Source organism: Phyllostomus hastatus, unplaced genomic scaffold (assembly GCF_019186645.2).
Source record: "Phyllostomus hastatus isolate PE091 unplaced genomic scaffold, TTU_PhHast_1.1 phas_scaffold_78, whole genome shotgun sequence".
NCBI lineage: Eukaryota > Metazoa > Chordata > Mammalia > Chiroptera > Phyllostomidae > Phyllostomus > Phyllostomus hastatus.
Window position 1 is genome coordinate 11,665,170 of NW_025334041.1, and position 144,179 is coordinate 11,809,348.

Here is a 144,179-nt window from a genome sequence, read left to right on the forward strand (position 1 = left end):
TTGTTTTAACCGTGTTCTCATTGCTCATTCAAACATTTTCCTGATACTTGCTTTAAAATCCTGGTCAGATAATTGAAACTTCTCTGTTATCTCGATATTGATGTTTTCCCCATTCACTTAGAGATATCCCTGGTTCTTGACATGATGAATGACTTTCTATTATAACATGTACATGCTGGTTATTATGCCACTCTGAATCTTATTCAAACTGCCTATTTTAGCTGGCATTTCCTGACACCGCCCTGGAAAGGGAGGGCCTGGAGGGAGCACCATCTTTGCCAATGCCAGATAGGAGTTGAGGTTGCCTATCTGCCTCTGTTGACACCCATGGGTGGAGGGAGGCCCCTCATTACTGGTGGGCTGGGGTGAGAGTCTCAATTCCCCGCCAGACCTCCACTGATACCTCCCTAGCTGGCAGGGGTAGGAGTGTTGCATCACTGCCCCCCAGGTGGCATCCACTGGCGCCACGGTGGGGAGGGGCGGCCTCCTTACACTGGGCAGTGGTGACAGTCCTGATTCTCCACTCAGCCCCTCCTCTGATCTCATCCACACAGAGACAGGGAGGGGTGTCTCATTAGTGTCAGGTAGAGGTGGAAGTCCAGGCTCCCCACAAGTCCCCAGTGACACCCATGAGGATGGGGGAGGGGCACGTGAGGAGGGGCTCTGGTTAGCGGTGGGAATGTAAGTCTTGTGTCTCTACTTGGCCTTCTCTGACATCACATCAGTGGAGTTGGGGAGCAGGGCAATAAGGGTGTTAGGGTGTTGGGGTGTCTCATCATAGCCTGGATATTGTGCAAATGTAGGCTCTTCACTCAGCCTTTGCAGGCATGGTGGGGATGAGGCCACAGGTTATTATTGTGTGGTATTTGTCTAGAGTAGAGTGGTTATTTTCTCAAAGTTATCTGTGTTGGTAGGCTGCATCTTTTTCATTCTTTGGCTAGAGAGAGACTAGCCTTTTACTGAGACATTTTTGTCTGTGTCTGTTGGCAGTTTCAGGTTTCTGGTTTTCGGCTTCTCTAGAATTCAGTGTGGGAACATGAAGCTAAATGAAAACTCAAGAACTTAACACTGTTCCTTTTGGGGTCCTGAGGTCTCTAGCTGCTATGCCTTCTTTTCTCCACCTGTTCTACATGTAATGTCCAGAGGTTTTAGTTGTATTTATTGGGAGGGATAGAGAAAACGATACCTATTCCATCTTCCCAGAAGGTGAGATAAAGGGCCTGTAATGCACTGGAACACAACTTTAAACAAAACTAGTATCATGAACTTAGGGAGAAGTTCAGTGCCTTTCAAACAAACATATCAGGAATGTGATCATATAAAGAAAGACAATCACAGGTAGTAACTGCCTTTGCAAATACAATAATATCTGCAATCACCTTCAAGCAGCAGTAATTAAAAATCATAATGCTTATGAAAAAGTCCTGTGAAAAATCTCAGAGCCTTAATTTATAAACCAGTATAGGGCTTTGGAGAAGAGATATTAAACTACATACTGGTAGGGATATGGAAAAGTTGTGATTTATGCCCTGGTTCTAGTTGAGCAAAAAGAATCCAATTTTCAGTGCCACTCACTCCCTTTTCAAAGCCATTACATCAGCTAAAAAAAATGCAGAAGATCTCATGCCCAGCTCCAGTTCTGCCTGTTCCTCTTTCTGAGCCCTGCTTGAATTCCTAAGAGGACACTGTTCATAGAAGGCAACCTTTTGAAAAGTAATACTAATTTTCAAGAAAAGAGCCCTATAAACAACCTAGAGAAACAAAAACAGTAGCTCACAATAAAAATGACAAAAACAATCTGATTGAATATAAAATCTCAGGAGGACTGGGATATAAACTTTAGGAGCTGGGAGATCAATGGATATGTTGTCCTGTGTTGTAAATAGCTCTGCTATGTAGGTTGACATAGTTGAAAGGCAGGCACCTTTCAGCAGTTAATTATAGAAACCTACCCCAGAGCTACATTTATTGGTTGCAGGAGGTCTATTCCAACTAAGATCTAAATAAACCAGGAAGAGAGGGCCAGGTAGGAAATGCTAGGAGACTTCCAATGGCAGAAATTATTATTATTATTTTTTTTTAGAAATGATTTTTTTCTTCCCTTTCTTCCTCCCTTCCTTCTTTTTGGTTGGTGTGGAGTAGAGGGTTTGGGTGGAGAGACAGCCAAAGAAGGGAACTGTTTTCATACCACTTACAAATGAGAATCTTGCATTCTGTACCAGTCCCTGGGAATATTGCTAGCATGCCCAGAATCAGGAGAGAGCCTGCTTGGAAATTATCTTTCTTTCCTTTTTCTTTAGGCACTCCCAACTGCTCAAGTTACTAGACAAAGGATTAAAGTCAAATCTGCTGATCCTGCTACTTAGATGAAAAGTTTGGGTGAGTCCTGGCTGCTGTGGCTCAGAGGACTGAGTGCTGGCCTACAAACCAAAAGCTCACAGGTTCGAATCCCAGTCAGGGCACATGTCTGGGTTGTGGGCCAGGTCCCTAGTGGGGGGTGTACAAGAAGCAACCACACATTGACGTTTTTCTCCCTCTTTCTCCCTCCCTTCCCTTTCTCTAAAAATAAGTGAATAAAATATTTTTTAAAAAAAGTTGGGTGAGCACAACCTAGGCAAATGAATAAACAAACTGTATTTGGGGAGGGCAGTGGGTACCCTGGCAAGGGGTCCCATTTGCCCTAGCCACTACTCACTCCCTTTCCTCCCGACTGCCCTTCTGCAAAGGCTGCAAGTCTTGCTTTGCTGTGCGCATGGCTCCCAACCCCTTGATCGAGGTCAGTGGGAAGGTCAGGCGCTGCAATCATCGCCAACTAGCTGAGGTTCAAATACGTACATCAAGCACAGACAGAATGAATAAATCTGTCTGGCACACTATTTTCTGGACTTTTGTGTACTTTCTATTTTTGTTAACAAAATGGATGCAGAATGTTCAAACATTAGAGAAATATATATTGGAATACAGTGTTACTTCCTTGTAATTCCACACTTCAAAGAGAACAGTTATGAACTTGTTTTCCTACTGTTTTTCAAATTTATTAAAGAAGCTGTTGGGTAACTTAAATCAAATCAATTTAACGCACTTATTGCATTCATGGTAGATTTCTGTGACTGTTTCCCAATGAAGAGACAGACACTAAGACTACAAATACAAGAGACCCACGAATTATTGCAGTTAAAAATAAGTCCCATACTTAGAAAACAGTAATTTCTTCTCGTGTCTAAAACTTGCAGCAGCAGCAAGTGGAACTTTACTACTTGCTTTCAGGGAGGCAACACAGGCAGTTACAACCCTCTGAGGGGGTGGTTCTGGGGAGTCAGGTGCTCGGAGGAGGCGGTAGTGACAGCCAACGCCTCCCACACACCCTCCGCGTTTTGGTAAACAAGGAGATTTTTGCCCGCAGTTTGTAAACCAGCTGAAGCTCGGGGGCGGGGCCAGGGAGCATGACGTAAGCATTAGAAAGGCCTCCTATTGGTGGTTTTCGGAGTGCGGAGGACTCGCGAATCGTGATTGGTGCGCTCCCTGGATTGACGGCACTTGTTTTGAGGGGCGGTGCTTCTCGGTGCTGCGCTCCGCCCCTCGCTGGTGGCTGTCCACCCCCGTGGCAGAGAGCGTGCGTGCGCTGCCCCAAGCCGGTGCTTTGCCTGCCTGTCTCGCAGCGCACACTCCCAGACTGTGTGGGAGCCGCAGCGGCGGAGGTCACCGCGGGGAGGCGGGGCGGGGGCAGCATGGCAGCCTCCGTGTGGCTCCGTGGAGCCGCCTCCGGCCTCCGGTACTGGAGCCGCCGGCAATGGCCGGCAGCGGCTAACCTTGCATCGGGTAAGGACTTCGTGCCTCCTTCCCACATCCCTCCTCCTGCCGCTCTCTTCTCGCGTCCTGACGGCCGAGGATGTCTTTTCACGGGAGGCGCTGAGGTTGGATCGGGGCTTAAAACCCAACATTTTGGCCGATCCCAAGGACTGGCGTTTTTTGCGACTGCCTTTCGCACCGCTCGTGCTTCCCACCAATAACCTTGCCCCGAATCCCCATGAATGGCGTTCATCGAGCGCCCTTTTTGGGACTTAAGTGGCGCGGGGGGAAGAACTTGGGGGTAAAAGGAAGAATATTTGGGTCTGGGGCGTGCTCCTTTAGAGTTAAGGTTCGGAGAACAAGTGAAGGGCCCAGCCTCGGGGGCGACCCTCCATCCACCCCTGTGACTCCTGGCGTTGCAGCGCTGGCTGGCCTTCTCAGCGCCCCGCCCCCTCCCTCTCCCCGCTCCCGGGGCGCACTCTGGGCAGGCGCCCCCTTGGGCAGAGGGGCGTGATTTTTGTTTAACCAACTTAATCTTAAGTGCAAGAGTGGTGTCAGTGCAGACCAGGTAGTAAGTCATTCCAGCAAAGTTATAATTCACCCTTGACCCGCAAGGCAGACTTCCCACCTCCTCCCCTTTGGAACTGTGCTACCTGAAGATGGCCCTTCTGTCAAATTATTAACCAAAACACTTTCAGCGTCCTCAAAATCGTGGCCTGAACCTATCCTCTTCCTCTCCCCATAAGTTAGGGAAGCTAACCATTGACTTAGGAAGAGGCAGCTTTTAGAGTCACAGAGATAGAATTTTTTTCACTTTTCAGGTGAAGAACCTGAGGCCCCTTGGGCGAGTGAATTAGGGTGTCTGTCTAGCCGGATCTACAAAGTCCTTGATTCATCCTCATCCCTGCATTTTCTATTACACCGGGATTCCTCTTTAATTGAAAAGTTGGTTGAAAAGTTGTGTGGACACTGCCATTGTTTTCCTGTAAAAGTGCGAGTTTTAACACTGTAGGAAGAGCATACTCAGGATTTTTTAAAAGCCTTGGTATTAGTGTATGCATATATATTTGATTAAAAACCCCAGCATGCTCAGAATTGAGTTTTTAATAGCTCCCCTTCCTCCCTCTCAGTAAAAGCTAAGCAGAAGAATTTGAGTTTCCTCCCTGGCTTGAGTAGGACAGGCTCCTTGTGAGGCAAGAGAACAGATGTCTGATACAGAATCACAGCAACGAGATGCAAACTCACAGAATCTGCCAAACTTGAGTGTAACAGCTATTTGAGCTACTGTACTGAGCTACTGTACTGACCTACCAAAAAACGCCTCCTACTTTAGAGATACTTAAAAAAAAACCTGATTAGTTCACTTTTCCACAGTAGTAAATGTTGCACCAGTTTTCAGGTGAATGTGCAATTCTTTCAGCTTTGATTAGCCAAGGACGACGTGTTGTTGGAGTGGTTTTACAGGGTGTTCAGATAATCTTTTACTGAACTCTTGCTACACCTTTTGGAGTTAAGACATTTGTTATAAGTCATGATAACAGAGCCGGAGGCCCCAGGCTCTAACACTTGTCTCTGTAAACTGGAGTGCTGTTCCATAGTGCTGGTTAGACTGCTTCCGTGTGTGCTCTTGTTCCGTAGGTTCTTTGACTCAAAGATGCTCTATGAATGTAGATTTATGATAAATGATAAGTAGTTCTTTTTGTGGTGATTGTTTAAAAACACTTTAGCAGTTGTTTTTACTCTGGGATTGTATTTAAATGTTTCAATTAATATTTGTTTACTACAAAACTGTTAACTTTTTTGACACTGGAGTCTTAAAATATCTGCATGCAAGTTTGGAGTCTAGGGACGTTAAGAAAAAGAACCATGTTCAAATAGTCATGTTAGTTAGTGTTCTGAATTCTGTGTGTTACTTGTCACCGTAGTATGTTTTAAGATGTTTATATCATATGGATGGTAATATTATAAAGATCTGTACAATTATTTGCTATTTTTAAAAAATGAGACCTAAAATTTGTCCGCTAATAGCACATCTTAATTTAAAAATATTTATAGTATGAAAAAGGAAGTAGAAAAATTAGCAATATTAAACTATATATGTATATTACTATTTGATCACCATTTAGTAAAAGTAAGTTTTGTATTTTATCTTAGAAGGTAATTAAATTTAGTTTTAGACTTCTTTATACAGATTTGAAAAAATCTAAACACATAGGCCCTTGACAGTCATTGTGACCCATCAGCAGGTACATAGAAAAATAATTTGTATTAGATCATTTCCAAGGGGACCCCCTGACCAGAGGTAGAATGGGAAAACTAACCAGCATCAGGTGCAGAAATGGGCATAATCTTTTTTTGTTATTGGCCCTTTTTGTGGGTAAGAAATATACTTTCAAAACAACACATAGCATAAATAAAATATGCAATGTCATTTTTTCCTTTCTATATTAGCTTCTAGGGATCCACATAGAGCTCTGAAAAGTAGCTCATGGCTCTGGGACCAAAAGTTGACCTTGAACTTGTGAAATTATGTAGGGAGAATATTTATTTCTGCAATAACTTGATTCAAACAGTAAAGGTCTTTATAGAGTACGTCACTATCCTTATTTTAGTAAGTCTTAAGCAAATAGAATGCCTATAACAATATTGTGTGATAGAGTGAGACACAAAGCGTGTATGTGACACAATCTCATGACATAATGAGAATATACATTCAAAAGGCAGTGATGATTTTTGTGTAGTGAGGTTAACTTTTTCCCTTATGACTTTACACTTTTTTTGTATTTTCCCATTATCTATCGATACAGTGAAATGTATCACTTTGATTAGGGGAAAAATATTTGGAAATGGGAAATAATTATCCTATTACAATTTTTGCATTTTGAAACTTAGGGAAGCCACATTTTTGGTAGCACTTAATTCAAGTTATCCAGGATATAGATAACTTTGCCCACATCCCATTGGAGAAATGGGACATAATTCGTAAATCTATAAATTTAGAAACTAACGCTCAAATTTTCCAACTAGTCCCTTTGTATTGCATTGGCTGCTTTTCTGCTAACTTGAGTTACTAACTGCACTGTTTCCAGGTATTGTCTGTGTAACTTAAAGGAAGGTGTATTATTTAAGTTTGCATATTTTTAGGATAATGATTCTGTTATGCTCCTTTGAATTTCTTCTCCTTTAAGAGCATATTTTTCTATGTTGTCCAAGCATGCCTTCTGCTATATCAGCTGAGCTAAAAGCCGTGTTTCCTTAGACACGGGGCATTCTTCTAAAGTAGTCTCCATCCCTCCTTCTAACATTCTGGCTCTTCTAGCCTGCTCGGCAGGAAGGGGGCATCTGCCATAGGACTAGTACCCTCGTGCTACTTCTTGACCACTGATAACAAAAGTAGCATTCTTACTGACTGTCACATGCCAGGTACTATTAATGCTTTACATGCATTATCTCAAGTGTTTACAACCACCTTCTGAATGAGTTACTCTTGTTGGTAAAAATGTCTAGAGAAGTTAAGTAACTTGCTAGTTCAAGGGCATACATGTGAGCATTAACCTTGCATGGATAGGAATCTAGGTCTTTTAAACTGAGAGAAGTTCTTAAATATCATCATCAGTAAATAACCCCTTTCCTTTTGACATCAAATCATGTGATTACACTACCATATCACACATATGAAGAGAATAGAGCCTGCCATTAAAAACTTCATCTTCAGCCCTGGCTGGCGTAGCTCAGTGGATTGAGCATGGGCTGCGAACCAAAGTATCGCAGGTTCGATTCCCAGTCAGGGCACATGTCTGGGTTGCAGGCCACGGCCCCCTGCAATCGCACATTGATGTTTCTCCCTCTCTCTCTCTTTCTCCCTCCCTTCCCTCTCTAAAAATAAATAAATAAAATCTTTAAAAAAACTTGACATTTAAAAAACAAACAAACAAACAAAAATTTCATCTTCATTGATTTTCATAGTGGCCCATCCAGAATCGGGGCCTCATTGTTTTTGACCTCAACTTCAACAACTAGCTTCAGCTCTTCTAAGATCTCATCACTAGGAATTGCTGTACTCTCAATATTTTAAAAGTCGAACTAGCCTTCTGGTTGACATAACCCGCCCTTTTGATTCTTGTTCTACTGGCAAATGCACTATTTATCATCATTACCGAACCTCTCGTGACCAGAAAGTCAGACACAGGCTTCCTCTTAGGCCCGCGTGCTCAGCTGAGCACTGGAGGGTGATGTTGCACAAGAACGGCACCCATGCTAATGGGTGTGTGAGATACGATCGTCAAGTTAGAAGGAATGAAATGTGCTTTTGACCTAAGAAGACCTCTAATTCCTAACCATTAGGACTTCAAATAATTTGCTTTTAAGATATTGCATTTACATTAAGTTCAAGGAAGAGGAGGGATTCAAGTTGAGAGGACTTGAAACTTAAAATGGTGACTACAGTTGGTTGGTGAGCTACAGTTTTACAGTGTGTCCTTGGAAAAAAAAAATAAGGTGGGAAGAGACAGGTGGAGTTATTTCTCTTCCTTTCCTCACTGGACGGAACTTTCTGAGGCCAAGGCCATAACTTGCTTGTGTCTGTCCCCGAGCTCTGTCACAGAACTTGCGCAGTAAATACTCGTTGGGTGGAGTCTAAATCTAGAAACAGAAATAAGGTCTAATGTTATTTTCATGGTAATGCAAAGCCTCTCTGCTCTGTCTTGCCACAGTGTGATTTCAGAAAGCCTTTTGTGAGTGTGAAGAAAATCAAATAAAACCAGCATACAGGTTTTGTCAAGAACAACTTTATTTTTCCTATAAATGGAAGTGCCTCTTTTCTGAAAGTGCGCGGAGTCGCAGAGTCGTTAGTCCAAGGTCCTGAGACTGCTCCTCTTGCCATTTAAAGCCCTTGGAAGTGTTCCCCTCCTCCTAGAATCCTATTTATAAACTGGTGGCTTTCGGTTGAAATACATTCTCCTGTGTTAACATTGTGTTCAGATTGTTTTTTTTTTTATATACCATTGGAAGGGATGGTTTCTAAAAATGTGGGGGTGGGAAGGTGAAAATTTTTCTGTTCTTAGGTCTTGTCCAAGCTATAGGTTTTATTGAACACTCTAATTTTTTTACACACATTATAATAGGAGATAATATAGTTATGAGGAATCTAGAATCCTTCATGTAAAGTACATAATATGTATTTATAAATGATAACATTTTAAAGTTTATTGTTAAAAATGGTAAAGGAATGTTTTAGAGGTAGAAAACAGAAGAGAGATGGCTTAACAATATATTGTTTCCCGGAGAACTAAATAATTAGGCGGTAGTCTGCATGCACATTGTCGACATCTTTAAACGTGATGAGATCATTAGTTTGAAACTGGCCTTTAAAAAAATTTTTTAATAGAAAACATCTGAATAACAGTTGGCCAAACTGACCCATAGAAACAGAGAACAAGATGATGGTTGCCAAAGGGAAGGGGAGGGGGAGACAGGTGAAAAAAAAATAAGTTGACTTACTAATGTTGATGTTTGTAATGAAAAAGTTTGCTAATGTTGAGTGCATGCTTGCAGTGAAACGTGTCATCTGCTCCAACTGAAAGTAACGTGTCGGCATTAGTGTGTTCCAGGTCGGTGGCCTCTAAGACTCCTGTTGGGTTCATTGGACTAGGCAACATGGGGAACCCGATGGCGAAAAATCTCATGAAGCATGGCTATCCGCTTGTTATTTATGATGTGTTCCCTGATGCATGCAAAGAGTTTCACGATGCAGGTGAACAGGTAAGGTCTTTCCTTAAGATTTGGATATTTAAAAATGAGCGCACATTCAAGTTAAGTGACAAGCTTTTCATACACTCAATGGAGTTGTATGCCTGATTGCTAACTTTATTTCTTTCTGTCTGTAATACATGTACCCAGGAGACCATGTATTAATAAGTGAATTTAGGGTTTTGTTTTTTTCAAGATATGAAGAAAATTTTTCTTGTACAGATTTGTAGAGTAGTAACTGAGGGATTCGTGTAATCCTAGAACTGGGGGACTACTAAAAAAAATTCTGAGAAATATAGGAAAAGGTGAGAGAAAATATAAAATTAAGTGTCAGCTTCTGGGAAACAGACTTGAAATAAATACTGAGAAATGCAATGCCTGTGTCAAGAGCAGGTTTAGGCCGCTTAGCCAGAGGCCATCCACAGAACTGGTGTTCACCAACTCCTTCCTTCCGTGGCTTGTGTGCCCCGCGGGGAAGCAGCAGCGCTGTAGGAGAGTCAGCCTGGAGCTTGTCGGGGTAGGGCTATGGCCGCTTCTGCCCATAGGGTCTCTGAATACTGACGCTGTAGCACCAGTTCGGCAAAGCTGACCAACTCTGATCAGTCCAAAGGCAAGAGTTTCATTCGTTTGTAGGAAAACGTGTTGTACATTGGGTGAGAGGATAGTGAGGGAAGTTCTCGCTGAAGATGGCGGAGTAAGTAGGATTTATGTAGATGAAGAATGGGGTAAAGAAACAACTTTCTTGAGAAGTGGGAGCCTCAGTGCCCAGGTTCCTAGAGATCCTCCTGTAGGTGAACCGGACCAGGCTGAGCACCTGTCGTGTGTCCAGCAGTCTGCCCGGTGCTGCTGCGGAGGGTACACTGGGTTGAGCTGGATGGGGCCGGGTGTTAGATGTGTCTCAGGTCGCAGGACTAAGTCACATGACAGGGAAGGTTCTACTAAACTTGTATTTTGACGATAATAAAGTGTCGAAACATTTTTTTAAGGAGGAAAAAGTAAGTAATTAACTGTTAAGAGTCCTTTCATTTCTGGCAGGAAAGCACACTGGTATTGTGTATGGTCTTTATCACCTACAGACAGAAATGAGGTAATCTGGAATGAAAGTCACGGAGGCAAGATCTCTCCGATTCCTGAAAATAAATTAGAAGGTTCTGGGACACAGACTCAGTTATTAGATCCCCCCCCCCAGCCCCCCCTCCGCCCCCCCGGTCTGTGAGACATGGAGACATGTCTGTGGGTGTGAGGAAGGAAAGAAGATAGGTTCTGGGTAGCAGCCCCTCCCAGGGCAGTGAAGAGCAAAGGCCTGATTTAGCTTCTGGCCTGCCGTTCCCCCCCCCCCCCCCCACCTACCGCGCGCCCACCCCCACCCTCCCAGCACACGGTGGGAAACGTTCCGTGTGCGTGGCTCACACTGAAGCAGCGGGCCTGGAAGACGGAACCCTCTTTCCCACGTCCCATCTCCCTCACATCTCTGTCTGGTTCCCCTAAGGACCTTGACTGCAGAGGTCCTCTGAGTACTGATTGTACCAACAGCGGTGGGGCAGCGTGGGTGGGAGAAGGCGAGATGTAGCTGAGTGAAGGCAGAGAGATAAAGGGTACAAAAGCTTTGGGCCTGAATGAAAACATCTGCTGATAAAGGATTTGTGCTGGCAGCTTAAAAAGCCTTCTGAATAGCGACAGTGTCATTTGAACAAGTGTGATTTCCTAGGGGTGCCACTCTAAAGGTAACATTATCTCTGGCCAAGTGTGGCTCAGTACGTTGGGTGTCATCCTGCAAAGTGAAAGGTCACAGCCGATTGGTGTTTCTCCCCCTTCCCTTCTCTCTAAAAATAAATAATTTTTAAAAAAAAATAAATAAAAAGTAACATTAATTTGGATGAGTAAGTTCCGATATAGTAAAATGTCAGTATTATGTCATGGTTGTGTTAAGTTTTGAAAGTTTTTAAATAAGAGAAAAAATGAGTTTCATTCTCCTGCAAGTCAATGGGAAGACCTGGTCAGGATGGGATAGAAAAAAATGTACGTGGAAATCTTGACACTTCTTGCCATTGTGCACAGTAGTGCAGTGAAAGGATTAAGGATTTAAACATTCAGACTATCTTTGACTTGATTCTTATATTTTAAGGATAGTTGTCCCCTCTCACCTGCGATATTACCACGCCAAATGAGCTGATGAAATGTAAGCCTACTCATACAGGTTTTGTCCCAGCAAAGATTGCAGCCTGGCCCTGGGAGGAGGTTAGTGTAATTTCCGTCTAATCCGCCACCGTCCTGGATCTCCAACAAAGGCTGCAGAATTGTTGGCTAGTTGATTTCTAATGTCAGCTGTATTTTTAGTGAGAAATTTGCTGGGAGAAAAAGTAATAAAATAGTATCTGGGTCAAAAGCAGTCAACTTCTTTTAAAGATCTTTGAACATCTTGAAGAAGCGCTTTTTCTTTTTTTTTTTTAAAGCAAAACCCGGGGACTTGATTGTTTCAGGTAACTGAAGAGTCGGGGAGTGGTCCGACCCCAGACACAGCTGAGTTTTGGACCTGGATAGAGTCAGGTTCTTCGCCGTCTACCTGCAGGCTGTGCTTCCCGCAGGCAGGACCCTCCCTCTCCCGAAGGGGCAAGGTGCGCACCTGCCGGGCCAGGGAAGAAGTGCTTTGGAGTGCGCCAACCCTGGAGATTTTTCTTCAAGCTCTCCTTAGCAGTAAAAAATACTACACGGGTTCTGAAGGGAATAAAAACTTTGACATGTTAAATATTTTTTATTTAACAAAAGAATTTATTTTTAGAGAGACAGGAAGGGAGAGAGAATGAGAGCGAGAGAAACATCTGAGTGTGAGAGTGAGAGATACACATTGACTGGTTGCCTCTCACACGCCCCCAAGTGGGGAACCCAGCCAGCAACCCAGGCGTGTGCCCAGACCAGGAATCAAACCGGCGACCTTTCGGTTTGCAGGCTGGTGCTCAATCTACTGAGCCATAGCAGCCAAGGCTGACGTGTTGAATATGTTTGATATCACTGTATCTAACCAACGTATTTATACCTTTAAATGTTAACCTGTTCTAACAGGGTATTTATAATTGATTAGGTGGTTATTTGTGCTCATTTCCTTAAAAAATTTGTACACTCTTCTTTCTGTATTCCTTTATTATGTCGTTATTTCTATTGGAAACACAGGTTTAACCCACAATGCATCATTTCAACTTTAGCCTCTTTTCTGAGAATAGAACCCATGGTAACTCTTAGGCCTTTGTATATGAGAAATCGTGAATCAATGAGTTGTGAGTGTAGCATTTTAAAAACTTAAGCCCTGGAACTGGGTTGCCTGGTTCCACCTCCCGGGCTCAAATCCCGGGTCTGCCATGAGCTTGCTGTGTGACTTCAGATGATTTAGCCTCTCTCTACTTAAAGGTTCTCACCTCGTAAAATGGGGCTTGTAGTAATGCCTTCCTCTTACCCCTGTAGAATCTGGCACATCAAAAGTGCAGGGTATTTATTTGTATCTATAACATAATTCTCCCAGCTTTCACTCCCCAAGACCACACAGAAATACACCACTGTCTTGGCTGAGTCATTGAGCCCAGGGTGCTTTGGAAGAGAACTGTAAACATATTTTTAAGTGAAAGAATGATGACAAAAATTAAAACCAAACTAGGAGGTAGTGATCTGACGGCACCCCTGCTTGGGAATATATTCTGCACCACCCTTTCTTTCCTGTGTTTATTTTGCAGATTTCTCTGTAAGCATTAGCATCGGTGGCATGTAACTTATGCTTCTTTTTTATTTTCATTGTCTAGGAATTTCCTTGGAGATGCCACTGCTCTGTGCCAAAAGTCTTCCACCACTTCTGCATGAGTTTTCTGGTTGAACTAGGCTTAATTAGATTCTCTTTTGTTTTCTCTTCAAAAACTTGGAACCCATCCTGTTGTTCGTGCGTTGTAAGGCTGAACATGTCTGGTTAAGTGATTCTCTTGGGATCCAATCTGGCATTCACTCAGGTCTTGTTAAATCAGAACTTTAAAAGCCTCTTGCTGAGTGGGCTCCATCATTATTGACCAAATGTTTCAAGATGTAGGCACAAACCATTTTTGTCAGTTTTTTTTAAGTGTAGTGTAATTTTGAACTGACAGTATGCTTTTCTACTTGGGGAGATTAAAAAATACCATGTGGCAAGTTTAACCAAGGTCATGTTCATCTTAATTTCTTTGCAAGTTTCTCTTACCCACTTACTTGGAAGCACTGCTGAGCTTGACTTTCGTGACTCTTTTGTCCGGAAGAGACAGCGAGGCTTTTCTCTTTACATAGAGCAACTAGTTAACAGTATTCTCCTTGCAAGGACTGTACATAAAGGATATGCAATTCCTTCTGGTTACTCTGGGCCTGACGCCCTTATCCTTCCTCCTTCCCCTCACCTAGTAAAGCAGGTTTTGTCTTTAATTTATCTTGTCTTCTCTCTGTATTGCACATCTGCCATTGTCATGTATACATTGTCACGTATATGTCATGTACATACAGATGAATCTAAATCCAGAGAAATTGACTACAAAAACCTGTAAAGATTGTAGATACCATGATACACAAGGGGACCAATGTCCTGTAATCAAAATCAAGGGAATGGAAAAGTAGAGTCATACTAATTCATAATGGCATAAGGATGAGGCCATTGAAATTAGCAAGAGATTGTTTGGGCTGGCCGTGACTGTCAGAGCATGGCCGTGGCCCAGAGTCAGCCAGGTCAGTAGAGGAAGAGTCGAGTCTTGCTAATGCTGTGCATTGTTCTGAGTCATTGCAGATGCTTCCTATCCCATCAGCCCTGTTTTTACAAGGGCTGTATCTTCCTGGAACTTAAGATTACTAAATACGAAGAGTTTCTGCTTTAGCTGGTGTGGCTCAGTTGGCTGGGCATCATCCTGCAAACCGAAAGGTCGTGGGTTTGATTCCTGGTCAGGGCACTTGCCTGGGTTGCAGGCTCCGTCCCTGGTCCAGGCGCCTGTGAAAGGCAACGGATCGATGTTTCTCTCTCTGTCTTTCTCCCTCCCTTCCCCTTGCTCTGAAATCAGTAAATACGAAATGTTTCTTTGCCTGAGATTCCTTTCTACTTTGGAGACAGAAACCCTTAAAGATAATTCAAATCACACTTATTTCGTAGATTCAGAAACTAAAGCCTGAGAATCACCCATGACTTAGTGGCTGAGCTGTAACTGAAGCTGGGTCTCTGGTTTCTCAAATGAGTGTTCCTTTCACTGACACATGCTGTCTTTGCTTATCCATTCAATTAGCAAACGTAATTGAAGGGGCTCTAATTAGTTTGGCTCCTAAAGGCTTTTGCGGTTAGTGTCAGACCGGCAGCAAGGTTTGTTTTCCTTCCCCCGGCTTTTGAGTCACAGCCAAATATTGTCAGTCAATTATTTCAGACTGTAGAAGTCATCACGTGGAAGGCAAGATGATTTGAATAGCTGGACACACATGTCTGTCTATCTTGTCTAATAAACGTGCCTTCCATAGTACAAATTAGAGACTTATTATAATGTACCGAATGGATCTAGTCATTAGCTATGGAGCAGTTGTGGCCAGTACAGTGGTGACACTCCAGCTATCACTATCATTGTGTGTTTTTTCCGGACCTCTGAGCTTTGACACTACTTTCCCGTATAATTGAGGGGTTAGCAGGCCTCTGGCAACCCAAGCATCCCAAGAAGCAGATGCTAGGGACGCAGGGGGCTGATTGGCCGCCCCGTGCACTTGGCAGTTGCATGAACTGGCACTGCCAATTCCTTGGCGTGAGAACCTTGGAAGTGTGAAGAAATATCCTTAGGTCTGTGAACTAATTGTTGTGCCCCCAAGGGCACCTCACAAGGAGTTATCTAGATGGAATTGCATTTCCTTCCGTGGAAGAGCCTCTCTCAATTCCTAAGAGAAAGTGTGAAACTGACTCTTAGACCTGAAGGCTTCCGGGCCCTGGAAGATCTGCCGCCGAAAGGTATGCCGTTTTGTGTTGTGCTTATTACGGCTGTTAAGTAGGGACGAACAGATGGGGCTCTCTGTGTGACCCGTGTTCTCGATACGGTCCGGGCATAGAGAACTATGGCTCCTACAGTTTGTCCTTTTCTTATTTTTGCATCTTACTGACCTGTGCTTTCCTTGGGAGAACTTGAACTGTTTGCCAGGAAATAGTTGTGTCTTTTTGAATTTCAGTATATATATGTGTGTAGGAAAGGTTTTCATTTAAGTATTTCGTTGTAATTGATGGGAAAATTTGTTTTCAGAATTATTTGTGGCAGATCGCTATGATGTATCAAAGTATACATGTTGAATATGCCACATTGTAGACTCCAAAATGAAACATTCAAAAGAGAGAGAATATTTTTTGTTTTTGTGTCTCTGATGTTTGGTATTGTCATTTAATGTTAATACACAAAGTGCTGGAATAGTTGAGTATCTGAGATTTTAAAGTATGACTTATGAAATTACTTTATGTTAAAATCTCATTTAGCCCTGGTTGGTGTGGCTCAGTGGATTGAGTGTCAGCTTGAGATTCAGTGAACTGAAAGGTCACTGGTTCAATTCCCAGTCGGGGCACTTGCCTGGGTTGTGGGCCAGACCCCCAGTTGGGGGCATGTGAGAGGCAACTGATATTTCTCCCCCTCTCTTTCCCCCTCCCTCCCACTCTCTCTAAAAAAAAGATCTTAAAAAAGAGAAAATAAATGTTTTAAAAATCGCATTTATCTAGAATTTGATTTATAAGGTGCTAGTCTATTATGGCAAATTGAAATACAATTACTTACAGCTCATAATATTTAGGTTACACACTGTGCTTGGCTTCCCATTCCTCCACTTTCATCAACTGTGCATCAAAGACAACAAGAAAATGCTACATATGTTTTCCACACGTGAGAAGCAGAAGCTTTCCCATTCCTAAGATGCTCACATATCACTTCAAATTTCCTGGTAGAAAAACATGTCAATTTCTAGCACAGATGTCAGTAATTCTATGGAGAAATTTTTGATTATCCTCCTGCTGATCTTTTGCCTTTTTCTAAAGAGAGAGAAGGCTTTCGAGGCGCTTTTGTGACAGTTGGAGTAATGACTTCTTTCTGTTAAAGGAGACCGGGTCAAGGAGTGCGCTCCCGGTCTCTTCTGGCCTGGCTGGCCCGGTGAACCAGGGCGTAGATACAGGAGAGAGCAGGCGTTGGGGAATGCGAGTGAGGGCATGCCTGTGCACACAGGCCCGCACACACATGCAGAGGACAGATGGGGCAGCGTCACAGCATGTTCATGGTCATCGTGGAGGCCGGCATGAGGGTTGAGAGGAGAGCGTACCTCGATGCCGATTTGTATGTCTCCCCGGGGTATGTGTCCCCCCTGGGTCCTGGTAGCCCCCACTCCCGGCCTCCGTGGTGGGACTGACCGTCCGTGCAGGGGGCGCTCCTGTCCTTGTCCTGACCTTTCCGTTTCTGAAGCAGGCTGAATTTTTTTTTTTTTTTCAAACAGAGATTGGAGGATCGGGCCTTCATCATTTTACTGGGGACTTTGCTGTCTATTGAAATTACTGCTGAATCTTGTAGTGTGGTTACTAGCCCCTGTTGTCCTAGAATGTTTTTCTTAGTCAAAGCATCTACCAAAAAGTATGCTGTTTCAGAATCCAAGTTGGAGGAATCCGTGAGAAGTGTATCTATTCCCAGGACTGTTGGGTTTTGCCCTTTTCCCCTCAACTCCCTTCACACTTTTAAAAATAAACAGTAGATTTGATTCCATACAAACTACATCTGTATGTGTGTAAGGAATGGACTCCCTTTTAGGCAGTAAGTTCTTTTTTTTTTGGTCATTTGGAAACAAGGATGAGTTTTTATTCACTGTCAGTGTTGTTGGCATGTGTAAAAAGTGGATCCTACTTGTGCTGTAGAAACTGCTTACATTTTAATTTAAATGTGCCTTTTAAATTTTTTTTAAAGGTAGTGTCTTCCCCAGCAGATGTAGCTGAAAAAGCTGACAGAATTATTACAATGTTGCCCACCAGTACTAATGCAATAGAAGCTTATTCTGGAGCAAATGGAATTCTAAAGTATGTATTTCTCAACTGTGGATATTTTCTCATTACCATAGTTCATGAATTTCACATTTGTTGGAACTATTAAGAAATTACAGTTATGTTTTTTAAAGCTTTCTGTACTATTTCCTTTTCTTAAAAGTGAATGGTGTGGTTTCTCCCTCATTGTAAAGGGTTTGTTTTTTCACTGAAGTCAAGTATGTGACTTTTGGGAATATGTTGTGTTTTTTTGGGGTGGTTTTTTTTTTTGTTTGCTTCTGTTTCTTTCCTTTAACTCTTGCATTAAACTTGGGCTTTCATTGGTAACATGTTTAAGAGTCTTTTAAAGCCTGCATGTTAAAGTGTACAAATGTTACAAGCATAACGTGGTTTATAGAAATTCAGGAAAAGGTTTCTATGAAAAATAAAACCAAACATTGGAAAGAACACCATTATTTAACATTTTATTATATAATAAAAAGTTATTGTATGTCCTCTGGGTTAGTACATCTGCAGTAAGAATTTTGAGGAGTTGGAATTAAAGGTTAGCAGTTGCTCTTTAAATAAAATATAATTTAGGTCAGAGTTTCCTACCCAGTGCCCAGCTTCTCTGGCTTCAAGAACCTTTTGGTTAATTGCTGTCTGTTGCCAAACTCTTGTGGTTATGTTAGGATGACCGTGGTTGAATTCCCAATTTAGTTTTCTGGTCTTAGTGGTTCCTGTTCCCAACTTGCTTTGTTGTTGAATTTCAACACCGAGGTAGACACACCGAGGGAGAATGAACTGGTAGGCCCTGCAGACATATGGAGGGCTAAAAAGAAAGGGTTTAATTTCATGAAGCTGTAATAATAGGAAACTTGAGGTTTTTGGAAATTGAATTGCTTTGGAAAACTAACAAACCTGGAAGCAAAAGACACTTTGGATATTAGGCAGAAGAGTGATAAGATAAATGTTTAGATTTCAGGGAAGGTTGGAAGACACTCCCACTGGATGGAGCCCTTGGGCCCACGGTGTGTGTGGTCCCGAGAAGACCTTGCCGTCTGGTGACCTAGTCTGTTCCAGTTATGGCCCTGCTTTACCTCTCAAGGAAAAGCCACTAAAAACTTGCATGGAGACAAATCCTACATTTATTAATATCCTTTGCTCAGGAATAGGGTGGCCAACTACCAGAGCAGTCTTGTTTAGGTAGTGCTTTGAAAGAGTTTGGCTTCACATTGAATTATAATGTGCTTCTCAGGGGTGGTTTTTTATTTCCTCTGGGTCAGGATCATTCTTCTATACCCAGTGCATGTGCAAGTTTTGGGGTGATTTCCCATTTCTTAAAGATTTAAGATGTTAAATATACCAATATTACAAAAGACTGGTAAACTTAAGTCTTACTTTTAGGTTGCAGAAAGTGAAACTTTACATATTGAGGTGATATATATTAGAGCATGCTGTTTTGTTTTCCTGTGGAATACACACAATTACGGCATTGGGACCAGATCAGTTCATATGTCTGAAATTGTTATAAGCATTTTATGTGGTATTTTTGTCTATAGGAAGATTTTTCTTTTCTTTTTTGGTAGTACTTAGCAATGGTTATCTGTTTGCCCATTCAAAATTTATATTCATTCAATTCTAATTTTCCAGTCATAATTCTTATTAAATGTCTTCTGGGTTAGTTTATCTGTAACAAGAACTTGGGGAATTTTGGATTAAAGGTTAACCATAGTGCTTTAAATAAATTATAATTTAGGTCAGAGTTTCCTAGCCAGTTAGGTTATAGATTATAAGGGAACTGTCTAGGTATATAGCCTGCATTTACTGAGCAAACAAAAATGTTTTACTATGAGATTCCATTTAATATTGATATAAAATATAATATATGAAAAGGCTGCTTCCCATTTTTAGCAAAGTACGTATGTAAATTTACCGTAAAGAACAAAAACGTTAAGATTTCCAGGTCCTTTCCTATATTTCCCTTTCTGCCTGTTTGATTTTTTATTTTGTCTTTAAGAAGTTAGTTATTAAAGAATACACCATCCTAAAGCAAATGGCTAAACTTCAGTTGCTTATATTTATTCTACCTAGTAGCAATAAGATGGATATGTGAAATTTGCAATATGGCATTTTGAAGACAGATCAATTACTTTTAAAAGAGACCCAGTTATTTTACAAACAAAAATTAAAATTCTACCAAATACCTCTTTTAAAGTTAATAGGTATTTTAAATTGCTTAAATCTTAGCTTACCTAACCTATGTTATGGTTATTGTGTATTTCATCTAAAACCAGAATTTATACCATTTTACTAGACTATTTTGGTTTGTTTGAAAAAGTGGGTTTCCTTGGTGCTGTAATTAATCTGAAAATGAATTTGACATTTTGGATCACTTCTGATAATGCTTTTAATACTGAACCATCAAAGACGACCTTGATATCTGGCAGCTTTTAGCAGGTTCTGATTCTGTAGGTAGCTGTATGAAATGTTTGTTCAGCATTGTAAACTATGTTTTTAGAACTGTAGTTTTTGAAAAGACTCTTTTTATTTATTTACTTAGAAAAGTGAAGAAAGGCTCACTGTTGATAGATTCCAGTACTATTGATCCCGCGGTCTCAAAGGAATTGGCCAAAGAGGTCGAGAAGATGGGAGCAGTTTTCATGGACGCCCCTGTTTCTGGTGGTAAGTGGCAGCTAACAGGCGTGCACCCCCACTTCTGTCTGTCAGAAGTAGCGATGAAGGTGCTGTAGTACCCAAGGTATATCCTGTTATTTTCAGACCTGTTACAGGGATTCTTATTTCCCTCCTTAAAAATAAAAGCAAACAAATGACTTATGTTATTCAGTGCTCTCCAAATACATTGTTTATTCTAAATTCAGATAGAAAGGGGTCACAATTTTGAAAGGTTGTATATTTTTGGTCCAGATTGCTGTGGGTGGGGATAGATCAATTCCTGGGAAATTTAACTTTCAGAACAGATTTAAGAAATAATTTGCTTGTGTAATCATATAACTCTTAAAGAAATTGAAGAAAAAGAAAAAAACATCATTTCATAAGGGAAACATTACGCCCAGATGATTTTATAGATGAATGTTACCAGAATTTCGAGGAGCAGATCATCTCAATTTTATGCAAACTTTTCCAGACTATAGAAAAAGAGGAAATGCTTTCCAACTCATTCTGCAGGACCTGTATAACTCTGATACTTAAACCAGACAGAAACATGAGAAAGAAAAGTTATAGGTCTATGTCAGTTATGAATATAGAAATGAAAACTTAAAGTAAACCAGCAAACCGAGCCCAGCCCTGTGCAAAAGGGATCAAACATTACGGCCACATTTGGCTCATGTCTTACATGCACAGATGGGCTAATATTAGAAAATTATAAATATATTTGACCCCATTAACATATTTAAAAATTATATCATTTCCACTAGGGAATAAGCCCCACTAATAATAAGGCCCACTAATAAAATTCACAAAGCTATTATTATGGCAAATACTAATAGTGGATGACTGGGTATTTTTGGGATGGCAGGATTATAGATATTATGATTTTCCATAATTTCTAAATTTTTCAAAATTATTGTGTAACCAGATACCATTCATATACACACACATAAAGACACATGCATATACATGTACATACATATATATTTATGATAGTATAGCAGTAGACAGTGGAATAACATTTTTGTTCTAATTTTATTAAATTTGATTGTAGGCTTTGGAATTAAGAAATAACAAAATATATTTATTTAAATCAGTTTCTGTTTTTTCATAAAGAACTTAATTGTCTTACAAAGGCATCTTATATACCTTATAAAAATATATATTTTTTTGAGTATAGATGGCGATATAAGTAATTGTTAGCCTCTCTGATTGTTATAATGGAATTGGTTGAGTAGGATTTAGGTGTAAAGATTTACAATGGGATATAGCACACTTGATTTTATTGTGATTTTTATTTTTAAAATTTTTAATTTTATTTTTACCATTAAATTTATTGGGGTGACATTGGTTAATGGTGATATAGACACCTTGATCACAAAATACTAATAAGCAGTTGTAAGCTTGGTGTTGGGGGGTGTGTGTGTTTAATACAATGAAACTAAACTGAACAACTGTTTTTTGAGTGGCTCTGTATTTGGATTTGAAAATTGGTGTGGTACATGTGATCTTGCTGTTGATCCTCTTTTGCTTCAAGAGTATAGTCTAAAATTATTATTTGATAATGAGGAATACCAGTTTGGCTTTTAAATGTTATTTTAACTTTCAAAATAGTCTTCTTTGTAATAAAACTTTGAAATTACTCTATGGTTCCTGTTAAGCTATTGTTAAACCCTAGTTTGTAGTTTTAATTAGTAGCAAAAAATACTAATTAACAATAGTGAATACACTTGAATCTGAACTGTATTATAGGTTGAAAGCTTTGTGTAGAGATGGCTGTGATAATTTATTGTTTGACACATGTTTATCATGTAATTTGTAATAGAAGTGTGTAATAGAAGCCTGTACTTGTCTTCTCATAGTTATTTTTATATTTTTAATATAGTGGATTATAAATGGCTCCCCTTTCTCAGTTAAAATAAAATAAAGGAAATTTTCTGTAAGTTAAGAAGGCTGGTTTGAAAATGATTACATTTTAACTAAATAAAATTCAGGAAAAGGGGCCTGCGTAAAGCTTGGCTTCAGCACCAAAGGCAGGCCCACGATTTTATAAAGTCCCCTATTCATCAGTCTTGAAACGTGGGGTATTTGAGGTGATTTGAATAAAACTCAAGTCCCCCCAGTTTTATCCCTCTCTCTCTACACCACATCTGGTCTTTATCTTAGCCTTTAAAATAATGCGTTTACATGGATTTATATAGAGATGTTACAAATACAGTAGTATTCTAAAACTATAAATGGGAATGTCTTAACTCTGTGGTTAGCATTTTAAAGAGAAGTTGTTTTTTTTTTTAAACCAGTATAGATTGTGAAGATAAATTGTATAGATTTTTGAGCAAGTGATTGGTTTCTTTAGTCCAGCATTTTCCTCTGCTTCCTGTTGACTGTTATTCTGGGGAGTAAAATAAAAAGAATCATGACTGTGTCACTTTTCCCAGGTTTCATTTTGATATTTATTAGACCCACCCTACAGCAGCTCCTGTATACGTTGCCCTTATTACAAATAATAGAATTTTATTTGAGTTCTAAATTCAGGGTTTTTTTTAAAAGTCAAAAACAAATGTTACTTATACAGTTGTAATTATCACCCTGAGACCTGAAATGATCCTGTGAGTAACTGTTTCATGCTTGTATAGTTAGCACGTGTAGGGCAGACACTACCTTGTAAAGCACTTGGGCACTCCTCAGCCGGCGGGGCGCTCCCGTTGGAAATTGTCGGGCTGTGCGTGCCTTCAGCAAAGCTCACATTCTGTTACATCTCTTATTTTTATATAAATACACACACACACCTGTGTATATATACACACACATATTGATTCTCTTCCTCTTACAGAGTCTAAACTTTCTGAGTACAGGTAGCAAGTCTTTTTTTTCCAATTGTTTTTATTCAATGTTGAATGTATATACCACATACTTATAAAATATCTGAAGGTACAAGGTGTTAGTATAAAAACTAGAGCTTTGAAATTCTTGTGTGCTTCCTCAATCCTGTTTTTTTTCCTCTTTAATTAGTAGAAACTGATAAACTGAATTTACACTCATTCCCATGCTTTTCTTTATAGTTTAACCACATATGTTTTCATCTTTTTTAAAAAATGTATATTTTTGCCCTGGCTGGTGTAGCTCAGTGGATTGAGCGCGGGCTGCGAACTAAAGTGTCACAGGTTCGATTCCTAGTCAGGGTACATGCCTGTGTTGCAGGCCATGACCCCCAGCAACCGCACATTGATGTTTCTCTCTCTCTCTCTACCTCTGTCTTCCTCCCTTCCCTCTCTAAAAATAAATAAAAAGAAAATCTTTAAAACAATGTATATTGTATTTCTTTATTTTTAGAGATAGGGGAAGGGAAGGAGAAAGAGAGTGAGAGAAACATTGATGTGTGGTTGCCTCTCGAGCACCCTCCATTGGGGACCTGGCCCACAACCCAGGCATGTGCTCTGACTGGGAATTGAACCAGCGACCCTTTGGTTTGTGGGATGACGTCCAACCCACTGAGCCACACCAGTCAGGGTTACTCTGTGCTTTTGTGAGAACTAGCACGAGGCACTTCCTGTGTACTGAAACAGCCCCTCAGATAAGCAGAAGGCAGCTCTGTAAAAAGAAAAAAAGCACTCCTTTCTCCAGACACATGAAGCCTGCATCAAGGTTTGTGGCTTGGCAAACCCGGTGTGGGTGGGACCTCAGCATCTGCTTACCCCCTTGGCTGATGCCCTTGTGTGGTGCGTAAAGTGTACTCCCAGTGCATGGTTGTTCCGCATAGTTCATTAATTTTAACTTCTCTATGGTATTCTATATAAATATATCATGCTTTTATACATTTGGAATCTTTCCAGTTTTTAAAGTATTACTCACATTCTTATACAGTGTGCGGAAGTGTCTTTATAGTTTCTGTTTTCCCAGCACAAGCCTGGAACGTAGTTGGTCTTCAGTAAATGTTGAAAAACGGATTCAGTTCAGCTGGAAAAACAACCATGTGCAACATACAGGACAAGTGGTGAAATCCCCATTTTACCCGGGATGGAAGTAATACTCAGAGAAAATAAGTAAGTCTCTTAAGATCATACTGTGTATCAGTGGCAGTCGAAGACTACTTTCTAGTTGAAGATCAGAAAGGGCTGGACTGAAGAAACGTGTCATTTGCTCAAGACTAAAACTGGGTTTGTTTCCTGTTCTACTGCATTAGGAGATACGATTTTCTTTTTTTTTTAAGATTTTATTTATTTATTTTTAGAGAGGGAAGGGAAGGAGAGAGAGAGAGAGAGAGAGAGAGAGAAACATCAATGTGCGGTTGCTGGGGGCCGTGGCCTGCAACCCAGGCATGTGCCCTGACTGGGAATCGAACCTGCGACACTTTGGTTCGCAGCCCGCTCTCAATCTTCTGAGCTATGCCAGCCAGGGCAGGAGATACTATTTTCTATAAAGTTCTCATTTATTCTTAGAGGAAAATAAGGATAGCAATCCTTGTTGAAGGCTATCCTTTAACTTACAAAAGCACTCTTATTACTTGGCTAAAAAGAGCTAACAGTTACCGTGGGACATTGCTACGGTTATGGCCCTTAATCACTCACATCCCTGAATCTACACTGTGTATGTATTCCTCACGCCAGCACTGGGCTTAGCCGTCTGAGTCGCTCTGGCCTGTGGTGTGTGAGCAAACGTGACACAGGGATAGACTTCAGAAGCACTTTGTCCATTGCATCCTGCCCTCTCTCGTTGCTGGGACCTCCTCCACGGCTGCGCAGAAAGCCTGGACTAGCCTTCTGGAGACAAGGCTGCACACCAAGCCCACGGCAAGCTCCCGGGTGACTGCATCTGCACTGGTGACCTCAGGGCTGCCCGGCAGTGACCTGCCCAGCTGCGATCGTCTAAATTGCTCACCCACAGAATTGTGAGCAAATAAAGCCACTGAGTTTTGGGGCAGGTGTCACGTAACAATAGATAACTGAGAGAGCCAATGGAGTTGATTGTTTTCGTAATTGTGTGGAAGTGTTTGTGACTTATCGTATCCACTGGTGTGCCACCTGTGCTTATTTAGTGTGTTATAAACCCTTCTGCAAGGAGAATTATAATAAAAGCTGTTAGTCTAAAGGCTGACTTGAACGCCAAAGCTAAGTTGCTCAAGAATTTTACTATTAAACCAGTTCAGAAAAGTGTTATGTCTGCTATAAACAGGAGCCTGACTTATGTCTCTGTATTTTTTAATTGTAAAGGAGAATGCTTGACTATGTCGTACCCAAGTAGTTACCCTGGTGAGCTGATATGAGATCCTTTTCCAGATCTCACCAAATCTGGATGAGATGGTAAAAATTTAATAAATGTCATTTTGGCATTCTTGGGGACTGCTGGGGTTAAGAAGTAGGTCTAGCTTCTAAGTGTTTCTTGTGCTCTTAGAATTGGTTTTTTATTACTAGCAGAGACCTTACCGATAATTTAATTTGACTCTGTTATGTTGTAGGTGACAGATTCAGGTCCAGAGAGGGTAAGTGGCTTGCCCAGGGCGCTCCAGTGTGGCAGCAGACCTGGAAGTAGAAGGAATCCTGCTCTCCCTAGTCAGTCTAAGGTCCTCCCCCTTTGCCAGGCCTTCCCTCCAGCCCCACCCTGGGGTGGCCTTCTCTCTCTCTTGTTCATAGTGGCTGCCAATGGCTAACCCCATTTCGAACAATTTTATTTACTGCAGTGACTGCTTCTCTGGCTACTGTCTTGCTAGCTGACGGGCACCGCCATGGAGGGAATCCTGTTGGGTGTTGAGGGGGCAGCTGCCTTCTTTTCTAACCCTCAGGGACTGGCTTCTGACCTGGACGAGGCCGGCGTTTCTGTTCCAGAGCCAGTGAGGAGGGATGGCCGAGGAGCCACCATGCTGGGGTCTGGAGAGCCCTGGAGGGGTCAGATCAGTCCTGTTGGGCTAACCCCAGCCCGGACGTTTACTAACTGGCTGTCGGGAGCCTTTCCTTCTGCTGATGAGTCGGGATAGTACCAGAGTGTTTGGTTTTTGTTTCTGTTTTTGTTTTTGGATCCACCTGGCTGGTTAATCAAATAAACCTTCAGAAAAAGAGAAAGTAAAGTGATATCTTGACGAATCTCTGGTATGTTCAGGTTTGACCAGGATGGGGTCTGTTCTGAGGCGTGAGGCCTTGGAGCTGAACAGGATTTCACCCGAGAGCAGACGGCTGAGGGGCTTGTTTCGTGTAGCAGGAGTGGGGCTGTTTTCCACGTGCTTCTGGGTTGTGTTATGCTTGTGTGTGCCCGTTTCTTCCACCGGACTGCAGAGGGCAGACACCCTGTCTTGTTCATTTCTGCCTCCAGTGTGTGTCCCCTGGGGGGCATATACTAAAGTGGGGTTGGCTGAATCAAGGATCTTTTCATGTTTTAAATTCGCGATTAATGTTAACTATTTGGAGCCTTCCCCGCAGTTACTTCTCCTTTCCAGGCTGTTCTCCAGGTTATTTATCTTCAGACTATTGACTCTCTCAGGTTAAACTAAGTAACTGCCTCTATGTTGTAACATCTGTCAGTCAGATAGTAAGTATTTACCATGTTCAAAATGTTACATTTTATTATTAGATGCTATTGGGGAGTGTGATTATGATCAAGGTCCTGAGATTAGGATAAAAGAAGTAGAATAATAAATATTCAGAACAACTTGAAGAGGAAGTCCTTCCAGTAGAAGTTTAGAGTTTAGGAAAACATAAAATGATTTGAGAATATTTACAAAATGTAAAATAATGCAGTGCAGCAGTGGGATGCTTCGTTAAGAGTTGGATCCCAGTGACATGTCAGGCAGCAGAGAGACACACCGTTCTGTCCTCGCTGGGGAGGCCGTTCCTGCTTGCTTTGACTCTCATCTCCTAGTCACCTTTACGGATATTTAAAGACAGGAAGTAACACCAGATTTGATTTATACAGCTGATTCCGGGGCAACAGAAGGATTTTTAGTTCTAGAAATAAACAATTTATGTTCAAGATCAACTTGAAATCTCATAGATGATATATGAGGCCTGTCCAGACTATATCCAGCCATGTGATATGACAAATACAGACCTTTTTTGAAGAACATACAAGAAACATGGTACATGGGACAATGATGCCTCAGTCCCCTTCAAAGTAGGCACCGTGGGACCTCACACAGTTCTCCTGATCGCCATCAACTACCCCGTCCTATTTTCCTGAATCTCTTCGGCAGTCTGAAATCTCTCCCCTTTTGAAGGTGATTTTAGTTTTGGGAAAAGACAGAGGTTGCAGGGCACCAAATCTGGGCTGTAGGGGTGCTGAGTCACCTGGGTGATTTGATGTTTTGCCAAAAATCTGCACTAGACGTGATGCATGAGCAGGCACATTGTCATGATGAAGCTGCCAATCACCAGTTGCCCGTAACTGCAACCTTCTGAATCATCTGAATAGTTTCTGTGAAGTAATATTCAAGCTTAATGCAAATTATGAGGTGGATTCTTTTTTTTGCTCGGTTAGTCACTGTGAGTGTGACGGCCACACAGTACACATGCTCACTCCACAGCATCTACCACCCCCACAGACTAACACAGTGGAGTTGTCATTGTTCACGCATTTGCATGCTGGTCCACTCTCTCTCCTTGGCCGCCAGGCTACATTGATGTCACGTCAACTATTCTTGTTATATTAACAATCGCTGGACTTTTTCTGGACAGATCTTGTATATCCAAGGGGAACCAATGGAATTTGGAGTTAGATATGAAAGTCTTCTTATAAATATTCTTTAAGCAAGGAAGAAAGGTGGTTAGTTCATATAATTCTCTTATCCCATGTGGTTTCATTTTTTGTTGTTCTTCTGTTAATAAATTAAAAGAAGTTCACTTGAATATTAAGGAGAGCCTGGAACTTTTAGAGAGAGAAAGGAACTCTGAAAATTAAGGTTTTCATTGTTTTTTCACTGCAATGTCTTATACTTAAAGCTGTTGTATTTATATATTCTTACGAGATTATTTATTGTTTTCTAATGATGCACTCTCATCTGTTTTGCTTGGCAGCCAGCACCTCGATTGCAAGAGGCTTGCTTTCTCCTCCGTTTCATGCAACGAACAGATATTGAGCACTCTGTACGAGCTAGATGTTCTGGGCACTAGACTTGTGACTTCAAGGATAGTCAGTCTCACCTCCTAGAGCTTACAATTTGGTAGACATAGGATACACAAATAAAAAAAACAATTTCAGCCTTGGCTGGTGTAGCTCAGTAGATTGAGCATGGGCTGTGAACCAAAGCATCGCAGGTTCGATTCCCAGTCAGGGCACATGCCTGGGTTGCAGGCCACGGCCCCCAGCAACTGCACATTAATGTTTCTCTCTCTCTCTCTTTCTCCCTCCCTTCCCTCTCTATAAATAAATAAATAAAATCTTAAAAAAAAACCCAAACCAATTTCAGTGATAAGTGCTACGAAGGAACAAGAAGACCGAGTAAGTGACTAAGGAGAGGCCCTTTGACCTAGAGTAGACTGGATGCTCCTGGGGAAGTGACCTTGAAGCGGAGCTGGGAGTGCTCAGGGCGAGGGGAAGTGTTCCAGTGGAGGGCATGGCTCTGAGATGTGGAACAGGCTTGGTGTGTTTGCGGAACTTTTATGTTTGTGTATCACCAGGATGCTGCAGTTTCCGCTCGCAGTTTGTTCAATGGAGTCAGCCACACAGTAACTCCCCGTAAGTGTAAAATCATGCCTTTGTCGAACCATCTCTGGTTGTCAAAGTAAAGCTAGCCGAGCTTTTTGTAAGTTAGCCCACGACACGGCCTCCTAAGTGTGCTGTCCTAACTTATCTGTCTTGTGTAAGTCACCTCTCTATAAAAATTACAATCATTCTCTAGTGTCAGATGTTTTTTAGTTGCATCACTTTGGATACGTGCATTTTTTTTCTTTTAAAGTGTGGAATGAGTGTGTTACCACAGAGCTAGTTTCAATTTGCTCAGCCCTGTGGTATAATGAATGCGAGACATCAAGCAAATTAAAAACTATTGTTTGTGACTAATGACCAGTACTGTTCAGCCTGCTCTCAGGGCATAATTACAGCACTTAACTGTGCTTGAATAATGGAAGAATAAACTCACTGATTGCCTAATGCCTGAAGATTTGCATAGAGACCTTGAGCTGAAGTGACTCTGAAGTGGCCCTTGCCACGTTAGCCCAAGGCTTTCTGTGCTGGCAAGCCTCATTGATTTGCTAAACTGTATCGTTCCAGTTAGGGCTTAATGTCGAAATTAAATAATTGAATTTGTGTGTATGTGTTTGTTTAACACTTCCCTACCAGGAAACCAGATTTTATACTCTGCTTGGCTGGGTTGCATTTTAGTAATTTGTTTGAGGTATTCTTAGAACATGGAGTAGTAATCACAAAACCTATTAAGGAGTTTCTCTTAGAGCACTCGACTTGCTTGCTAAATTCTTCAATGAAAGCCTCATATAGACTCCCGTTACTGTTTTTAAAATCCAGTGTGCAGCCTTGGCCTTGACTGCTCACCAAACTGGATGCCTACTGTTTTTCCATTAGATCTGTATCTAATTTATGGTAAAGGGACCACAAAAACAAAAATTATTTCTATTTTGGCACCTAACACCATTATAGTTAAGGGTCTGTTGGCATTTCCATTAAAACATTTTCTTAGAGAGGTTTATAACTTGGCACTTTTGCTTGGCTTTGGGCCGAAACATTGCTATTTCTGTCCAAAAGCAAATTCTTTGACCAAATTTCATAACTGAATGTGCTGGGGTTTATAATGTGTGGAGGGGGAAGGGCTGTCACAATAGGTCTTTGATGCTCACGCAAGCTGTTTGATTACAAAGTAGTATTGTGTGTGGTGTTTCTTCTGGCATTTCAGGTTTTCCTCAGTTTGACTTTTTTGAGTGTCTTGACATAACTTGGTTTAACGTGATTAATATAATTTCATGGGTTTGTCCCTTTAAAGGATTGTACTACTACGATGATTTTTTATTTCTTTTTGAGTTATCGACTTCTATTATTTATTGTCAAATTTGAAAGTGCTTCGTGGTATTCGCTTCTGGATGAGAGCCTTGAATTAATCTCAGAAAAGAGTAAATAAAATAAGTCTTTGCTGGGTCCGATTTGGAGGTATTTACAGCTTTAATGAAAGACACATATCATATGATTTCACTTATACGTGGAATCTAAAGAACAATATAAACGAACAAACGAAACAGAAACAGACTCAGATACAGAGAGAAAAGACTGTTGATTGCCGGAGGGGAGGGCAATTGGGGAATTAGGTGAGAAAGGTGAAGGGATTAAGAAGCACAAGTTTAGCCCTGGCTGCTGTGGCTCAGTGGCTTGAGCACAAGCCTGCCAACTGAAAGGTCGCTAGTTCGATTCCCAGTCAGGGCACATGCCTGGGTTGCCAGCCCGGCCCCCATTTGGGAGTGTGCAACAGGCAACTGATCAATGTACTTTGCGTTCATTGATATTTCTCTTCCTTCCCCCTCTCTAAAAATAAATAAACTCATTAAAAAAAGTAAACATTAAAAAAAAGGAAGCACAAGTTGGGCCCTGGCCTGGTGGTTCAATTGGTTGAAATGTTGTCATTTTACATCAAAAGGTTGCAGGTTCGATCCCCGGTCAGGGCATATATTTGGATTGCAGGATGTCTCTCTCTCTCTGTCTCTCTCTCCCCGCCCCTGCCTTTCCTCGTTCTAAAATCAATAAACACATCCTTGAGTGAGGATTTAAAAAAAAGAAAAGAAGTACAAATTGGTAGTTACAAAATAGTCATGGGGATGTAAAGTACAGCATAGGGGAATGTAGTCAACAATAAGGTAATAATGTAACAATGTAATAATGTATAGTGCCAGGTGGGAACTGAAAATATGGGGGAGGAGGGGAACACTTTGTAAAGTAATTGATTGTATAACCACTATGCTGTACATGTGGAACTAATACAAAATAATATTGAATGTAAATTGTAATTGAAAAATAAAAATAAAGCTTTAGTAATGAAATAATTTAAAAAAATTTTAACTGTGTTTGATGGGCAAATCCATTTCCTTAGAAATGACGTAAGACCCGTCAATACCGATCCACTAGAAATGGATTAAATATGTGAGCCATTTCCCCCCATTTCCCCACAATTTCACAGGCATTCCTTGAAGATACTGTAGGCTCCGCCCCAGACCACCACGGTAAAGCGAGTCATACTCTTTTCGCTGGTGGAGGGTCTCACCTTCAATCTGTAAAAAATGCAACATCTGTGGAGCACAGTGATGCAAAGCACAATGAAGAAAGACGTGCCTGTTACTCTGTATCTGTTAGGTATCCTTTTGTGTCCCTGGTGAATACCTTTTCCCTGGGGTTTTCCTCAGCTTGCACGAGTAGTTCAGAAATGTTTGGTAAATAAATTACCGAGATTTCTTTGAAATTAGTCCCAGAGAAGAGGTGCCCATAAAAACCTCTTTTTACATTCTTTGGCACGCCTAAAACTCCAGTGCAGCAGCGTCACGGACAAGAGTCCCCATATAACGTGTTAATGAGTTCTTAACACGCCGAGGGAAGACTGCTGACTCCCTGCCCAAGACAACATCGTTGGGGCGGCTTTAATAATTTGTGTGCTAAGAAAATAAAAGAACGGGTTAGAGAAGGCAGAGTGCTCCCCTCGCTTACGTTGTGTGTTATTGTTATCGTTTATTGTTAGGTAGTATCGCCAGCACCCTAGTTTATTTCTGAGCATTTGCTTTCTTCTTGCAGTTTGCAAATTCCTTCATTTCCAAATCTGCAGGTGAGATTTTAATTGCAGGGCCGTTCCCAGTCGAGGAACCGTTACCGGGGTTGCTCTTGCCAGGCCCTGTCCTGCGGTGGAGGGAGGGACACCGGGCTCTCTTCGCATGTTGTGCTGGAAAGTGCGTGGGTAAGGCAGGGGTCCTGCCTGGAGTAATCCCGGGGTATTTTTAATGTTTTCTAATTGCCATTCAGGATGTAAGTCAGACCAGACACAGTTGGGTCTGGTGACTAGTTCATGACTGCCTAGTGGTGGTTCTATGAAGGTGAAGTAGGCTCAGTAAACAGATCCGAAGCTGTGACTGATACATAATTTATTTTTCGCTAAGGTCAGTCGATTCCTAAGCGGTGCGAAATGAGTCCCAGTGTACCTTGGGAGTCCTATTACTTTATTTTGTTTTGCCTGCGATCCCGGACAGCACGGGGTGGGGTGGGCAGAGCACATGGAATGAAGACTTGGACAGGGGCCTTGGTCAAACCATTGTCAGACATAGGTCCGTTTTCTAGAGGTCTGCTGTTCTTAAAGACGGTTTGATGACGTTAGCAGATGAAAACTACGCTGCGTTTAAATTCCTCTCTGCATATAGTCGCCATACGATTGTATTTTGTTTTGCATTGCTCTGGGTGTTTCGGCGGTGAGCACTGTAGATGCACACGCACATTTCGCCGTAGCCGTCTTCCATCCTCCATCCTCCATCCTCCCCTTCGTGGCGAGGCCAGCGAAGGTGTGCTGGAGCCCTGCCTTCTCCCTTCTGCCTCGAAGTGAGCATAACTTGACCTGGAAGGAGAGGGCTTTCGTTGCTGTTTGGTATGTAGCTGAAACTCCTTTCAGCGATAGGACAGACGTGGACTCTTTTAGAAGAGAAGTAAGAACTTTATGATTTCTAGCCCTGGCTGGCATAGCTCAGTGGATTGAGCACGGGCTGTGAACCAAAGCATTGCAGGTTCGATTCCCAGTCAGGGCACATTCCTGGGTTGGAGGCCATGACCCCCAGCAACTGCACATGGATGTTTCTCTCTCTCTCTCTCTTTTTTTCCCTCCCTTCCCTCTCTAAAGACAAATAAATAAAATCTTTTTAAAAAATGAACTTTATGATTTCTTCCTGACATCATCTTCTGTTGAGTCGTTGACCATTAGATGTAGTTATATTTTTCCATTGCAGTCTCTAAGACAGCATTGTTTAGGGAGCTTTCTTTTTTTTTTTTTAATTAAACAATACAAGGTATACAAATAACTTTATCATTAATTACACTTCGTTTCCCCTAATTCTTACGTGTGGGTAATACATATTCTCAAGTGGCCAATATTTGTAATGTACTGTGCACATATATTAAAAGAGTAGAAAAATAGTCTTGGCAGACACTGAAATAATTGGGTTTTCCAGCCAAGATAGGTTTGTAAAACATTCTGAAATTTAAGAAGTGGGAGGGAAAGAATTTTTCTTTGCATTAATGTCATATTTTATTAATCCTTTACCTTAGGCTATAAAAATTTTCTGCAGTATTTTTTATTGGATAAGCAGCAAGAGGAAGAAGGGTAGTTGATTTATTGTAATTGTCAAATAGCCGCAAACCTTCAGATAGTTAAAAGAATTACTTTAACTTAAAATCCTGAGTAGAGACAAGATTTTTTTTCCAAAATGTCAATGATAATTTTGAGAAAGGAATGAGAACCACAGCATAATTCTGGCTTTGAGATCTGTAATCTTTAACAGCAAACTTTTAAAAACAGCATTTAGAAATACTTGATGGTATCTCGTGGTCTGCGATTGGGCTGTTCTTTTATATTCTTATTAGTACTTGTATAAAATCAACAGCTTTTCATGATCGGGCATTTATATCTTAAATCTTGCACACTGCTCTGTTAGGAAATGTACGGAGCAGTACTGGTTAGTTTGAAGTTAATAGGAATAGTCTATATTTGGTACAGAAGTTACTTTCTATAACATTTAAGGGCCAGTGGACAAGGGGGAAGAAGGGGGGTGGGGGGGAGGCAGGAGCATTTGAGGGGAATGAGAGATTACATTATCCTTTTCCATTTTAGCTGGGAGTTTGGAGAAAAACTGTAAAGTTAAACTTTTTGGAATTGTTACTACCCCAAGTGGGAATATAAACTATATTGAACAAAATTTATTTAGCCCGTTAAAAAGTCAGCCTAAAATTATAGTTAATTAGCTTACATTATTACATCACTTCTAGTAGAGAGACTCACACTAGGACCGGGGTAAGAGGAGCTTTATCATATCAGGTGAGCTGACTGCTATCCATATGGAGCTTTAAGATAATGATGAGTTTAAATTTCCTCTTAGAGCTAAGTGAGAATAAAACTGGAGGCAATAAATACTCTTGGCCAAAGCCATTAAATGAAAAAGCTGGGAATTCTCCAGCTCTTGACTTAAATTGTTTGTTTATCAGCTGGCGCCTAGTCTGGAGTCAAGAACTGGAGATTTCTATCTGTGACAGAACTTTGAAACTCTTGCAGGACACTTTCATTTCAACTTAAGGTAACTTGAGTTTATAGCTTTGGCTTTAAAGATTACTAATGATTTACTCATTTCCTTACCATTTAACCAGAGTGGACTTTTTCCCAGGAAGGGATCTGTGTTTATTTAGGGCCTTTGTCTGCGGAGGGATTAAAAGGCAGCCCACCAGCATTGTGAACTTGATGGTAATAAAAGGTCACCAAAACACACCATAAAAACATTCTTACCATGGAATTAATTATACAGTGTAATTTTACAAAGCAGCTCGGTTACTCCATCCCTACCTTCTCCCCCATTCTTAAACATTTCATCTTTTAAAAATTAAAGCTTTGGGACAATGTAGGTTTTTGGGAAAAAGAAATCTTGCTTCTTTCTTGGTATTTAAACACTGTGGAATTGTCACCTGCAGTAAATTGCGTAAACTTTTTAAAGTTTTAAAATAAAAGTGATCATTTATTGTTCAACTCGGGGACGGATAACTTGTTTGGGGGGAGGGTAGAGTAATCAAAAGGGTTGGTCAGGTTTCATAGAACAGCTACAGTTCTAAAAACCTAAGCCTCTTTCCGAGTTTTCTTTGTGCCACCAGATGGCATTGCATCCAAACCTGCTTGTGAGGAAGGGGAGGAGGAGAGGTCCTAAGACTTGCTCTAGGTTTTGCTTTTGAAGTTTGCTTAAAAATCAGCATCCAGGTCGATTAAATGTCTCTGAAGAGCTGAGATTTCTGAACTCCGCAGAAGTTGCTTTTAGGTGGTTAATATTGCACTGAAATGAAAGTAAATTAAAATGTTGAAACATTTGCAGAGGATGGCTTTTCTGTTTGTTTGTTTGTAAATGAACATTTAACAGTTGGTTGTTTTGTTTTGTTTTACTTGTTTAAACACTCCAGAGAGGATCCTGCCTATGAAAACCCTTACACATGTTGCAAAAATCCCCTCGGTGTTTGCACCCCCCAACACACACACACACACACACACACCCAACCCTGATTAAAAAAAGTGTCAGCAGGTTTTGCTGTATGGGGATTTTTAAAAAGAGGGAAAGACCTTGGAAAGGTGCAGGTCGGTCCCTTTCACAAGCGTAGCTATGCTTCATTAGGCAGTTCATGTTCGTGTCTCCTGAGTTGTTTTTGGGAAAGTGAATTCCTGCAGTTTCCTGTCCTGGTTTGGAGGGAGCGAGTCTCTTCAGTGTTTTTGAATGAACTCATTTTAAGAAAGGGATACATAATAGCAAATAAATAAATAGACCACAAGTTTTATAAAAGTTAAAATTATGTTCATTAAAATATGTATTGTTCTAGTTTATAAATCCATGTGTGTTAATTAAATCCAGAAACAATTAAATTGTTTAATCCAGTTCTCTAGATGCTCTGAAATGTTGTCAGAATAAATAAGGTTCATGGTACATTCTATTGATTTTATCCTTTTAAAAAATGTATTCACCATGCAGAGAGACGTTTCGTGCTTAGCTTTGATCATTTATCAAAAAGCTTTATGAAATGTCACTCACTTTATGCTCAAGCCTCTTCTCTGAGATTTCGTAGTGTGCACAACCTGCTTAAGAAATGTATATGTTTTCAAAGAAAGCGTTTGACCTCCCGCCTTGATGTTCCTGCTTTTAAATGCGCCCCCAAACACTCCCCTTCCCTCTATTTTGAATAACTCGATTGGAATGTGTGTTGTACTAAAACTAAACAGACACCACCGTCAGTATTACAAAGAAAGAACTTTGTGTTAAGAATTTATAAAACATTCACATTTGTAAGTAGTCTGGACAAAGGTGCTCATGACATTTGACTCTTGAATATTTTAGTTTTGAACTTGATACAACAGCCTGCCTCTTGGCTTTGTTGTGTGCTGATATTTCTGCTTATTTAACATCAAAAAGCTGTATTGGTTTCTCTTTATAGATGGTGCCTGTGTTCTGGAATTGCCCCCTGCTGTCCATGAATTGCTTCTTGGCTTGTTTTGTTAGAACATCTCACCAGGGTTTTTGTAGCCAGCATTGAAAAAAAAAATAGAATTTGATACAATAGGATTAATAAAAAGTACACTGACTGTTCATAATTATAACTAAGTCTCCTAGCTCAGTGTGTCAGTTTTATATAGTAATAGTAGGCGCATACAAATCTTATGTAATAATATGCATATATATATATATAATTGCCTACAATGATTGTCTTTCTAGTTATTTCTATAATAATAAGTGACTTTTTGCTGAAACTCCAGAAATCTACTTTTTTTTTATTAAAAAAATAGTCAAGAAAAAAACCCTTTCTCGTTTGGGTGTAGGTAATTTGTTAATGAAGGATTTAGATTTTGGCGTCTCTCACTTCAGTTGGAAATAGTATTGGTGTGAGTGTTGCCATGGGAACCTCCACGTACATATAAAAGGCAGGACTGTCTAAGTGGAGGAGGAGGGGCTATGTACCAAAATACCACGGGCCTAAACGATCTATTTTATGTATGTGTCGGGCTGTAGGGGAAGCTCTGATGGAAGGGAAGGGAAAGTAATGCGAAAAGTAAACGTTAAAAGTTAAAACCGTGTACTAATACTACTGGAGTCTTGTAGGGAGAAATTTTTTTTTTTAATCTGAAATGTGATTCTTACTGGTTTTTATCATGCACATATGTTGGGGAGTTTTTACATACCTTGAAACTAGGTCCATAGAACATGTTTATCTGATTTTAGATAAAATACTTAATGAAATTTATTGGTCAGAAAGTTGAGATTTTGGTTTCTGAGATGGCTTTAATTATAAATTTCATTAAAGATAGTTATCAGAGTTCATTCTCTTTCACATACAAAATTAAGAAAACAAAACAACTAACTTTGCTGCCTAGGAGACAGTTAACGTGGCCCTCAAAGAAAAGCCGGCGTATAGGCTTTGCGGTATTTTTAGCATTAGATTTTAAAGTTTAATTGTAGTACTTTTCTATAAAAGATAAGAAAGCAGTGACTGCCTGCATGTGTCATGTGGTATGGTTTTCTTAAAAAAATAGTGAAAAGATGGAAAGTGAGCATCAAATCCTTTTATGTCCCTCAGGAGCACCTGTGTAGCTGCTGATAAAAATGATTCGAGAATGGCCAATTTAACTGTATGTAAAGTAGCATTTTTGGGTGTTTTTTTTGCATATTTAGGTTACAAAAAACAATGACATTGTACCAAACATGAGTTAGCCGGGGGAAAAAATGCAACATCATCATCACCACAGTTTTGACACTGTGGATACTGGTTATCAGAGAGATGTGTAAAAAATGAGAAAATCATCAACCTGACAAAAACTGCTTAAATGTACCCTTTTAGTCAAGCTAGAGGAAAAGTAAAGCTGCCAAGGTAATAAAACATCTGGAAGTTTTTTAAATAAAGATGAGTAATTTAAATTGAAAAAGAAGGGAGGGGAGGGGTGGGAGGAGAGAGTGGGGGGGAAGATCGCACACTGCCCCCCCCCCCCCACCATCCCCGGCCAGGCTGTGGGGTGTGAGTTCAACGGCAGGTGGAAGTGAGTTGTTCCCAGCCCCACACAAGCGAGGTGGGCGCCTCTCCCCCAGTGGGCGAGGATTACGCTGTGGAGCTGGGATCCAAAGAGCTTAGTCACCAGTGGGTCCTGAGGCTCAAAAAGCAGCAGGGTTGAGAGTAAAGCATGAGAAAGTGTTTGCTGATCAAACTAACCGAGTGAAACCTTCAGGTGGTGTGAAATAATTCGTAACCGAGAGGATCCTTCGTCGTCAGTAACCTTCAGTCTTTGTAAAGAGTGAGGCCCTGATGCTGTGTGTCCTGCAGCACTGAAGATACTGCATCACTTTCCAGGGACCCTTTTAGTATACGACATCTGCTTAGTTTTAAACTCGACTTCTTAAGAACAAAAAGACTAAGAAAAATTTGTGGGTTTTGGGGGAAAAATAATAAGAGGAATAAAAAGTCAGGTTTGTCAGAATACAAGAGAATGAAAGTAAGGACAACGACGTCTAAGTTGTTGTGTTTCGGTTTTTGCCTGCTGCTTGCTTCCCACGGCTGCCCTCTTCCTCGGGGGAAATCTGTCCTAATGGGGCAGAAAGCATAAAAAACCACACAGCCTTATCAAGAAGTGGATTCAGTGTATTTTTACCTTAATCGCCTTTTAAAAGTTTCATAATACAGAATTTTCCAGAAGACGACCACTAACATATGTAAGTACCTTTGGTGTGTCAGGCTGTCATGCTGGGTGGTTTGTGTGTTTTTAACCGTTTAATCTTTATGGTAATCTCATGAAATGCAGGTTAGCTTTCTTATTTTAGGGAGGAGGCTCTGGCTCATTTAGGAAGGGACATGCAATTATTACGAGAATGTAGCAAAGATGTTTTAGAGGATTTTTAAAAAATTATGATAGTATTAGTACTTTCAAGTTTGGGATTTCTTTTGTTTGATAGAATAACAGAAGGCTTTGATTTGTTTTAAAAAACAAATCAAAATGTTTTTTTGATGCTCCATTAATACCACCATTCACGGATACCCCCCCATCCCAAAATCCAAATGTAGGAAAAATTATTAGCTTACTAATAGAGTCCATTTAGGTAATTTAAAACAATTGTTTTTTTTGTTTGTTTGTTTTATATGCTTGAATTTCGTCAACTATAAGAATAAAAGGGCCAAGAAAATGTGGAAACTGAAGTGAAAACCACAAGTTTCAAACCTTCTCAAATAACTTTCTTGGAAGATGTTTTAGAAGTTGAGGTATTAAACAGAGATCCAAAGGGCATCTTATTGAGCTACATAGTCACAGTGCGTGCGCCCAGGACAGTTCCACATATGTTTTCTCTTTTAACTTGTGTTTTAAATTTTTTATTTCCCAAAGTAACTTATTTAGTTAAATGTAGTTCAACAACTTTTTAAATACCAGAAATTGGCCTTTACAAAATATCAGTGAGAGTCTCAGTATGCACGTATACTTTTAAAAGTACGTTTATAGTATTCAGCATTAGGACTTACCACTCACTGTGTATCAAAACTTGCTGCTCAATAAGAGTAATAAAACACAATATTTACTCTAATTTAACATTACAACGATCATTTTGTGTTTTACTGGAAGAATTACAACGTATTGGGAATTGATTTTCATCTTGTCACTATTTTTAACCCTTCTCAATACACACAATTCTTCAGTCATATTACTAAAAGAAATCTGTCCCAATAGTTTTGTTTCCTTTTTTTATTGAATTTATTGGGGTGACATTGGTTAATAAAATTATACAGGTTTCAGGTATACAGTTCTACAATATGTCCCAGTAGTTTTTAACAGAAGGCCTTTAAGAGTAGTGTGTTGGGAGGGGGAGGTTGTTCTAGTAGTTTAATCTAAAGATAACTCTGAAAAATTCTCTCTACACCTAATGCAGAATATATTTAAAAAAGTGAATAAACCTATACTCACGATAGCTTCACTATAAAACATGGGCTCATTGACGACTATAAGGAAATATATGTACGGCATTTTGCTTTGTCACTTTTTCTCTGAATTTTCTAAAGACCGAGCATGCTGCAGTGGGAGGTGCTCGTGTATCTGTGGACAACAAACCCGGCCTCACGTACCTACCGTTGCGCGTACTCTACGTGTGAGGATTTCAAGTGTTTGTGTAGTTCTGGTGTGCCCCGTCTCACCCCCGTAGATTCCTAGCCTCACACACAACTGGCTAGAACAAGTGCGGAGGAGGCCTTTCCCGCCCCCTGCCCCTTGTACTGATGTATTCAACAGGGAAAACCAACCAACCAACCAGTCCTCTTGTTACAGCTCAGAGCCCTAAAGAAGTGCTTTGTACCAGTTCCCAGGTCCCTTTGGAAGTCATATGTGAAACTTCTTTTCATTTGTTTTTCTCAGTCTATAGATTCCCAATGTGCTATGTACCAAATTGTTTCCAGAACTGCTTATTAGATGGATTGCTGTGAAAGGAAAGGGTGGAAAAGGCAGAGCATATTGGTGAGAAATTTCTGGAAAAAGGAAATTAAAAAAAGAAAAGCTACTCTGACCCTAACCCCTTACTGGGGTAAAGTTCCAAGGGACCGATGGTTATTGCCAGTCAGAAGACGGTCCAGCTGGATAGTGGAGTGGGTGGGAACTGGAGTGTGGCCAAATCTGTTTTTGTACGGTTTCATTCTTTCTTTTCCTGTGTTGGTTGTGTTAGATGGGACTGTTAGTGGGTCATCTGATTACGGCAGGGTGGAGGTTAAGTGTGTGTTGCCTGACTCTGGTGGCGGTATCTTTCCAACCAAAGCAGCCTATAGTAATGAGATTCTTCATCAGAAAAAAAAAAGGACAATTCTTGATTTTTGTCTATATATCAGTTTTAAGAGGCAACGTGTTTTTTGCAGATTGAAGTTATGACTTTGAAAGGATGAACTGCGGTATTTCAGGAAGTATGCTAATACGAACATGACTATTTTCAGGAAGGGGAGGGGATACGGGAAGACTGTAGTAAGGAGGGTGAAGAAAAGTAAGGAACCTGTAAAAGAATATCCATTCTGTTTTGTTGTTTAAGGGGGAGAACTTGGGAATCTGTGTGTGTTACCAGTTCTGTGAGGCTGTAAAGTTAAAAAAAGGGAAAAAAACGTGGCTTCAGAATGGTAATTCTGATGTCCACGCTGAGCACCCCTTATTAAGTACGTTGGCGGTACAGTTGAGCACCAAAATAAACTTCATGTAAATTCCCAAATAAGGAGTTACTGACTTTTATTTTAATTTGTGGTATGCGTCATGTGAACATGAGCGTCACACCTGGGGAATGAGTTTTGGGGAAGGGGACTGTGGAAACGAGCTGTTTGTGGTTTCATGCCCTGGCCCTCTTGGATTCCCCAGTTACTTCCCATCGACATCATGGAGGTGCGTCTGTGGGTGCGCACCTTCACCTGGCTCTTCTCCTGGCCCTGCCAGGATGGGACTTTAGCTCCTGAGGAATGGAGGTGGTTTTTCTCCGGGATTTTCTCCCCGTCCCATAGTACCTTAAACTCTTTGAATGTTTTCCCCCATTGGAATAAAAGTGCAGTGATATCTTTCCTTTTTCCTATGTCTGAATTTTAAGTTTTTTGAATTTGTTATATGTTGATACCACAGTGTAAACAAACAATTACAAAGAAGGGACCAGCAGAGGGGACTTAGAATTTGTCATGTAAACCATTTTGGGGGGATAAAAGAAAACCTTTCCTAAAAAAAGAAGACCCTAATCTTTTGAAAAATTTAACTTTATTTGCATTAGTTTACTTTCTCATAATTAATTTTAGTTCCAATTTTAAAAACTATAAAAATGTAAAGGATTTGAAATAAAGTTGAGGGTCAAAATTTATCAGTTTCATTTGTTTCTGCATTTCCTACTGAAATTCCTTAAATAAAGTTCCTTAAGTCTTAAACCCAAGGAAGGCATTTAATAAACTTTCTTTCCTCGGGACCGCAAACCACAACTTGATGGACTGCTATTGGTGTACTTTTACGTGAACACATGTCTTTAATACGGCATTTGCTTTCTGAAGGGTTCCTTCATCCTTCCCTCCCAGGAGTGATCTAAAATGGGTGGACAGGAACTCTCTCACATTCCGAAGGTGTTCGGCACCGAACCGTTGTTCGAAGGGGTGATCGTGTCATTGTAGGTCCAGTGTGAGTCTTGGTCATGCTTCCGTGTAGGCATACTTTCTGCTTTCTTTTTCAGCGTGCACTCAGTACGTAATCATTATTGATATGGGCTGGTGATAAAGCTTGTGTGGGAAAGAAGTCCTTGTTTCCTGTCTTTGTTGGTGCTTGTGGGTTCCTAATCTCCTAGGAGCCTTGGGATGTAGATCAGTGCATCACAGCTAGGGGCGGGTGGTTTTTATGGTGAGGAAGAGGGAAAAAGATAGTATTGAAGCAATTCCTGTTTCGGTCTGCAAAGCGCAGATTGCATTTCTCTTTCAGTGGTGTTAGGTTTATGGCCCTGTTTTTTGGAAAGCGCCATTAAGGGTTTGGAGACCTTTATCTTTCTCTGTTTTGTTGGAGCAGATGGAGTTGTCCTGTGGTGGTTTTGCCAGATATAATGAATGTTGCACTAAAACTGCTCGGTGGAAGTTTGATCTGGGAAGATCACTGTTTCTTTCAGTTTCCTGGAGAAAATGGAATCGGAGCATTCAAACTGGCAGGCAGACAAGCCCATCAGCTGATTGGAAGTAAGAATGTGTACTTTTCATGGATGTTTGTGGTTTTTTTTTTAAAGAAGGTTTAGGGAAAAAAAAGACGGAAATGCTGATTAGTTTTGTCTGAATATTTCAATAATATAAATGGTAGAAATAGTCAAACCTTCTTGCTCAGAGCACACGGGGACAGATGTCTACACAACGAAGACTTGTTTCTATTGTGTAAAAAAATGAAAGCAAAGCAGTTATGAAGTTTTCTTTGGTTTGCAGAAAGCTTATTCAAAGGACACAGTATTGAAGTCTTATAGAGCATACTGCTCTTTAGTTTTTTTGCAAAACAGATTTCTTTGGGCATATTTATAGTATTTTAAGAGGCATTCCCATCTTTGACCACACCTTTCTTCAATTTTGATTAATTTGACTCGTAGTATTACATATTTCTAATAGCTTTTATGCCAGTCTGTGGTTTATCTGGACTGGAATTAAAAGACATTAGCCACCACTTAGCTACTGTTTGATTGATTAAATCCTTCTGACAAATAAACTTGTTACTAAAAAGAGGTAAGAGGTTCTCACCAAATTACCTAACATTTGAACACAGTTTCCTTTTTTTTCCTTGAGTGATTCCCACTCTAGATCAGCTGAACACACCTGGGAGCGAAGCTGTAGCCTGAACCAGATTTGAGACGTGACTTGCAGATTTCTCTTATCCTCACATTTCAGTTGTTTGCACCCTTACTTCTTACATTAATATGGGTCATTGAAGAGTGATCATTTTTGCATCTGAAACTCCCTCTTCCAGCTCCTTTATCTTTTATGTATTTCTAGCTTTAATATTTAGGAGCAACATAGTGAAGAAAAATAGGCGTCATAAGCCTGTTTTTCGTGATGGTGTTGGGGCAGGTGGTGAACCCTCACAGGAATACGAGGTGGCGCCAGTGGCGTCCGACGTTAACGCAGGTCATTGACTGTGGTTGCAGCGTGTGATGGAGCGGAGGCAGGGGTCAGGAAGGCTGGTGGGGGGGGGGGGCGGTTCTGGCAGTACCTCCCCCGTGATGCGGCCTCTGTACCTGTTGGAAGATGACTGACTCACGGCATCGTGGATTTTCTTTTTTCTTAACTGAGGCTGCAGGAAACTCAGAGCTGGAATTTGACACCCAGTAATACTAATTTTTCCCAGCTTTCCCTTTTTCTATCTGGTTTCCATTCTCACTTCTAGCTTTAGCTTGATACACATATATTTAGTCCTGACTGTCTGCCAGGCACTGGGAAAGCTATGGTGACCTGGGGGACCGCCTTTCCTCACTCTTCGTGCTGGTAGTCCACGTGTTTGTCTTACGGACTCCCAGGGTCCTCTCGGAAGTAAGGGTATGAATCACAGGGCCGTCAGGGTCTCTTGTTCTCTCTCTTTTTAAAACCCTCCTCTGTGTACTTCTCTTTCTGCCTTTATTTTTATGTTCTTTGCTTACTTTTCCTTTCAATTTTTTAATGAAATGAAGACTCCCCGTCTACCTTTTTTTCTTAAAGCTTTTTATATATTGTAATCAAAGACTGCGCCTTAATATTTAAAAACTATTTCATTGTATGTTTATGCATATGGACACTTAAAAAAACAAAAATGGGATTCCTTTTTTGCAACTTATTTTTTAATTTAATGTAATTTAATTTGTCTTTTAATGTATAATAGATTTACTTTATACTTCTTAATTACTACAAAGTATCCTGTTATGTGGACAGACTTCTATTGCAAATAGGCTATTCTGAATATTTTTTAATATAGATCTTAACATGTATACACAAATTTATCAGTTACGAGGAATTCTAAGAAATGGAATTGCTGGGTAAAAAAATTGTTTATTTTAAAAAATTATGTATTTTAAACTTTGGTATACGTTGCCAGTTTTTCACCGAAGTTTATACTTCCATCAGCAGGAAACTATTTCTTCACACTCTTGCCAACATTAAGTTTACATTTCTTTTCCAGTCTGATAGTTTAAAAATGGCAGTGTGCCTGACTGGTGTAGCTCAGTGGATTGAGTGTGGGCCTGTGAACCAAAGAGTCACCAGTTTGATTCCCAGTCAGGGCACATGCCTGGGCTGCAGGCCAGGTCCCCAGTAGGGGGTGCTGGAGAGGCAACCTCACATTGATGTTTCACTCCTCCTCTTCCTCCTTCCCTTATCTTCTCGCTAAAGATAAATAAAATCTTTTAAAAAATGACAGTGTGGTTTTGATTTTTCCTTCTTTTTCATATTGTGAGTTCATTTGAGCATTTTAAGAATGTTTATTGGCCATTTATTTTTTCCTTTTATTTTTAATTTTTTTTTAATTTTATTTTTTCCATTACCCCCTAACACCTCTCGCCCCGCTGGAATCACCACACCATTGTCCATGTCCATGAGTCCTTTTGGCCACTTATTTGTGTTTCTTTTTTGCGGTGACTGCTTCTTCCTGTCCTGTGGCCATGTTTTTATTGGGTTCATTCATTCAGCAGCTGTGTGTCGAGTACTTAGAGTGTGCTGGGCACTGTGCTCGGCATTGATCTTTTCTAATTGATGTATATGAGTGTTAAATGCCCATTCATTGATTCGACAAATATTTATTGACTGTCTACCGTGTGCTAAGTTAGCACTGGTCTAGGCCTGGGAATGCGTCGAAGAGAAAGCACACACACACTGCTGTGCCGAGGGAGGTTATATCCCAGTGAGTGACTGCGGATGGGTAATGACTGTGTCTAGTGCAAACATTTTCTCCCAGTGTGTCCTTTCTTTATTCATTTTGTACATAGTGCTTTTTGAAATGCAGAAGTTTCGAATTTTTATATAGTTAAATTTGTCGGTTTTACTTTTTATGGCTTCTGAGTTTTATGTCCTGTTTTTAGAGGGGCCATCCGTACACTCTCCAAGATAGTCAAATTTTTAAAAAAGATTACTTTTTGTTGATAAATATGAGAAGTATTGATTTCTACGTGTTTATTTGAACTCTGCTTAGTTTTTGAATTCTCTAATGGTTTCCAGCAGTTTTTCCAGTAGTTCTCTTGGGTTTTCTGGTTCGAAAAATGGTAATTTTGCTTTTTCTTTTCTAAGTTTAAACCTCTCATTTCTTTCTAACTAACACTGGCTAATACTTCCAGAACAACTCTGAAATACAGTAGTAATAACAGGTGCCCTTGTCATGCTCTTGACATTAATTTAAACGTTTTGATGGATTTGATCTTAAATACAATGTTAGCTTTTGTTTGAGGGTGAATTAAAAAATTGTTTTTATTGTATTTTCTCCAAAGGGAGAGTTTTTTAAAGTTATGTTGAGGAAGTAGCCCACCACTCTTATTTTCATGTGTTCTCACTGTTCATGTCTTCGGCAGATACTCCCTATGCTTCCGGTGCGGGTCAGACGGGTCAGACACGACACTGGCGCTGGAAGGCGAGTGTTTGCACTGGGCACAGGCTCTGCCCTAATTGAATTTATAATCTAGTCGAGGGGAGACAGATATTAATCTTATGGTTATGAAAAGCTGTACAAGATTTTTATTACTATGTTGCATTTGTTACAGTAATGTGTCAGTAGGGAGATTTTCTTGTCGGTTAGGAAAGTGTTACTGGAAAACGTAACCATTGATCTGGGACCCTCAAGAAGAGGCTCACTCAGGTATGCGCAGGGGAGGAACGTTGGGAGCAGAGGGGGCACCGTTGCAGGAAAATGCGGTGCTGCACGAGGCTGCAGAGAGGGTGAGGCGGGGTTGTCCAGACTTTTTCAGTTCCACTGCTCGTTTCTTTCTTTCCTCTGAGCACAGGGGCAGCCATCGAGAGTCTGGGGAAGGCAGCATGGTCGGATTTGGGTTTCGGAAAGATGACAGTAGCGATAGTGTGGAAACCATTTCAGAGGCAGGGTGAGGGTAACAGCTGGAGATGCACTGGGAGCCTCGTGCAGGAGGCCAGGCAGGTGAGGGGGGCGGCCCAAGGGAGCGTCGTGGTGGTAGGGTGGTAGAGTTCGAGAAAAGTGGTAACATGATTGTGTGTTTGGTTGTTTTTCTAAAAATACCTGAGATTTATGCATTACAAGGAGTCAGACTATTAAATTCACCAAAAATAACTGATGGGATGGATGGAGGCAGATGGAGGTGCAGCTTTTTAGATAAAAAATATCCAAGTGGGTCCCAGTAGTTCGTTTTGAATTATCTTTGTCTTCCATTTCATGTCATCTTCCCTCTTCTTTCCTGACCTGAAAATCCAGTCTGTTTCCGTCAGGTTTCTATTCTTCATTCTTCAGCATCCTGTCACCCAGCCAGCGTCATGGAGCAAGGCCGTGTGTCCGTCTCTGTGGGGTGCTGGGTGGGGGGAGAGATGGCTGGGCCCTCAGGGTCATCCTTCTGTGCCGGGTGAGGCGGCTGCACATTCACAGCACAACACGCTGCGCTCAGTGTAAGACACAAAACATGCCGAGGGAAGCCATCGAGCCATTTGGGGGTATCTCACGGTTGGCTTTTTGGAACAGGTGAGGTCGAATTTACAGTTTAAAAGATAAACAGAAATTTGTCAGGGAGCGATGGGGAGACCTGTTTCAGGCAACGGGACTTTATAGCATGTGCAGGGACACGGGAACGTGAAATAGCCCAGTTTTTGCTGAAATATGGCAGTTTGATATTTCTGGGTGTTGATGTTTCTGGTTGTAAATGGAGGGGGGACTGGCAGGAGAGGAGCTGGGCCAGACTGGCAAGATACCACGAGGTTCTTCCCAGAATCGCTGTGTTCAGAAGAGCATCCCTGTTGCATGGGGGTGAAAAGGGAGCGCACGAGAAGTTCAGATGGAAATGGGCCCAGTGGTTAGAAGCTCATGACCCCATTAGAAACATCTTTTCACCCAGACTAACAAGTGAGCTGTGAGACAGTCTCAAGAAGGCAGACTTAGCTGTACTTCTAAGAAAAGACCACCTTTGTAAATGCCTTCGGCCGTGCCACGGGTGGTAAACGCCTGCAGACAATACAACCAAGTGATGGAAATGGCTCTGTCCGCCCGGCCAGACTTGCGATAGGCTCAGGTCCTCACCAAACTCGCAGTTTACTTCCAGAGGGAGGTGGGGTTTGTGGAGAATTTGAAAATTTGGTTGTGTTCAATTAATTGAATTTGTATAGTGCCTCCGTGTAGGAAAACGAAAAGCTAAGCTTCAAATTAAAAGCTTAAGACTTAGATGAGACCGTTCGATACCAAAATAGGACGGCGTTACCATTTAAGTCCCTCAGAAAGAAGAATGAAGGTGGTCCCGTTGCAGTACCAGCATTTTCCCCGAGCTGTTTTCTCGTCCCCTTAACCACCCCCCTGCCCTCGGAGGGAGACAGTGGGGCCTGAAAGGAACAGAGCGCCTCACTGACAGGCTGCAGATACGGTTTCACTCAGCCATCATGGCAGTATCTTTTAAACGTCAGAAGAAAGTGCTTTTTTGTTGCCTTCCTTTTTTCTCTTTTGAGTCTACCCAAGCCCCGTTTTTCTCTTTCTTTGTAGTTTTTAAAAATTATGTTTATTGGGTGACATTGGTTAATAAGATTACATAGGTGTCAAATTGTACATTTCTGATACACCATCTGTATATTGCATTGTATGCCCACCATCCAAAGTCAAAGCATCTTCTGTTATCATGTGTTTGTCCCCCATCACTACCCCCTACCCCTTTCCCTCTGGTAATCACCATACTTTTGTCTGTGTCTGTGAATTTCATTTTTACACCCCACATATGAATGAAATCATATAGTTCTTAGATTTTTCTGACTGACTTATTTCACTTAGCATAATATTCTCAGGGTCCATCCATGTTGTTGCAAATGGCAATATTTCATCTTTTTTTATGGCTAAGTAGTAGTCCATCATATACAAGGTCTTTCCAGAAGGTATCCAGCCATGTAATAAGAAAAATAGAAACATTTATTGAAGAAGATACAGGAAACATTGTACATGGGACAGTGATGCCCCAGTCCCCTTCAAAGTGGGCACCTTGGGACCTCACACAGTTCTCCCAGTCACCATTAGGTGCCCCATTGTATTTTCCTGAATCTCATCCACGATCTGAAATCTCTTCCTTTTCAAAGGTGATTTTAGTTTTGGGAAAAGGCAGAAGTCACAGGGCACCAAATCTGGGCTATAGTGGGGCTGGGTCACCTGGGTGATTTGATGTTTCACCAAAACACTCTGCATGAGACGTGATGCATGAGCAGGTGCATTGTTCTGATGAAGCTGCCAGTCAAGTTGTCCATAGCTGCAGCCTTCTGAATCATCTGAATAGTTTCTGCGGAGGAATGTTCAAGCTTAACACAAAATTTGATGCATATTTGTTTCTCTTCTTGCTTAGTCATTGTGAGTGTGTTGGCCACACAGTATACATGCTCACTCAACCCCCGCCGACTGGTACAGTGAAGTCATCATTGTTCATGCATGCGCATTCCAGTCCACTCCTTGGCTGCCAGGTTACATCCATGTTGCACACACCGTTCATGTTATATTAACAGTGGCTGGACTTTTTCCGGACAGACCTGTGTGCACCACATCTTGTTTATCCAGTCACCTGCTGAAGGAGAGTTTGGTGGTTTCTGTGTCTTGGCCACCATGAATAACGCTGCACTGAACACAGGGGTGCATATATCTTTGCAAGTAAATGTTTCCAAATTTTTCAGGTAGATGCTCAGAAGACAGATGGCTGGGTCATAAGGCAACTCTTTTCTTCATTTTTTTGAGGCCTATCTCAAGAAACAAACAAAAAAAATCTCAAGGAAAGTGTATTTCTATTTCCAGGTGCTAATATTATGACCAGACTTGGAAGAAAGGGATAGTTCAGGTTTCCAGAGGTGAGGTCTTTATCTGGGACTGTGAAGGGATGAACAGATACCTCAGACTGCCACACAGCTGAGGTGCAGATCGAGGTAACGCTCCGAAGGGACCAGATGGGTGGTGGTTAAGTCACAGCAGCTGTTCCTTTTAAAGTCTGTGGACCAGAGGTCTGTGAAGTCCAGTGCTTGTTTTTTGCCCAACTTCCTTCAGTGGGAAACTTTTACATTTGTGCTTCATGCTTCTGAAAGAGTCAGGAGGAAACTGTTCAGATGATTTAGAAATTTGGGGACCTGTCCTTTTGTTTTGTAAAGTGGACAGGTTTGCATAGGAAGGAAATTCTGATTCACTCATGGGCCAGCCAAGTAGTGACAGCATGAAAGCATGTTGGCCAGACTGAAAAGAGGGCTTATATCAGGGACCTGAAAACAGGTTTGCATTCCAGTGTTCCCACTGCTCATGTGGCTCTGGGGACATTAATTGGTTTCTGTGAGCTTCGGCTTTTCTAGGTGTAAATAGACGTGGTAAGAGTATTAATAGAGTCTTTCTATGTTACTTATTTTGAGGCTTAAATGAAATAATGTATTAGATGAAAACTTACTGGTCTATAAAAATAGAATCTTTGAATTTCCCCAAGTAAGTGTATTCCTTTTTATAATGATATTTACATGCTTTTGCTTTTAAAATCAAATAATGAAATTTCTATCTCTTCCTTTTTTTTTCCCCTCACCAACTTCAGGGTTTACTTTTCCATAATGTTCTAACGCAATCCGAGTGGAAAGATATACATGACTATATTTACATGGGAATGTTCTAGCCCCAATCAGACTCTGCTTCACAAAACAAGACTTCTAAAGGTTGGAGAAGAGGGAGCATAGTGTGATGGAAAGATCATGGGAAAGAATACAATAAAAAATAAAACGTTAAAGAAAAGATCAGGGGATTTGGATTCAGGACTCAAGATCAGGGCCCTTAGTAGCTGTACAGACTTGGGCAAGTTCATTCATTTCCAGAGCGAAGCATAGAATTCCTGCTGTAGGGAAAGCCACTCGGAGAACGTAACTGTCTTCAGTTTAAGTTCCATTTAGCTGAGTATTTCCCCAGACTACATGTACAGTCTGGTGATTGCCCTATACCAAGCGGTTGACTTCTAGTTTTCACTTAGTTTCTGCAATAGATTGGAGGCGTTGGAGTTCAGAGTGAGTTTCTTTGCTGCACACTGGCCATTTGACCTTGAAAAAGTTATTTAACCTCTCTGTTTCCTCATCTGTAAAATGGACATTATAAATAATTTAGAGGTCTTTACTGATCCATATTGAGAACAATAACATGTTCTCAACCATGTTACTACTCCTGTTATTAGGATCACTGTTGGAATTAAGGAGAGAAAAGTGAAGGTCTCATTTAGCTATGAAGAATTTGAGAACCTAGAGCAGTAGTTTAACGATGAATCCTAGTTGCCGAGTTTCTACTTTCTATATAAAGATTTGAAGGAAAAGATGTTTCCACTCTAGGGAGAAAAATTTTTTTTCCTTCTTCCCTCCTAAGTTCTCTGGCTGAGGCCCTGTCAATGAGACCATCAGAAGTTGGACCAACAAGAGAAAAAGTATACAAATTTATTATAATACTGGTTTCGTGTCTTAGGGAGTCTTTCCCTAAACCTTTCTATAAACCTGAATGTTTTATATCGAATTTGAAAGAGTGGAAAGTGGTGGGGGAAATGTGATAGGACAAAGGGTGGAATCCGTTTGCATTCCTCTGGGGTGCCTGGTCTTTGGAGACAGGGCGGCTCCTTTGCTCTGGGGAAGGGGGCCCCTCCCACAGGGGGGTCTTCTGAATGTCTCCAGGGGAGAAGGGGAAAGCCAGAGCATTCTTCCTGCCTTGGCTGGGTCTCAGATATTTTGGCCAAAAATATTCAATACGATAAGGCACCCACATTTTGGACTAGCGTGTTCTGGACCACCTCACTGCTATAAAAATTAAAACAACTAAAATAAATCTTTAGTTTCTTTTAATTAAAGTATAAACATTTTAATAATTTCCAAGTGTATTGGAAGTATACTTTACTTACCCTTTTTGTTAATTTGAGTTTATAACTGGAAATATAACATGCTGATAAAACATTTTATTAGATAAAAATAAACATTTTCAATATTAGCTCATTTCCTAATGTTGCCATTCCCTCATTTAAAACAATGCCATGACTGGGGTAGCTGTGTGAGTGAAATAATTTGCTTACGGTTTTAATTTTAACCTGTGTAACTGTTTTAAAACCTCGGTCTCTCAAAACTTAAAAGATACTTCTTAGAATCATTGAATGTGAAGCATTAGAGAAGCATTTCTTAAACAATTTGGTTTTAGGGGTTTAGGAAGCATGTTGGGGTCTAGAAGCACACGGGCACAATGCTTTTTCCTCAAGAATAGGGTGAAACAGTAGAAAGAGTGAGAGAATATAATGTCTTATGTTTCGGAGTGTTGATTTCTCAGATGTCATTGAGGAAATGTTAGCAATTTCTAGAAGCACATTTATAGAATTACGAATTAGTCAATCATCTTATCAGGTAGCAAGATGATTTTTGTGGTATATTTAAAAATACTATATAGTTTATTACATGTAATTAAAATCAGTTAAGTCCCCCACCCCTCGTCCTGCAGGCTTTGAACCTGCAGTATGTTTCACGTTTGGCTTGTGCCCGGCCAGCTGTCTGTTCATTCTCGCAGGTTTGCAGGCAGCCGGGGATTGTTGTTCGCAGAGCGAAGACCCTGAGCATTCCTGGGCTGGAAACAGTCCTTGGGGACTGGGGTGCAGACACCCTTGTGCCACTCTGTGGTACCTGTTTTAGCTGAACTTGTGTTGGCATTTGTGTTGCTGCGTGATTCATAAACGTTTACTGAGACCCTTTCTCTCCTGAACTGCTACACTCAGACCGTAGAAACTGCTCGTTTGCTGGTGCAACTGGTGACACACTCACCTTTTCCTCATGCCTTCTCAGCTGTTTAATACGTCTCATTGTATAATGACATCGCTTGGGTGAGGATATTTGAATTACAGCTTTAGCCTGGTGGAATCTTGTCTAAGTGGTCTTTTGAAAGGGTTAGAAATATTTAAATGCTTTTGAATACTTGTATCCCAGATCATCCTCAAATGATTGGTGGGTTAAGATGAGTTACTAGAAGAGAAAGAAACATAATGGGGGTGGTGGTGAAGGGGTGCATGCAGAGGCGAGAGAAAAATGTGGGCAGGGAGTGCATGTGGGGGGCACCTGGCCGGGGAGGGGTGCAGGGGAGTGGGGAACATAGACATGGCCGCGCATCATCAACAGGAACTATTATGAAATTGTTTGACGCTTCTTTCCTTTTTATTTAAAAAAGGGTAAAAGTGCTGGTATGTACTTTTGGTAAAACTACCCAAAATGGTAAAAGTACTGGTAAAAAAAATGGTATTAGTAAAAGTACTACTACGGCATTTTCTGTAATAATTCTTTTTTTTTTTTTGGTCCAGTATAACTTGTTACACCAGATTTTTCTTTCAGTCATTAAGATTTAAATTTTGTATCTCTGGTAGTAAAACCGTGTCTGCCAAGTGTAGGGAGGCTGCCGCTTTAACACCTCTTCATGTCTGATTAGAAGGTTTTCTTTTGTAATTAATTTTCCTCTGAGCTCTTTGTGGAGAACAGGAGCCCGCTGCAGAGAGGTTAGAATACCGCGGACTTTGGCTGTTCAGCTTTAATGATACAAGGGAAAGCAAAGCAAGAGTAAATGAGGTACTTTTTGGTGAGCAAAAAATGTGAACTGGCTGTCAGTGTGAGACCGGTTCTCCGAGCAGTTAGCCAGCAGTAATAGGGCACACTTGAGTAATTGAATTTGCATAACAAGGCTCGCTGAAGAGCTCTGACAGGCAGAGAGATTTGTCTAGCTAGAGAGCTCCAGATGGACGTGACCGCGCAGCAGCTGGGTGGCACGTTGCTCAGCGTGGGCAGCACCGCCCAGACTGGCAGCTGGACCCTGGCGACTGCAGGGCTGTGGCAGGCCAGCTGGTGGCTTCTGACAGCCAGTGGCCCTGAAAGAGGGTCTTTTCATAATGGCCTGTCAGGGTACTGGACCTGCAGGGACCGGCGGGAGAATGTCACAAGTCACCAGTGAGGGTTGTTAGCGGAAGAGGTCTGCCCCAGGAAAGTCGAGGTGGTCACCGTCGGCTGCCGCCAGAAAGCCAGAACCTCTTCCAGGGTGGTTTCCCTCCTGTAGAATGAGGACAGGCCTTTTTTCCTGAAACACATTTGCTCCAGATGACAGCCATTATGGACTATGTTGTATTCCTAAAACCTGAAAACCACGTTGGCCACCTTCCTGAGAGCCCACGCTGACTGTCAGTTGAAATGGAAAAGACTATTGCTTTTCGAGTTTTCCCTCTGTCTGCGTGTTTGCGACAAGGGCATATTTGTTTTGGGGGGGATCGGTGATAATGTCATAATGTGCCTTGGATTTATTGCTCATAGTTAAAAGCAACGTGTTTAAAGAATGAACTGCAGAGAAAATGAGTGGAAACGAACCGGTATGACGTCAGTGTGTCCGGGCCACACCCCCACCCCTGCGTCCAGGTGGGCCGCGTTGGTGTGGAGGAATTGCAGGGAACCACCCGTCCTCTCAGATCAGAGCAAACGTGGACGAGTGCCAGCTTTGTGCTCGCCGTTAGTCAGGTTTGCCTCTGTGTCCTTAAATTGAGAATGTTGCCATCTTACAACATTTCTACTCTAAAAAAAAAACTATGTAACTAGACAATACAACTTTTTTAAGGGCAGGAAAACTCCACTGACGTAGAAGCATTTTCCAGTAAAATGTGAGACTTGCTGTCAGAAGCCACAAGCTTACTTTCTTGCAGCACAACCAAATTCCAGTGAAACAAAAAACAATCTATCCTGGAGGAACTTTGTGCCGGTGAGCACAGTCCAGAGAGTTAGATTTTTAACCTCGAAATTGGCAACCATTCAAAGCCTGTTGTGAACAAAGGGAGGGGAAATACATAGCTTTATAGTCTGCTATTGGCTATGTAATTACTTCAACTAATTCAGAGGACAGTTTGACTGTATGTATCAAAAGCTTAAAAAATATATGTGTAAATAATTTAGCAATTCTATCTCTAAGAATTTGTCCCCCAAATTAAAAGTTATGTAAAGGTTTAGCTATAAGAATGTACTTTTAACGTCGTCATTGTGAAGAACAGTGGTCCTCAGTGTGCCACTCAGGGGCCCCCAGGGAGGCGGGAGGGGAAAGTGATTTTCATGATAATACTGAGGTTACGGCACAAAGGGAGGGGCGGCACAAAGGGAGGGGCGGGGGAGGCTCCTGTCCTTCAGGGATCCAGACAGTGGCGTTGAGTTCTTCGCTGCCACGGGCATGTGGCTTCACTGAAGATTGTCCTTGATGAAGCCGTAAAAATTGTTAATTTTATTAAATCTCGACCTTTGCATACATGGCTTTTTAAATATTCGGTGTAGCATAAAACACTCCTGCCAGCATACACACTGGGGTTGTCCTGCGGAAAAGCGCCCCTTGTGACTGAGTTGCCAGCTGAACTATCTGCTTTTTCACGGGACACCGTTTTTGTTTTAAAGAAGGACTGACCTGACATTGTATAGGAAGAGAGCCAAGTGAGCCTGTCACTTGGAGGGAAGCAGTTGACAGTGTTTGTGGCCCATAATGAAATTGGATATTTCAAGCAAAAATTAGAGTTTTTGAAAACGTCTGTCTGATTCTGTGAGCCTGGGAGCTTCCTAACACTACAGACTTTTATGATGAGATTTGGGGTTCTGTTCAAGAGTGTGGATTTCTGCTTTTGTATATTGGGAACTTGGAAGAACCGTGTATGATGTTACAGAATTATGCCTGGGTAAAAGATGCATTTGAGGTGCATCAAAAATGAACAGATTTTTGATGTAACAGGAAAAAAAAAGTTTATTAATGACAATTGTCGATTCTGCGCTGTAATTAGCCTTTAATAGATCACCATGTCACATTTTAATTTAATATTAAAGAAGGATATTCACAATTAATTGATATTAAAATACTTCTTTTCCAACTACGTATCTCTGAGAGGCCAGCTTTTCTTTATAAACTTCAACCAAAGCAGCATGTGTATCTGCTTCTGCATTCAGTCTGGTGAGAAAATCCAGCTGCTTTCTGGAAAGCCAGAAGTAAAGAGATTTGCAAAATTGTAAAACAGTGCTACTTTTCTCACTAAAATTTTATTTTGTTGTTTTGCTTTGGAAAGTCTTGTTACGTTTCAAAAAATATGTTAACATGAAGTGGGTTTTAGTAAGTGAATCAAATATTTTAAAAATTTATTTTTAATTTCTAATATAATAAATGCGGATAGATGTAATCCATATAAGCAAAAGCTTTGGGGTGCTCGGCAATATATATACATATATATTTTAAATTTATTTTTCAATTATAGTTGAGATACAATATGGTAATAGTTTCAGGTGTACAACATAGTGATAAGACATACACCTTATGAAGAGATCCCCCTGATAAGTCCAGTATTCATTTGGCACCATACACAGTTATTACACTATTGTTGACTATAAATATGTCATACCAAAAAGTTCAAGAACCATTGATTTAAAATAATGGTGGCTTGGAAATAACCCAGTATCCAATAGGAGGGAATTATTAATTAGAGATTAAATTACATGTATGAGTCAAAATGATAAATATTTGATATGAACATATTTTATAATTTCTGTTGGGCAGAAAAAGCATGTTATAAAACAATGTATACAATGTCATTCCATCTTTGTAGAAATTATTCTAAGTATATATAGTGTTTATTGCAAACGTATTCTATAACACTAACGTGCTAAATAGTTTTCTCTGGGGAAAGAAGGTAAAAAAAGTTTTAAAAAGTTGTAAGGAAAAAAGAAGAAATTGTGGTAAGAATGTTAGGCTGCATCATGAGCCACTCTTTCCTCCAGGCTCCTAATGAAGACATCTTGTTCTTTGCTAGATTTGTGATTGGTCAAGTTACCTAATCTGAATTTTGTTTCACATTTAGAAAATTGGGACAGTAGCTACTGCTCAGGCTTGCTAAAAGACTTAGGAAAGGTAATATGCCTGCATATAATAGCTGCTCAGTGTACACTTGACCCTTGGACAACACAGGTTTGAAATGCACAGCTCCACTTATATGCAAATCTTTTTCAGTAAATTACTAGAAAAACTTTTTGAGATAATCTTACCACTATGAAGCACTTGTATAGATTATAGTAGGGTACCACAAGCAGTTACATTGCTACTTCATTATCAATGCATGAATTGTTATACCTGTAAATAAATATCACATTATCTTTTATTTTTGATGCCCAGTGTTAGTAATACATATGATACCTACAATGTTTTGTATCCTATAAGACAGCATTGATGTTGGTATTGACAGATGATGCATCTTTTAAACAGATGAATTAAACTTACATTGTCAATAAATATAGTACAGTATCCTGGCTGGTGTGGCTCAGTAGATTGAATGCCAGCCTATGAACCCAAAGGTCGGTGGTTTGATCCCCAGTCAGGGCACATGCCTGGGTTGTGGGCCAGATCCCCAGTTGGGGACGTGCAAGAGGCAACCAATGGATGTAGCTCTCGCACATGGATGTTTCTCCCTCTGTTTCTTCCTGCCTTCTCCTCTCTCTAAAAATAAATAAATAAAATCTTTAAAAAAGACAGGCTACTTAAAAAAAATAAATGTAGTACAGTACTGTAAATGTATTTTTCTCTTATAGTTTTTTTTTAACAGTTTCTTTCCTCTAGCTTACTTTGTTGTAAGAATGTGGTATATAATACATATAACATACAAACTATGTGCTAATCGGTGCCCCAATCCCTGCATTAGGGGTCACTGTATTTACTTCCTCTTAACATCTCTCTCACCTCTAAACTTCTGCATGCTAGCTGTGTATCTGTGACACTGGGTGACTAGTGAAACTCCCCTTGAAGTCAAAATAAGAGTGTTTTGAAAACAAGAAGAGTGTGTCATGTAAATATCTTATTTCTGTGAACAAAGTTTTGTGGAATAATAGCTGTAGTACAGAAAGCAAATAGCACCCTTCACGTGCCTTTTGGTAAAGGCAGGTAAGGGAAACTAGTATTTAATGAGCTGCAGTTGCGCAAGTCCTCAGCCAGGTGCTTTTGTAAGACAGCTGGGCACTTAACAGACATCATCTCATTTAATCCTCCCCACAGCCCCGTGAGGTGAGCGCATTTTACTGATGTAGAAATTAGAAGTGGTCGACCGCAGAGGTCCAGGAAGATGTCCTGGTCATTGGCGGAAATCGAGTGACTGCAAACCCGGGCCCAGCTGACTCTAAGGGTCCTGCTCCTCACCCCTGTAACACGCTCCCTCGGATTAAAGAGACATGGAAGCCCCCAGACCGGCACAAGGGAGGGCTCCCTCAGCTCCTCACTTTGGGAGGCCGGGTGGAAGGATTCTGGGGTGGGGAGAAGCCTGGGCTAGGGTTCATAAATTTCAAGACCTCTGGGATTGAAAGACTCATTCCTAGTGTTCAGTTGAATAAAAATAACAGAACACAGTGTCTGCTATATCATAATCATTCGGTAAATGGAAGTGAATTATTATAACTCTATGAGCAGTCCGGAAGTTTGGGGTTTTGTTCATAAAATAGGAAAAGGAAACACTACAATCCCCTAACGTCTTGGGGATTGTAGCATGTGAGTTTTGTTTTCAAATTTTAGAAAGGCAAGAGTTAAATTGTATAACATCCACAGCAGGGTCCGGAGCAGCCCCCTATAATCAAACTAAGCCGAATAGATCTACCTTTTGTACAAGAAAAAGAATTGAGCAATTTTTTAAAAAGGGAATTTTAAATATTAGGAAGACAGGCGATACAGTTAGCAGCAGCACCCGAAGGAGCCAGAACTGGAGCAGAGTAGTAAACATCGCTGTCCTCCTACTCTCTCTCCCTTTCCTGCCGGGGTTATTTCCCGTGGTACATGAGCATGCATGATCAGCTCCCTTATTCATCCCCCCTCTGTTGAACTTGACCTCCCGCTCTTCGTTTCCCTTGCACCTGCCCTGGAGTAGCCGAAAGTGGCCGGAGCAAATGGGTGACCGTGTTGGCCTGGTGTCACTTTCAAATGAATGAGCACGCATCTCGAGCGGGCCCTCAAAGCTGCTGGACAGTTCTTCATTTCCTCTGTTCATGCCCCTTTTCCGCCACCTGAACAGCTGTTTCATGCCTTCTCTTCTCCCCTCAGATCTCTAGCAGGCTTCCCCAAAGTCAGCTGATAACCTTACTTTCACAGAGGAAGCAGACGGGCCTGAGAGAACTTCTCGATCTTACCACCGTGTCCGCCAACCTACTGTGTCTGCGTCCCTGTTCCCTGTCTGCCCGGCTGTCCCTGGGGATGAACCATCAGGGGTCTGTCCAAAGCTGGCCTCTCCTGCTCTGATTCCTGCCTCTCCCTCACTTTCTCCATAGTTACGTCAGCGTCTCTGCCAGTTGTTCTAACACGCAGTTGGGTTTAAGAACCACTCGACTAGAACACAAGTTCCTTGAGAGCAGAGACTCGATCTGTCCACGGCTGTACCCGCAGTGCCTAGATGGGCTCCCAGTGCCTACTGGCATGGTAGACACCCAGGCTTGTACTGAATGGATGAACAAATAGTTCTGGGAAGAGGGCACCAAAATTACAGTGTAAACTCTGGGGAGCACAAAACGTACCTCTAATAAATCATCCTTCCAGATGTTTTATGGTCAAATTGGAAGTTAAAATCTTTTCACCAAAAATCAGTTTGAAGAGTTTTCTACTCAGTTCCTACAAATATGCTCACCCGAAAATTTTTCCTAGAATTTTCATGCAGATAATTCTAGTTACCTGGATAGTTTTCGGTTGCTAAGAGCTGGGAGTTTTCTGATTTCTGTGTGTTCAAGCTTTCCTCTTCAAAGGGGTTTCATTGGTGGCAGTGTCACTAATGAGTGGATCTGTAGACACTGAAGTATCTTTTATCAACACTGCTGCTCAGAAGACCCAAGTTCAGTGCTGGAGCCCTCACTTTCTCTCACCCATTTAAGGAGGCAGGGGTGGTGATTCTTACAGTGAGTCATGTCCATTGTGGCCTTACAATAATTGATTGCATTTCTTTAACATCAGGAGAAGAGTGCTTATTTTCTTGACACCTCTGTTTCATGAAGAGTCATAGGAAAAACAGCCAGATACATTTTAATTTGGTTCTATCTTTTGCCCAAATCCTAATTTATAGAAATGTCACATTCCAAGCAGACTGCTGAGTGTTTTGAAAATGTGCCGTGGTGGGGTTTTAGTGTGGCAGCAAGTTACAGATTTTCGTGGGCCGTGTAACTCGGTGGACAGCAGGGCGTTGAACAGTCTGTGAGCCCTACCGGCTGTCCTGGGTTTTCTTACTCATGTGAGTCAAGTAGTATTAGCATAAAGATACCTAGCTTCTTTTTTTTTTGTTATTTGAGTTTTTATTTGTAAAACAACCCCAAAATGGAACTCAGCTAAGTAATTTCTATACACAACGGCCTCCCTGGTAGACTCCCTGGAACAAACACAGTTAGTGTGGTTAGTCGTTTACTTGGGAGGCTGCAACCAGGGCAGACTCAGAGTTACTAGGCAGAGAGAGGGAGTATGGAAGCCTGATCGTAAGAGTGGAGACACAAAGTAACTCAGCCATAGGGTAATGTAAGTTAATGAAGAATGATGCAGTTGGTAGAAATTTGACTCAGATGTTTTAGGATAAAAGTATCTTTTGTAAATCGAGGTGTGAGTATTGATCTTTGGGTCAGAATTTTCCCTCCCTCACCTCCTGCCTTTTTCAAAGACAGTAAAAATAGAACTCATGAAGCATTTCTAAATAGTAAGTACACAGAGATACGGTTTATATGTGCACCAGTGCTCTGCTGTTTCTAATTGTCTGATCTATCTCTAATTCAACCCCTAGGCCCTCCCCTCCCAACACTGTCTCTCTCTGGCCGGACCAGTCCCCCCATACCAGGAGCCTTTCAGCGTGATCTCCTGCGAACAGGGGCATTCTCCACGACTGCTGTCACACCCAGGACATTTCACATTGATTCAGTGTCATCTAGTAAAGGGCCCACATTCACATTTTCTCAATCATCCCCCCAATAACTGGGCGTTTTTCTTTTCGTGCATTACATTTGGTAGGCACGTTTCTTCAGCCTTCTTCAGTCCAGAGCAGTTCCCAGACTCTCCCTTAAAACTTTTTTTTTCATGATGTTTACATTTTTGTAGTCCAGGTTATTTGTCTCGTGGAATTCCCCTCCCTCTGGATTTGTCCGGTGGTTTCCTAAGTACTGGTTTGAGGTTAAACCCTTCGGTTGCCATACTGAGCCTGGTTTTAAAAAGGAAAGGTGTGCGTTCAGTTGGAGAGAACTGTGACTTGTTCTGCCCATTCTCAGATGCTTGCCTTGGGGTCCCAGCCTCTGGACCAGGTGCAAAGCAACAGTGGCTGAATTCTCTTGTCATGGATACTGAAAACCTATTGCAGTGACAAAAATTGGGTTCTTTTTTTTTTTTTTTTGTAAAAACCAGTTGTCCGATTTGTGATCTAATGAGCCCGTTGGAAACCTGGTGATAGGATGTGTTCCCTTTTCTCTCTCACACACAAATCTGAAAATGGCAGCATTAGATATTCTCCTCTGAAATGCCAGGTTTCCAGGTTGATATCTGATCAAAAACAGCTCATTGTGTAAAATGAAAACAGGTCAAATTGAAAGCGGCTGTGCTACAGTTACACCGAGAAAGTGAAGTATTTCATGCTGGCGCCCGTAGACCTGTGCTCGTGGAAAGGAATGACATTCCAGAGTCGGTGTGTTTGGAGCCTCCGGATTTACCCCTGGTATTGTTGACACTGCGTCTAAGAAGGGAGGGTTTAACGGGGAACTTTGTAACCAAAGTGGTGTCTTACTCTAACCCTAGTATGCTAAGAGAACAAAGCAAATAATTAATTAATTTTTAAATTATAGTTTTTTGAATATGCTATTAGAGCTGTCCCGATTTTTCCCCCTTCCCCACCCCCCACCCAGCACCCCCCCTCAGGCAACCCCCACCACCATTGTTCATGTCCATGGGTCATGCGTAGAAGTCCTTTGGCTACTCCATTCACTATGTTGCACTTTACATCCCCATGGCTATTCTGTGCATATCTATTTGTATTTCTTAATTCCCTCACCTCTTCCCCTGTTCCCCCACACCCTCCTCCCTCTCATCTGGCAGCCATAAAAATGCAAAGCAAATGTTTTAAGTGACAGAACTTACAAAATCACATACCCCCAGAAAATTATATTTTCCTTAGTTGTAGCAAATATTTGTATGTAAGTATTATCTTCAGCTTTATCATTTCAGAACCATACCAATTCTCTCTGAGCAAAATTTGCATACCAAATTCTCTAAAAATACCATTTTTATTTAAAGATTTGGTTTTTGTATTTTCACACTAAAGAACAGTACATGTTAATAATAGTGAGGAGTGAGTATTTTTTTTTTGAGGTCAGCAGTATTTAGATTAATCAGGTTGACATTTCGTGCTGGTGGGTCATGAACTGTTGATAATAGCACTAAATGGTGATTCAGTTCTTGCAGAAGGTATAACTCATTATCCAGCTACTATATTAAATCACCACAGAAAACAGCTAGCACCCCACGCCGTGTGTTCTGTAGAAACAGCAATGAAGAGGTATATATGTTTCTTTTGTTTACATCTTGAATGTATTGGAGCCTCAGTCCCATTAGGTAAGGAAGCTGCGGCTTTGCCACCCCCTCAGAGAACCAGGATCAATACCTTGACTGATTCTGGGGGAGGAAGAGACGTGTAAATTCTTTTAACAACACACTCAAAGTCTCCTCTTTGTGCCGTGAGCCTTTCTGGACCCTTGTTTTCATAATGAGGAGACCTGGGTAGCAAGTAAGAAAAGCAGTATGTTTACAGGTTGGTAAATTGGGTTTAATTTTAACTTAAATCACTACTGTGGGCATAGGGATACTTAAAAAAACATGTATTCATTTTAAGGGAGAGATGATGCTTAGAAAGTTCATTTATATGCAATAGAAATTGACTTGTTTTGAGAAGCATCATTGTTATAAAAATCTCTTAAGAAAAATTTAAGAAATGAGCTGGATGGTTTTTTTACAGTTGCTAAGCAGTTGCCTTTTAAGATAAACCTCAGAAGATGAGTATGCAGTGAATCTGAAATTACAAGTATCTTTGGATTTTAAATTAAAATGTGTTTTCAGCATGTCTCGTGTGTATAGGCAGTGAACAGACAGCGGCATGATTTTCATGTTACTGTTGATTCGCCTTCTGATTGGATAGTACAGAACGAATGCAGGCAGTTCCCAGGTATTAATAAAACCCCAAGCACCTAGCTCAGCACCTTGCAGATGGGTGCCCGCCCAGTCGTGATTCGTTAGTGAGCGAGTGACACCTGGGCAGGAGCAGGGGCGGTTTTTAGCACCTCCTGTTTGTCACACAAAATGTATGGGAAGGAGGGAAGAATAGGTAAAGGAAATGTTTGCCTTTATAGGGAAAAGGAATATTAACGTCTCCAAAGTAACAATGTCCTTGTTTAGAGTAAATAGGTTCTTGGAATCGAAGCTGACTCTTTAAGAGAAACGTAGCATTAGAAAATGATGGGCCACTAGAGGTCACTGTTTAGCAATCAACTTTTAATGAACCAGAACAGTCAGAGAAGCCAATAAATTACAGTGTGGATTTTCCTAATTATGAATTCATATTTAATCATTCAATGACAGGTTAACCGTGGCAGTGGTTCTGTGTACTTTGCATATGTGGTTATGCTAATACACTATTATATTTCTCAGAGGCTGGTCCTTCATCATTAGAGTAGCCCATTGCCACAGGCTTTGTTATCTTGTCTTAATTATACTAATTATGAGATGTAATTAACTTTGTTACCACCTCCACTTTTTCATGGGCCAAAAGTTCTTTAGAAGATAAAGTTTCACTGTCAACAAGAGTTACAGCTACATGCTCGCAAGGGTAATGGTCCCGACCCGTCCCTCCCTCTTCTCCGTGTCCCAAGTCTTTCTGCCTCATCTTCCCTTCCTCTCGCTCCCACCCCTGCTGTCCGCTCCGTTCACCTCATTTCTTTCCTCCCTCCTTGGGGTTCCTTTTCCTCTTTAATGTGAATCAGCTGCTTTATTTCCTCAGTGACCAAATAGTTTTTCTCAAGCTTTCCAGCCTTGATTCAGTGAGTGGTAGAATGTGACTCATCGCACATCTTGAAGGGGTCCTGCCGGATCCGAGCAGCAAAGGGGGGGCCTGTGCGTGCACGTCCAAGTGCGTGGCAGCGGCTGATGCCACCTCTGCTGGGGGCAGACGACTCTCCTCGGCCCATCCAGATCATAGTGCACGTGTTCCGTTTCTTGAGAACAGACCTGTGCATTCTGCCCAGAAAGCAGGTATATCAGCACATGGCTGCTCACATTCCCTCTGCTTCTCGTTGCCTTTACTAGCCCTGCTGCTAGGCACTGCTGATGCTCATAAGCACTCACTGTGCTGAGGTTTGCTCGCCCTCGTACAAGGCACACAGCTGACACAGAGTTCACCCAGGCCAGCCTGGCCTCCTCAGTCTGCTATTCAAAGCTCTCTGCAGTCTGGATACAGCTCACTTTTCTACTCTTGCTTCTTAACTTCTAGTCAAATTGTGTACCTCATTTACTCGGGTCTCTTGTTCTTGTTTATGCTTTTCTTTTACTGGGGTTTTAATCTCTTCCTCATTTTTTTTAAAAAAAGGATTTTATTTATTTTTAGAGAGAAGGGAAGGGAAGGAAAAAGAGGGAGAGAAACATCAAGGTGTGGTTGTCTCTCATGTGCCCCCTCCAGGGGACCTGGCCCACAACCCAGGCATGTCCCGACTGGGAATGGAACCAGCCATCCTTTGGTTCACAGGCCAGCACTCAATCCACTGACCTACACCGGCCAGGACTCTTCCTCATTTTTTATCTGTCAAAGCCCAGCCCAGATGCCACCTCCCATGATACCCTCCTTAGGTACAGGTGACCCTTCCCGTGAACTGCCATCACACGCAGGGAGGGCACTCACCGCCCCTCCTCACATGGTAATGGCTCGTGTACCTGTGTTCTCTCCTCCACTGTGATGTAAATCTATTGAGTCCAGGGATTCTTGGCAAATGAATTAAAAGTACCAGAATTCCCAACAACAAAGCCCATTTGGCAGGGTGTCTAGCTTTCTAACCTTATTCCTGGAAAATTAAAATAATTTTATATGCTAAGGGTCATGGTATTAGGTAAAGTGTAATATCCTTTGCTGGAAATCATTTTTCGTAAAACATAAGCCTTTGTCTATTAAAATGAGTTCTGTCTGAACTCATGAGGAATAACCGTCAACTTGCCCTTCTTGATGATCTGCTTTGTAATATCGCTGGGAATTCAAACAGTTCTTTGTAAATCGCCTAAGTGAGAGGAAAATGTATTTCATACTTTAAAATGATGCTCCTTGTATTTCCCTAGCTCTGTTTTGAAGAAATTGTGAGTTTAGTTAAAAATAATCTTTTGCTTATGACAGCTACAAATTTCAAAGAATTATGGGAGATATGTGTATTTTAAACTTGAACTATGCTTTTCATCTCTTTTTCAATTATTATTTTCAGTGGCTAAATACAGTATATAAATTCCGTCTTATTAGAGGGAGAAGTGTGTATACCCAGTTCTTTCTCCCTCTCCCGAGGAGCAATAACTAAAAGTTTCCCATGCCTAATCCTGCTTATGCACTTTATCGTGAGAGAGACTGAATGGCTGGGGTTTCGTTTGCTTATAAATTAAACATCTAGAGAGTTACCTATTTGAACTTGGAATGTGCTTTTCTTTGGAAACAACATTTTAAAGTATATTTAGGTCCTTATTTTCGATCTCAAATATATTCGACCCTGAATGTTCCTAAATTATAATGCTGTTAGTATCATCTTTCCGTGAGAAATGATTTCAGCGCTCCAGCTTGGGATACCAGTCCAATGGACTCTTCTTTTTTTTTCCCTTTCCCTTTCAAGCTGTGGATTTTAAGTTTTCTGGTGGGGTTTTACCTACTCTTCCAAAATTTCAGTGATCTCATCTCTGTAGAGTTTTCCTAATTCTGTGTTGCCATCACAGACTTCTCTGCTTTGTAGACCTGCTTTTTTATCTATCGGACCCCTAAGTGAACTAATTTTCTAAGTCATGCTCATCTTACATATAAAACCAGTTCTTCCTCCTAGTTCCCTAATTACAGTGCATTACAATTTCAAATTTTCTTATCTTTCAGGTTCAAATTCTGAGAGCAGCACCATCCAATAGAAATATGATGCAAACCACATAGGTCATTTTAAATTTTCTAGTAGCCACATTTAAAAAGTAATAAGGAACCCAGGTGGACATGATTTCAATAATATATTTTATTTAATCCAATTTGTCTAAAATGCTATAATTTCTACATGTAGCTAATATAAAAATTATTGAGATATTTTACATCCTTTTTTTCATAATAAGTCTTTGAAACCTGGCGTGTACTTCGTACCCAAAGAACATCTCAGTTTGAATGAACCGTATTTCAAGTGCTCAGCAGTCGCTTGAAATGTATGTGGCCAGTAGCTGCTGCACTGGCCAGTGCCCGGCCCGAAGAGTCTGCTGCGGCCTTTCTGTCCCGTCGGCCAGTGGCACGTTGTGGTCCTTCCCTGTCCGCTGAAGTTCCTTCAGTGCTGGCGTGGAATTCCGGAGGTTCTCCTTCCCCCCTTTCTCCTGTCTTTCCCCCATTCCTGGTGTTAGAATGATGTGTATCTCGCTTACTCTGCTGGGGTGAGTTGTAGTCCTTGTTCCCCAGGAGCTCGCACTGCGGTGCGTGAGGCGTGAGGCGGGCGTAGCAAGGTGTTGCGTTACAGTGCAGGCTGCGAGTTGCCACAACAGAGGTATAAACAAGTTCTGGGGATTTCAAGTACCTCATGTTTCCCTTCAGATTACTTTCATGGAAAACATTCATAAACTTGATTGACTGCTGTATCTAGTTGGGTGAAATTTCTTGATTTCAACTTGTAAAATTAGATGCCATAAAAGCAGCATTCTGTTGTAAATTTTTAGTGTAATACAGGTGCTAATAGTAAAGATGAAACCTGTTTTATTATCAGAAAAGAGTTAAGGATATCCTGGTTTAAAAATAAGATGGAAATCAATCTTTCCTTTGACATTTAAGGACCCATTTTGTTTCTTTACACAGGCAGCTACTGCTCCTGGAAGTAGGGTGGATTAGGTGTGTTAAAATATGGTGCTGTCATACAACAACAAGGTGTTGGATAAATTACAAAAAAAACACCCCAAACCCATACTTTCAATGCATATCAGATTCCTCAAAAAATAAGGGAAGTCGTCACTGACCAGATAATTGAGTAGAAACCTGAAATCATAGTGATAAACCCAGAAGTCTGGCTATGCTGGGGCACATGTTGATTTTGGGAACCAGGAGCTTGGGGATCGATAGTTAGAATTGAAAATCATGGGGGTAATGGAAAACTAGGTCTTGTGCTTCCACAAAGTAGGAAATCTGGCCTCTGCCTCCCATTGCTGTCCCCCACAAAAGCCAAAATACCCGGAGGCCACGCCCTTGGGAAAAGAGTGGCCTGCAGACAATCTGTCTGCTGGTAAAGGAAACTGATTAGGAAACCTGTCTGTGCTGTTTGTAGGTTGGGAAATAAAATAATCTCCCCTGAACCTTTGAAACAGTAGGTCTGATCCTATGGGCACAGAATTCAAATTTAAACAACTCACCCAATTGGAAAAATACCCAATTAATAAATATAAGGGCTTCTGAGTTGGTAGGGTCTGTCAGCCACAGAATGAATAAAAATCCTGTCTGGAGAAAATCAGTCTCATTCCAGGAATCAGAATTCACAAATATTAAGCACAGTAAATATGAGTTCTCAAAAAAATATTCAGACACATGAAAATATGAATCACCAGAGTAAGTCAACAGGAACAAATTTAATTCTTAAGAACTATAGACACTGCAGTTTCCAAAACAATACAAAATGCTATATAAAAACATTTTAAGAAATAGAAGATGGAACTGACTATAAATGAACAAGGAACAAGAGAATATCAAATTGGGGGGAAGATCATTGAAACTTAAAAGTCAGCAGATGAGTTAAATGGCACATGAGAGCTGAAGAGAGAGAATTACTGAATAGGGAGAGAGAACTAAAGAAATGACCAGCCCTATGCAGTGTGTTTCAGTTGGTTGGAGCCTTGTCCTGCAGAGCAAAAGGTTGATGGGTTTGATTTCTGGTTGGGGCACATGCCTAGTTTGCGGGTTCGGCCCCTGGTTGGGGCATGAATGAGAAGCTTCAATATTTCTCACATCAATGTTTCTCTCCCTCTCTTTCTTCCTCCCTTCCCCTCTCTATCTAAAAAGAAAAAGAAAAAAAAACATGAAATAGCCCAATGTCATGCTCAAAGACTTGGAGATGGAGAATGTGAAAGGTTAAGAGGCATGGATACATTGCTAGAAAGAACAAGTCAAACGTGCTTCTTCCGACATTGGAGTTCCAGGTGGAATTGAGGGAAAGGGTCAACCTGATAATGTCTGAGAATTCTCCAGAGTAGGTATAAATCCACAGGAACAGCAAGTACAAGGTATATCAAACAGGAGTTTAAAAAAAAAGAAAGAAAAAGGAATCTTACTGAGTGTATGGTAGTAAAACTGCAAAATGCCAATAATAAAGAGGAAAATAGCTGAAAGAGCTAGAAAAAAAACAAGATACCAGGCTCCTCCCCTAACAGCATTATTAAGGTATAATTTGTGTACAATAAAATTCACTCATTTAAGCTTAGAGATGAGTTTGGACAATTACACAGAGTCATAACCCTCATCACAATTAAATGTAGAATGTTTTCATCATCCCAGAAAGTTCCCTCATGCCCCTTTGTAGCCACTCCTTTCTTCCAGCTGTAGGTAATCCATGATTTACTTTCTGTTATTATAACGTTGTCTATTCTAGACTAGCATGTAATAATATCATGTAAATATGCATTAGGAATCATACAATATATAGTCTTACGTGAATTGCAGACTTCTCAAGAGCAACAGTGGAAGCCAGAAGACAGTGGAATAACATCATGAAAGTGCTGACAGATAACTTGTCAATGTAGAATTTTCATCCGGCAAAACTGTTCTTCAGGAATGGCGGGTAGGTTCCAGCTCTGGTTAAGGTGGAGTAACAACACTTTGCCTCTTCTCTCGCACTGAGTGGAACAAGAAACCTTGGCTACAACGACGGGAGCAGCTATCTGAAAACTGTGCCAAGCAGATGATGGCAGGTAGATTGGAGAAGGAAAACAGAACCTGAAGCACAAAAGCTTTGCCAGCAATTTCCTGAAGCCCTCTCCCTTTTTCTGTATCTCCCAGCTTGGATTAAAAGGCAGCAGGAATTCTGGAACTGTGCACGAATGCAAAAAAAAAAAGTCCAAAGAGAAGGGAACTTTTCTGGTCCAAGGAGCAAGAAGAGGGGTCTATGAGACAGAGAGAATGGGGCATAAATTCTCTTTTTTTCCTCCCTGCTCAGCCACAAAGAAAGCCTTACTCCTGAAATTGTGATTTTTGTGGTAGCAGTAACAGCTGTGCAGACACTTAAAAATTGGAGGGAAGGGAATCCTTCTCTCTGACCAGAGGAACTATGGTCCAAAGAGTATGGAGGAATCTGTTGCTTTTTATTATCTTCATCCTTCTGCTCATTGGCCCCAGGAAATGACCTAGTTGCAGGAATTGCAGGACATTATAGCTAGAGGGTCAGAATGGGAGGATTGGAATTGGGGGTGCTGGAATGTTTGGGAGGATTCACAGAGTTCCAAACAGTGTTATATGCATTGTTGGGTTCACCCCAGAATCATAAGCATTCCCCCAAAAGACTTAAGAACCTAACTAAGTTCTTAACTAAGAACTTAACTATGGAGTAGACAGCCTCCCGATGTCAGACTGGTCCCTGGCTGATGCACATGTAGGACAGATTCAAAAAACCTTGCAAACTGAACTGATATCAGAACCACAGCCCACAGAAGGCAGGTTGCGATTTGCAGCTTGACCGTAACCTGGTCAATTGCCTGTAAAACAAACAAACAGACAAAATCCCAAACATAATATTCTTCATAGAACTTGAACAAGACCCAGAGTCTCATACCATGCAGTATTCCAGATGTCTGTGATAGGATGAAAAATTACTTGACATAGAAAGATCCAGGAAAGTCTGATAAATTCTCAAGTGAGAAGACAGTCAAGATGCCAACCCTGAGATTTTGCACATGTTTCTTATCAGGCAGTGACTTTAAAAACAGTTGTTATAACCATGTTCCAAGAAGTAAAGAAATAGAGCTATAAAAAAAAGAACCAAATTGAAATTGTATAACTGAAAAAATACAATAACCAGAAATCTGGGGAAAAAAAAGTCACCGAATTTGTTCAGAATCAGAGTGGATATAACAAAGGAAAGAATTTATGAATATGGAGGTAGAAATGACATGAATAGAAGTTATTATCTATTCTAAAGAACAGAGAGAACAAAGGCTTAAAAAAAGAAAGAACAGAGCCTGAGGATCCTGTGAGATAATTGCAAAAGGTCTAACATTTGTGCCATTGGTGTTCCAAAAGGCGATGAGAGAGCGTGGTGCAGAAAAAATTATTTGAAGAAAACATGACTGAAAGTTCCCCTGTTTTGACAAAAGACAAACTTATAAGTTCAACAAGCTCCAAGAGCCTGAAACAAGATGAACCCAAAGAAATCCACGCCCAGATATGTCATGATCAGGGGAAAACCAGGGGAAAACCAGGGGAAAGGAAAGAAGCCTTGAAGACAGCCAGAGAAAAACAGTGCATTCCAGGGGAACAGTGATCCGAACAACTCCAGGGATGGCACGAGGCCTGGAAGGCAATGGAACAACATTTTCAGTGTGCTGAAGCCAGAATTCTATATAGGACAAAATCCACTTCGTGAGTGACGGTATTATAAGCTAAAGGAAAACTTCAGCAGACCTACTCTAAAAACAAATATTATACCTATTAAAAATATATACATATATATATATATATATAGAGAGAGAGAGAGAGAGAGAGAGAGAGAGAGAGAGGCAGGCCGGCCCTGGCTGGTGTAGCTCAGTGGATTGAGCACAGGCTGCAAACCACAGTGTCGCAGGCTCAATTCCCAGTCAGGGCACATGCCTGGGTTGTAGGCCATGACCCCCAGCAACTGCACATTGATGTTTCTCTCTCTTTCTCTCTTTCTCCCTCCCTTCCCTCTCTAAAAATAAATAAATAAAATCTTTAAAAATACATATATATATAAATAAATAAATAAAGCAAAAAGTGTAGAACCACAGGAGAAATTGATGAAAGGTCACCGTAATAGCAGGATATTTCACTATATCTCTCTTAAGTCATAAGTGATCAAACAACAAAAAGTGGTAAGGAGATAGCTTCGAATAACACAATTAATAAGCTTGATCAGGAAGATGTGTATTTAGAACCTCATACCCAGCAACTAAAGAAGAAATGTATTTCTCAAGACACATGGGAAAGTTATTAAAAACTGACCACACAATGGACCATAAAGCAAATCTTCATAAGCAGAGAATCTCTACCTTACAGATTCCAGTCTCTGACCACAGTGCAGTTTACTTAGGCACTGGTAGCAAATACACCATTAAAGCCTTTTTATACACTTGGAATCTAAAATCACATTTCTAAAGAATTCATATTCTTTAGTCAAAGAAGTCATAAGAAAAAAATATTTAGAACTTAGCAATGAAAATGCACTTCTTAAATTGGGATGCAGCTAAGCTGGACTTTTAGGAAAAACTAAATGCAGTTTTGAATCGATTTTGAAAGTATATTGTAAGGAAGCAAGCTGAATATAAGAAAAAGTTCATAAGAATTAAAAAAAATTTTTCAAAATAAAACATATACTGAGAAAGGCAATGAACCCAACAACAGCAACAGTAACAAAAACCAAATAACCCAATTTAAAGATGGGCAAAGGACTTAAGCAGACATTTTTCCAAACAAAGTATATGAAGCCAGTAAACCCATGAAAAGATGCTCACCATCATTAGTCATTAGGGAAATGCAAATTGAAACCACAGTGAGATACCACTTCACACTCATGAGAACAGCTCTTAGGAAAAAATAAAAAATAAATGTTAGTAAGGATATGAAGAAATCGGAACCCTACGCATTGCTATTTGGAATGTAAAATCATGCACAGAGTGTGGACAATGGTATGTTGGTTCCTCAAAGAATTAAACATCGAGTTATATGGTTGAGCAGTTTTACTTCTGGGTATATATACCCAAAATAATTGAAAGCAGGGGCTAGAAAAGATATTTGTATACCAGTATTAAGAGCAATATTCACGGTAGACATAAAGTGGAAACAACTTAAATGTCCATGAATGGATGAATGGATAAACAAAATGTGGTGTATATACCTACAATGGAATGTCATTCAGCCTGTAAGTGGAATGGAATTCTGATATGTGCTATAATATGGGTGAACCTTGAAGGCATTATGCTAAGTGAAATAAGCCGGATACAAAAGGACAAATGCTATGATTTGCTTATATGAGAAGAGTGAAATTCATAGGGACAATAGTAGTGCTTACGTACCATGGGGTAGAAGAGGGAGGAATGGTGAGTTATTATTTAATGGGGAGAGAATTTCAGTGTGGGATGATGGAAAAGTCCTGGAAGTGGTATTGCTGACGGTTGCACACCAATGTGAATGTATTTAATGTCATTTAATTATACAATTAAAAATGGTTGAAGTGACCTGGCTGGTGCAGCTCAATGGATTGAGCGTCAACTTGTGAACCAAAGGGTCACTGGTTTGATTCCCAATCAGGGCACTTGCCTGGGTTGCAGGCCAGGTCCCCAGTGGGGGGTGTGGGGGTGTGTGGGTGTGTGGGAGGCAACCACACATTGATGTTTTCTCTCTCTCTCTCTCTCTCTCCTTCTCTTCTCCTCTCTCTAAAAATAACTAAATAAAATCATTTTTAAAATGGTTAAAAGGGTAAATTTTGTGATGTACATTTTATCACAATTTTTAAAAATCAGTAAATAAATAAAATGGACATTACCAGAAACTGAATTGGTGATCCAGAAATTCAGCTTCTGAAAATATTCCAGAATATATAGAGTTGAAGTTGAGTAAAAGGATAGCTTTGTCAATCCAGCAAAAAGGGTGAAAGACAAAAAGTATGTGGGGGGGAGTAAAAAATAAAAATCCAGGAGTGAAATTTTATTTATAATAATGTATGAAAAGGTGCTCGACATCACTAATCATCAGGGAAATGCAAATTAAAATCACATGAGATACCACCTCACACCTGTCAGAGTGGCCATCATCAGTAAACCAACTGATAACAAATGCTGGTGAGGGTGTGGATAAAAGGGGACCCACTGTTAGTGGGAATGTAAATTAGTGCAACTACCGAGGGCAACAGAATGGAGGTTCCTCAAAACATTAAAAATAGAGCTGCCATGTATGCCAGCCAATCAACTTCTGGGTATTTATCTGAAAAAAACCCACTAATTCGAAAAGATACGTGCACTCCTACGTTCATTGCAGCATTTCTAGTAATAGTCAAGATATGGAAGTAACCTAGATGCTCATCAATGGGAGAATGGATGAAGATGTACATTTATAACAATAGATATTACTGAGATAAAAAAATGAAGTCTTGCCACTTGGGGACAGCATAGATGGACCTAAAGGGTATTATGTTAAGTGAAATAAGACAGATATCATAGGATTTTACTTACATGTGGAATCCAAAACACAAACAAACAAACCAAGCACAGGCTCGAAGGTACAGAAAACGAATAGGTGGTTGTCAGAGGAAGGGAGATGGGGGAATGGGTGAAACAGGGGAGAGGATTAAGAAGTACAGACTTCTGGTCATAAAACAAGTCACGGGATGTAATGCATAGCACAGGGAATATGGTCAATCTCTTGAAAACTTGGTGTTGTGACAGATGTTAACTAGACTTAATCATGGTGATTGATCATTTCATAATGTATTAAAAATCACTACGTTGTACACCTAAAACTAATATAGTATTGCATGTCAGCTATAATTCAATAACAAGAATCAATAGATGCATTTATAATTGGTTTTTTTAAAAGACCAGTAATGGCTTTCCTTAATTTTCTCAAGATAATTCCATTAAGGATTTGTCAAATACATTGTATTAAACATTATCAGTATATTAAAAGTTAGCATCTCTTGAAACACTGCGGTCTTTTACAGTGTATGAGAATAAGAATGCCACCAATCAAATTATTTTTCTTTGGTTTTAAATTATTTTTCAGTTGTGGTAAAATATGCAACATAAGACTTACTGTGTTAACCATTTTAAGTGTACAGTCCAGCGGTGTGCAGTGTTCTTCTCGTCTTGCACAACTGAAACACGGTGTTCATTTAACAGCAACTCCCTGCTCCCCTTCCCTTCCAGCTCCTGGCGGCCATTATTCTACTTTCAGTCTTCATAATTTTGGCCATTCTGGGTACCTCTTCAAAGCGGTATCATACAGTATTTTTCGTGACTTATGTCACTTAGCCTGATGTCCTCATGTAGCATGTGTTAGAATTTTCTTTTTGAAGCTAGATAATATTCCACTGTATGCATATATCACATTTTGTTCATTCATTCATTCACCAGAGGCCATCTGGGCTGCTTTCCCTTTTTGACTATTGAGAGCAATGCCACCACAATAGACCCTGTTTTCAATACTTTTGGGTATACACCCAGAAGCAGAAATGCTGGATCGTATGGTAATCCTATTTTTAATTTTTTGAGGAATTGCCATACTGTTTTCTGTAGAGTCTCCACCATTTTACATTCCCACCAACGGTGCACAAGGATTCTAATTTTTCACATTCTTGCTAACACTTACTACTCTTCTGTTTTGTTTTGTAGTAGCCACCCTAATGAGCGAGATTGTCTTTGGTATGCTTACAGAATGAGTTCTGATTCGTATATATTGAGCCAGAATCTAGACGTGGAGTGACCAGTTGACTTTGTCCGTGTACTCAGCGTCCAGAACAAGTTACTAAACAAGCGTAGCTGTTGGCCGTGTATGTGGTCAGGAGGGCAGGTTGTATTAAGGGGTCAAAGGGAGAAGGCTGTCATAGGGTGATGTACATGGCTTATTCTTTACTTTTCCCCCCAAAAAGTAGGGCAAAAACTATTCCTTTCTGTTGTGATTCATTCTCATGAAATCAGGTGGAGTTCTCCCCACTTAATATCATCAACGTTCAGTGGTTGCATTTATCACATGTCACAGTGCTTTGTAAAAAGTTTTATTGCACAGGTTTTGGTACTTGAAGTTGACTACAAATATAATACTTTTTTTTTTTACTTCCTATATGGGAGTGTTCTTCTACACCATAGGGAAATACTAAGTGGATCCAAATTTGGCATAAACAGTAATGTGTCCTTGGCCCTGATGCAAACCTGGTTACTCTTATGTATGCTGTGCAACATCAGAAACGGTTGCTGGAGTGATTTGAGAGAAGAGTCCGGCCAGGGTGGAGGCATAGGTAGAAGTGCCTCACTTCCTGGCACAACTAAAAGAAGGATAACAACCAATTTAAAAACAAAAAAACAACAGAACTGCCAGAAAATCAAACTGCATGGAAATCCGACAACCAAGAAGTTAAACACTCCTCCAGACTGGTGGGAGGGGCGGAGATGGGCAGCCGGCGTGGAGAGGACACACAGCAAGGCTGTGGCTGGTGGCAGAACGGGGTGGGTGAGGGGGTGGCTGGTGGACCAGGTGAGGCAGCACCTGGCACAGCAGGCAGTGTCACATTTGCGTGTGGATAAACAGCTGGGGAGCAAGACAGATTGCACAACCCAGGGTTCCAGTGAGGGGAAGTAAAGCCTCAAAACCTCTGGCTGTAAAAATCTGTGGGGGTTGAGGCAGCAGGAGAAACTCCCAGCCTCACAGGAGTGTCAGTTGGAGAGACCCATAGGGTCCTGGAACGTACACAAGCCCACCCACCTGGGAATCAGCACCTGAAAGGGCATAATCTGATTGTGGGTAACGGGGAAGTGAGTGAAAGTGGGTGAGAGCCAAGCAAGCAGCATTGTTCCCTCTTGGACCCCTCCCTCACAGAGAGCGCCACAACGCCAGTGGTCTGGGTTGCCCCCGCCCTGGCAAATACCTAAGACTCTGCCCCTTACAATGTAACAGGTGTGCCAAGACAAAGAAATATGGCCCATGTGAAAGTACAGATCAAAGCTCCAGCAAAAATATAGCTAAGCGACGAAGAGATAGCCAACCTATCAGATGCACAGTTCAAAGCACTGGTAATCAGGATGCTCACAGAAATGATTGAGTACAGACACAAAATAAAGGAAGTGAAGGCTATGCAAAGTGAAATAAAGAAAAATACACAGGGAACCAATAGAGAAGGGAAGGAAACTGGGACTCAAATCAACAATTTGGAACAAAAGGAAGAAATAAACATCCAGCTGGAACAGAATGAAGAAATAAAAATTTTTTAAAATGAGGAAAGGCTGAGGAACCTCTGAGATGACTATAAATGTTCCAACATCTGAATCATAGGTGTGCCAGAAGGATAAGAGGAAAAGCAAGAAATTGAAAACTTGTTTGAACAAATAATGAAGGAAAACTTCCCCAATCTGGTAAAAGAACTAGACGTGCAAGTCCAGGAAGCTTAAAGAGTCCCAAAAAAGTTGGATTCAAGAAGAAACTCCAAGACACATCATAATTAAGTTACCCAAGATTATAGATAAAGAGAGAATCTTAAAAGCAAGAGAGAAGGAAAGAGTTACCTATAAAGGAGTTCCCATACGACTGTCAGCTGATTTCTCAAAAGAAACCTTATAGGCAAGAAGAGCCAGGAAAGAAGTGTTTGAAGTCATGAAAGGCAAGGACCTCCATCCAAGATTGCTGTATCCAGCAAAGCTATCATTTAGAATGGAAGGGCAGATCAAGTGCTTCTCAGATAAGGTCAAGTAAAAGGAGTTCATGATCACCAAGCCCTTATTATATGAAATGTTAAAGGGACTTACCTAAGAAAAAGATAAAAACTATGAACAGTAAAATAACAAACTCACAAGTATCAACAACTGAATCTAAAAAACAAAAACTAAGCAAACAACTAGAACAGGAACAGGATCAGAGAAATGGAGATCACATGGAGGGTTTCAGTGGGGAGGGGGAGAGGGAGAATGGGGGAAAAGGTACAGGGAATAAGAAGCATAAATGGTAGGCACAAAATAAACACGGGGAGGTTAAGAATAGTGTAGGAGATGGAGAAGCCAAAGAACATATATGTACAACCCATGGACATGAACTAAGGAGGGAGCATGCTGGAGGGAGGGGGGTGCAGGGTGGAGGGGGATAAAGGGGAGAAAAAAATGGGACAACTGTAGTAGCACAATCAATAAAATATACTTAAAAAAGAGATGGTTGCTAAAGGATACTTCATAGCCAAGGGCCTAGAACAAATCGAGTGGACGATGTCCAGCTTACATTTGGAAGTGCCACTTTTTCAGCTCTGCCCATCCCCAAATCCGAGGGTCTAGTTTCTCAAGGGACTCCTGAGTGGTGCAAAGGGAGGGTAACTCCCACTTTTCTGTAGCCTATTAGTACAGCCTGCTCTTTATTGTCTTGCTATTCTCAATGTACTCTGATTGGCTACCAGGTTATCATCTTGCTTTTTCTCATCCTCCTTTAATCTCTACCCTTCTTTTCACCTCCCCCCAAAGCTATAACATAATACATGTGAACAATCAATTCTCTGTAAAATAGAGGGTAGATGATCATTACACTTGCTTTTCTTCTCAAGCAAACTGGAGCAGGGAAAAAGCCCAGAGTGGAGTGGAATACGGCAGTGATCAGACTGCTCAGGACCTTGGGTCGTTAATTAGCCTTGTTTTACTTTGCGACTGTTAGTGCTGAATACAGGAAACGTGTAGAAAATGTATAGGAAAATACCTGATTCCTGTCACAGAAAAAGGTCGCAAATTACGTGACTTTTAAAGTAAAATAGAAGGACATTAAGGTTGCAAGCATTTGGATGCAAGATTTCTTATTTGGTTTTTAAAAACGAGTATTCGAGCTGAAAGAGACATTGTCTACAAGATGGAATTTTGAAAATCACATTCTCTTAGGGCATTAACTTTTCCTTTGGGCTCCAGATTCGTACCTTTCAGGAGCCTTGTGCTTCTGGGGTGAAAGTCACGGAACTTGTTTTTCAAGGGATTTTCAAAATGAAAGCAAACCATTTCACTCCCTGATTTACCCCGCCCACCCTTTCAAAACGCAGGTCTGCACTCCTGTCTGATGGCTTCGGGCTTCCCTTACCGCACGGGTCCTGCTCATGCGCGCCCAGCGCCAGGCGGAGCATTCTGTTGCTCTTTCAGCATAAGCAGGTCTATTGTGATATTTATCTGAATTCAAATAAGGCTAATTAAAAGAGCTGCTGACAGTTGTTGTCATCTGACTTTGACTGCAGCTTGATGGTCATTATGGGTAAATAATGAACCAGGTCTGCAAATGTAGCAGCTGCCAACTTGGGATAGAAGAACAGCTATTGCTTCCAATTTAAGGATCTATCGACCGCTTCCCTTCTCCCTGCAGATCTTCTGCAGAAAACTAATGTTTTCTGCTGCCGTGTATTGTGGTTTCAGCTGTTTCAGATATAGCCTATAATTTCCTTCTTTAATATTTAACTTAGGACATTATTAGCTTTCAGAGTTAACAACTTTTCTATTTTGTAGAAGTTCAGCTTTGTCCTTGTGTCTGCTAAACTAGCTAACCAGCTATAGTTTATTTATGTTTTTAATTTATATTATTCAGGAAACAGCTGGCCTAGGAGAGCCAGGAGTAGCTTTATGAAGATGTGTCAAAACCCTTTGCAGATGGGTGTGTGCTTGTGCTGTGTGTTTTAAGAGATAGAAACCATTTAAAGAGATAGATGCATGTCCCTTGCTTTTGTTTTCTTAAAGATAGGCATCTGCCAAATCTTAGTTTCAGCTTTTGTTCACCTCATCAGTGACTTATGAAATATTTTGATGCAACTCTCTATCAATTCAGAGGAACTGCAGTGACTTTCATTAAAATGCAATACTGAAGATATTGTCACTCCATCATGAGCTTTTCCTTGTCTTATTAGCAAGTAGGAACAGGTGCCTTAAAGGTAGGAGAAAAGGCACGTTGCATTCATAGATTAATACACGTCCTTGAAGGTTTTCCACACTTATAAAATATGGCTTCTGGACTTAAAAGTCTCATTCTGGAATTCAGTGCCAGCCGTTACCTGGCAGCGCACCCCCAGCATTTGTCCACTCGCCACGGGAAAAGGGCGATCCGCATTATGTAAAGCCCGGGGCCCAGCGGAGCTCTCTGCATCGGGAGCAGAACTCCGAGGTCTTGCTGGGAGGAAATGATCCCAAACCTGCCCCTGAAAGACAAGCCTTATTTTAAAAAATAATGATGAAAAATGGCTAATTTTTCCATGTGTTTGTGTCTGTGTTTACTTCAAGAAAAACCGACTGAACTTTGTTTATCTGGCTCCAAAACAGCACTGCGAGTGTTTGTGCTCTTCTGTTTCCAGCTCGGATAATACCAGAAACAGTGTTAACAAGGGGTTATGTTATGCTGGCTTATGTTAAACCAGATCACCCCCTAACATGTGCAGAGCCATTCATCTGTGTCACCAAAACCCAGGAGAACATCTGACATGCACCCTGAAACAGAAACAGTGATCACTTACAAATCAAACATGGCACGCTCTAAACTGATTGTGCACGGCAATCTTTTCTAGAAAGGACAACTAATTGAACATGATAAAGTGTAAAGTTAATTAACACCCTTAAATTTGTTGATTACTTTCACGGGATTATATTGTTCGTTGAGTAGCAGCTTTCTGTCCCAGCTGTCGCCTTTTTCCGCGAATGTCGCTGGTAAACAATAGAGACACCATAACAAGTCGTAAATGGTCCCTGTGACAGCAGCCCCTTGTGAGGCTGCATCTGTAGAAAATGATTAGAACAATTGCATTTTAAAGACGGCTCACATTGCAGCCCAAGTCCCATTGGTCCTCTTCCTGATCTCTTTTGATGGCAGACTGGTTAAAACATTTAAGTTCTTTTGAGTAAATTAAGTGATTTACTGTGTTTTGCTATATATCAATGAGAGTGCTTTGGTGGCAAGATTTTTACAGTGTTAAAAGACATACCTAATTTGATGTAGTGTTTAGATTTCCAACTCTTTCCTCTTTGGATTTGAAGGTCTCTTTCCAGCAGTCATAGAATTGAAAATGATCTCCTTATTCGTCACTCATAAATGGTTATTCTAAGTTATCAACACTTGTATAATAGTTTTTCTGTCAAAACCCTTGGTTCACCTTCTCAGTAAAACAGAATTGCAAATTTTCGTTCCTTGTTACAGTTAGGCCAAAGACTGACATGTTCAAACCAAGTAAATTTACTTGTTCTGTTTCACTGTTTTATAACATTTGTGTAATAGCTATGTAAAATATCTTTTCAATGCATTCTTTCATTTGAGCTTCAAAGTAAGTATGGCAAGTGTTTTTTTGTCACCATGTGCAGGTGGAGGGACCAAGGTTGAGAGGTATAACTTGTCCAAGGGTATGACCTTCGCCCCAGATCTGTTAACTCAGATTTTATGTTCTTCATTTTTAAGTCTTCGTGATAATGTCTTCATACAGGCGCACTTATGCTCATGCGTGTCTGCACAGCCGTAAGGGGAAGTCCCATTTCCCTGCGTGGAGAATCATGCTCCTCCAAGTTTGAGCTTCTGTGATATGCTAGAGAACATCGCCGGACCTAGAATTAGTTAGTATTCTTGGTAGAATTAGTTAGTATTCTCAGTCATTTTATTAATCATTAACCATTGATTTCTTCTCTCCGCCTCCCACAAGGACAGTGACCATTTGTCAGAGACGCGCTGTATGCTGGGTGCTAAGATTCCAATGGCTCACGCCCAGAAGGATCTTACCAAGGCGCACCAGAAAAATCACTGATTAGCATCAGTGCTTTATTAGAGATATCACTAGGAATGCTATAAAAATAGAGAGAGGGAGTCATGGCCATGAATTGCTTCTCAAAGTCGACATGAGTTGAGTCTTGAAAGATAAGCAGGAGCTAGCCAGGCAAAGAGGGAAGGGAAGGGACTCTCACACGAGAGCACAGCCCGGAGAGGCGTGGGTGTGTGAAGCCTCACTGCGCCCCCTGACCACTGCAACATGCTTCAGCGTCTATGGCACCGTGGTTTTCATTGCAGGGGGTAGATGAGGAAACCAGGGAAGTGGTTAGAGTTAATAACAATTTAAAAAATAAGAAACGGTTTTAGAGAGATAAAAGAGAACATTATTGCTTCTTAGGATTCAGAATGAAAGATGTATGGGTTATATAGTTTTCCTTTTTGCTGGAACATAAAACGTGCAAATGCTTCAGAAAGAATAACGTCTACTTAATGGAAGAAAATAGGAACTTGGAGACTGTGTAGAAATGGTGAGTAATGCTGAATAAATGTCTTCAGCTGCTGGTATGTTCATGTTGATGCATAGTCCGTTTTGGTTCTTAAATCAAATAAAACTGCCTGGATTGGGGGATCGATAAGCACAAACATAGGAAGGGTTGATTTAATGTGAATATTGACCTGTATTACAGGTACAAGGCTAAGATTAGCCAGGAGAGGATGTAAAGCAGGAACTGAGTTTTAACTCAATTTATCTTGAAAAAAAAATCACTCCTTTTGATGTAAAAATAAGAAGAACATTGTCCATTGCTTCATTTACTGCCTCCCTCATAAAGTTCCAAATGAGAATTTTTGGAAACGTGTAACTCAGTTCAAGGAAGAGTTATGTTCTCCTTGAGGCTGCTTTATTCCTGTCCCCAGTAGAGTTTGCCAAGGCTTCAGGTTCCTCAGATCCATATTGGAAATGTATCATCCAGGCTTGTGGTTTTATTTTGTTCTTAATTCTTATTTTCAGTTTTGTGATGGTTTTGTTCTCATAAACACGCTCATATCTGTTGTGAAGAAACATAGGATGTTATGTGCAGTGAGGTAACAGGTGGAACTCCCTGTCTGCTCATCAGACACAGGAAACCACTGGCTGGGTTCACGTTATTGTGAAATGCAGTGAACACAGTTCACAGGTGGATTCAGAACACCGATATCATCAACGTTTTCACAAGGCTACCCACAGCTGAAAGCAAGACCCTAACTCTCGGAGAAAAATTTCTCGATTCCTTTTTCACCCTCGATTTCTTTTCCCGAGAATTCATTATTCTTTCAATGACAGACCCTGAAAAACAGAAGGAAAGGGGGAATCAGGATTTCGTGGCGATTGTCTTCCTCCACCTGTCACTTGGTACCTAATGCCGCCTTTTGGCATGTGCTTCTGAGTATATATCTCTTCCCCTTAATTATAGTTTAGACCTTTTGAGGGCAAAGACTGTTTTATACCTACCATGACCTTCCATTTTGGACTTTCTGGAATAGCTGTATTTCAGATCATCTAATACCAGAAAACAGGTCCTGATTTTTGATTCCTAAAATATGCCTATTCCTTGAATCTTTGCACCTAGCACAAGGATCTTGCAGGTTGTTAAAGGCACTGAATAGATACTTGGTGACATTTTCTTCTTGGCACCTTTGTCAACTATATGTACACCCCTCCTGTAGCCTGAGTTCTGTCTTTTATTATTCATAGTTGTGTATTTGCCTTATCTCTTCTTCAGTCTCTACACAAGATACACACCCCCCACACACACTACCGTCACAAACACTAGTTTTCAAACTCCTGAAGGCAAGGATCATTTCTTCCTCATTCCCAGAGTTGAGAACCATTGAAGAATGGATTTCAAATGGTTGATTTTTTTTTTTACTGCCAACTCTAAGTATGAGTGGGAAGAAAGGAAAAAAGGAAGAAAGTTTAGATAATGGAGGCTTCTTATGATGCATATTTTAATAGGGGGTTAGGGGGAGGGCTGACCTAGAGGCTTAGATTAGACTTAAAGTGCTTCTCCACTGTAAGGTTGACCGAAATCAAACCCGACTACCGAGAGAAACCATAGACGTCTGTCCGCCACCCATTTTGAATGGTTTGGACGTTTGCCTTTTCGTTCATTTGTGCAGGTGAGGTCAGTTCTCCTTGTGCTCAGGTCACGGGGGAGAAACCCCGAGGGCATCATCCCGGGAAGGTGTTAGATAGAGCAGTAAAGGCAACCACAGGTGTTCAGACTTAATTAATGTAGTTACACGAGCAAATTCATTTTCTGATTCTTTCCCCTTGTTTGAACTATTTACATATTATCCATATAAAATGAAATGTGCCTTGGTGTTGAGTATGATTATGATAAGCGTGAGGGACTGGATGCATACGAACTTGAGAATCCCAAATTACAGAGTTTCAGAAGCTTGAAAGTAGCTCAGTGGTAATCTTGTTCAGCCATCTCACTTCATAGATGGAAACTTTGTAGAGGCCAAGGAGCGCTTCGCGACTGATGGAGTGACACATGCTTTGTCTGTGGTCCTCGACTTCTCGTGTGCGTCTCTGAGATCAGTTACCACGCAGCACCGCAGTCATCCACGTCCTTGCTTTTCTTTCTCCCGTTGCCACCGCCTCTCTCTCTCTTTGAGCAAAGACTGTGTTTACTGAGCATCCCTTACGTACCAGACACTGTGACCGTGGGGCGAAGGAGCCAGCAGAGTCACTGCCGTCATGGAGCTAGTTCTCACGTGGGGGAGACAGGCCAGAAATAGATGAGTAGAGGTGTTTGTAGGCAGATGGTACATAATACAGGCTGTGAACAAAGTTAAAGCAGGAAAAGGGGATAGGGAGGGATGGGTACCTAAAATGGTAGGGATGGGTACCTCAAATAATCTAAAATGATTATTTGATAATAAAATTATTATTTGATTGGTCAGGCAGGGCCTCTCTGAAGAGGTGAAGGTTGAGAAGAGATCTGAGTGAAGTGAAGGAAACAAGTCACGAACATCCAGGGAAAGAATATTCTGGGCAAAAGAAACAGCAAGTGCACAGCTTTGAAATGGGGAGGCCCTTGACCTGCTTCAGGAACAGCAAGGAGGCCAGGGTGGCTGGAGAGCAGTGAACGTTGAAGAGAATGGTATGAAATGAGGTAGGAGACGTAGCCAAGGGCCACATCATGTGGGACTTTGTAGCACTTAGGATTTTGTACTGAGAGGGTGGGGCGCTGTTGGGCGCTGAGAGTAGGGAAGAAACATGATGAACTAGATCATGTTTTAAAAGGACCCCCCCTATTCTATGGAGAATAGACTGGAGGCAAGAGCCGAAGGGAGGTCAAGAAGGCGGCTGTTAGAATGATCCAGGCGAGAGACAGTGATGGCTCAGTGCAGGGTGGTAGTGAGGAGAGAGAGGTTGCGTCACAGGTGTGTCACTTTTTAGGAGCAGGGGCATGGGCTGTTCATCCACAGGGCTCGATTCTTAGTTTAGTTTTGTTAAGTGAATAAAACCAAACAAGAGCAGCATTTTTGTCACTTTTCCATATACTATGCTGCCATTGAAAGGTTTCACAGGTGGTCTCCACTGTAATCTTCTTTAAAAAGGTTTTTTTCATTAATTTTTAGAGAGAGGGGGAAGGAGGGAGAGAGGGACAGAGACACCAAAGTGAGAGAGAAACATCCATTGGTTGCCTCCAGCACGTCCCCCAACCTGAGACCGGGCCTGCAACCCAGGCATGTGCCCCGACTGGGAATCAAATGGACGGACTTTTGGGTTGCAGGATGGCGCTTAATCCGCTGAGCCACACCGGTCAGGACTCCACTGTAATGGTAACATCACTGGCCAGGGACCACTTGAGAGTTTCCTCACCTGAGCCAGCCTGCTTCCATTGTCAAAGGTTCAGTCCAAGACTGCTAAGATTTAGCCAGAAAGGCTAAAATTACCCGAGAGAAGCTAACGACTTAGATAACCAAATTCTAAAGGACTCGAGGCATTATATAAGTGAAGATAAAACTCCCACATCACCAGCTCAAGTTATAAAGTAGTAAGTCCTTATATTTTAATAGCATCTTATGTTTTATAGTATGTGTTCATACGAGGTCTGCCTGGAAAAATTCAGGCCATTGTTAATATAATGAAAACTGTTTGTGTGACATCAGTGTAACCTGGCAGCCAAGGAGAGTGGACTGGAATGTGCATGTGTGAACAGTGACGACTTCACTGCACTAGTCAGTGGGGGGTGGTAGACACCACTGAGTGAGCATGTGTACTGTGTGGCCATCGCATGCAGAATGACTGAGCAAGTAGAGCAACAGATCTGTGCCATATTTTGTGTTTGGCTTGAACATTCCCTGTGCAAACTATTTGGGTGATTCAGAAGGACACAGCTATGAGCAACTGGTGATCGGCAGCTTCATCATGACAATAAGCCCACTCATGCATCACGTCTCTTGCAGAGCTTTTTGGTGAAACATCAAATCACCCAGGTGACCCAGCCCCCCTACAGCCCAGATTTGGTGCCCTGTGACTTCTGGCTTTTCCCAAAACTAAAATCACCTTTGGAAAGGAAGGGATTTCAGAACTTTGATGAGATTCAGGAAAATATGATGGGGCATCTGATGGTGATTGAGAGAACTATGTGAGGTCCCGAGGTGCCTACTTTGAAGGGAACTGAGGTGTCATTCTTATGTACAGTGTTTCTTGTGTCTTCAATAAATGTCTCTTTTTTCATAGTACATGGCTGGATAGTTTCTGGACAGACCTTGCATATCCACAGCCGCTCTGTGAAGAAGTTATTAATTAATACTTTCCCCATGTTTTTATACTGAGACTCAGAGAAGCTAAGTAATTTGTTTATAATAACAGCCAGCAAGTGGCACATCCCCTGACTGGAAACTCCATTCCGGACCCTTTACTCCTTCTACCAGGTTCATAAATTTGTTTACTGAACAGCTAGCTATTGCATGTACCCAGCACACGATAGCGAACAGGAATGCTCACATAAACCCCAGTGCTGACCTTGTAAGAGCTGATAGTGTAATGGAGGAATCGGGTAACAAAACCAAAGATTGTAATAAAGTTCAGTCAGTATTGTGTTGTAATAGAATTAAGCACTGGATGTACTTTGGGTTTATGTATACAATTACTAAAATAAACAGCAAAATAAATATTTCCCCCAGTGTTCTAGCAGCTGCCTGAGTGTGTATTTCATGTTTTTTAAAATTAATTGTGAGAGAGAGACAGAGATCGATTTTGTTGTTCCACTTATTTTATCCATTCATTGGCTGATTCTTGTATGTGCCCTGACCAGGGATCGAACCCACAACCTTGGCATATCAGGACAGTGCTCTAACCAACTGAGCTGTATGGCGAGGGCTATCCATGTTTTTCTATTTGGGGAAATGGACTTGAATTATTTAAAATTGCATGACAATGTAGTAAGTTTATTTATTGTTTATTATTTATAAACATTAAAATGTGTACAATGTATTCCGTAATCTGTAAGAGTCTTACATAGCTTAAGAGTCCCAGGTTTCTAGATGTTATTTTCTAAGCTCAAAATGGTTGCACGTATTTTAGGATAATTTAGGTCTTAATTTTGCCTTTGCAGTGGGACTAGGCTTTGATAATGTTGTATGGGCAGAGGTATGTGTATGGAAAGGTGAGATCTGGTCCCAAGGAATGCCGAAACTTTAGAATTAGCCAGTTTAGTCAGCCCCTTACAGTGGAATATAGGCTATGATTAAAATAACTAGACCACCACACTGAGAGCAAGAAAGAGAGGAAATACTGTAGACCTCTGGATGAAAAGATGAAGTATTCTTTCTTTTGTGGACTTCTCTTGCTTAAGTAACTTATTTCTTCTTTTTGAAATATGTGTTTGAACAAGTGAGAAAGTGTACCTGTCAAAAGGTTAACCAGCTGAGAACCATTGTCAGCATTAATTTTTCCTTTAATAAATGACTCTGTGAAGCTATTTAGCAGTCTGTAATCTAGACACCAAGCAGTTGACCTGTGATGGGTAGTGCCGAGTTTGTCTGTAAGCTTTGATTTACATTGTCCACCTAATTTCCCTGGGTCAGATCAACAGGATTAGAAGTAAGGGCGGTTCTGTGGTTTGGACAAGAATGGCTTTAGAAATTGAGAAAACTAATTGTGAAACATTAATGATCTACCATCTTGCGGAAGTAAATTAGAAACTAAGAAAATAATAGTCACTTAAAAGTCAGTGTTATCAGAATATTCAAATGACACAGATTGGCTAATTAAAAGCATTGGTTATAATTGGGGTTTTAGACATAATGAATTCCAAAATGCCTCTGAAAATATTAGGAAGTAATGTAATTTTACCATATGTGTGAGCACCCCAGGCTTGCATAGCGTGTGGATACTCCCTCTTCCAAAATTGTCTGGCTAACATAACGCTGACTTCTCTTGCTTTTAATAATTAGTTAAAAATAGCATGACCTGTAAAATGGAAAGGCTACTTGATTTGGCAATTGCAAAATATTCACAATTTGAATGAAATAGGGCTCTCCTCACTTGAGCTTTTTACACATAAAAACTGTGTATTTCATTGAATAAATTAAATTCAAAAGTAGGCCATTACTTGCAGCTGTCCGTTCTAATGGCCAGATTTGATTCATAGCGCGGACAATTAGGGTTTCTTTATTCCTGACTGTCCTGTAAAATAAGTTCTACAGGCAGAAATTGTCCTAGTATAGCTCTTCTGAATACTTTCCTGGTTTTGAACAAGAAAACCTAACTTGACAATGATGAGTTAAGATTTCTGTAATACTAAAAATAGTAGTAATAGTCCTGGTTTTATTTTACAGTTAATAAAATGTAGATGAAGGAAGCCCTACACGCCCCTTCCAGGATGAGTCTAGGCCGTGTTGTCTGTGCTAAAGTAGATGCCGTTTTTCTCCAATAGTTTCAATTAACGAACACGCGTCAGACCCCTGTGAAACTATGCTAAGGAACGGCCAAGCCAGTGTAAAAGTTTATTTCTTCTTCCTGTTCACATCACTAGGAGGGAGTTGCTCAAAAGGTGGATAGCAGGAGGGAAAAGAAAAATCGGATAATATTGGAAAGTGCACATCAGAGTAATCAGCTTAAATAAGCAACCGTTTTCTTACTGAAGTGCCTACTTGTTTTGGGAGAAAGGTCTCTTCTGTAGCTCGTGTGTGGGGAGCCAGGGAGTGAGCCAGAGACCCCAAATTCACACTTGGGCAGTAAGCACCTCCAGCTGCCCTCATGCTGATCAGGACACAGGTGACCTTTTTCAGATACTTTCTGTTACTGATTACATTTCTTAGGGGAACAAGAGATGCATGGGAATGACAAAATCCACATTTCAAATTCTCATTCCTGTTGTTCCATGATTGTGCCAAACTATTTAAGAGAAGTTGAGAGTTTGAGTAAGTCTGTAAGTCCCTTTGGTTTATGATGAACCTACGTAATGTTGTCCTTGATTATTAAAATATTCCAGGAGGAGTTTAGAGTATCCTGCACATGCCTGACAAATACAATTTGGAAGCAAGATGTTTTCATTCGGTTTGGGGATTGCGTCTAATTTAATCTTACTCTCCCTTTCCCCCAAACCATTCAGGTGTGGGAGCTGCTCGGTCTGGGAACCTCACGTTCATGGTGGGAGGAGTCGAAGAGGAATTCGCGGCGGCCCAGGAGCTGCTGGGCTGCATGGGCGCCAACGTGGTGTACTGCGGCGCTGTGGGGACCGGGCAGGTACCGCTTCCCTGTTGGTAGGCCTGCCCTGCGGTGTGAAATCGCCGGTGCTCACGTCTCACCCCTGACCGTGTTCTCACTCCTCCTTCCCCTGTTTAATCTGTGCATCCTTTGTTTGCTCAAATTTTCTTCAGCTAATTTGGATTCAATTAATTTGCCTTCATTCCTGTTGGAATTAAGCAGACTTCCATCAGTTAACTTATTAAGAAAGATACCAAGTTCCATCGTTCAGATTTTGACTTTTACCAGCCCAGTGACCACTGAGATCATCCTTAAAACTGCTTCTGTTTGTACTGCTCGTAGGGTCTGAGTTGCTATTATCTTCCTTCTGATTTTCTAATTACTCCCGATAGCTTTATTTGCAGTACGGTCAGGTAGATATAACCTCTGCGCTTTAATCTTTTTCTTGAAAACCAAAAAGCTTTCACTTAGGAATGTGTTACATCAACTTTCTGGTCCGATAGAGGCGAATGAAAGTTCGGAACTCTGAAATCCAGCTGGTTGTCCCTCTGTCACCCAGGAGACACACACACTCCTTCCTCTTAATGCTTTGTCCTGGCCGCGGGCACCCACTTGATCCTGACTCAAGACCGTGGTGTGGTCTTTGATGTGTCTGTTGTTTCCGTTCCTGTGTCCAGTCAGGCTTTCAGTTCCATGGGTTCTTGCTTCAGCAGCTCTCATTGTGAACTGCCTCGTCCATTCCAGATAGACGTTATACCTGATCCAGTCTTCTCCCACTGCCTCCCACCTCGCGTGCTGCGCAGAGGCCTGATGGGTCTCCGATCCCAGGCCACCACTCTGCCCAGCTCCGTCGAAACCAACTCCATCAGGATGCTTGTATCGCCATAGTGCGTCCCCACTCGGAGACTCGGAACAGATCCCTATTTCCCGTCACGTCAGATTTTAACTGTCCGCCTTCCCTAGCTTGCACAGCTCTTGCCCCAGTCCTCACTGTCAAACTTCTTGCCATTCCTTAAAACATGTGCGCATGAGTCCTTTTTCTTCTTGTGCTCAGGAACATCCCATGCTCTTACCCCCCACTTTCTCCTCCTTTCTCTCTCTTGCCCAGTTAAATCCTGCCTGCTCTTGAGAAAGGGTTTCAGGTTGCCCTTCCTCCCTGCTCCTTCCCTCAGGGACCTTGTTTCTTTGAACTGCTACTGTTTCTGTCCCGTAGCCTCTACCATTACAAGTGCACACTTAAATGTTTTTGTTTGTTCATGGCCTTCTCCTTCAGTGTGTTATTCCTGTTTCACCAATTAGAATATAAGCCCCACCCCTTAAAGAGAGGTCACCCCGCGTAGACCAGCATTCCCCGTCAGGCTGAGCCCACAGGAAGAGCTCTGTGGGCTCTCACCCAGTGGAGGAGATACCCCAGCCCCCGCCTTGGGACGGCGTGTAAGGCTCCAAGGGAAGCATACGGTGCACTGTTCCCTTCCCCATTGCAGAGAATCAGCTGCTGAATGCACTTACTTTGAGAAAAAAGCACGTGGAACTGGGTGAAGAAAAACTTCCTGTGAGTTATAACTCAAAAATAAAAATATTTAATATGCACTCAATTTATTTTCAGGCTGCAAAGATCTGCAACAACATGCTGTTAGCTATCACTATGATTGGAACTGCCGAAGCCATGAATCTTGGAATCAGGTTAGTTGAACAGCACGTTTTCCCGTACTCGCAATTTTTTTTCTCTTTTTCTTTCTCCCGTGCTCATCAAATGAACTTTTCCATTTGATGTTTTCGGTGTTGGAAAAAATGTTTATGAGAGATAAATGAGTGGGTCCAGGAACATTTGAAAGCACTTCATTATTGAACTTTAATAGACGTCGCTTATTGGATGACCCACGGGACCCTGGAGAGCGAGAATACCCTTTGCCATGGCCACCACATGTATTGCACTGTACATTCGAAGTTTCATTATCCTTTTTATGTGGAAGCTCCATTCCTTCTATGATGCTGAGATGCAAGAAACACTTTGACTATACAATTTAAACATGCTTTGACAGTGTAGGACAGATTTGTATAAAACGTGGCTTTAACGTACAGTGAATTCAAGTGTTACATTACCACATTACTTGTTTTATGTGTCTATTTTAAATACAGTCCCCAAACCTACACTAAAAGGGCTCTTGGCTGCTTATTGCTTAAACTGGATGGCGCAACTCCTGTGCGTACCTGTGGCTTTGTCACTTGACATTGAAGCTGTATCTTTCCACGAAAATAAAGGGGCGTTCACACTTTGCCTAAAGCGATTCAGGAGCCCTGTTTGCCCCACGACGATGTTCATCCCTTGGCATGCGGAAGGTTAATGTCTGAATTTTACTCTGTAATCTGGGGGGTCAGGAATGCTACATATGATTAATTACCTAATTAATTTTGTAATGTTTGGATTTCATGAATATAATATATACATATTTCTTACTTTAAAAAATGCTTACAGAGCAAGATGTTTTATTCACATGTTTGTTTCACACTGTAAACTACGCACCAAATAGATCACAGATCACACTGGTGTTTCATATCACAGCTTTTGATAGAAGCCATAAAAAGAACCAAGGTACTCGAGATATTTTTAAAACACAGTAATGGATTCACATTTCCTCTTAATTACCATATCAAGATACTATTGTTTTATTGAATTGGCCTAGTCTCAGATGTTAAACTATCTTGACCTATTAAGTTGTCATGTTGTAATTGAGATAAAAGAGGAATTTGCTTTGCATCAGCGCTAATTGGTTTATCAATATCCTGTACCATTTACATTTTAAAATTAAGTGTCTCTAAGATGGTAGGCTTAGCATATCTGTACAAAGCTTTAATAAAACTGGTAGTGTATATAGGAAGCTATTCATTGTTCTCTGTTGTAGCCAATTTTAGGCTATGGGTCACTTATTATAATTGAAAAACTGGTTACTAATGACTTGTTTACATGTCCATCCTGTAGACTAATTTCATGGAGGAAGAAAATGTAAATTTCTGAAACCAGAATTGCATACAAAATTAATTGGTGTTGACAGTAGGATTAGAGCATTAATATACTTGTGCATCTTTAGAATTTTATCTTTATTATTCTGGAGATAAATGAAAACATCGCGGAAGCATAAAAGCCTGGACAGACCCAGGTGGTGTCGCACTGCAGCTTCCCTCTTCGTCTGTGGCTGAGTGTTCACATCCTGCCGCTTCCCCGGGGCGTCCCCGCATCGGGGTGCGGGGTCGGGATTGGGGACACCGTGAGGTGTCCTCGGGCGTTCCGCAGAGAATTTCCCAGCAGAACCCTTAGGAGGTGATCGTTTGCCCTTTGAAAATGAAGTTTCTGTATGGTAAATGCTTGTGGAAGTCTAACTCCAGATACCGGCTAATAAAGAACAGGAGGAAATCGGTTGAATCAAGTGAATTGGATGAAATGTGTACATTAGGTACTTGAGTGGTTTATCAAAGAAAACAGGAAAAGTGATAAAATTCCAGATAGAAAGGTTAAAAGCAGAAGCAATAAATAGGTTTTATCTTGTCATTGGCCTTGATCCACTGTGCTAAAAACAATATTTAGAAATATGAAACTTCCAAATGCTCGATTTTTCTCAAAACTCTATCTGCATTACTGCTCCTGATGCATTTTTGTTTGAACACAAAGCAGGATCTCACTAGTTTTACTTAATTGTTACAACGACCTCTGTGTTTCTGGTGCTTCAGACTGTATTAATTATTTTCATAACACTAGGACTTTATCAGTGAATCTTACAAAGATTCTCAGTGGCTGGAAAGTTCTAAAGACGATTGCTTCTGCCGTTGTCCTTGATCCATGGTTTGCAGACACGGCTGAAAACGACAGGATTGCTCTCTGACAGAGTAGGGAGAGCAGCCACGACTGACTGGCAGAGCTCTGCAAGGTGGAAGAGAAAATGGGCGTCAGCAAACGTGAATTCCCAAGTAGTGAATTCCCACAAAGTGGGGCAGCATCAAAGTGCTCCAGCCGCATTTATATTCTGTCCACTCCGAAGTGAGAATTTTTTTGGAGCGTTAATGTCAGCATTCACATGTTGAGTCACCTGTTCCTATGGAGTGATCATTTCTGATTAGTTTCATTCTCCTAAGTCTGTTTTTCCAGAACACTGATGTTTCCCTTTTCTTTTTTTAAATAGAAGAATAAACTCTTACAGTGTAAAACTCTTACTGACTCTATGATGTTTTACAGTGAGTCTTTATGGATGTTAGGGAAAGTTTAAAATGCCATAAAAAAGCAAACCATAAAAAATATTGGTATACAACATATTTCAGGATTCTTTTTTACGAGACCTTTCTGCCTTCTAATTGGGCTCTCGCGGGGACTCAGCACGCAGCTCCACGGCGCTCACAGTGCCCTGCTTGTGCTGGGGAGTTTTCGTTCCTGTGCATCACGGAGGAGCGGCGTCGGTAATGTGCGTTGTGTTATTTTGTTTTTAGTTTCGCTCCACTGGGGATTGTTTCTGTTTTATTGTTTTCCATAGTGGTAGTAGAAGAAGTTATTTGCGTCACCAGCCAGGCCCCAGGCCCCTGCGGCAACAGCCCATCTTACCTTTTTCCACCAGAAGCTCAGTGAACAGTTGAACTTCTGGAAGGCCGTGCAGGGCGAACGCTTTCCCACAAGCATAACCGTAGTGTCGTGGCTGCTGCCCGTAGAAGACGCTGTCATTTTCTTTTCCAGGTGACGACTGGAGCCCTTCAGTATATGCCCTAGTAGATTTAACACATGGCAAAAGGTTGGTAATAAAAGTTTGACCCAATGTCTTGATAAGCTGATAAAATGCCCTCAGGTGGGCTAATTGGCTATCAAATTCACTCCCCACGCGACCCAGTGAGACTCAGGACGGTGTGAGTTTGGGTGTCAATTCGTGTCCGCGTCCCTGCTCTGCCGTAGACCTAAACTTTTCTCATCTATAACATGACAGAAATAATAGCATCTATCCATAGGGTTGTTGTTAAGGTTATATGAGTTGCCCCATGTAAGTCCTTTGAAACAGACCCTGGCACGTAGCAGGTGCTCAGTACGTGGTAGTGATGGACGTGATGGTGGTGGTGGTTAGCATTCGAACTGAATCGTACTCGGATGCTTTTCCTTCGTATCACTGCTCACTAGCTGGCGTTGCGTTTTTATTTGTTCATTGCATCTTCCTAGCTGGAATGCAAGCCCCACGAGGGGGGATGGCTTTGTCTGCTCATTGCCATGTCTTAAGAACAGATTTGGCATATAGTTGGCACTCAGTGAAGATTTGTCAAGTGGATGAGGTGGGGAGGGAGGGAAGGAGGCCGGCACTGCTCCTGCCTCAGGTGAAAAGTATCTGGGTGCGTGCCTTCACTGGCCCACTCGTGGAGGCAGGCACAGCTCCTTAGCTTCTCCTCCCACCTCCCCACCTCCACCCGCACTGTTGGAACTTAAAACAATATTTTTTTAAAGCTTTGGTGAGGGAATCGAGAGATTCCATTCTTTTTTTTTAAGATTTTATTTATTTATTTTTAGAGAGGGAAGGGAGGGAGAAAGAGAGAGAAACATCAATGTGCAGTTGCTGGGAGCCGTGGCCTGCAACCCAGGCATGTGCCCTGACTGGGAATTGAACCTGAGATGCTTTATTTCGCAGCCCAAGCTCAATCCACTGAGCTATGCCAGCCAGGGCAAAAAAAATTTTTTTAATTGTATTTTTTTTTTTTTTTGCATTACCATTTAGTCTTAGCGTCTTTACTGTGGTCTCCTTGGCAGGTCTGCGTGAGCATTCGGTGAATAACTGGATGGTTGACTAAGATTGACATGGTCTTAGATGTGTGGTGTCCAGAGCTGTTCCCGTGCGTGAGCCCCTCGGTGTAGTGACGTTATCTGCATTGTTCTGACGTAAAACCAGACAGTATAGGTGGATACCTGCAGAGAATGTAAAGTGAACAAACTTCTTTGGCCCTTACAAGCCTTGGCTGCAGCGAAAGTAAACGTTTGGATGGTCTTTAAATTTTTTACAGTTTCTGCATTTTTACTTCTCCCAATAGTTCATTTAAAATTCTTGTGTTTTAAAGGTGAGTAGATTTGACACAGTGACGTTTATTTGAGTTGCATTATATATGCGGTCAGAGCAATGAATTCGTTCTGTTTATATCAGAGAACATTCCAGCAGTCGTAAAGCCACATGTGTGCGCGAGTGCACTCTCGAACCACATCCAGTGGCAAGTTATTATGGGGACTGACAGACTGTCATCCTTTTGATGGCTTGAGCCGTATATCTCCGGAGCAGCAATGGGGCTCTTATGCAGAAAGTATCATATGTTCCCAGCCAATTTACAGGGAAACAGCAATAACATTTTATCATGGTTGAGAGCCCAGTAGCTGCTTCCTATTAAACTTGCCCTTTCGGATACCTGTCTTGGATTAATTTGTTGATTTCAGATGGAAACTCAGTCTTCTCCAGTGAAGCATGACGTTCTAGGATAGACTCTCTGAATGACAATTACTGTGTATTCTAGCTGCTTTCAGACCATTACAAGCCTCGGGCAGAGTGGAAGACAGAGGACTTCAGTAACTGATTTTAATACCATGTCTAATTTTAACTGTCAGTTATGTACGTGCCAGTGAAAGAATCCTCAGAAAGATGAAATGCAAAACACTTCTAACTTGCTCCTTTTAATGATCCACTTTGCTGCAGCGTGGAGAGCGGAGGCAGAGCAGAGAAGGAGGAGCCTTCTTGTAAAGGGAATGGGCTTGGTGGGAGGCATCAGACTGAAAAGTGAGCACATAGCAACTGCCACCTCATTTTTTTCCTGTGCCCCTCAGGAAGCTTCTGAATAGTCATGTGTTTACCAAAAAGGATTCCAGAAGTTAGTGCCGGTATTTTTCCTTGAACATTGGAGAAAAATGGAGTTTAGGGGTTTACAAAGGATAATAAGCTTTGCTCACCATTTTGGCATTACAGACAGGGTGTGAATGTCTTTAGTGATAAAGGCGGTTGTGAGGTGCTGTTAAGTATAACCTGGTGGGTTATAAAGAGGAGAATAACTCAGCGGCTTGAAATATGATAAACCATTTTAAAAGAAACTAAATTAGGAAGCCCCTAAATTGTATTTCAAATGAAAGGAAAGGCATCATTTTCAGATCTTTAAAAATATTCCCTGCTCATGGAACACATTAGACATACAGATTCTTCAACATTTGTGCTTAGAGGACATATTTGCAACTATAGCAAATTATCTAAGTGTTAATTTGTGATTTTACTTCTCTGAGTTCTTCCCTAAACACATTGGCTTTTTCTTTTCCTAAGTCATCTGCTACAACAGCATATGGATTGCCTGATTGTATTTAACAGGGGAAAGAAAGTATCAGTAGCAACTATACAAGTAACAAATTTGGATCTTTATGAAAGAATGAGTGAAACTGCTGGGATTTTCCCCAGCAGTCTACGGTTGAACAGGTTGAACAGAGCGTGTGCTAGCCAGTCTAGAGTGGGACTTTTATGTCTCTTATGCTCCTTAGGAAAAAGCCTCACCGTAACATGATCCACCATGTGAACTCATGTACACGGCATGCCAAATGGTATTACAGAACAGTTACGTTACACAGTAAGTCCACACATTCCCTGGCTGTCAGCCCGAGGCCCCTGTCCTAACATTGGAAAAGTGTTCACTGGTCTTGATACTCAGATTTGAAGTCAGCATGCATAGATTTGGAACAAATAAACAAGAACTTAAACATGCCAAAAGGTACAGTTGGTGTAACATCCATACGTATCTCTTTTCAAGCTTTTTTTTTTCTTTAAATTCTGGAAGAGATTGGTTTTAAGAAAAAGCAGATTTTATTTGAATCTTGATTTAGTGACACTTAGCAAAACTGTGCTTCCCCAACTGCATTAAGAGACCGAGAATCAAAGTCATACAGCATTTTGATTCTTTTTTTTTTCTCCCTGGGTCCACATCGAACAGCCACTTACGCCATCAGCTCAGTGATAGAACAAATGATGTTTCCGCTTGGGCAAGCTTTGTTTTATCAGGATCAGTAACCTTAGCAGCAGCTGACCCAGAACTGTGGGGCACGTCTTGGAGCAGGTAGCGTGTGTCACCACTTGGTGCAGACTCGCTTCATAAGCAGGATTCTCTGGTGAAGCTCTAATGAACAAGGAAAAGTTTTCCGCAAGAAATGTCTTCTCCTATGATGAGAACTTCTCCTGAGCTCGTTGCCCTGCTTGCGTGTGGCTCCTCCCTTGCACTGATTCTCAGAAAAGCTGGAAGAATAAACAGAAAGGAATGCGTGTCCACACAGACTCGCACGGGGCGTAGTTTATCTGCCAGTCTTCCTTTCTGAGATACATCATCTGTGAAAAAAGAAGGTAGAATTTAGGTTTGGAAAAAGAATGAGTTTAAGGTTCTGTGTGACCCGTAAATGCATAGTGTTCAACAGAGGACGTTTGTTTTTCCGCAGAAAACCCACATGTGATTCACCAACAACACGTTTGGGTGATTGTGTGTTATTTCTTCAAAGTAGGACAGTGCAGAAGGTTTTCTTTCATTGCACACTGTCAGAACGGTTTAATCACTAGCTTTTAATACCTTATAATTTAAGATTGGATTTTTCACTGTCATCAATCTGCTTTGATTTTCGAAGACATGTAATAAATGGAGAGAGAAGACAGAGCGTCGCACTCATAGATAAGTCACGCATGACTCGCACATTTTGACATTTAACACTTCTTTTCTTTGACCTTTGACAGGCTAGGGCTTGACCCAAAACTGCTGGCTAAAATCCTAAATATGAGCTCAGGACGGTGTTGGTCAAGTGACACTTACAATCCTGTCCCCGGGGTGATGGATGGCGTCCCCTCGGCTAACAACTATCAGGGCGGCTTCGGAACAACACTCATGGCCAAGGTACGGCAAATGCGGAGGCTGCCGGCGGCTGGGGTGTTTCATGGTCTGATTCTCCTTCCTTCCCCCTCCCCTCCCCTCCCCCCCCCCCGCCTTTAACAAAGCGTATAGACATGGAAGGCAAAATCCTAGGAGGCACAGTACTGAAATAATGAATCACTTACTCGCTGGAAATGAGTTAAAACCTAGATAAAAATCCTACTTGTATTCATTTTTGTTCCTGACTTTTCAAATGAGAAGAATGGGCTGGGATTTTTCTTTTGTGTTTGCGTTTGTTTATACTCTGAGCCAGTAAAATTTCGTTCTCCATCATGAGTTGACGTTACTTTACCAGGCCCTTTGAAGGGAAGCGGCAGGAATTTTCCGACGGTTGGTAATACCTTGGCGTGGGGTACGGACACCACAGAGGGAGAGGGGCCCTTACTCACGATGCTGGGTTTCTAGGGTCATCGTTCTGGTCATTTGAAAAGCAAGCTTGGCCTCTTCTCACTTGTGATCGCAGCTTCAGGAGACACCGTATGGGTGCACGACCTTCGGGTTTCTGCATAGAGCTTCTACCCACCTCCCCCGCTGACATTTTTCCCGGATTACGAGTAACAGTGCCCCCCACCCCACTGGATCTATACTTGCTCCTTTATGTCCCGCTGCTCCTCACGACCCCTTGAGTCCTCCATTCCCTCCTCTGCCACGACCGGTACCTCGGCCGAGCCTCCCCCTGTCTGCAGCACATCCGCTCCTGCCTGGCCCCCTGCCTTTCATCCTCGTCTTCTCTTGTTCATTTTCTGTCTCAGGGAAACGTGAGCTTCCTGACACGTAAAAACCTGATGATGCTGTTCTTTCCTATTTTGTTGCTTTGATGGTTTCCAGCTACTTATGGACGACAGCCCCGCTCTGCAGGCGGTCTTCCTGGGCCCTCCGTGATGTGGTCTCTGCTGGTCTCACCGGCTTTGCTTCGACCCCCTCTCTGCTTCTCTGCTCCCTCCTCGGGCCCTCCCTCACTGCGCCTCTGACCGCCCAGCCTTCCTCGCCCTCCGCCCCACTCCCGGCACTGCACCCGGCACGGTAGATGCCTAGTGGGTGAAGCAGTGTGTGCTGCCTCTCACTTCGTTTCTGTGTCTCTTGTTTTACAGTGTCATTTCTTCTCATGGTTCATCACAGAAAGTATTTGTAGGTCAGTCTGGCCCTTGTGCTTAGGTTTGCGTGTCCTTCTTTAATAATTGTGCTGCGTGGCTGTGGCTGGAAACAGAAAGTGGCTTCTCGGGCACCTCAGTCTCATCAGCACTGCAGGACAATTCGTTAGGCCCAGGGGCGAATGAAGGAGGTGTGTTTATGCCCACCTTCCTTTCTGTGTCTGTATGAAGTGGGTGGTGACCTGTTAGCCTATTTGTTTCCTAACATACTGCTCAGGGCTCCAGCGGAGGAGACAGCTAACAAGTGAAGTGAATTGAGGGGTAGGAGGCCTCTAACCAAAGGGCGTGGATTTGTGCGGCCTCCCATCCTTCCCCAGTGCTGGCTTTGTGTGGGCCCTATTCTCCCGGGCTGCCTTCTGCCCCGCTGCCTTAGCTGCATTTCTCCAGGGCCCCCGCCCAGGAGGAATCTGCTGTGATCTTCAGGATAATAAAAGGTAGCTTTCTGCCCTGGCTGGTGTGGCTCAGTGGATTGAGCGCCGGACTTCAAAGCAGAGGGTTGCTGGTTCAATTCCCAGTCAGGGCACATGCCCGGGTTGTGGGCCGGGTTCCCAGTGTGGGGAGTGCAAGAGGCAACCATCTCTCCCTCTCTTTCTCCCTCCCTTCCCCTCTGTCTAAAAAGAAATAAAAAAAACCTTTAAAAAAAGATAGCTTTTTCTACTAGTATCATAGACAGTACCATAGTAAAACACATGGATACTACTTTCTGTTTTACTCTTATTTCCTCTGTGAAATGCAATTGTCATGTAACTTACAAAGAGGAACCCTTCTTAATGTTGCTTAGGATGAGAGGACTTAGAAAGAAACTTAAAAAAAAACCCTTCACCACCTCAGAGAGCTGTCAGCAAGGACTCAGCCTAGCCAGTCAGAGCTGCATAGACAAATCGATGGAGATGAAAGAAACCCCTATCAGTGCCGCAGTGATGAAAGCAGTTACACCTTCCTGTGCAGATCCCGGCTTTACTTTACGGAGATGTCGTGCTTATCTACCATTCAGTGTCCTTGTGCCGGGGGGGTGATGCTAGCGGGCCATAGAAGTAGGGGCTTGGACATTTATTTCTAGGTCTTAACATCATAAAATTCTAATGCGTTGTATGTACGTAGTTGGAACATAGTCAGTACAGAAACTAGATCATTCTCCCGGGCTCCCCAGCCTAGAGGTCTGTTTCTCATGGGCACTCAGAGACAACTTTTGGGAAACCATGACGACCCCTGGTACCTCCCCCAACACACCCGTTTCCCTGATGGGCAGGATTGAGAGGCCACCTTTCCACCCTCAGAATGTTTGTCCTTTCAGGTAGCAGCTGCCAAAGCATTTCCGTTTCCCTTTTTTGATTTTATGAACTCTTATTCAGGGGAATAACTTAACTTGCGTCTTTGAAAAACCCTTACCAGGTTTTTTCCCCCCAATGGGGTTGTCTTCTCGATGTGTTGTTTTTCTGAGTTCTTATATTCTAGTTGTGTTACTGGGTTGAAAATTAAGGGCTATCTTTCCATGTCTGTTTGTCTCAGTCCTTTAAAAGCATCTCAGCACTGAAGAATCTCGATAGGAGAGGCTTGTCTGCTCATCGGGGCGTGAGCCACCACAGAGCCATGCACACCTGTTCGGTGTGTGGGTGATCATTAAACTCGTTTTTTAGTCGAAGCTATAGAGGACTTTAAGGTTAAGTAGATTTTCCAAATTTATGTGTTTACATGTGAAAATTATGCAAATAAACACAAAATAATATTTGTGCCTATGGCATCATACATATTTACGAAGCTAGAGATTTAATTCATTCTTTAACCTTTGCTTGTTTTTATTTTGAATCATTTTCTCTCTTGAGTAGATGGTATCAATAATTGCCCCATTATCAAGGATGTTTTTCAAAGAGTAGAAATAGTTCTCATCTTGCTGCTTGTCTCCCCCTTTCTTTGCCTGTTGACTTTGCCCTGAGTGAGGGAAGTGAGTGTGGCAATGATAAGGAGAAAAATCCAGTTGGTTTTGCTACTTGTTTGCAGCTCTTATCATCACAAATGAATGAAATAAGGGGAATCTTGTTTCAATTACCTGTACCTCCGTTGTCTTCATGTACCCCAGATAATTCAAGTGTTGGACAAGATTTCATTTTTATGGTCATAGGTATCCACTAGCTACAGTTTAACAATGAAAGATTTACAATGTTAACTTTGTCTGTTTTCTTTTTTTTTTTTTTTTAGAGAGGGAAGGGAGGGAGATAGAGAGAGGGAAACATCAATGTGCGGTTGCTGGAGGTCATGGCCTGCAACCCAGGCATGTACCCTGACTGGGAATCAAACCTGCGACACTTTGGTTCACAGCCTGAGCTCAATCCACTGAGCTACGCCAGCCAGGGCACCTTTGTCTATTTTCGAATAGCCGTAAGTTTTCTGAAACCTTCAGACTGAAGCATTAGGTCTATGAGATACAACAGGGTCATTGTGAAGACAATCATTTCACTGCACCTAAAACCCAGACAGGAACGCTTCCGTGTTCCTCCTCTGCCCGTCCCGGCTCACGCACTCCCCCCCGCCCCCGGCCCCCTTTGCTCGCTCTAACTCAGCCTCGTTGGCCTTCACGTTACTTGTTTGACTGTCCACGCCGTGTCCCGCTGCAGGGCCCTTACCCTGCCGTCCTGTCTGCCTGAAACGCTTTTTCCCCAGTTCTCCAGAGAGCTCTGCCTCCCTAGCATTCGGGCCTGAGGTCCAGGGTCTTCGGCTCTGGAGGTCTTCCCCACATTCCATGCATCAGAACTCTCTCTTTTCCACCCCACCACCCCCTTACCGTCCACCACATTCTGACCCCTCGCTCCGCTTTATTTTTCTTCCCAGCACGTGTCATTGGGCGGAATTTTAGTATCTGTCTTGTTCTCCATCCCGCTGGGCAGTCAGATCCATGAGCAGAGTGACCTGGTATCACCAGCACTCAGCACTGTGCCCCACACATAGGAGTTCCTGAATGTTTGTTGAATAAGAGATCGAATGGGTAGCTAATGATTCCAAAATGGGGTTTGGTTTGGGCTTGCAGGCTTCCGCAGCGTTGGAAAGGCATTCGCCTGTGTGATCTCACCTTCAGGGTAACCCTCGTGCGAAGTTTGGTGGAGGGGGGAGGAGTGGGGAGGACACTCGGAAATCAAAGTTTCGGTCTGGAGCAGTAACCATATGAAAGCACGTATAAAATGTATAATTGCCACAGAGCTTGTAAGTATCTTCTCCTTTCCAGACTTCATTTCTCCTCCTCTGACACCAAAGCGTTAGGAGCCACAGTTCCACGGGGAGCCCTGCCTGCCAGTCTCACTGTGTTCTCCCGCCCTTGTCTGACTTAGGATCTGGGGTTGGCCCAAGACTCGGCCACCAGCACGAAGAGCCCGATCCTGCTGGGCAGCCAAGCCCACCAGATCTACAGGATGATGTGCGCAAAGGGCTACTCGAAGAAGGACTTCTCGTCCGTGTTCCAGTATCTGCGAGAGGAGGAGACCTTCTGAGCCGGCCCCGGGGCCGCCGACACCGCGGAAAGGAGACCCGGCTCTGCCCCGGACCTTCCCGGCAGCTCGCCGCACACACAGGGCGATGAGTTGAATCGAAGGTCACCTGCCTGCGTTTGGGTCACAGTGAAATGGGTTTTCCACCCGTTTTCTACTGCTTAGTCTTTTTATCTATGTAGCAAACATGCGGTATCTGATTTTTTTCCTTCTGTTAGCCCCCAAGGGTCTCTGTTAAATGGCTGATTGACCTTTTTCAAAAGTTTGATCCTTGCGCGTCTTCACCTCGATCGTTGACTACTTCAATCAGGATGGTGTTCACTCCAGTTTACACATAAAACCAAAAGTTTTTCGACAGCACGCAACCGATCTTAAAGGGGGAAAAAAAAAAGAAATTGGTGTGAGGAAAGGAGTCAGAGAATGGGGACATATGGTGAATAGCTACCGGGGTCAGGACGTGCGCCCTGTTGTGACCGAGTGGCGGTGTCCTCGCGCCGCTGAGGCCGCTGAGCTGGTTCCCGGGGGAGCGCTAGAGCCGGAGAACTCCTTGCCGTGTGCTTTGTAATTCGGACTCCACTGCAGTATCTTAGTCTGTCCCGCTTGTAACAATTCCCGGTACTCAGCAAAACTTGTTTTTTATATTTTTCCTCCCTTGTACATTCTTCTTACCTATTTTTGACTTCAAGAGAAGGACATCTTTAGACCTGTTTCAGAGCCACTATAAATGATAATTGCTTTAGATAATTATTATAGGATTCTAAATAGAACTATATTATTTTGAATTCAAATAAATTTCTATGCTGCTAACAACCTTTCTGGAGTGTGTGTGTCTTCCCAGCCAGTCAGCAAACAGTCGAACGCTGTGAAAAATGGGCGTTACTGACGAATCCAGTTAAACAAGGGCGGCGGCTTGACGGAGGAGGCAAGGAGTGGCCGGACTCCGGACGTCAGAGGGCCGCTAGCTGAGGAGGGGATGGCAGGGGTCAAGGATGGCTCCAAGGCTGGTGGGCAAAGTGGAAGAAAGGAATTGCCACTTACTCCCTGGGCGAGGTCGTGAGACATTTGGGGAGGGGAACGAACCAGGAGTTTATTTGAGATGCCTAGTGGCCATCTGCATCGGGGAAAGGGGGCCCAATTCCAAGCCGTGTGTTACTGTGACTTCTAGTGGTTGAGAGGACAGGCAGAACCAGCAAAGGGTGCTGAGGAGGAGGGACCAGTAAGGGGGGTGGGAAATGGGAGTGGTGTCTTGGAAGCCATAGGAAGACAGCGTTTTAAGGAGAGAATGAGCATTGATTGGTATCAGAGCCACGGATAAAGTGAGTAATAGAAGGGCTGAAAATGAATCGTTTGGGGATTTGGCCACATAAATCATCGGCGACCCTGACCAGGATAGGGAGTGCTGGAAGTGAGACTGAGAATGAGAGCAGGGGAGGAGAGGAACTGGAAGTGATGCGTAGGAACACGTCTCCAGGAGTTTTGCTGTAAAAGGAAACAGATAAATGGAATACACACCGGCAGGGAACATGGGGTCCAGGGAGGTTTCGTTTATGTTTTTTTTAAAGATTTTATTTATTTATTTTTAGAGAGGGAAGGGAGGGAGAAAGAGAGAGAGAAACATCAATGTGTGGTTGCTGGGGGCCATGGCCTGCAACCCAGGCATGTGCCCTGACTGGGAATCGAACCTGCGATGCCTGGTTCGCAGCCCAAGCTCAATCCACTGAGCTACACCAGCCAGGGCCATTTATGTTCTTAAGATGAGAGATACGATGGGGTTATGTTGATGGAAGTGGAACGATCAAATACAGAGGGAAAAAATAAATATGCGGGAATGAGGTAGGACGCCTGCTAAGTGATTGATTTCTCTGAGTAGCTGAGCGAGGAAGAGTGTAGATGTGGATGAGCCTCTGAAAAGTAACCATCAGCACAAACAGATCATGTGCCAAACTGCCAGTAGCAGCGGTGAAGTTAATTATGCAGTTTTCAACATAGGATAATAAATATTAATGCCGGAAAGGACTTTACTGACCTCTAAGCATGGCCCGTTTAAGTCACCCTCTGACCTTTAGTTTTCTCATCTGCAGAGTTGTCAGGAACGATGTAGCCTAATGTTAAGTGCTTGCTTGGAAACTCGAAACAAAAAAAAGATGAGTGAAGGGCAGTCACAAGTGTCGTGGAGCATGTGGAGAGGTTTAAATCCTCATGCAGTGCTGCCAGGGAATAGAGAACGGTTTGGCCACTTGGAAAAAGGGTTTGGCAGTTCCTCAGAGGGGTAAGCATGGAGTCACCACATGACCCAGCAATCCCACTCCTAGCTCTCCACTCAGGAAAAATGAAAACACATGTCTGTGCCAAAGCTTGTACACGAGTGTTCATAGCAGCATGATTCGTAATAGCCAAACAGTGGAAACAGTCCAGATGCCCTGTGCCCGATGACGACGTAAGCAGACTGGGAGGTCCGTACGGTGGGAGACTGGCCGCCAGAGGAACGAGATACTGGCGTGTGCTACAGTGTGGATGGACCTTGAGAACACTGTGCCAAGTGAAAGAAGCCGGACACACAAGGCCACGTGCCGTGTGATTCAGCATGAAATGTCAGGCATGGGCAGGTCCGTGGAGACAGAGTAGATGGGTGGTTTCCAGGGCCCAGGGCAGTAGGGGGTGTGGGCAGTGAGTGCTCATAGGTGTGGAGTTTCTTTTTGGGGTGACGAAAGTGGTCTGCAATGTGGTAACGGTTGCACAACTTTGTATTAAGGGCCACTGAACTGCACACTGTAAAAGGGTGAATTTTGTGGTGTGTGAATTACATCTCTGAAAAATAAGGAACAAAAACCATGAGATAAGATCTCCCTCTCTTGAATGGTTCTCAACTGGGACAGTTTTGTTCCGGGGGGACCTCAGACAATGGAGACATTTTTGGTTGCTAGACTGGGGGTCAGGGATGCTATTGGCATATAGCGGTTAGAGGGCATTAGTGCTGCTGAATGTTGTACAGTGCACAGGCTGGCTTCCCCAAGAATGACCTGCCCCCAGTGTCCATAAGGCAGAGTCTGAGAAGCCCTGCTCAGGTGTAGGTTCCACAGGTACCTCCAACGTCCCATCTCAAACCTGAGCTTCCTCTCCTCCACCCATTCTCCACGGCGAATTCTAAACCTCGACTCCAGGTCCTCATCCGTTCTTGCACAGGATACTTCCATCTCCTGCGATTGCTTCTCCTCTTTTCTAAGTGCTTTATTTACTGAGGTATAGTTTACATACAGTAAACTGTGCTCATGTTTAATGTACAATTCAGTGACTTTTCGTGAGCTTACAGAGTTGTACAGTCCTCACTGCAATGCAGTTCTAGAGCATTTCTGCCACCTCCCTTCACCCCGACAAATCTCCTTTGCCCATTTACACTCACTCCCAGTCTTTCTCTCTCCCCAACCCTGCAGCCGTGGGCACCCATTAATCTTGTCTCTCTAGATTCACGGCTGCTTCTTAGCCACCGATGTGGTTCTTCCCAATTCATCCTTCACACCACTGTGAGAGGTCTTGCTAAGACTGAAATCCAACCCAGTCATTTCTCTGCAAAAAATCTCAGCCTCGGATGCAGTCAGAGCTCCTCAGCATGTCCGGGCCCCGGGTGCTCTGGCTACTGTTTTACTGCACCAGCCCTTGGCATTTCCCAAGCGTGCCTTGCTTCTCCCACCTCAGTACCTTTGCACGTGCCCCTTCCTTCACCTGAAATGCCCTCCTCCTCTCCCGGCTGGCCTGCTCAGGCCTGCTGACATCTCCAAAGCTGAGTCGTTTCCCGTGTCCATAGCTTTGTCTCTTGTACCATAGCCCTTAGCCTCTTACATTACATTTGCTAGTTCGTCCATCTGCCTTCCACACGAGGCTGCGAGCTCTTTGACAGCCCACGGCATTAAGCAAAAGCTCAGTCAGTGTGTGAATGAGTGAGTGATTGGAAGCTAGGACCTGGGATTTGTGTTAGGGGAACTACTGATTGCGTAAACTTGTGTCTTAAAGATTCTTCCTCGGCAGATGAAGTTTATTTTACTGTGAGTTGTAAGTGATGCTGTGTGTTATATATAGCTGCCCAAGAAGTCTGGCACAATGTGGGTGTTGTACAAAGTTTTCTTAGTTAAAGGGTTAGCTTATGCCGTTTGAAGAAACTTACAGGGAGACACGGGCATGTTTGGTAGCAAGTTTTTGCCTCTTTTTTTATGTGCTTTAAAACATCAACTTGTGTGCAGATAAGCATGCACAGATTCCCCTTTATGGGCACGGCAGTTCCAAATGCTACTTAGACCTCGAGGCACACAGTGAATCCCATAATAACACAGGTTTGATTTACTCAGGGGGTCCTGTGAAGAGTTAGGTGTTCGAGAAACTCCTTTGCTGTCCTGTTGATCCGATATCATGATAACAAAGCTTATGCCCAGCCCCAGCTGAGTCCAAATTTAGGCAAACCCCTTGCTGGACGGGGCCTGTTCCTTGGCCATTTTTCTCATTGTGTGGATTTTGATCTTAGAGTTTACGCTCAGCAATCAGAAATGTGTGTGATCTGTCCACGTCCGATGGGGAGTGGGGGAGAAAGGCAGGTCTGAGCAGAGGACGGGGCCACGTTATCCACAAATTCTACCCGGGCTGCTGCCAGAACCCTACTGCTGCTCGGGAAAACAGCCCACGTTCCTACCAGCCTCCGCTGCAGTAGCTGTACCCCTGAGCATTCCCCAGTGGCCAGCCAATGGGAAGTCGTCTGCCCGAGTGGGGTTTTTAGCCATCTTCCAGTTCAGTGGAAGGCGGAGCTGAAGGACACCGTAGGGATTTGTAACACGCCATGCAAGGCACCAGGTCCATAAACCGGCATGTCCATCGTGGTGATGCGCACATGGAATCATCTCTCACTGGTGGCAGAGAGATCGAAGATGACCTTTTACTATTTAATTGTTTTCATCATTTCATGATTCAAGAAGACCTAAAAGGGACGCAGGCTTCTTCATGCAGACCAGAATTGGAGTCTTTCGGAACGCTGACAGGAAAATACAGCAAAGCAGAAGCCCTCTGCAACCAGCCTGCAGGGAGGGCATTCGAGCGTCATAGGTGCCAGCCCCGCCGCTGGCCCAGAGACCGGGGACCTGCTGCGTTCTCGTCCTCGGGCGGCGCTCACCCGGGCGGCGGTCTCACGGACCCCTTTCCTCTTCCACACGAGGCCGTTGCGCGGATCTCCATGGCTGGCTTTAGCTGTAAAACTCTGATTCCTGTGAGGCAAGGGTTTGAGAAAATGTATAGCGTGTGCTTCTGACAGTTTTTGGACTCTCTCTGGTTAGGACTTATTTATTGCTCGTACAGCTGTCTCATTTATTAGGGGTTCTTTTTTTTATAGCCGGGAATAGATTCAGAGATCAATACACTTTTATTAATGATAGTCCGTCATGCCGGGTAAAGAGATGGCAAGAGAGCTCGTCCAGAATGAGCCACTTGAATAAACCTGACCCACGGGCTTGGCTCGGGGCTGCCTGTTGGCGGGCCTCGCTGGAAAGTAATGGCATTGGCAGAGCGAGCGATGATGGAAACCTTCCTCACAGCCAGACTCGTAACATCAAAGGGCAGGTCTGGGGTGTGTTTCTCAGCCTTGGCTGTATATGCAAATCCTATGACTTTTTGCATGGAGCATTTTATCTTCAAAAGGACAAAACCTGGCATTTGCCGTCGTCATTAAAAATGATACATGCCTAAAGTGCTTTGGAGTTGGGATTGTGGTCCAGGAGAACAAATATTGTTTCAATACCAAACAGCATCTTAGCCTAGACCACTTCCCATTGATGTTGTCAGTTCCCCCAAAATAAAAAAAAAATCTTGCATTGTTTTCCCTTTACGTCCTATGAAATTGGGCATAATCGTTACCGGTTCTTATTAGAATGAATGGCCAGGGCCGTTTGGAATGAATTAGTCCTCCTGGATAGAGCATTCATTGCAAGATAGCCTCATGCCCTGAAAGAGTTAACTCGCCTGCAGCCGGGGCTCTCTCAGCCCCTCTGAGCAGCGTTCGGATGCCATCAAGTTCGCTATTTTACATTTGTTCTGTGCCTGTTAAACTTCATCTTCGTTCCATTTGTGGATAGAATTTGAAGTACTCTGTGGTCATTTCAGACTCTTGGAGGGCTTTTCCCGAAATTTCACGTTAGAGTTCTAATCTCAGAGACCCTCAGAGCAAATGGTAGCTTTAAGCCCCGTCTCTCTCCTCCTTTTATGACCTTAACCCTGACCCCAGGCCTGCGCTCTGTAAGTGCCAAACGTGATTCATTCTCCTTGCTTGGTTTAGTTTTGTCTCTTTAATGAGCCCAGAAGACCAAGGAGACCTGGTAGCGTATTTGAGGTAATGTGGTGTGCTCTCCTGGTTGGCTCCTAACTCGTTGATTTGGCTTTTACTTTTTTTGTTTGTTTGTTTTTTGGTTTTTGTTTTTTAAATATATTTTATTGATTATGCTATTACAGTTGTCCCATTTCCCCCCTTCTCTCCCCTCCACCCTGTACCCCCTCTCCCACCCACATTCCCCCCCTTTAGTTCATGTCCGTGTGTCATAAGTTCTTTAGCTTCTACCTGTCCCATACTATTTTTGCCCTCCCCCTGTCTATTTTCAACCTACATTCTATGCTACTTATTCTCTATACCTTTTCCCCCTCTCTCCTCCTCCCACCCCCCTGCTGCTAACCCTCCATGTGCCCTGGCTTTTACTTTTGCCTAGAATTGACCCTTTGTCTCCGAGACGAAGCGTCCATATTTTAGACAAAGGAGATGCGAACGGTTAACGCGAACAAGCCAGTCGGGAGACACGCTACCCCAGAGGGAAACACACAGCGAGTTGCAGCTGCGGAAGGAGGGAGGGTCTTCACGTTCTGCGCCTCAATGCTGCGTTACAGACGCGGCGTGAATGTTTACTGAGAACATATTTTATTATGCAGTTGACCGGCCTAACGCTCAGAGCCCATTTTCTTCCTCTGAGGTCTAGGCATCACGGTGTCTCCAGGCTAGAGCGCTCGTGCGCTTGGGCCTGGTGGCCTGAACGTCTCCTTTCTGCAGCCGGCCCAGCGCAACTTCTGATACTGTTCGTGTGGGCAGGCCTGCTTTTCTGACTTGGTGTTTAATACATATCATCTGTTTTCCTTTTTCTAAGTGGCAGTGGCAGAACTGGGCCATCAAGGACGCTGGGACGGTGATAAGCAGAAAGAGACTTAAGGGGAAGATTTACGACGGGTTTAGCTTCCCTGTCGTCTGGCTTACCACTCGCAGCCCAATTCATTTGGGGTTGGAAGGGGCCTGACCGTGGGGTTCTGACAAATGTGTTTTTATCCTTGTGAATTTATGCTTGCTTCAGTGTCCACCCCCGCCCCCCAACATACACACACACTATTGAAAACTGATAGGACTCCGAACAGTGGCCTGATCCCTGATGATGGCCTCTCCTGGCCGTCCCATTTAATTTCTGGCTGCTCCAACTGGGGACATGACAAGGGGCCCCGTCCGAGGCTGGACGCGTCCTGCCTTGCCCTGCACTCATGGCAATGTGGTGTGGCTCCTTTTATAGGTCAGTGACACCCTCGCGCTTGTATACCTGTGTCACCACAAATCTTACAAGATGCAATTTTCTTGGCAGCTTCATCCTCCTAAGATGAATGGGAGGCTGGCGTGAAGGACGGGGCTCTAATCCCCGCGTTAGGACGTTAGGACGTTGGGATCGGGAAAGCAGATGCCTCTTGTCCTCCCTCACCCAGGCTGGGGCCGGGGGGCGGAGGGAGGGCCGGCTGGGGGGCGTGGGGAGAATTCAGTTAGTGCTCCTAGTCACGTGTGTGGATTCTTGTTTCTATTTTATTTTTTGGAACAATCTGCCTCTGAAAATACCTGGCTGCGCTTCTCCTGGAGCCTCACCGATGACATCCCATCCCCCACGGTGCAGCGTCACATCCGTGTTCTCTTGAGAAGAAAGAAAGAAAACTTCCAAGAAACTTCTCCTCCGGTCAAGAGTTCCCCGATCTCCAGCCCATCAGAGTCGGGGGACCTTTTCTTGGGTGAGCCCTGTTATGCCTGATGGCTTCCTCTTTTAAAAAAACAACAAAAATCATAAACGAATTCTGCACGGTCAGGTATTGTCATCTTTGCAGAGAATTTTCTTTGCCTAATGTCCTATCTGATGGGCCCTTCTGTGTATTATATGCTACACATAATCTCCACAAATGTATACTATGGTCCATAAAACTGCCACACTGTTTTCAGAAACTAGTAATTCACAAAGTAAACCTGAGACAGTGCTGTTAATAAACACAAATTGCAAACAAGAAGGTAGTAAGTGGAAATAATGCACTCATTTAGGACTAATAAAGCCTTTGATCTTACTTTGAAGGAAGGAGTCTATGCTGAAACTGCCCATTCAGGGACAGCCAGATGCCCATTAAAAAGCAGTGCTTTGCTTTGATAGAAACTCACTGAGCCCTGTCTAGCAGGTCTGGTTTGTAAACAGATTAGTTAAGGGCTCATCAGGACTGATTTGCATAGGATTCAGTAAGCCCCAGTCACTTTTTCAACCCTAATGAGCAATGCCGTTTCCAGGTTGGAAATTACACCATTTTTTTTTTCTAGCTGGAAATCTTAGGTAATTACTTTGTGGGGAAGGGAAAGAATATTCATATGAAGCGAACCTTGGCTGTCCTCAGCTAATGGGAAAATGATGACCTAAGACTTGTTTTGCTCGCTCTAAATGGTGAGGGATGTAATGAAGGAAAGAGGTTATGAGTTAAAAATTACAGTACAAAAAGGTTTTCCTCCCTCCTTCTGTTATGTGAGAGAGAAAGGGAGATTATTTCGAATTGTAACGGAAAAGGTAGCATGGGGTGCAGGCTCAGCCCACATGTATGTACCCACCAAGGTTGGCAGAGGCCTCCTTGGGGCCAGGCTGTGGGTGTCCTGGGGTGGGCATCCCTTGGTGCCTGAGACATACAGAAGCCCCGCCCTTCCAGAAACTTCCAGAGCCTCTCATTATGGAGACATTGAAACAGTAAGGAAAGGGAACTGGGCCAGTTTCAGAGTAGGTTCTGAGATTTCTACTAGTTGGCAGCCATATTTGCTTCTTAGACAGGAAGACCGGTATTTCCAGAGAGAAAAAGATGCTCTGACCAGTCTCATGGCACTTTTATTTTTGATTTTTAGAATAATCAGTCATCTCTTCACTGTCAGTCATCAAGGAGATTTCCTCTCCTTAAATTTTGGAGTGAGGAAATGTCCAGAGAGAAGCTCTGCTTAGTCTGATCACTTAATAGGTAACAAATGGAACGGCTCAGTAAAGACACGTGATACCTTGGAAAATAAACAGTCCCTAAATGAAATGAAATGACACTGTAGTTTTCAACCCCGACCTGCCAAAGATGCAGTGAATGAATGGTGGACAATGGTCTGTTTCTTTGTCTGGCTTATGGCAGACAAAGGTTTTTTTTTTTTATGAGAGATGTTTTGAGGTATTGGTAACATTGGTGACACTCACTTGCTTCATTGGGAACTTGGGTTTAAATAACAACCTTCAGCCTTTGTGTCCTGTCTGTCAAGGCCAAGGTCCTCAGCCTTACCCCTGCTTCCTAGAAGCGAGATCAAATCAGCCCACTCCTATAAATGTCACCTTGGATATATCTCCCCCCCAAACCATCCCCCAAAAAACAGTCCAGCTCTGGAAGTGTCAGCAGAGAGGCCGGGACAATTTCACAGTGACTTGGGCGGGACTCCAGGGTCTGTCCAGGTAACTCAGATGGGTGTGGGGTGTAAAGGGAGACCACGCCCTCTGTGTCTCCAAATGGATTTAGTTAGGCTGAGAAGGAAGAGGAGGCCTGGTTCGGTTGCCTCCTTGTGAAGATTGCTTGGGAGAAGCTTCCAATAAAATCCATCTGAGGCTACATAAGACACCTGTACTCCTTAGGAGAGCTGCGTCCTGTGACTTCTGTGTCTCTCAAGGGAACGTGTGTGAGGCCTTGGAGGGCCTTGCCTTCGTGTCTGTTGCACACGGACAGACGGCTTTGAAGTTCACTCAAAATACAGCTACAAAGGCTGGTCCAGTGAAGGAGGGGGGTGGTATAAAGCCCGTTTTAACCCAAGGGTCGCATGCATGTAAGCACCCGGGCAGAGGAGAACAAGAAACGGTCCTCTGAGCATGGGTCTTCTGTTCCACTTCCTTTGTGCAGAGCAGTTGCTGAAGTAATTTACAGTTTGGGAAGCTGTGATCGCCCCGCACGTGGCACTAAAAGCTCATGGCAAGGCTCCTGGTTTATCACAGACAGTAAATGCTCACAAACTGGAATGGACTGAAAGAACCATTGCCCAGGGTTTTAACTCCGATGATAGTACCACTGAGGCAAAGCCTTTTTTCCCGCCCTTAGAAATAACGTGCAGTCTCCTGGATATTTTTAGAGCTGACAGTTGTATATTGTGCTCTTCGATTTCCCTAGACCAGATCCGAGGTTGGCTTTCACACCTGTGGTAACACACCCCTTGCCGTCCCTTCACTTCCCGTGTCACCGCTGCCTCTGTCCCGGTGGTGATACACCTTTCCTGGGCTTTGAGGAGGGAGTGTCCTTGACTGTTAGCATGGGAAAGTACATGCAAGGAAAAGGACGTTTAGCATTTGCATTCAATCAAGAGTGAGCCTTCTAATTTCAATAGCAAAATATGCATCTTAAACGTCAACAGACTTAGGCAGCAATGGAAAGCAGTATTGTTGAAAATTACACGGTAGGAAACATACTTGCTGAACGATCACCAAAATCCATCGTACTACCTCTAGTGAAGTCCGTTTCTTTTAGAGTCATTGAAACTACTCAGAACTGGTCTGTTTAGCAAAATGAGTGAACTTACTGATGACAGAGACCAGATTTATTCAAACAAACAAACAAACAAACAAACAAGAATTCTATTCCTTAAAAACAACAAAAGTTACTGATTGTCTCAAGATATCCTAGCATCTGGAAACCCCAGAGGCCTTTGGTCATGTCAGTTTTGAGTACCTCCATCTACTTTCTTTCTAAATGCCATAGAAAGGAAAAGAGCTACAAAGTTTCTCCGATTTTGCCTCTTTGCTGCCTATCTTCTGGTAGGTTGGAGACTTCGGGGGTTTTTTGTGTGTGTGTTTTTTCCCCTTAATCCCTTCATCTGTTTCACCCAGAAAACAAAAACAAAAACCAACTCTCAGACAGCAGTATGGTGATGACCAGAGGGAAACGGGGTGGGGACAGGTAGAAGGAGGTGAGGTGGGATAAATGGAGATGGAAGGAGACCTGACTTTGGGTGGTGAGCATGCAATATGATATACAGGTGATATGTTATAGAACTGCACACCTGAAACCTATATAATTTTATTAACCAGTGTAATCCCAATACATTCAGTAAAAAAAAAAAATGAAGAAGGAGAGAAAGAAACCTAGTTTCTGTTGGCTTTGTTTGGTTTAGGTTTTTCTTTCTTTCTAGGTTTTCCTTGTTCTTGTGGACAGCGGACCAGCAGGGGCAGCGGCAGCGAGAACAGGACGGAAGTGAAGGGCATCTGCGGAGCCCAGACGCGCTGGGTCAGCAGCTGCAGCACAGCAGGAGCCCAGAGCATTCCTTCCCACGTTCAAGTCCGAGAGAACCCGATGCCTGAGTGTGGCTCAGCCCCTGCTGTGTGAGGGGGCACTGTGATAGGGGGTCCTGGGCAGGTTTTTAGCTTGAAGAGATAGATGTTCTTTGGAGCAAAACCCAGAGACTTGGGGCACTTCAAAATGCAGAAGGTTTACTGATAAGACACACATGAATCTGAGCTAAACATCTGCAAGCAAGATCCAAGGCAGCTGGAGGGGTGGGCTGCGCTCTGCTTCTGCTGCCTCCTCACGTGGGCTTCCCCTTGGCCCATCGTAACCCGCGCCCCCCTCAGTCCTGTGCTCCAGAATCACGTCCTTTCGGCTCCAGCTCACATTGGTGCCTGATTTCCGCAGTTTGCCAAATCAGTTTCTCGAGAGCTGGAATCCGATTGGCCCAGTTCAGTGCTTTGCTCCCAGGCTGTGGACTGACTAGACTCTTGGGTCAGCTGGGTGGGGTCTGTACAAGGCTGCCCCTCGACTGGCAGGCCAGCAGGGAGGCCTGGGAGGTGGTCTTCTGACCACCCATAAATCTCATCACAGCTTATAAGGCCCACAGTGTGAAATTCTGGGTTCCCTTTGGGAAAAAAGCTCTTACCTGCTTCCCAAAGCAAATGTCAGTTTGAGCCAAGGAAATAGAAAACATTTCTAAATGCGTTTATTGCTGGACCAATTCTAGGGCAGGAAAGAGTAAAAATTGAGTACGTGGGCCAGTTAATTTTGGAGACTTATAATGATAAGATACAAAATTATGTATAGGATGGGGCAAAAGTAGGCTTACGCCTGTGAGTAAGCAACTGTAAGCACTGAGTTTATTCTTGTATTAGTATTGGCTCATTATTGTATTATTTTCCACATGAACAACTGCAAGCCTACTTTTGCCCCGCCCTGTGTGCAGTGTGAGAAGGTCCCACTGGCTGAGATTTGCTGGGTGATTATTCCGAAGACAAAGTTACCCCTTAACATTTCTTCAAAGAGCCTAATAGCACAGCTAAGAAAAAATTGCTTATTAAAAAATAGAAAACAAAGTAAAAATCTGAGTACTTCCTAGTTATACTAACAGCATGTTGTATGTCCTTTTAAATTCTAAAAAATGTGTATGTATACTATCTTTTACTTACATGTAAATACGTTGTTTATTTCTATAAAATAACATTATCATATACATAGATTATTATCCCCCCAAAAGAATATGATAGACATCTTGAGGTTGTTACATTAAATGCTGTTGTTTCTTTAGAATAAACCCCTAGTCATATCCTATGTAAAACCTCAGCCCCAAGAATTCAGCAGAGGTGATTTGAGATGAATGGAGTTGCTGATGTTTGCTCCCCCAGAGCCTTTATTTTAGAGTCCCTGAGTTTGGGAGCTGGGTTAGGGTGTGGCAAGAACTGCTCAGAACTTGCCTGAAGGAGGGGATACCTCAGGGGTCTCCTGAGGGAGAGGGGGTCACAGTGTTGGTGAAATGCTGCAGGAGCCTTGGGGGCAGGTGGGGCACTCGGGAACAGGCAGAGTCAGGCAGATTTTCCTCCCCTAGAAAGGTGGAGGGGACTAAGGTAGAGTCCTTCCCGGACTTAGACACCCCCAGCTCAAGTTCTGTGGCACTCACAATCAGTGGCTTTAGGGGGCATAGAACACCCGTGGCTTCTCATACTTCCCCTAAGAAGCCGGAGCCTGTGAAGCTCCGCCCCCGAAGGAGCAGGACCCTGAGGGCCTTGACCTCACGGCACTCACCTCCTCCCCGGACCCGGACCCGTTTCTGTTCATCAGGAGCCTTGGAGAGGGATGCACGGTTACAGCATGCCACCCTGTCCTCTTTCCTTGCAAAGGCTGTTCTTAAAATCAGCTCCAACTGGGAAAAATAATAACTGTGATAGACTTGACCTTTGAGAAAGAAACATGAGATCCTCTTTCTAGTAGCTGGGAAATTCAGTACTAGGAACAAAATTGTGTGCTTCACTGACAGAAAGGGGGCTTGTCGCTGTAACTCTCACCAGTGCAAGCGAGAGGTGAGCAGGAGGCACAGTAAAGTATTATCTCGTGGCCACTTCTGCTCGGACTCCCGGGGATTTGGTGCGTGGGACTGCAGCCTCTTCTCCTTCTTCCTGCAGCCCCACCCACGGTTAGAATTGAGCCAGCAGGCCAGCTCATGACAGCCTTGCTTTCTTTCCTCCTTTATATATTTTCATTTACGCTGTTACAGCTGTTCCCGCTTTTTCTCCCTCTCCCCACGTCCACCCAGCCCCACCCTCACCCCTCCCCATATTGTTGTCCTGCCCACGGGTCACGCGGGAATGTTCTTTAGCTGGCCCCTCACCACCTTTCCTCCAGTAACTCCCCTTTCCCTCCAGTGGCTCTTGGCCACACACGCTGATGTTTCGTTTCCTCTCTTTCTCTCTCCTTTCCTCCCTTTCTAAAAGTGAATAAGTAAAATCTTTTTTAAAATCCATTAAAAAAGAATAGTAGGAGTACACACATGTGGTACACACAGTCCCCCGTGCATACGTGTGCATTTGCAGAAAAAAGAGAGGAAAGTTCATCAAATGCTAATTGTGGCTATATGTGGATGGAAGCAATCTGGTTAATTTTTCCTTTCCTTTGCTTATCTGTATTTCAATCTTTTTTCATCTAATGTGTCGGGAAGAGACCATTGCCCAACAAAAGGAGCTCTGCCTTCTAATTTTATGATTTATCTATTTCTTTCTTTCTTTTTTTTTTTTAGCTCTTCTGAGCTGGAGATGGATGATTAACAGTAAAATCTGACGTTAATGTAAAGCCTGTTTTTTTAACTTCACAATATAATCTGAGTAGCGTTTCCTGTCATTAAATGTTTTTATATAATATCATCTTTTAATGGCTGTAGAATCCTCTCTTGTACAGCTGCTCCATAATTTATTCAGCCATTTTCTTATTGTTGGACGGTTGGATTATTTCCAGTTTGTACAAGTAATACGTACTTCTAATGAGCCTTCCTCTATACATGATTTTTTTTCCTGAGGATATATAAGAGGTATAATTGGTGGGTCACAAGACCAACAAAATACTAATTTTTTAATTCATGTTACCAAATTGCCTTTCGTTGAGGATGTATCTAGTTGCTTTTTCACTGACCGGGTGTAAGAGTATTGGGGATACGTAATAACAGTTTTAACAGCGTTGCGCAGTCTGTGCCTACAAAGCCTCAAGCTTGCCGTCCACGCTGCCGTGGTCACTCAGGGACAGTTGCACCCCGCGTGCAGGCCCATGTGGACTTCACGGAAGGGGAGTCGTCTCAGGCATTTGTGTTCATCTGGGGAAGGTTCACGGAGGCGAGGCTTGAGGGAGTCTTGAAAGCAGGTAATTGACGGTCTAGAGGTCAAGGCGACAGCTGACACAAAGCAGACGGCCAACTGGCCCAGCCAAGCAACAGGGTGTCTCAGAGTGGCCGGAGGAGAGGGAGTTGTGTGCTGCCCAGTGGACTCAAACGGGGCTGGCGTGGGGCTGGCTGGACTGGGGGCGGCCACCCCTGAGCTGGACGAGTCAAAATGGGTCCCTGCCTCCAAGCTCGGGAGCGAGGCGCTGGCTGGACGACAGGGACTTGTCTGTGTCCTTATTGGACCCCCACACTTGAGGATGCTTCAGAAATGTAAAGAAATGGGGGCTTTTTCTCCTTGTCTTTCTATTAGGGGGGAAAAAACCCAACCTGCCAATTTGCTAGATATTCTTAGAAGAAGAATAAAAATGAAACTTTCTCCCTCTCTCAGCAGAACAGAATTAGACTCACCTTGTTACAGACTGCGCTGCTGCTACCAATTAAAGAGAGAAAGGGAACTCTGCTGAGATGCTCGCCTCTCTCCCGCCGCTCTTGTATAATCCGAACGGTTGAAATTCCCCCAGGACCTTAAACTAAATCGACCACCAAATATTGAAAAATAAAAACAAACTGTTAATTAGAGAGATTGCAAAGAATGGCTTGGCTTCTGTTTCAGAAAGTGGGGGGACTGGAGATGATGTTGGGGGTGGGGCATTCCTTTAAAGGTGAGGAGACAGGAGTTGAGGGGACCTATCTTTCTCTCCAGGGATTTCAGCACAAAGATGTGCAAAGATGCAGGAAGACCCTGGACGGCACGCAGGCCCTTGTTGAAGCAGGGAGGGACCTCATTAGAGAGTGATGACAGTGGGCCGTCTCCCTGCCTGGGCCCAGCACGCAGGACTCACCCTGGGAGCAGACAAGCTGCACTGGGGAGCAGGGGGCAGAGGCGAGCTGGGCATCCTGAGCCAGTGCAGACACCGGGGGACTGAGGCAGACCTCCGCCTCCAGGAGCAGGCCTCACCGGCCTGCGGTTACCTAAACACACCAGCCACAGTCTGTCTGGAAGATGCTGTTCTCACTTGGGCAGGTCACCTGTCGATGCATCCCCTTAGCCAGAGGAACGGGAAGGAAAAGGTGCCATCCGTTGGCAGGGTGACCACGGTACTCTCTCCCAGGTTAAAGCTAAATTGCACAGGATTGCAACCAGGTGGTGGAGCTCACAGCACCCCCTGCAGTGCAGGAGTTGTTTCTGTGTGGACCACCTTCTCCCTCAGAATCAGGGAGGGTTTCGTTAAGCGAGAGGGTAAATCAGGCTTTTGAGGGTCCCTCAGAAACCTCTCCTGCTCCCCAATCAAGGCTTTCACTTTCCAAGCATTTGCCAGGCTCCCTCATGCTCTCTGAATCCTCCAAATAGCCCTAGCCTGCTAAAAATACGTTAGTTAACTGACGCCCTGGAAAGGAATGAATGGGACATGTCTGTTTAATACTTCACCTTTTAAAAATCACATCCAGTTTGCCAGATAGTAGGAGCGATGTGGATGGTTGGCCAAGGCAACCAGAGAGAGGCCCCTCCTCATCCTTGGAGACCTCATCGTGCAGCCATGTCTCCCGGCCGAGGAAAGCCCAAGGTAATGCCCACCTGTGAGCCCACCTCCATGTGGCTTATCCCAGTGGAAGACACCGGCAGGAGATGGACGTCCAGGCATTGAGAAATTCAGGGCATCTTCTCCACTGGCTCCTTCCTTCCCGGCTGCAGTCCATGGTATCTTGAATCTTGGCATCTGCTGCTTGAGTCAGGACTCTACATCTCAGATATTGCTTCTGCTCTTTGCGCTGGGAGCAGCGTTTTCAAACCGAGCCTTTGATTTCTTTGGAAGTCTCTGTTCTCCCTGTTATGTATGCTCTGCAAAACTCTGGCTGTGCCAGCAGAAGGCCTCTGTCTCTCTGAACTAACTGTGCACGCGTGTCTCTCCTCTCGGGAAGAACCAGCATTTCTCCGCACACTGCGGCAAAGGAAGGATTGTTTTTGCAGGAGTAACTTCTTTGTCGTCATGGCCATGCGCTTGCCCTCACCTGCGCTTTCAGAGACACAATTCTCGGTGCAAAGCTATCACCTAGCTCCCTCACGAAGGCCTCTCTGGGCGCCATTCTCTAATCACTTCGTGGCAGATGATCGTTTCAAACATGGAAGCAGTAGTACCTCCCACCCCCCATGCTCTTCTGGAATACTCTTCCCAGGTAGGGTTTTTACCCCCCTCCTCTCTCTCTTGCATCTGGGTGAGCTTGGGATTGCTTCTATCCATAGAGTATGGCAGAAAGGATGCGATGTGCCTTCCAAAACAGGGTCAGAAAAGGCCATGATCTTCTTGGAGTGTTCACTCTACAAAATCCCTCTTGATTCCTATCAGCACCTGGCCACCAGGTGCAGAAGCCCAAGCCACGTCAGGTGGTCCAGTCCATGGTCCTGGTGGAGCCAGCCTTCCACTTATCCCAGCTCGGGCACCAGACGAGTGAGTGACGAACCCATGTGGAAGGTGCATTCTCCAACTGCAGCTATTCTAGCCCCCAGCTGTCTAAGCCTTCCCAGCTGAGGCCCCAGACATCGTGGAGGGGAGAGGGGCCACCCTCACTGAGCCTTTTCCATAGTGATCCCTGGAACCCCGGAGCACAGTAAACGGTCGTTGCCTTACACCACTGAGTTTGGGGTGGTTTGTTATGTAGTCATGGTAACAGGAGCATGAGCACACTTCCCAGCCGACACTGTGTGGACACGTGGCGATGGGACCAGCGGATTCATTCGGAAGGGTTTGCACAACCCCCAAGACTTAAACTTTAAACCACAGCCCCTGCCCACCTCTGTTTTAGATAGAAGGAGGGGAGATCACGGAAGGTAATTTTTTCTCCGAACAGCAATTCCGTGATGTGAAACAAGCGCCGTGAAGGATGCTGCGAACGTTCACGGCATTGCTCGGATTCCAGGCCTGTTTTTGTCATGGGAGGTTGTGCGTTTTCTCCCCTTTGCTGCAGTTGTCTCTCACCCTGTGCCGTCCGTCCCCGCTCTGCTGAAAGCAGGCCCCCATGCCTTTGCCCCCTGGTTCCTGCCCAGATTACGTTAGGCTGAACCTTACGAAATGTCCACTCTGCAGGCCACAGGTGGTCAAGTCACAACAATTTCATGTGGTTCAGCCTAATGTTAACCTCCAGCTCTTCAAATACTTGTACCACTGAATTGTAGTCTCGGGTTTTGACCGAAACGGGACTTGTGCCCTGCTTTCCTTTCCTGTCCGACTCCATCTGAATGGGGTTATTCTGTACGATAGCATCTTGTCCTTTTCTCCACAGCACTTACCACAATCTAGAATTATGTGTGCGTTTATGGTTTAGCATCTACTGCTCTAACCAGACTCGCATAAACTCCCCGAGTGCCGCGCATCGCTGTATCGCAGCCCCTGGCACACGGCCTGGCGCATCATAAACACTCCATGAATGTCAGCGGAATCAATGTACGCACAACGTGGCCCTCTTCATTTGCAGACGGTGTTTTTATTCTGCTGCCAGAGTGTCCTGTACACACTGGTCGTGTCGTTGTCTCTGATCCGAATGTAAGCTTCCAGAGCAGTGAGTGATTCCTAATCCTGACTGCCCACTAGAAACACAGAGGAAGAGTTTAAAAAATACTGAGGGGTCTGTCCTCAAATCCATCAAATCAGAGTCTCCGAAGAACGGAGCCCCGGCACGGCTGAGAACGCGGTTCTGGACAGCAGAGGCCCCGCCTACCGAGGCGTCCGTGCTGGTGCCGGTCCGTGAAACCCTGACACTTTCCTGCGGTCGCCCCTGGGGTGGAGTCACAAACCCCGATGCGCCCATTTTGTCCTCAGCCCCAGCTGACTTCCTGGGGCACATCTGATATTGCCACCAATGACTAATAAGCTTTTCAGAACAAACCACCGTCATTTTGCAAGTAACTTTCCCCATGGCTGTACCAGTGGTGGCCTTAAGCTCTGCACAGACGTGAACGGCGTCCCCAGGTCTGCCCACGGAAGTGTGAAATGTGAGCTGGAAGAGCGTGTGCTCACACTCGGGCTCTGCAGCCCCTCCGTCCAACAGCACAACAGCACTCTGTGCTCAGGCCCGCCCTTGAAAACGGTCTCCAGCCACGGCTTAATTTTTCCTTTCCTCCCTTCCCCACTCGGGATTTTCTGTAAGTCACAATTTAAGGGGAGTCCACACTCCCATCTATTTAACCCTTTAAAAAATTCTGATTCAACTTTTTACATGATTTTTTATTGTATTTTTTTCATGACCACTTGTTCTCCCATACCCTCTTCCACCGCCATCCACCCCCTTCTCCCCCACAATCTGTTTAAACTTTTCTTAAATCTTTGTATCCATTCACCCACTTGAATACTGAACACCCCCTACGTAGTCTTTCTGCGTCACTGGGACCGTGCCTCGCCCATCAGAGGGCACGCCAAACTGAATGGGGCTTAGCCCCGCCCTCAGTGAGCTCTGGCAACCAGAAATTGAAACAGGACAGTCAGTGCTATTTGAACAAAAATGGCATGGGGACACAGAGAGGAAAATCGTTAATTGTAGGTAGGAGAAATAAAGGAAGGCTTCACAGAGGTGGTGTTAACTGGACATGGATAAGTAGGAGTCCACTGGGTTGGCGGCAAATGGGCAAGTGACAGATGCCTGGGCAAAAAGCAGAACCTAAAAACGAGAGTATACTCAGTAGTCCTGGATGCAATGGAAATAAATGAAGCAATAGGTAAGTGTGTGTTAACTCTGTATTCTGAGTGTGGCCTCAGACTGCAAGGTGCCTCTCCTCGTTTCCTAAGTACGGGCCATGCTGTGCCTCTGTTACCTGCACACAGCCACACACAATTCCGTTTCCATAAACTGTGTTGATTCCACCGTGTTTTTTATAGCTGCAGATTTCATGTACTCTTCCCATCAAACTGCAGGTTGATTATTTCACTTTGTACATATTGTAGTAATTAGATTGCTTGCTTTAATGACATGGCCGTCTTTGCGCACTTTGCCAGTGGCACTGCTGATGTAGCAGTTTATCTCACTTTACTGCATTGTTCTAATTAATTCTTCCACAGCCAGCTAAGCTGTTTCCTTTGGGAATAGCCAGGCAGGCAGAAAGTCTTATTTCCACCCCGCTTTGGTACTCCTACGGATGGGCAGAATTTTGAACTGGCCTCACTTTCCAGTAAACCCCTCCTGCCTGGTTCCAAACCAGGGGTGGTTTCTGTTATCTGTGCTGCTTTAACAAACCACACCAAAACTTACTGGCTTAAGTAAATACGATGTGTGGATTGACTGGGCTCAGTTGGATGGTTCTTCTGCTCCACGTGGCATTGGGTGGGGCTGCACTCATCGGGCTGGAGGCTTCTGGGGTGTGGAACTTGTAAACGGGCTCACCCATGTGGCAGGACATTGGTGGTGGCTGCTGTCGGGAGGCTTAGCTGGGACCGTTGACCGGAGCGCCTTAGTTTTCTCCACCCAGTTTTCCCACGTGGCTTGAGCTTCTCGTAGCGCAGTCTGGGTTCCAAGAAGGAGCATTTCCAGCACGCAAGAGCAGAAACTGCGGATTTCTCAGAGCCCAGCCTTGGAAGCTGTGCGGTGTGACTTCCGCTGCATTCTGTCGGGTGAAGAAAGTCGCAGAGCCAGCTCAGACGCAAGGTGCAAGGGCGGGTCTCCACCTCTTGATGAGGAACATGGCAGAGAATTTATAGCCATCTTTAATTCACTACAGGTGTTTCCCCCTTAGGCATCCATTCAGTTGCTGAGGGCACAGTGTACCCCAAAATGTGTTTCTGACACTACTCAGCCGTTTCACAAATGCACAGGTCTACTGCATTTCTTGGAAAATCCACTCGAAGGCCAGCACCACCCCCTCCTTCTTAAAATTTCTCTTACTGCTGTGGAGAGTGAGTAAGTTCAGGAACTGCCCTTCTGTTTGCCTTTCCAGCACATGCTGTGGATGACCATTGGTGAATAAAAGCATGCTTGCATTTTATTTTCTTGTTTATATTTTGTCATTATTGAATTTTTGGTTGAATAATACTTATATATCCTTTTTGAATACTAAGCAAAAGAGCTCTAATCAAAGCAAGTCTAAATATATAGGTTTAAATGGGTTTTCTCGAGAACAAAGGTATGAACGTAAGCACAAGTTGCCAACTGTTCTGATCTGATGTTGAGATGAACTCTTAGCCATGACAGTTGCCCAAGTCAGTATTTTTCTAAATATTGCCCAACTGGCCTGGCATTTTGCATAAATTTACTTGTTCACTGATTTCATCTACCTGCTCGTTCGTGCATTGCCTTTGTCCGTTGCCACTTGGGTAACCCACTTTGGTACTGTTGGTGCAAAGGTGAAGGAGACAGAGCCCCCACCTGTGGGGACCCCACAATTCAGGGAACTGAAATGTACACACCTTTGTGTGTAACTCGCTAAATGATGATGAGGGCAGTGGGGCCATAAAGCAAGGGGTGAGGGAATGCAGGCAAAGGGGCAGTCAGGTCTGCCTAGTACAGTCGGGGAAGGCTTTGCAGAGTAAGTGGGGGAATGACAGATGCCGGGGGTGGGGGGAAGGGGTGGCAGAGGCACTGGGGAGTGGGGCCTGGGCTGGGTCAGACTGGAAACAGCCTTGGACACTGCATTTTGGCTGCGATGCCATGACGAGAGGGCAAAGGTGTTTCATACGCAAGTGGCACTGTCTTGAATGGTAATGCTTTTGACAGTGTGGTGTGGGAGTTGGAGAGGAAGCAGTTTCTGGAGAAAGCACATGGAGGGAAGAAGAGGGAGCTGGGGATGGGTAGGCGGCCCTGGGAAGCCAGTGGCAGCCACGAGGCCACTCTGGTGTGTGCCCAGGCACTGCCCTTGGGGCCCCCAGTCCTCTGTGGTCTGTCTGTCTGTGCTCCCGGCCCCCCCAAGAGTGTGTCTCTGTCCCCAGCTGTTTCTCCCACCTGTGGCATTGTGATGGGGTGGGACTTCTTTCTCGGGCTCCCAGTCCTTCTTGGCTCTGCGTGCTCCCCACATTGTGGGCTCCCCAAGTGTGACCTGTCAGATACCTTCCCTCTGTCATGCTGCCCCATGGCACACCCACCTCCTGGTGAGCCCCTCATCCCCTCTTTTGTCGGGATGGAGAGGTCAGGGAGCCCTGGCTGCTGTAACAATCAGCTTCTGAAAAAAAAGAAAAAAGAAAGAAACTTCAAAGCCCTTCATAATCTGTAAAGTTGTGTGCAAACAGTATTATTGCTACCATTACGAGTTCCAGAGTTCTGCAAGTCCTTGCTGGGAAGTAGCCTGTGTGTTTTTAATTTCCTCCAAGGCACTTGGCGTAGTCTTTTTTTGGTATGTGTGTCCTCAATAGGTAATAATATGTGATGAGCGGTAATAATGTGTAGTTTATTCAGTATCTGTGTTTGTCCCTTCCAGGCACTGGGGTCTGCGGACAACTTTAGAAAGTGCATCAAAATTTGCCCCAGCTGGTGTGGCTCAGTTGGTTGGAGCACTGTCCCATACACCAAAAGGTTGGGGGTTTGATTCCCTGTCGGGGCACATACCTGGGCTGTACGTTCGATCCCTGGTCAGGGTGCGTATGGGAGGCAGCCAATCAATGTTTCTTTCTCTCTTTCTTTTCCCACCTCCTTCCTTCCTCTCTCTCTGTAAAATCAATAAACGTACTTTAAAATTAAAAATATATAAACAATTGAAAAGTGTACCAAAATTCAATAGTTCTTTGTTGATTGTTCCCTTTCCATTTTGGAATGTTAATAAAATAGCTGGTGGCCGTTAAAGCCTGCATATCGCGAGAGGGTAGGGGCAGCGTGAAAGAGGAGAAGTTTCTGGGACCGTGAGATAACACTTCATCCCCACGAGGGCGACTGTAACACAAGACAGGAAATAACAGGTGCTGGCGAAGATGTGGAAAAATCGGACCCTTCGTGCAATGCTGAGGGAAATGTAAAACGGTGCTTTTGAAAACAGTTGGCAGTTCCTCTCAATGTTGAACACAGTTATCGTGCGGCCCAGAAATTCCTCTCCTAGATACGTAGCCAAGAGAATTGAAAACACATGTTCACATTAAAGTGGTACATAAATGTTCGCCGCAGTATTGATTAACAGCCCGAGTGGAAGCAGTCCACGTGTCCACCAGCTGATGAATGGACAGCAGAATGTGATGTATGCACACAATGGAATATTATTCTGCCGTAAAAAGGAATGAAGCACTCATACCTGCGGCAACATGATGAACCCTGAAAGCATTCGGCTACATGAAAGGAGCCAGCCACAGAAGACCACGTGTTGTATGGCTTTGTGTATATGAAAAGGCAGCTCTATAGAGGTGGAAGGTAGAATCGTGATCGTCTAGGACTGGGTGTCGGGTAGGGAAGGGGGGAGTGGCTGCCAAGGGGAATGGATTGAATTGGGAGGGGATGAAATGCTCCAAAACCGAGGTTTGCGCGATCCTGTAAATATACCAAAAACCATTGAACTTTACGCCTTAAGTGGGTGAATTGTATGGCAGGTATATAAATGATATCTCAACAAATTTCTTGAAAAAAGAAACTCTTGCCAAGAGAGATTTATGAGCGTATCAACTTGGGGTGGTGCACAGCTGTCTTCTAGTTCTGACCATCCCTTCGTGATGAGTAACTCAAGTCCAAGAGCGAAGTGGTGGCCCCTGCTGCAGTTCTCGCCTCCCCCGGCGACCAGAGTGGCTTGCCTCCGCATCTCAGCTCTCCTTCCTTCCTGCCCCAGAGTCCGTAGCGTGAGTCCGAGTCCCTCAGGCTTTGTGAATCCCACTCTCCATTCTTCCCTCTTGACTTTAAAGTGGTCTGAGATACTTTGTATAAACGATGAGGCAGCCCATAAAAATAACTAGCATTGTATCGATTTGTCTCATCTGGTGGTTTGGGGGATACCTATTTGGGAAGATCTAGCAAACATGAGAAACTACAAAAGGTTGCCTCTCATCCAAGTGGAGGAGCTGGATTTTTTGCTTGTTTGTTTTATGGATCAGTGAGGGTGCAATGATGTTTTACCTTGCAGTTTTCCTGTAGGAGCGACATCCACCCAGCCTGCCGCAACTGCTGGGACAGCGGAATGAACCAGTTACTCTGTAGCACGCTGGGGGCAGCCATAGAAAAGGCAGCTCCTGGATTCATGGGCTGGCCGACCGCATATCCCCAAACTGCAAATGTAACTTGAAGTATACGACTTACTAAGGGAACACTTTGTTGCAGACAAGTTGGAAGAGTCTGTTTGACAGTTGAAGTCAAGTCATTTTGATTTTTACATAAAGACAGTTAAACATCGTCTTGACAGGTTTATTCTAATTTGGTAAAGGCAATAATTTTATAGGATGGTAACTGTTTCCTTGCAGTCATGATTCCTGCTGTTAATCTTACATTTTCTCCTAATTGGCAGATTGATGGGGTCCCAAGAATTTGCTCAAGAAACCATGTGCAGGGGAAGAAAGACAAACCAGAGGGCCTTGCTTTCTCCTGAAATACTACTTCTAATAATGCGGGTGAGGGGCCTATTTTTGCCCACAATTTACAAATTATTTTTGGCATATTAATGGACCTTTGCCATTTAAATTTAATTTGTGTGACGGTAATAAATGTGCTTAGTTTAAAAGTTAACTACTACTACAAGACTTACAAAGAAAAACAGCAATGCTTCTCCTACCGAATCCCCTCCCCCGATTCTGCTTCCATGAGATTCTAGGAAATTCCTTTCATCTCTTGAGCTGTTCCTCCATTATTTACCATCATTTAAAAAAATTTTTTTAAATCATTGTTCAAGTACAGTTTCCTGACTTTTACTCCCATTCCAGCCCACCCACCCAACCCTGTCCACTCCCCTCCCATTACCACCCTCCCCCTAGTTTTTGTCCATGTGTCCTTTAAATTTGTTCCTGTAAACCCTTCCCATTCTCCCCTGAAATTCCCTCTCCCTCCCCTCTGGTCACTGTCAGCCTGTCCTCTATTTCAGTGTCTTTGGTTATATTTTGCTTGTTTCTTTGTTTTGTTGATTAGGTTCCTGTTAAAGGTGAGATCATATCATATTTCTAAGTAATCATATTATACTGCTTTAAAAAATGTCTTCAGTTGTAGATATTAGCTTCCTGCTATGGAAGATCAGAACTCAGTGCTCTCATATTCCTCCTCCTTATCATCCTTGGGATTCCTTCTTTGCTTTTCTTCTCTGTTGGATCTTGTAGCTTTTATTTGCTTGTTGGTTGTTGTTGTTGTCGTCAATGTCATGTCTTACTCTTTCTTAACTGCCTTGTGTTGATGGAGTGTAGTTTCTAGTACCTCTTTTGAAAATGACACACAGGAGCTACAGTTTTAGACCTTGTCTTTCTTTCCTGTCCAAGCTTAGCTGGGTATAAGATTCTGGTTTGGAAATTATTTCCCTTTATGACCTCAAAGGTATTATTCCATTGTATCCTAACTTCTCTCTCGAGTTTCTTCTTTATCCCCAGAACACTACAATCTCACGAGGATACAGTTTGTTGTGTTTTTCATTCACTGTCATGGGCCTTCAATGGGCCCATTCAGTCCAAAAACTCAGGTCCTACAGGGAAGCTTTCTTGTCTGATTTCTTTGATAAATCTCTGGCAGTTTTATCCGTCCTATCTTCCAGAAGTTGGACTTTCTAAATTAATTCTCCAACTTCCTCTTCTCCATGTTTTTGCCTATTCTGTTTTCTGGGAGGATTGTCAATTACCTTCCAACACTATTACATTTAAGATTTCAGTTATCATGTGTTTAATTTCCAAGAGCTTTTGTAATGTTCACTGGAAATTCCTCCTTTCTAGCATCTTGCTATTTTACTTACTCTTTGAGGATGTCAGTCATTGTTCCCTGAAGTTACCCCTTCTCCCTGCATTGCCTCTGTGTTCTGCGCAATATTCACATCATGGGGCAAATAACTCAGTTTGCAGCTCACCTGCCTTGAGCCAAATTAACAGGAAAAAACTACAATTACAGTTTTTAAAAAAGATTTTATTTATTTATTTTTTAGAGAGGGAAGGGAGGGAGAAAGAGAGAGAGAGAGAGAAACATCAGTGTGTGGTTGCTGGGGGTCATGGCCTGCAACCCAGGCATGTGCCCTGACTGGGAATCGAACCTGTGATGTTTTGGTTCTCAGCCCGCGCTCAATCCACTGAGCTACACCAGCCAGGGCTACAGTTTTCTTCTTTTTTTGTTTTTGGAGATCCTGCATCATACTGAGTGTCTTACTAATTAGACACTTCTGTCCCTTCGGTGCATCCCCTTCTCCTTTAATTGAAGGGCCATCACTTGATGGATCTGCCCCTCTATTACTTATAAACTTAAGAAGAAAATAAAACTCTGAGAGTTTCCTCCTTCTCACAGCTTCAACTATGATGTCTGTGCAACTCTGTGCTGCTTCAGCCCACATGTCCGATCTGTCTCCCACACAGCAGCTGGCTCTCGGTCAACGGCTGCCTGTTGGACATTTCTCCTCGAAGATTCTGACACACTTCAGGTGCAACGTGTTTGCACCAAACTGACCTGAACCAGTTTTTTGCAAAATTAACTTCTGCTCCCAGCAACAGCCCCTTTTCTCTGTGTCTCAGACGTGCGCCTCAGGAGCTACCCCAGGAGTCATTCTTGCCTGGGATTCCACTAGCCATCCACCCTGAGCTGAGGCTCACTCACTCAGAATCCTGCATATTCGCATAGTGCTTCCCGTTCATCACTGCCCTCGTGTCGGGGGACGTATCTGAGAGTGTCCCGTGTCCTAGGAGAGGTGATGAGGCCCAGCGCTGTGGAGGGTGTAAGACGTGGCCTCTGTTTGGGGAGCTTACAGTCTGTTACCTGTGGAAGTGTGGAAGACTCAACATAGGGGTGTGTCTGGCTGTCTTCTAGATCCCTGCTGCTGTAGGCTGGGTTCCTGAGGAGGCAGACTCTGAGTTGGAGATTTATGTGCAGGACGTTTTGGGGGGGTTACTCTTGGGGTCAACACCTGAGGAAGGGAGAAGGAGGAAGCAGGATTGGGCAAAGGGGGAGATGGAGCTGGATACGGTCTTCGTGGCCTCGGTAGGCGCCAAGGGAAGCTCTGAAGCCCCTCAGCGTTGTCCCCAGTGGGGGGATTGGCGCCTGGGCTTTGTACCACCGTGGACCAGTCATCAGATGCAGGCCATCATAGGGGAGGGCGTGACATCGGACAAAGCAGCTCTCTGTAGGGGAGACAGTCCCTAGAGGTTTTCTGCCAGCAGCGCTGCAGCCACTGGGAGTGTCAGGCCTTGATCCTCGAAGGGGCGTTTATGTGGCGTGTGGTACCTTTGGGCCTCCACCAGGTCCGTGGGCTCCCGCCCAGCCTCGGACACCTCAGCAGCACACAGCGAATCGTCAGAGGTTGGCTGACTGAGCGGAATGTTTGGGAGAGTGCGGTGACCTGTCACTCATTCATGCTGTTACACGCTAACCACACAGTCAGACTGTGTTCGGTATTGGACTTAAATGGTAAAGTTCGCAGGTGCTGCGTTAAATACGCTTGTAGTTTGGTAGGGGTACCGAAAAGTGAGCCAACAGTATAATACAATGAGAATCATAGAACAGAGAATTATGGTCTAAAAGTGTATCTTCAAAGAAGTTTAGGACATAATACAATGCCCCCTCAAAAGAGAGAGAATACAAACTATATAAGTAGCTTTAAGTATTCATCTTCCAGCACATGTTTTTGTGAAACTGATGCTAAAAAAAAAATCCTTCGCAATCTGACCTTTAAATTTTCTGAACTATATATGAAAATTACCAGTCACCTAGAAACACTGTATTCACTGAACTGTTTTCATTCATTATTATTTTTTTATAAGTAAACGTTTCATGGTGTTTTTTTCTTTAAAGATTTTATTTATTTATTTTTAGACAGAGGGGGAGTGAGGGAGAGAGAGGGAGAGAAACATCAATGTGTGGTTGCCTCTCACGCGCCGCCCCCCCCACCTGGGGCCTGGCCCACAACCCAGGCACGTGCCCTGACTGGGAATTGAACCAGCGACCCTTTGGTTCACAGGCCAGCCCTCAATCCACTGAGCTACGCCAGCCAGGGCTCATTCAATATTCTTGTCTTTTTTGCAGGTTTTGTTTTGTTTTTTTCCCCTTTTCTGAGTATGTAAAAATGAATAAATATATGCATGGAAAAACACTGGAAAAATTATCAAAATATTAACAGTGCTTATAACCCCAAGTTGTGGACTTATGTGTCATTTTTTTTCTCCTTTAAGCTTATTTTGTATTGTCCAAATATTCTATAGTAGTATCAGTTACTTTTTTATAAAGCAGGGGAAAATACTTTAAAATACAGTGTGAGAGCGTTGCGACCAAGCCACGTGAACACAGAGGAAATCTCCGAGCAGTGGGTGCGAGAGAGGCGGAGGGGGTGCCTGCGCGCGGAGCACGAACGGTGGGTCGGCGCTGGGTGGGGGGGGGGCAGGGTGTGATGGTGCGGGCACTGGGAGGACGTTTCAAGCAGAAAGAATGAAATGCACCCCCGCATCTGGGCGCAAAGAAGCAGAAAGGCTGGAAATGGGGAGCCCTTGCTCGAGAAGAGGGGGGCTGGGAGGGGAAGAAGGGCTGGAGGGAGCGGGACTGTGGACGCCCCCCCCGCCCCGCCCGGACTTCACCTGGGAGCCCTAGTCAGGCTCTTCCACGTCACAAGGGCCTGACCGGTGGGTGCTGTTTGGCGGAACTTCCACATAAAAGTAAAAAAAAAAAAAAGATTTAGAAGGAGAAGCTTCGTGCACAACACGGAGTTTCCCGGTCGTGGCGAGCTGACCTGATACAGGCAGGGAGAGAGGCCTGCTGAATGCAGAGAGGCTGTTCAGATACCACCGCCCCCTGCAACACACACACACACACACACACACACACGCACACGCACACGCCCTTTTAAGGCTCCAGCATGCACATTTTAAGAAGAAAACTGAGCCAGCCCAGGCTTCCTTTGCAGACTTCACAAGTAATAACCAAGATCTGCAGGGAGCCCCTGTCCCCGGACCTGAAGTCTCCACAGGTCACAAGCTGCGTTGACTGTTCGCAGCCCCGGAGTCCATTACAAACACATGCTCAGGCCTTCCGGTCTGGTGCCGCAGGAGTGCGTTTTGCTGAGCCCTCGTCTTACCTTTGCCGAGCTCAGCACCTCCCCTCCGTGTGCCGGCTGGGCTGGGCTCCCGGGGCAAGCCCGCAGGCCTGCTCTTCTCCCCGGCGGCGCCTCGGGGAGCAGCCACGCCGGTTTCCCCGTCCCTGCCTCTGTTCCCTCTCCGTGTGTGGACAACTAGTGGGCTCTGCAGGTCGCCACGCGTTCTCCCGCACCGGGCCTTCCTCCGCCGCCCCTGCCAGCACGGCCTCGTGGACCCTTACCCTCTCTCTCAGACGGCTGCCATATGCTGCCGCCTGCAGCCCTGCCCCCCTCCACCTGTTCTCCACTCCGCCACCTGGACGATCTGCGGAGTCCAGGTACGAGGGGGCCACTTACCTGCTCAAAACTTTAATGACTCCAATTATCTCTGGCAGAACGCAAACTTCCCTGCCACTTTTTTGGGGGTAGTTTCATTTTCCTTGTTTTATTTTTCTGCTGTGTTTTGTTCTGTTTTGTTTTTATTTTTCAGTGACAGGTTCCTTTCAATCTTATTTTGTATTGGTTTCTGGTATACAGCATAATGGTTAGACAGTCTCATATACTTTACAAAGTGTTCCCTCCAATATTTCCAGCACCCACGTGGCACCCCCATGGTTACCGCCATGTTATTGGCTGTGTTCCTTACGCTGTGCTTTACACCCCTGTGACTGTTCTGCAACCACCACTTTATGCTTCCTATTCCCCTCAGCCTTTTCACTCCGTCTCCCAGCCCCTCTCCCTGCTGGCCGCCGGCAGTCTGCTTTCTGCGTCTGTGAGTCTGACTCTGCTTGTTCGTTCATCCGTTTTGTTCTTTAGACTCCAGACATAAGCGAAATCCTACAGCATTTGTCTTTCTTTGACTGACTTCTTTCACTGAACATAAAACTATTTAGGTCCATCTGTGCTGTGGCAAATGGTCAGATTTCATTCTTTTTTAGGGCTGAGTAGTATTCCATTGTATATATGGAGCAGAGCTGTTTTTATCCACCTGTCAATTCCCTGCCATTTTTAAATGCACATCACATGCTCCAGGCACTCCACAGTCTGGCCTCAGCCCCGCTTTGCAGACCTGTCTCCCGCCATCTCCCACGAGCTCCTTACGTCTGCAGCACCTGGGGCACACTTGCCGTCAGAGACACGGACTTGCTGTCAGAGACACGGACATTGCAGGCTCGCCCCCTGCCACCCTGCTGAGTGGGTGATGTTTTGCCTTCTTCTCTGCCAGGGTGAGGTGGGAAGAATGGGCTTGGGAATTAGGCCAACCTGGGTTTTAATGTTGTAATGGCATTACTCAGTATGTGACCTAGGATAAGATCCTTACAGTTCTTCATTTGTAACCTGCAGGAGGAATCTTACCGTCTCCCTCCAAGGGCTGTGCTGAGGACTAAGTTAGATAATGTGTGTGCGCTAGAATGTAGGAGAGCACTAATCCTGTTGTCTCAGCTTTTAACTAAATCTCCAAAGTAGAGACATTAGGTGATAAGGATCGCCACACTGGAAAGAGTAGAACAAGACGTTACCCAGCCCTAAGAGATCCAGCAGCCATGGCCCCAGCAGACAGAAAGGAGATGAGAGAGATTCACTGAACTTCAGGGGGCTTGCATGTTAAATTTGCCCAGTATTTCCATCTCACTGGAGGTGAGAAGGCAGAACCTCTCTCGTGATCCGGGGGGAGACTTTCCCCGCAAACACCCCCCCCCCCAAAAGCATTCCCTTTCCCCTACCCTGGCTGCCTCCTTCACACGAAGATGTTAATTTAAAAAATCACGACACCACAACACGTGAGCTCTCCGAGGGAGAAAGGTGGAGAAAGGCAGCCAGTTCCTGCCAGAGCAATTGGGTGGTGGCCAGTGAGGTTGCTGCGGCCAACGTGTCTTGTTTCTCAAAAGCTCTGCTGAGAATTTATGGCTCATCTTCTTGTGGTCGAGGAAGGGCTGTTGTAAGACTGCCAGGTTGCTCGAATAAAGGGAGGATGTGGAGCAATTCCGGGGGCAGCCCCTGACGTCAGGCACAGCTGGTCTTCACGGGAATCGCAGATGGCAACTGGGAAGCCATGAAGGATCCAGACAGGTTTAAATCCGATCGGAGTCTAAACTTCTGTTTCAGTCTGGACTGGACTTGGTCCTATCTGAAATGACTGAAAGTGGCCGGGAGAGAAAGGTATCCAACATTGTCCCATTTTTGACAGATCGTGTTTGAAGGAGAGAAATAAAGATGTTTTTAGATTAAAGCCTGCTTCTTTGGGCCCATTCAGTAAATAAGTATATTGAGGCTGTACAAACAGCATGGTGTTTTGCATATAATAAGTGCGCAATAGTTATTAGCTATATGAATAATCATTATTGTTATTACAGCAGTGTCACCTAGTACCTGGCATACAGTATTATTATTACAGTTATTTATGTTCATTATCTCTCCCTCGAACAGACCAACGCTCCATTTGTTGAGTTCATTGTAGCAGGTGGGGGAAGAGCAAACTGCATGAACACGGCTGCCTGGCACACAATGGTGAAGGACCTTGCACCCAGTGAGGAGCCGTGGGCAGGCGCTGGGGGTGCTTGAGGTCGGCAGTAGAGCGTTCTGTTCATTGGTTCTCACCAACCAGTGCGGGCACGCTGGGCTGGACACCCTTCCAATGTGACTTCTGACAAGAAGCAAGGGCAACAAGGTATAAAGCAAAAGAGAGAAGGAGAAAGAGAAAGGACATTCCTAGGTGGCCTACTGTGTGCTAGGGGCCATGCTGGGCCCTTTATGTTTGTCATCTCATTTGATGAGATAATCCAACTTGTGGCTTGCAGAACCCTGATAGAACATGGAAACATAACGTAAATGTGAAATGTTTGTACAGGGAACTGGGAGCCTTTTTTCTTCCACTATAATTTTTGTGTAAACATGAAATGACAAGAGTTTAAAGATGGAGCCTCCCTGGGCACAAGCCTAAGAGTTTCTAATATAATCAAAATCCTCTTATTTATTTTCTTGCCTAAGTGGCTTCTCCCAGGAGGACAGCAGTTGCCTTTCCTTCATTCTGTGCAGCAGTGGTTGCAAATGAACATCCTCTGCCATCAGAGCAGCCGTACACACCTCTGCCAAGTGTAGTTTTCTCATCCAGCAGTAGGTACAGCCTAGACACGGTGGGGTTTTAAACCCCGGATCTTAGACATTCTGGGCAATGAGCCACTCCCTCACAGAAAAGAGCGAGGAAGGGCAAGGCTGCCGTAAGACAAAACCGTGTGGTGACGGCTGCTGATCCAGATAAAGTCTCCTTCAGGCTTCTAAACACTTCTCCCAATCTCTTAGCCTGAGCGAGTGGCTGGAAGTGATAAATAGGAGGAAAGACAAGGTGAAGAATGGGGAGGTGGTGGGTAATTAGCAAGTTCTCAGCCTAGAGTGAGTTCAAGGTGGTGTGTTAGCTGGAGAGTGCCTTTCCTTTCAAACTGAGATGGGAGGATGTGAGCCTAAGAAAAAGTCTCGGGAATGTAGCTTTGGAGAGAATTTTAGAATCAAGGTATATTTGAAGCCCGTTAAATGATGCCCCACAAATTTAAAGTCCTATAGATACACAAGCTAACAGAATCAAGATAAGAAATCGCTGGTGTGAAAGACGACTGGTTCTAGAATAAATGTTTCTGGATGTGGATCTTAGCCTAGTTGTACCTGGAAAGAATGTGCTGGCTTTAGAAGGTCTCCCGGAGACAGCAGGTGAATTCAGCCATAAATACATCTCCATGATGTGGTTCAGTAAAAACTCCATGTGCCCTGTTCAAGGAATATTACTTTATTTGTGTTGAATAATTCTAAAACGCAACTATCTTTTTGACTGGCTTTTGGGTTTGCATATATGGAAAAGTGGGTCTAATAAGTCCACTCAGCTCAAAGTTTATGGGATATAGGGTTAAAATCCCTTGCTTAGTGTCTCAGACTTGCCCCAACGGGCTCTGTGAGTACCATGTCCCCAGCAGACTCTGTGAGCTGCCCACTAGATATTCACTCTCTTGTTGCGCTGACTTCAGAAACACCATTCTGCCCAGGGCAGCACCACATTCAACTCCAAACACTCACTTCTCCAGACTCCCTTGCAGCCAGACCGGTACTTGTTGGGTATGTCTCATCATCCTATGGGATCCCCTCAGTTGTATGCTTCGTTCTAAATTTTATTCACAGAATATGACATTAAAAAGGAAATAGTCACTTAACCAAGGCCCCAAAGAGATGAACCATGGTAAATCACCTCTTGCCCACATCTTGTCCACTTATCTGAAGAGGAGTTGCTCTAGAACTAGGAGCCATTCTAGAACTAGGAGCCATTCTAGAACTAGAAGCCATTCTGGAACTAGGAGTCGTTCTGGAACTAGGAGCCATCCTGGAACTAGGAGCCATCCTGGAACTAGGAGTCATCCTAGAACACTTGATTTGTGGCCTTAAGGGAGTCCTGAAGCTAGATTTATGTCAGAAGAATGAATCAAGGTTTACACTGGAAAGTTTTTAATTCAGAAAGAAATGAGTTTTATAAAATTTCAAAGAATGTTCACCACTGTCTTTTAAAAAATGAAGCCCCCAGGACTGAAGAATCATAAGCACTTCAAAATTTTCTTTATACTTTTTTTGTTTTCCACATATTCCACAGTAAAGATCTACTCTTTAACCAGAAAAGAAAAGAAAGATATCTTGGAGTACAGTAAATGGTTTTAGAGGGAAAAAATAAAGGCCTAATAATTATAATTTCCTTAGAGACTAGCATTGCATAAAATATTAATAAAAACAACAAATACGCAGGGTCCTTGACTTAGAAAGGTTTGATTTTGCAATTTTCTGATGGCGTGAAAGTGGTATGCATTCGATAGAAGCCATACTTCAAATTCTGAACTCTGGTCTTTGTTTGGACGAGCAGTATGTGGTACAACACTATCTCGTGATGCTGGCTGCAGCAGCAAAGTGGTTGTGCCCAAGTGCAAGCTAATGTAAGTGTTCTGAGCACGTTTAAGGCGGGTGGGGCAAAGCTGCAATGTTCTGTAGGTTACATGTATTAAATGCATTTCAACTTAACAATATTTTCAACTTGTGATGTGTTTATCTGCATCCTACCCCATCATAAGTCAAGACGCATCTGTATCGGCATTAACATTTTCATCAGCTAAGTTTTGAATGCCAGTTGCAATTTTCTTCTATCTTGTGAGGATGCCAAGTACCTAACATGTTTAATGACCAAGGATTTAATAATATGCTCTGCAAAATTCCCACTGATCTAATAATTTTTCTCCTTCAGGACAGACAAGAAGAGCCCACTATCTTCAATGCAGGATTCTGCTTGCAGAAATGGCTTAAATCTTGGGGCTAGAAGCAATAAGAATTGAGCAAATCCAAATAACTCCCAGCTAACACTGGTATGACATTTGGCTGGGGAATATATCCCAAGAGAAATGTAAACTATTTGAAAACATCCTGTTACTAAAACTTGAACATAAAAAAGAACAACAACTGGACTGGATTCAACAACTTAATTCTAAGCATGAGTTTGGATCCCGCGAATACATTTTTAGCACATACTATTTTTCACATTCTCCTGTATCACTGCGTCCCTACCATGTGAAAGAAGACCAGTGACATTTATGACTCTCTGAAGAGCAGGTTGGAAGCAATCAGCACCCTCGCTCCTGGCCTGGGGTCCAGCCGGGTGAGTCACAGAATCCTTGATCCTTGCTGGAGCCTCTCATCCAACTTCCCTGAAAGGCTCACCCAGGGGACTGATTACAACCATCTGCTAAGAGCTATTCCTCTGACCAGATGAATTAAAAGCTACAAATTATCGAACAGGAAGAATACAAGTACAGCAGGGCAAAATGACCAGATCTTAAACCACGCTTGGAATTTGTAATCCCCAAACAGCTGCGAATGCATCCAGCTGAGATCTCAGAAGCTGTGGGCCAAGTGTCTGGGGCTGAGCGACCGGCTGAGGCTTCCTTCCCACTGCAGTTGGACCATCGACCTATGGGGCCAGGGGCTCCGCGACAGCGTGTGACTGTTACTGCCACGTTTTCTGTTTACACTCCAGCTCTGTTTGAGAGAAGTTGTGGGATGGCTTTTTGGTCCAGGTATATATATATATATTTTTTTAATATATTTTATTGATTGTGCCATTACAGTTGTCCCATTACCCCCCTTATTCCCCTCCACCCTGCACACCCTCTCCCACCCACATTCCCCCCCTTTAGTTCATGTCCATGTGTCATAAGTTCTTTAGCTTTTACATTTCTCATACTATTCTTGCCCTCCCCCTGTCTATTTTCTACCTACCATCTATGCTACTTATTCTCTGTACCTTTTCCCCCTCTCTCCTCCTCCCACTCCCCTGTTGCTAACCCTCCAGGTGATCTCCATTTCTGTGGTTCTGTTCCTGTTCTAGTTGTTTGCTTAGTTTCTCTTGGTTTTGCTTTAGGTGTGGTTGTTCATAATTGTGAGTTTGTTGAGGTAGATTCTTTATTGGCGGATTTACTCTTTCAAGATATTTTTTTTAAGGCAAAAGAAGTGTCACAGGAAACCTGCAGCATATTAAGAGTTAGCTACTCCCTTGGAAAAAAATGGAATGATTAACTGAACACTTTGAAACATGCAGCGTGTGATCAATATGTGGAGAGGGAGGATCGAGACGAGGAACCCTCAGCAAGAAAGAGGAGGATTTCAGCGTTAACGCCCTTTCAAAGCCAAGCGTTCCTCTGGTCATGCACAGGGGGTGACTGCCGGTTCCCTTACCTAAAAAATAAAAAGATGAGGATGTCTAGACAAGAAAACTATTAGAGAGCTCGTCTGAAATATTCCTGTACTAGAAATCCAGTTCTTTCTCACTTTCCTGCTTTTCCACAACCGGAACCCAAGAGGTGAAGGGATTATGGGCGAAAGTGCCTGGGACCAGGGGCGGTTCCAGGGGAAAGACAAGCGGGAGTCTCCACGTGACCGAGAGGTTCCTGCTCATCTTTGTCGACAGTGGATGCTCTGATGGTAGCGTCTGTGGCTGGTTTTCGTACGGCCCCTCCCCCACAAGCCCTGTGCGAGGCACAGAAAAGCCTCTCCATAAAATTTCGGGGAAATGGATTGTCATGAAGAATTTCTGTTGACCTCGTTCTTTCAGTCCTATTTTCTATGAGTTGCTACCTAGATTTGAGTCTTAATCTTGAATTGTACACAAACCTTAGGACAGATTAAAGAAAGAGAATGAGGATGAGAGAGTTTGGGATAAGAAAGCGTGAAACGTGGCCTCGATGGCCGCTCGTTGAATGAGGAGGACGGTGGAGGCTGGCCTCTCGGTCTCTTCCCCTTTTCACACGCGAGCTTTCCTGCGTCCTCCCGTTTCATGGGTGTTTTTGCTTTTAGCATCTATCAATTCAAATCTCCCCTGAAACATTGCATTTTCTACTCATTCCATCGCTATTCAACTAAAATATTGGAACATCCAACAAAGAGGAGCTTTAAGTAAAATATGTATTAGATGAAATATGAGACACCTCTGTAACAGAATACTGTTGACCCTGTGGCTGCTAAGACATTGATAATGTCACTAGATGGCCACTTGGTATGTGGAAAGTCGCTCATAAGTAAAGAAAAAGTTGAAAACCATGCTATTATATATAGTGAAAAAAAATCCCTGGAATATCTGGAAGGAGATTCAACAACACATGATTATCTCCAGATGGTGGGATTGTGAGTGACTTTTATTGCTGGGGTGGTTAATGTATTTTCTAATATTTTTACAACAAACTTAGATTACTTATGTTATAAAAATAGGAAAGAAAGAAAAGATCGCATCTCAAATCATCCTTAAAGAAGACTGCTCAAACTATTCTTAAACCTTTCTGGGGGAGGCGGTGCTTGGCCCTCCATTTATCCGTTCAAGGCTACCAGTTTCTTAGTGACTTCACAGCCCAACTGCAGCTTCCACTTGACCCTGAATTCGTTCTCCTGTTGGTATTAGCTCCACCTCAGCCAGGCTCTTCCCAAACATTGTCTCTCCCCTGATTCTCTGGCCTAGGTACAGTCTGCTTCCTCTGGGTTCCTTCTCCTGTCACGGAGCTGGAAAGCTAAAAGCTCTATTCCCAGATCCCCTGGAGGCTGTGGTTCTGGAAGCAGCTTAGGCTCTGCAGTGAGGTGCTCTTGCATGAAGATTAGAAACTGGAGGAGCGAAGGTTCTCTTCCTGCAGTGGTGCTGCCTGGCCAGCAGGCCCTGACCAGTGTGGCTGCAGCAGCCCAGCTCCAACAGCATGTGTGTGCGGGGTGGTCGTGGAGCAGACGCAGTAGTGGCAATAGAGTTTCTGGCAGTTTCCTGACCTCTGCATTGTTGACCTTGAAACATCCTGCCAAAAGAACCCCCTGACTTACACCTCCAGCCCTTCCAGTGATCTTGGAAGGCACCTAATTTCCTGTGTTTCACCCCTTTCTGCTTACACACTTGGAGTGGTTTCTTTTTCCTGCACTGAACCCTGAGAGACACATCACCCAGGCAAAGCCTGCCGGCCATGCAAAGCCTGATTCAGGTCCCATCTCCTTCATGAAGACGTCACCGAAGATTGTGTGGGTCTAACCAACAATAACCTCACCGCGTGGATTTCAGTGGATTAGAGCAGTGAGAACAGACCTCTGAGGGCCCCCTTGCATGGCCTTTCTTTGTTTTCTACTTGGGGTTTCGTGTTAAGATTTCCTTGAACAAAGTGTTCCATATCAAAGAGAGCTTCGGAACCCACTAGACCATGCTTAAGATAGGGATCTTCTTGCACAGAATGTGCCATTTCTTATAAAATCTCTGGCACATTTCACTGAGGTCCTGTCCACAGACGCACAAACCCACCCTCCCGTTCAGGCTGAGCCTGGCCCCGCCATCCTCTTTCTCATCCTCTCCAGACTGGGCGGTCTCTCCCCACCTCCATTTTAGAAGTTGTGTCTACCCAAAGTGAAAATTTGGAACTTTGTACAAAAAGATTGGTGATTTCCGTCATTTGGTGCAGAGGGCTGCAGCTGCAAGGAAACTGGCTTCTCGTGAGAGCCTCCCTGGGCTCCATCCAGAAATGAGAAGTCAAAACAGAATTTCATTCTTCATCCATACAGTAGAGTAGTTTATCTGTCACACACGTAAAGCTAGTAGTTATAGATTCAATACATTTCTCTGTAAATCTGAACTTGAAGACCCACGCAAATACTTTGTCTGAGCTACAGCACCTATAGAAGTGGGGATCATCTCTCAGTCCCCAAAGATGGGGTGAAGAACAACACGGCAACAGGGACTTACGTTAGCACGCCTCTCACGAAGAAGTGTTCTGATAACTTTTAAGCTCCATGTAGAGAGAACACTGGGTGTTTCTGGGCATCACTGTCATGACAACCAGTAACTCTTCAAAGAAGATCATAATGTAGGGAAGCGCTGGAGCGTCTTGTCTCGAAAGATGCTGAGAAACATCGGTGTCACTCTGGGCAGTATTACACATTTTCTAGGGTGTGGGAGTCATGTTTCAAGTGTCATGGACTCTTTTCGAAGCATCTAGGGAATCTCGTGTGTGAGAGGGGCTTCTTTTGTCCCCACCCACCTAGCTTTCTGGAAGCTTTTGTTTGGTACTAATGCAGAGGAGAACTGTTTCCTTCCAAAGAGGCATCTCATGTGAGTTTGCATTTAATAGGCTGGGGATTTAGGTGGCAGACACACACCAAATAACTAAGTCAGTGGGTGCCAAGGGACTTGGAAGAATGTAGAAGAAAGTAGCATTATTATTACTATTATTATTTTAATTAAGTGTAATTGCTTTATTAATCCTCATTTGCACAATACTGGGTAAAGCTAATACATGGCTATATTTGCAATTTTCTTCACCCAGAATATTTCTAGTCAGCACTTACGTAGCACCTATTGGTTTATGATGCTAATATAGTAGATTCATGATTCTGTTAAAGCTTAAATGAAAGAAGTTGGAAGCCAAGTCCATTACGTTACGTTCTTTATATGGAACCTTTCATCATGAAGAACCCAAACTGCTTTACAAAGTACAGTGAGACCCTTTTACAGCGAATTCCTACAGGGCAGATACAGCAGTGTGAGCTGGGGCATTTCTTCATCTGAGCACTGTATTCAGCAATGTGGCATCAAGGGGTCAGGGGTAGATTCTAAAATCTTATAGCCCTTGGGAGCTCAGATTCTGTTATCTGCCAAGCTGTCTGTACTGCAGAGTGAAGGAACAATCAAATTATGCTATTGACCAATTATTAGATGAAATTTTAGGCTTACAATATAAAATATGCACAAGGCAAATATTTAATGCAAAGAAAAAGAAGCACCTTACTACAGTAAGTGAGAAATATATCATATGCAGAGAACATGCTCGTAATAGTCTTTGATAATTAACACATTTTCTCAGGAACACAGTTTCCTTCTTTTTAAGTTTATTTGAGCATAACATTGAGGAAAATGCACAAACCGCAAACTGACAGTTCAGTGGATTTCCCCAGAATGAGCTCACCTGTGTGGCCAGTGTCCTGTTAGAGAAAGAGAATGTTACCAGAATCTCAGAGGTGCCCATGTGCGTCTTCCCAGTTATTACCCAATATTCCGAAGGGAAATACTGACTTTTAAGACAATAGGTGAGTTTTACCAGTCTTTGAACTTTGTGCAGATGGAATTACATGGTGTGTACTATTGATGATGGCTTCTTTTGCTCATTATTATGTCTGTGAGTTTATCCACATAATTATCTATCCGCCAAATTGATCTACAGATTCAGTCCTTTAAAAGTGAAACCTCTTGGGGAGTGAAAGTCTTCGTGGAGTGGGACATCCGAGGACAAATGTCCACGGGAGGCAGAGGAGTAGAAAAGTCAGGGGCCTGGGCACCCAGGAGGCATTGTGGCCACGGGAGGGAAGGAAGCTGTAACTGAGTACTGATGTAGGCGGCTTTGGAATGGAAACATCTTTGAAGATAAGCCCTAGTTATTTCAGTGATTTTGCATCGGGCTAGTCCAGGGTTTGACAAAAGACGTATGCCAGTGACCATGTCTAATAGACCTTCCCAGCACTGATGTTATCACCAGCAGTGGCCTCGCCCCCCTCGGATGGTATTGGCAGGCTGTGTGTCCCAGAGATGGACGGACACGTCTGTGTGCTTAGCCCATCGCACTGGTTCTTTTTACCACGTGCCTGGTGCTCTTCCACCAAGAGATTGTGGTCTGTGTTTCCCGCCCCAGAATCTGGGTGTGACTGTCTTCACCAGTGGACTGTGGTGGAAGACTCCTGAGGGTAGGCCATAGAAAGGGTATCGTTTCCAACTCAGTCCTCACCAGGACATTTGCCCTGGGAACCCACCTGCCGTGTTTGGGGGAAGCCCAGGCCACGTGGAGAAGCCACGTGTTGGTGTTCCGACCCTGGGCCCCAGCTAGACCTCTCGCCAGCGGGGCGGGCGCTAACAGTCCCATCTGATCTCCCATGTCTTGTTTTCCAATATAATACTGCCCATTCTAGGGAAAGAAAATGAAAGATATCTTCTCTCACTCTTTTTACTTCCACGGCCTGATCTAAGGACCTAAAAATTATCTCCTGTGGTTCTCTGAGCAAAATAGCAGTTTTTACAACTTAGGAAGCAGGTTCCGAAAAAGTTTTACCATCTCCGCCTATACCTAAAACTATTCTCTTATTGGCCCAATATCGAATCATTTAAACCAGCGTTAAACCAAACTTAACACATTTGAAAATGGAAATCTAGATCATTTTCCTGCCAGTTTTGGTGAAAAAGGAACAGTGGGCAAGATGACCGGGGAAGCAGAGATCATTCTAATGTCCCCTTGGCACCGGCTTCCTCTGGGCGTAAAACGAAGAGGTCCCGTGTCAGAGCTGATGACAGTGACCTCCAGCAAAACCTCAGTGATGGCACGGCTGCCTCTGCGAGGGGGCCTGGCACCGCCCCACTCCTAACGTGGCTGGTTGCCTTGGCTGTTTCCCAAATGGGGATTTAATGGAATATACAAACAATACTGTGCAATCCTCAAAAGACTCTTCTAATTTTTAATTTTGATTTTATCTGATGAGGACCTACACAGGAGAAAATAACTTAGTATTTGATCCCGTTGCTCAGCAGCCGAAGTATTCATCCCGCCTAGCCATTTCTCGCCCCTTCCTTCACTTACTCCTTTCCTCTTTCCTCCTGCCCTTTCTCTCTCTTCCTCTCTCCCTCCCTTTTTTGAGAAAGGTGTTATAAATGTGGGGGCAAGCTATATTTAGATATGATTAGCTTTCAATTCTATTATTGCTTCCCCTCCTTTTGGAGTATAATTCTTGCTGGCTGGAAAGGATCACTCTTTCTACTAGTATCTTTCAATTTCAAAAACGATTGAAGTGAATCGTTGGCAGTTTTCTTAGTTACACTTATTGTGGAGCATGTCTGCGAGGGAGAGGGTAGTCTTTGCAACAGGCTTGGGGTGGGTTTGTGACTGCCTCGCGGCTTCAATTCCACTTGCTACACAGGTGTATCTAACATGTGTACCTGTACCAGGTACCTGTGCCGGGCAGGTACCATGCTTGCACCGTGAGTGTTCCACCTGTAAGGAACTTGCAGTGTGGTTGAGCAAAACAAATACGGCAGCAGTTGGAGTGAAATAAGTTCTTTTTTAAAACATATTTTATTGATTATGCTATTTCCCTTTCCCCAATCTTTCCCCCCATATCCCCTCCACCCTGCACCCCCCAGCCCTCCAGCATTTCCCTCCATTTAGCTTGTGTCCATGGGTTGTACGTATAAGTTCTTTGAGTTCTGTTTCCTGTACCATTTTTATCTCTCCCCATCTATTCAATGCCTACCAATTATGCTTCTTTTTCCCTGTTCCTTCCCCACCCTAATCCTCCCCTCCCCTTCCCCACTGATAACCCTCCATGTGATGTCCATTTCTCTGAATCTGTTACTGTTCTAGTTGTTTGCTTAGTTTTTGTTTCCGTTGTTTTTTCTTTTTTTTTAGGTTTATTTGTTGATAGTTATGAGTTTGTTGTCATTTTACTGTTCATAGTTTTTGATCTTCTTTTTCTTAAATAAGTCCCTTTAACATTTCATATAAAAAGGGCTTGGTGGTGATGAACTCCTTTAACTTGACCTTATCTGGGAGGCACTTTATCTGCCCTTCCATTCTAAGTGATAGCTTTACTGGGTAGAGTATTCTTGGATGTAGGTCCTTGCCTTTCATGTCTTCAAATACCTCTTTCCAGTCCTTTCTTGCCTGAAAGGTTTCTTTTGAGAAATCAGCCAATTGCCTTATGGGCACTCCTTTGTAGGTAACTCTCTCCTTTCCTCTCACTGCTTTTAAGATTCTCTCTTTGTCTTTAATCTTGGATAACTTAA

General features: G+C 43.2%; 1 protein-coding gene across 1 annotated transcript; it reads left to right on the plus strand.

Moving 5' to 3' along the window:
- The first annotated feature begins 3,598 nt into the window (after window positions 1-3,598).
- On the plus strand, window positions 3,599-102,542 carry HIBADH (3-hydroxyisobutyrate dehydrogenase). Its single transcript, XM_045827722.1, has 8 exons — window positions 3,599-3,819; window positions 9,389-9,549; window positions 17,481-17,590; window positions 20,097-20,218; window positions 88,068-88,201; window positions 89,769-89,845; window positions 96,913-97,069; window positions 101,577-102,542. Exons 1-8 carry the CDS (start codon window positions 3,729-3,731, stop codon window positions 101,733-101,735), a joined length of 1,011 nt encoding a protein of 336 aa, XP_045683678.1. The 5' UTR covers window positions 3,599-3,728; the 3' UTR covers window positions 101,736-102,542.
- The last annotated feature ends 41,637 nt before the right edge of the window (window positions 102,543-144,179 follow it).

Bases quoted from the DNA above. Each gene is read 5' to 3' on its own strand.
- HIBADH (XM_045827722.1), top strand. From the start codon at position 3,729: ATGGCAGCCTCCGTGTGGCTCCGTGGAGCCGCCTCCGGCCTCCGGTAC. The intron at 9,550-17,480 runs GTAAGGTCTTTC...TTTTTTTTAAAG, and splicing joins TTCACGATGCAGGTGAACAG to GTAGTGTCTTCCCCAGCAGA. The intron at 20,219-88,067 runs GTAAGTGGCAGC...CAAACCATTCAG, and splicing joins GGACGCCCCTGTTTCTGGTG to GTGTGGGAGCTGCTCGGTCT.